The sequence below is a fragment of the Hyla sarda genome, chromosome 3 (assembly GCF_029499605.1).
Source record: "Hyla sarda isolate aHylSar1 chromosome 3, aHylSar1.hap1, whole genome shotgun sequence".
Taxonomy (NCBI): Eukaryota; Metazoa; Chordata; class Amphibia; order Anura; family Hylidae; genus Hyla; species Hyla sarda.
This window is the reverse complement of record NC_079191.1, coordinates 330507050-330651228: the sequence shown is the minus strand read 5'-3', so window position 1 is coordinate 330651228 and position 144179 is coordinate 330507050. Positions and strand designations below refer to the sequence as shown.

General features: G+C 42.0%; 1 protein-coding gene across 1 annotated transcript; it reads left to right on the top strand.

Annotated features, from left to right (window-relative positions):
• Nucleotides 1–33347: 33347 nt before the first annotated feature.
• CCDC170 (coiled-coil domain containing 170) lies at nt 33348–143634 on the top strand. Its single transcript, XM_056563360.1, has 13 exons — nt 33348–33596; nt 39533–39609; nt 50219–50246; nt 78758–78901; nt 87872–88128; nt 88939–89083; nt 90504–90689; nt 104663–104980; nt 118480–118680; nt 121625–121798; nt 130145–130387; nt 132537–132773; nt 143082–143634. The coding sequence occupies exons 1-13, from the start codon at nt 33453–33455 to the stop codon at nt 143217–143219; spliced, it is 2292 nt and encodes a 763-aa protein (XP_056419335.1). The 5' UTR covers nt 33348–33452; the 3' UTR covers nt 143220–143634.
• Nucleotides 143635–144179: the final 545 nt, after the last annotated feature.

Here is a 144179-nt window from a genome sequence, read left to right as displayed (position 1 = left end):
TTTAAAAATGAAAGTTACACACTATACATCACAGGGTTACGGAGCATGCCACCCGCTCCCCTGCTTAATAACTTCTGGTCGCATTGGGTCTCAGAAGTTAGACCCGGTGCGATCAATCCCTCAGCCCCTGTACTATAACACCCATCATGGAACAGACTCTGTTCCATGATGGGGGTAGTAGTACAAACACTAATGTAGCCTCCCCAGCTGTCTGCAGACTCCCGTAGCCAGGGAATTACTACTCCCATCATGGAAACAAGTCTGCGTAACAAGTAGTAGTAGTCGCAGCTGTGGGAGTCTGTAGGCAGAGGTATTACGGCCATGCATGAGTGATGTTATAACAGGTCTTAACAGATGAATAGTTATTCAGCCGTTAGCACCTGTTATTTCATCCCTTATTATACATCCGTTTTTACACAGAAAACAGACGTTTAATAACGGATGAATGCTCATAGTGTGAAAGGAGCCTAAGACTTCATACAACTCCAAAGTATTGTTAATTAAACATTTACTGGGTTCAAGCTACTGTTAGAATGTACAAAAACACAACAAACAAAACAAGTGGAAGTCACTTTCTACCCCACCAACAATCAGTGGTGCCCCGTGAAAGTTTTCAGTGATTTAATGGGTTTATTAAACACCAAACCTTCTGATTTCCCTTTGCTTCCTTTCCCGGTAACCCCTCTGACTTCTAGGGATTTCATGAAACATGTCCGATCCTTGGCACGTAGCATAGGCATGGACCCGGCTTCCATTTCAGGTCACTCATTCAGGATGGGGCAGCGTCATTGGCCTTTAAGCATACAATCCCCTCAATCAATCAAGAGATTGGGCCGCTGGAATTCACCTTGTTATCATAGGTACATTCCTGACCCCCAAGTTGAGATGGTAAGAGCTTTCAGTCAGTTGGCTAATGTTTAATATATTTTGTGCTGTTGTTTCAATAAACTATATTTCTGACTGGTGTTTTGCCCCCTTCTTTATCATAGGTTACCCTAGTGGGCCGGTCACACCTCAGGCTTGGTTTTCCTTAGATTGATATGATATACCATTACATTACATGCAAGGTAACCCGACCACAAATATATATATATACAGATGGCAACACATTTTATTGGATAAAATCTTGGATAAAATCATTAAGAAAGTGACTTTTAAACTTGCCCCTCCCTGTATTCTAATGATCCAAAAATAGTCTCAGAGGCGTGCTGCTTTCTGTAGTAGTCACTGCTGCTTCAGGCTGTAACCACTCTGATTAGCGTGATTGACAATGTAGGCACCTCCAATGTCACTGGTTTGTTTTCTGAACTGAGGGAACAGAGCAGTGACATTGGAAGTGCTTCTGCTATCAAATTACATCTATAAATATGCAAAAAAAAAGTGCTAAATCCTTTGATCACATCCCCTATTTCCACTATATGCGAACACTTATGGTAATATATACACACAGTTGTTGGAATCACATAAACCTTGATATGTGTGAATGTACTGATGATGATTGGAAACGTTTATTGGGGAAAACTATACATGAAGAAGGCTTCAGTACCCTATTGGGCTCCCTCTAGCCTTGATACAAGATGCATTAAAGGGGTACTCAGGTGGAAAACTTGTTTTTTTAAATGAACTGGTGCCAGAAAGTTAAACAGATTTGTAAATTACTTCTATTAAAAAACCTTAATCCTTTCAGTACTTTTTAGCAGCTGTTTGCTATAGAGGAAAATATTAATTTTTTTATTTTTTTTTGTTGTTGTCCACAGTGCTCTATGCTGACACCAGATGCCCGTATCAGGAACTGTCCAGAGCGGGAGAAAATCCCCATAGCAAACCTATGCTGCTCTGGACAGTTCCTGACACAGACAGAGGTGTCAGCAGAGAGCACTGTGGACACCACAAAAAATAAATTAAAAAAGTAAATAATTTCCTCTGTAGCATACAACTGCTAAAAAGTGCTAAACGGATAAAGATTTTTTAATAGAAGTAATTTACAAATCTGTTTAACTTTCTGGCACCAGTTGATTAAAAAAAAAAAAGTTTTCCACCGGAGTACCCCTTTAAGGTTATGGCATAAAGCATCCTGTGGCACATTTGCCAGTTGGAAACTCTGCCAGCACAAGCAACACAAGTGGCTGCAGAATGTCCTGCACATATCACTGAGCTGTTATTGTCCCTTTTATCATTACTAGGGATGACCGTCTATTGTATGCAATGTCCCCCCAAAAAGGGCCCGTTCTGCCTAAAGGGCAAAATAGGCAGCCGCCTAGATCACCCTCTTGATGGGGGCACCGCTCTGCCCACTGCAAGAAAGTTACTAGCCAGCCAGCATCTGACCCACCTCCCGTTACCATAATAATCTGCATATCACTCCGTCCTCCGTCCATCCAGCATCCTGACATCACTGTTACATCCAGCGCTCCGGGGACACGCTGGCCGTGAGCGCAGCCACCCCTCTCACTTCCCCAGCCGGCGGGATTGGTATCACAGTATGTGCCCGCATGCGAGTCCCAGCCCGTCTCTCACCTCCATGCTCTTCTCCTTCCTCTGTCCTCCCTCAGCGCCGGAGCTCTCTGATTTAACCCCTTAAGGACTGAGGTCATACCCATATTCCCCCATTTTAGAGTCCTTAAGGACTGAGGGTGTATGGGTACGCCCATAGGAATTTCGGTCCCCGCCGCTGGTCGGCCAGACCGGACCGGAATGCCTGCTGAAATCATTCAGCAGGCATCCCATGACAACACCTGGGGGGTCCTGAGTCAATTCAGATAAGTGATTTGCGGCGATTCCGGGCTGATCGGGTCTCTGGTGACCCGATAGCCCAGAAAATAGGGATGATCGGGGATGTTAGAGACATCCCCAATCATCCTGAAGGATAGGAGTGAGGTGGCAGTGGTGCCACCTCCTCCTATCCCCTGCCATTGGTCGGTTAGGACTAACCGACCAATGGCAGTTGGGGGCGGGGGGTTTAAGGTTGAAATCCCTGGATGTTGGGGCAGAGCGGGGAGATAATGGCAGCGGCGGCAGTTACGAGGTGGCGGTGGAGGCAGCACTGAAGATCAGTGGTAAGTGATCTTCACTGCTGCCTTCTCGGAGTTGCCAAACTACAACTCCCAGCATGCCCTGACAGCCAAAGGCTGTCGGGGCATGCTGGGAGTTGTAGTTTTGCAACATCTGGAGGGCCACAGTTTGGAGACCACTATACAGTAATGCCCAAGCTGTATCCCTCCAGATATTGCAAAACTACAACTCCAAGCATGCCCAGACTGCCCAGGCATGCTGGGAGTTATAGTTCTGTAACATCTGGCCCTTCAGATGTTGCCGAACTACAACTCCCGGCATGCCTGGACAGTCTCAGCATGCTGGGAGTTGTAGTTTTGCAACATCTGGAAGAGCACAGTTTGGAGACCACTATACAGTGGTGTCCAAACTGTAGCCCTACAGATGTTGCAAAACTACAACTCCAAGCATGCCTAGACTGCACAGGCATGCTGGGAGTTGTAGTTTGGTAACAACTGGCCCTTCAGATGTTGCCGAACTACAACTCCCAGCATGCCTGGGCAGTCTGAGCATGCTTGGAGTTGTAGTTTTGCAACATCTGGAGGGCTACGGTTTGGACACTACTACACAGTGGTCTCCAAACTGTTCTCCAGTTGTTGCATAACTACAACTACCAGAATGCACTGACAGACCATGCATGCTGGGAGTGGTAGTTTTGCAACAGCAGGAGGCAAACAGGTTGGGAAACACTGGGTTAAGAAGCAAACTCTCAGTGTTTTGCAACCAGTGTGCCTCCAGCTGTTGCATAACTACAACCCCCAGCATGCATGAAAGCCAAAGGGCATGCTGGAAGTTGTAGTAGTATGCCTCCAGCTGTTGCATAACTACAAGTCCCAGCATGCCCTTCTGCTGTCACTGCATGCTGAGAGTTGTAGTTTTTGCAACAGCTGAAGGCACACTGGTTGCAAAACACAGAGTTTGTTACCTAACTCAGTGTTTCGCAACCAGTGTGCCTCCATCTGTTGCAAACTATAACTCCCAGCATGCCCTCTGGCTGTCCGTACATGTTGGAAGTTGTACTTTTGCAACAGCTGGAGGCACACTGGTTGCGAAACTTTGAGTTAAGTAACACACTCTGTTTTCCAACCAGTGTGCCTCCAGCTGTTGCATAACTTCAACCTCCAGCATGCACAGACAGCCAAAGGGCATGCTGGGAGTTATAGTTTTGTAACAGCTGGATGTTTGCCCCCCCCCCCCCCCCCCCATGTGAATGTACAGGTTACATTCACACGGGCAGGGGTTTAGAGTGAGCTTCTCACTGCAAGTTTGGGATGCAGCACATTTTTCGCTCAAACTCCCAGCAGGAAACTTGCTGTGAACCCTCGCCCTTGGGAATGTACCCTAAAAACACTACACTAACACCTACACAAAATAAAATGTAAAACACTACATATACACATGCCCTACACATTTCTCCTTATGAAAAGGTAAAGTTGGGGTCTAGTCCAGCATGTTAGTGTAAAAAAAATTTTTTTTTTTACACTAACATGCTAGTGTTGCCTCATACATAAAAGGAAAAAAAGACCCACAAAATTTGTAACGCTATTTATTTTTTTCACTAAAATGCTGGTATTATCCCAAATTTTTCATTGCCACAAGGGGTAATAGGAAAAGAGCCCCCCAAAATGTGTAACCCCATTTCTTCTGAGTATGTTAATGCCTCATATGTGGATGTAAAGTGCTCTGCGGGCAGACTACAATGCTCAGAAGAGAAGGAGTGCCATTGGGCTTTTGGAGAGAAAATGTTTCTGGAATTGAAGGCCATGTGTGTTTACAAAGCCCCCCGTGGTGCCGGAACAGTGCCCCCCCCACATGTCACCCCATTTTGGAAACTACACCCCTCAAGGAATGCAATAAGCATGCAGGTGTCTGACAGATATTTTGAACAGTGGTCCATGAAAATTAAAAATTACATTTTTCATTTGTACAGTCCACTGTTCCAAAGATCTGTCAAATGCCAGTGGGGTGTAAATGCTCACTATACCCCTTATTAAATTCTGTGAGGGGTGTAATTTCCAAAATGGTGTCACATGTGGGGGGTTTCTGCTGTTCTGGCATCATGGGAGGTTTGTAAATGCACATGGTCCCCGACTTCAATTTCAGCAAAATTCTCTCTCCAAAAGTCCAATGGGGCTCCTTATGTTCTGAGACCTGTAGTACGCCAGCAGAGCACTTAATGTCCACATATGGGGCATTTTCTTAATCGGGAGAATTTGGGCTTCAAATTTTGGGGTCCATTTTCTCCTATTACTATGGCATGACCGACCAGGGGACAGGGAGAGTGAGCCCTAACTGACCTTAAAACATCTCTCCCTGCCTACTTGCCCATCTATCCTAAACGATGGATCGACAATTGGGCGCCGTTCCCTTCCTGTGCTACAGTGCAGTGGTGTAAAAACACATAATATACAGTCGGTCACCAGCCAGAACAGAAATGGAAAACTACTAGACAACCAGATATACCAGACAGAATGCAAATACTAACAGGGCAGAATGTAAACTTACAAACAGAGCAGAATATAGTGAATTAACAAACCGTTCATAAACCGGATATCAGATAAACGGCAGACATGATAAAATTAACAAGACTGGGCATGATATGAGTATACAGCAGAATCCAGGAGATTAATGGGATAAATAGAAAAACTGAGAGCCAAAACACTAAACTGTACAGGTAAAATAGAACACTATTCACAAACAGGTAAAAGTACAAAGGACAAAGATCAGATCAACCAAACAGGAAAGAAGTATAGGACACTGTTCACACTGGGACACAGAACATACAAACTGGACTCCCCACTCCACTATAGGAGTAGTCATTAATAATAAAGCCAAATAGGCTACTGGCCAGAGAAACACTCCAGTGTGGTCAGAAGCTGACCCAGTAGGAAAACAGAAATATAAAACACAGAACCGACTAATGTAACACAGACTAAAATACAAGGAGCATGCTATATAACCATGGCTAAAAACCCAGATTAAAAAACAAGATAAATACAAGGTAAATGCTAAAGCAGACATAGTCAGAATTTAGCACAAACAGACATAGTAGTATTGCACTCAATAACCAGCACCAGAATACAGACTCTGGCTAGAGAACTCTGGCTAAATAACTCCACCCGAGTTCTCATTCGCTCAGAGCATTAACTATTCCCTATCCAGTTGGAATAGCAAACTGCTCTGAACAAACTAGTGTGTGAATACGCACCTAAACAGAAAAATACAAAAACAGATTAACGGACATTACATATCCCTTGTGAAAAATAAAAATTTGGGTAACACCATCATTTTAGTGTTAAAAATAAAATTTTCTATTTCCACGTCCAACTTCAACTCAAAGTTGTCAAACACCTATGAGATGTTAAGATGATATTATACCCCTTGTTACCTTCCTTGAGGGTTATAGTTTCCAATATAGTATGCCATGTGTTTTGCTGTTCTGGCACCCTGGGGACTTTCTAAATGCAACATGCCCCCCAAAAACCATTTCAGCAAAATTCCCTTTCAAAAAGCCAAATTTTGCTCCTTCTCTTCTGAGGATTGTAGTGTGCCAGCATAGCACTTAACATCCACATATGTGGCATTTTCTTAATCGGAAGAAATTGGGCTTCAAACTTTGGGGTTCATTCTCTCCTATTATCCCTTGTGAAAAAGAAAAATTTGGAGTAACACCATAATTTTAGTGTTAAAAATCTAATTTTCAATTTTCACGTCCAACTTCAACACAAAGTCTTCAAACACCTGTGAGGTGTTAAGGCTCACTATACCCCTTTTTACGTTCCTTGAGGGGTGTAGTTTCCAAAATAGTATGCCATGTGGGGGTTATATTGCTGTTCTGGCACCATGGGGGCTTCCTAAATGCAACATGGCCCCCAAAAACCATGACAGCAAAATTTGTTAAAAAAATCCCAGTTTCTCTTTCCCTCTTGAACCATGTTGTGAGCCTGCAGAGCACTTTATGTCAACATATGAGGTATTTCCATACTCAAGAGAAATTGGACTACAAACTGGGGGGGGGGGGGGGGCTTTTTCTCCTTATACCACTTTTAAAAAGGAAAAAAAATGGGGCTACAAGAACATGTTAGTGTATTTCTCCTCCACTTTTCTGCTATTCTTGTGAAATACCTAGGGTTAACAAACTTTCTGAATGTCATTTTGAATACTTTGAGGGGTGTCGTTTCTATAATGGGGTCATTTATGGGGTATTTCTCAGAGAAAGGCCCCTCAAATCCACTTCAAACTTAACTGGTCCCTGAACAATTCAGATTTTGAAATTTTCGTGAACATTTTGAAAATTGCTGCTATACTTTGAAGCCTTCTAATGTCTTCAAAAAGTAAAAACATGTCAACTTTTTGATGCCAACATAAAGTAGACATATTGGCCCACATTTATCATTGCAGTGCAAGTGAAGCATTTTTTTACACCTTTTTTTTTTTGTGTGCTGATAATGTGTAGGAGCACCAAATTTATTAAAAGGTAAAAGAGCCTTGATAAATTTTGTGCAGGTCCACATTTTCTGAAATTTCTGTCTACACATACACCAAAAAGCTGCACCATGTCTGAGCTGGTGTAGTTTTAGAGACTTTTCAGTGGCTGTGCGACTTTTTTTGCTCCTTTTTACAAAAAGGCTCAATGATTAAGCCCTTCCATATCATGTCTATTGCCAAAAGCAGTGGATTGCAACTCAAAATCAGTGGATTGCAACTCAAAATCAGCAGAAATGTGTAAACAAAAAGGGGCAAAAAAAAAGGTGCAAAAAACCCTGCTTGCGCCTTTTTTGCCCCCTTTTTAGACACAAAAAACTGTCTAAAGACAATGATAAATGTGGGCCATTGTATTTGTGAATCAATATAAAATTTATTTGGAATATCCATTTTTCTTACAAGCAGAGAGTTTCAACGTTAGAAAAATGCTAGATTTTCACCCAGAAAGGATGCAAGTAACAAAGAAAATTTACCACTATGTTAAAGTAGAATATGTCACGAAAAAACTATCTTGGAATCAGAATAATCGGTAAAAGCATCCCAGAGTTATTAATGCATAAAGTGACAGTGGTCAGAATTCCTAAAAAGGGCTCAGTCCTTAAGGTGAAAAAGGGCTCAGTCCTTAATGGGTTAAAGGGCCAGTGTGCCCGTAATTATGTTTTGGGCCTGAATCTCCCATGACTCCCTGCCGCGTCTTTGTTGCCCTAGTGCGAAGAGAAAGCATATTCTGTGTTATCTTGCCATCTTCCAGACCCTTTAATTCCGTGACCTGACCTTGCTCCTTACAGCCTGCCTATTGACCTCCTGCTACGTTCCTGTCTACACACCTGTGCCGCCAGCCCTGACCTCCTGCTATCCAGACCACGTCTTGCCTATCCTTTCAGTGCCTTGCATCACCTCAGCCGCCTATGCGGTTGAGTCATGCCAGGGGTAGCGACCTGGGTGTTGCCTGCTGCAGCAAGACCATCCCGCTTTGCAAGCAGCACCTTAGACTCCGCTACCTGGCACGGCCCACGTCATCTGCCACAGAGGTACAGGATCTACTACCTCCTGAGAATTCTGCCTACTGCCGTGAGTCCTTACAGTAAGATCCGGCCATGGATCCCACTGAGGTACCTCTGCCTGAGGTTACGGATCTTCCCTCCATCCTGGTTCTTCATTCGCAGCAGTTAGCCTGTCAGGCGCAACAACTGAGTCAATTGTCTGGCATGTTGCAGCAGCTTCTAGCCATGCAGCAGCCGCAACCTGCTCCAGTCTCTCCACCTGTTCCTTCTGCTCCTTCCAGATCCAAACTGGTGATCCAAAGATGTGTAGACGCTTCGTGACTCAGTGTTCCATGCATCTGGAGCTCATGGTGGATCAGTTCCCGACAGAAGGAGCTAAGATGGCGTTTGTGGTCAGTCTTTTGTTCGGAAAAGCCCTGGTTTGGGCTACACCTCTCTGGGATCGTAATGGTCCGGTTTCCTCTCACCTGACGGCCTTCCTTGCAGAATTCCATAGTGTATTTGAAGAATGCACACGAGCCTCATCTGCTGAGACGGCTCTTCTGAACCTCTGCCAAGGGAATTCTTTAGTTGGTGACTACGCGGTTCAATTTCACACTCTTGCCTCTGAACTGGCATGGAACGATGTGCTACATTTAAAAAAGAGACTGGCCAGTAAAATTAAGGATGCTCTCGCTGCACGAGATCCTCCGTCTACCCTGTGTGAACTTGCCACTCAAATCGATGTGCGTTCTGCCGAGAGGCAGGAGGAACTTCGTATGGAAAGTGAACCTGCCCGAACACGGCGATTCCCTCACTTGGCACCAGTGTTCCAATGTCCACCTCAACAGTCTTCTTTGCCTCTAGCCGAAGAGCTATGCAAGTGGACCGTTCTCATTAAATGCAGCTGGAAAGATCCCGACGATGCAACGAGAATTTGTGCCTATATTGTGCCAGTCTGGAGCACTGTTCTATACGTCCACAGCATCCGGGAAACGCTCGCACCTAGGTGTGAATACTACCTCTCCTCGTTTCACCATTTCTGTTCAAATCTATGCTTCTGCCAAGTCTACATTCATCGCATCTGTATTTTTGGACTCTGGTTCCACAGGCAACTTCTTTGATGCCTCCTTGGTCCATAAATATTGTCTTCCTGTGACTCGGCTTGCTAAGCCCTTGTTTATTTCTTCAGTTAATGGACAAAATCTGGGTTGTAAGCTTCTATTCCGCACAGAGCCTCTTGACATGTAAGTAGGAGTCTTGCACAAGGAAAAAATTGAATTCTATGTGCTTCCTCATTGTACTTCGGATCATCTTCTTGGTCTTCCTTGGCTCCAACGGCATTCTCCGCAACTTGACTGGAGATCGGGTGAAATCACACGCTGGGGACAGTTTTGTTGAAATCACTGTCTTGTCCCAGCCCAGTCTAAAACTGTCTCTTCTCTTCCTCCTACGCCTGGTTTACCTCTCCCATATCAAGATTTCTCAGATGTATCCTGCGAAAAGCACGATGAGACTTTACCACCACATTGCCCTTACGATTGCGCCATTGACTTACTGCTTGGAACTACGCCTCCTCGAGGAAGAATCTATCCATTATCTGTTCCAGAGACTAAAGCCATGGCTAAATATATCCAAGAGAACCTCCAGAAGGGATTTATCCAGAAGTCCTCCTCTCTTAATGGAGCAGGTTTCTTCTTTGTAGGGAGGATGGATGGTTCAGGGGCCTTAACAAGATCACAATCAAAAATCGTTATCCACTTCCTTTGATCTCTGAGCTGTTTGATTGTCTATGTGGTGCCAAAGTCTTCACTAAGTTGGACTTGCAGGGAGCATATAATCTTAACCTGTGTTATCGTATATATATGGACAACATTCTGATCTTCTCACTGTCTGTCTGGTTCTTCAGCACCTCTGGGAGAATCTTCTATACATTAAACTGCAAAATGCTTATTCAAGAGGCCTTGTCTTCCATTCCTCGGGTACATAGTTTCTCACCAAGGTCTCCAGATTAATCCTGACAAACTGTCTGTGATATTAGATTGGCCTCGCCCTACTGGACTTCGGGCTATTCAACGCTTCCTGGGATTCACCAATTATTATCATCGGTTTATTCCACATTTCTCTTCCTTGGTCGCTCCGATTGTGGCTCTCACAAAGAAGAGCTCTAACCCCAAGTCTTGGCCTCCTGAAGCCGAAGAGGCCTTCTCTCGCTTAAAGTCGGCATTTGCCTCAGCTTCCATGCTTACTAGACCTGATCCAGAGAAATCCTTTGCTTTGTAGGTAGATGCTTTATCCGTAGGAGCCGGTGCTGTTCTAACCCAGAAAAACTCCAAAGGCAAAATTGTAACATGTGGTTTCTTTTCTAAGACTTTCTCGCCTGCAGAGAGGAACTACTCTATTGGAGATCGAGAACTCCTTGCTATCAAGCTTGCCTTAGAAGAGTGGCAACATTTATTAGAAGGTTTTTCTCATCCGGTCAGCATTTATTCAGACCCTAAGAATCTCCTTTATCTCCAGTCTGCTCAGCGATTGAACCCATGCCAGGCAAGATGGTCTCTTTTCTTTTCCAGATTTAATTTCTTCATTCATTTCCATCTATCTAACAAGACCGTCAGAGCTGATGCTCTTTCCAGGTCCTCTGATGTTGTAGGATTGGACTCCACGCCAAGGCATAGTATTCCTCCGGATCGTTTGATTTCTGCAGCTCCTGACGATCTTCAGCAAGTTCCTCCTGGGAAGTCCTTTGTACCTGTTAAACTGAGACTGGCTGGTCACCCAGGAATACAAAAGACCATTCTACTAATCTCCCGACACGATGTCACCGATTTTGTCCTTTCCTGTCTTAACTGTGCCCGGGACAAAACTCCTTTGCAGAGACCTGTGGGACTCTTACAGCCTTTACCCATTCCGGAGAATCCCTGCTATGGACTGTATTACCGATCTGCCTCCTTCTTATAGTAACACGGTCATCTGGGTGGTTGTTGATCGATTTTCCAAGATGGCTCATTTCATTCCGCTACCAGGTCTTCCATCTGCTCCACAACTGGCTAAGCACTTCCTTCAACATATTTTTCGTCTTCATGGCCTTCCAAATCATATCATCTCGGATCGGAGTGCAGTTTTTTTTCAAAGTTTTGGCATGCTGTTTGTACCTGTCTTGACATCAATCTGGACTTTTCCCCTGCCTACCACCCTCAGTCCAATGGTCAGGTGGAGAGGGTAAATAAAATTCTGGAGACTTATCTCCGTAATTTTGTTTCTGCTTGTCAGGACGATTGAGTCGACCTTCTACCTTGGGCTGAATTTTCCTATAATGATAAGGATTCGGAGTCCACGAGGATTTCTCAATTTTTTATTGTTTATGGACATCATCTTCGCTCTCCTCTTCAAGTCCCAGTACCCACTGGTGTGCCAGCTGTTGATGAACTTGTCCGTGACTTCTTGGCATTCTTTGTCTCAGGCTTCCTCACGTATGAAGGCTCAGGCTGATAGGAGAAGAAGACCTCCTCAGACCTTCTTTCCTGGTGACAAGGTTTGGTCCTCGCTACCTAGGTCCCTTCAAGGTGTTGCGAACAATTAATCTAGTCTCCTATAAACTACAGCTACCTTCTTCCTTGCATATCCCAAATTCATTCCATGTGTCTCTTCTTAAACCTCTGGTGATCAAAAGAATACTGCTCCCACGCCCGTCTCCAGTTCTTCGGAAGTCAAGGAAATTTTTTTTGGTTGACTGGAAGGGATTTGGTCCTGAGAAGAGGTCTTGGGAGCCGGAGGGGAATATCCTGGACCATGTTTTACTCTGGAACTTTTTGAACCCCAGAAAGAGGGGGAGTTCAAAGGGGGGGGGGGTGTACTGTCACATCCAGCGCTCAGGCCAGACACACTGGCCGTGAGCGCTTCCCTGCCCTCTCTTCCCCAGCCAGCGGGGCTGGGATTCGCATCGCGGGACGTGCCCGCATGCAAATCCCAGCCTGTCACTCACCTCTGCTCTCTGCTGCTTCCTTCTTGTGTACCTGAGTGTTCCTGAGCTTCTGCTCCACTTTCCTGACCTTGCTCCTGTGTCGCCTGTCTATTCATCTTCTGCTTCGTTCCTGACTATGCACCTGTGCCGCCAGCCCTGACCTCCTGCTAAACTGACCATGACATGCCTAATCCCTCCTGTGCCTCGCATCACCTCAGCCGCCTGTGTGGTCGAGTCATGCCAGTGGTAGCGACCTGGGTGCCACCTGCCACAGCAAGTCCATCCCGCTTAGCGTCGGGCTCTGGTGAAAACCAGCGACACCTTAGACTCTGCTCCTTGGCACGTTCCACGTCATCTTTCAGACAGGTCCAGCAGATCTACTACCACTTTGTGTGTCCTGCCTACTGCCGTGAGTCTTTACACACAGGTTTTGATAAATCTCCCGCTAGGTTTCTTGTTCACTACACCGCTGCAAATGAAGGTCGACATTGGTTAGCTGTTGATAACAGGACATATAATGGGCGTATGACACTAAATTTCCTTCTGCTAAAAAGCTGTTTCTTTCTGGCAAAAAATAAATAAATTATTATTCAGTCTGATAATTACACTTTGATCTCTACCTTTCACCTGTAGATCACTGTTCACATTATTTGCACCATTGTTTGTTCTTCTTTCTTTTGACTATGCCCTATTTGTTTTCAAAGTCTTGTCTTCCCCTCTGTCCTATATAATTTGCTTAATTTACGATTTGTATAAATGGACCTGGACAGTCCCGTGGAATTTTTTTTCAATTCAACTGGAGCCAGAAAGTTAAACAGATTTCTAAATTACTTCTATTAAAAAAATCTTAATCATTCCAGTAATTAACAGCTACTGTATGCTGCAGAGGAAGTTGAGTAGTTATTTTCAGTCTGGCCACAGTGCTCTCTGCTGACACCTGTCCATGTCAGGAACTGTCTGGAGCAGGAGAGGTTTGCTATGGGGATTTACTCCAACTCTGGACAGTTCCTGACAAACACAGAGGAGTCAGCAGAGAGCACTGTGGTCAGACAGAACAGAACAAGTCAACTTCCTCTGTGGTATACAGCAGCTGATAAGTACTGAAAGGATTAAGATTTTTTAATAATAGTAATTTACAAATCTGTTTAACTTTCTGGAGCCAGTTGATATCATTTTTTTTTCCAACTGAGTACCCCTTTAACCCCTTAACGACGCAGGACGTATATTTACGTCCTGCGCCGGCTCCCGCGATATGAAGCGGGATCGCGCCGCGATCCCGTATCATATCGCGTCGGTCCCGGCGCTAATCAACGGCTGGGACCCGCGGCTAATACCACACATCGCCGATCGCGGCGTTGTGCGGTATTAACCCTTTAGAAGCGGCGGTCAAAGCTGACCGCCGCTTCTAAAGTGAAACTCAAAGTGACCCGGCTGCTCAGTCGGGCTGTTCGGGACCGCCGCGGTGAAATCGCGGTGTCCCGAACAGCTGATCGGACACCTGGAGGGCCCTTACCTGCCTCCCCGGTGTCCGATCGGCGAATGACTGCTCCGTGCCTGAGATCCAGGCAGGAGCAGTCAAGCGCCGATAATGCTGATCACAGGCGTGTTAATACACGCCAGTGATCAGCATAGGAGATCAGTGTGTGCAGTGTTATAGGTCCCTATGGGACCTATAACACTGCAAAAAAAATGTAAAAAAAAAAGTGTTAATAAAGGTCATTTAACCTCTTCCCTAATAAAAGTTTGAATCACCCCCTTTTCCCATAAAAAAAATAAAACAGTGTAAAAAAATGAAAAATAAACATATGTGGTATTGCTGCGTGCGTAAATGTCCGAACTATAAAAATATATCATTAATTAAGCCGTACGGTCAATGGCGTACGCGCAAAAAAATTCCAAAGTCCAAAAAAGCATATTTTGGTCACTTTTTATACCATTAAAAAATGAATAAAAAGTGATCAAAAAGTCAGATCAAAACAAAAATCATACCGATAAAAACTTCAGATTACGGCGCAAAAAATGAGTCCTCATACCGCCCCGTACGTGGAAAAATAAAAAGTTATAGGGGTCAGAAGATGACAGTTTTAAACGTATAAATTTTCCTGCATGTAGTTATGATTTTTTCCAGAAGTGCGACAAAATCAAACCTATCATTTTAATCGTATTGACCTACAGAATAATGGTAAGGTGTAATTTTTACCGAAATATGCACTGCGTAGAAACGGAAGCCCCCAAAAGTTACAAAATGGCGTTTTTTTTTCGATTTTGTCGCACAATGATTTTTTTTTCCGTTTCGCCGTGCATTTTGGGGTAAAATGACTAATGTCACTGCAAAGTAGAATTGGCGACGCAAAAAATAAGCCATAATATGGATTTTTAGGTGGAAAATTGAAAGGGTTATGATTTTTAAAAGGTAAGGAGGAAAAAACGAACGTGCAAAAACGGAAAAACCCTGAGTCCTTAAGGGGTTAAGGTATGTTCATATGGGAATAAGATGTTTGCTTCCTTTGCATAGGGGTGGTTTTCTCATATGCTTATGCTAAAAATTTGAAAATAAAGAAGTGTAACGTGCTTCCCGGCATCAATCTGCGATCTGTGGTAAGCACGGGGGGTTAGTCCTGAAGTTCCCATTGACTTCAAAAGGAATTTCAGAGCTGAACTGTGCTGGAAAAAAGTGACATGTGCCGACAACATGGGCAATTGATGCAGCTTTATTATTTACAAACATGGAGACACAGCATGTCTTGCTTCAGGTTAATTTGAAATCTTGATGCGTTTTGAGCATGGGCGCTCTTTGTCAAAAGATACTCCACCCACAGTGCTGTACTCTTACACACCTTAACCACAGGTGCAAAAAGTTAAAGACTAATCATCACAAATATTTAGTTTCAGAAAAGAGTTTAAAAAAATGTAAAAACCAAGTACATGGGTGCTCGAGGTGCGATCATGGAGTTTTTGTGTATGTTGTCACTCATTAATACCTAAAGGGGAGCTGAACGGAAAGAAGATAGATACGTATATATTGTTACGCCGAGCGCTCCGGGTCCCCGCTCCTCCCCGGAGCGCTCGCTACACTCTCCCCACTGCAGCGCTCCGGTCAGATCCACTGACCCGGGGCGCTGCGATTCCGCTTCCAGCCGGGATGCGATTCGCGATGCGGGTAGCGCCCGCTCGCGATGCGCACCCCGGCTCCCGTACCTGACTCGCTCTCCCTCGGTCCTGTCCCGGCGCGCGCGGCCCCGCTCCCTAGGGCGCGCGCGCGCCGGGTCTTTGCGATTTAAAGGGCCACTGCGCCGCTGATTGGCGCAGTGATTCCAATTAGTGTGTTCACCTGTGCACTTCCCTATATCACCTCACTTCCCCTGCACTCCCTTGCCGGATCTTGTTGCCATCGTGCCAGTGAAAGCGTTTCCTTGTGTGTTCCTAGCCTGTGTTCCAGACCTCCTGCCGTTGCCCCTGACTACGATCCTTGCTGCCTGCCCCGACCTTCTGCTACGTCCGACCTTGCTTCTGTCTACTCCCTTGTACCGCGCCTATCTTCAGCAGTCAGAGAGGTTGAGCCGTTGCTAGTGGATACGACCTGGTCACTACCGCCGCAGCAAGTCCATCCCGCTTTGCGGCGGGCTCTGGTGAAAACCAGTAGTGACTTAGAACCGATCCACTAGCACGGTCCACGCCAATCCCTCTCTGGCACAGAGGATCCACTACCTGCCAGCCGGCATCGTGACAGTAGATCCGGCCATGGATCCCGCTGAAGTTCCTCTGCCAGTTGTCGCTGACCTCACCACGGTGGTCGCCCAGCAGTCACAACAGATAGCGCAACAAGGCCAACAGCTGTCTCAACTGACCGTTATGCTACAGCAGTTACTACCACAGCTTCAGCAATCATCTCCTCCGCCAGCTCCTGCACCTCCTCCGCAGCGAGTGGCCGCCTCTGGTCTACGCCTATCCTTGCCGGATAAATTTGATGGGGACTCTAAGTTTTGCCGTGGCTTTCTTTCCCAATGTTCCCTGCACCTGGAGATGATGTCGGACCAGTTTCCCACTGAAAGGTCTAAGGTGGCTTTCGTAGTCAGCCTTCTGTCTGGAAAAGCCCTGTCTTGGGCCACACCGCTCTGGGACCGCAATGACCCCGTCACTGCCTCTGTACACTCCTTCTTCTCGGAAATCCGAAGTGTCTTTGAGGAACCTGCCCGAGCCTCTTCTGCTGAGACTGCCCTGTTGAACCTGGTCCAGGGTAATTCTTCCGTTGGCGAGTATGCCGTACAATTCCGTACTCTTGCTTCAGAATTATCCTGGAATAATGAGGCCCTCTGCGCGACCTTTAAAAAAGGCCTATCCAGCAACATTAAAGATGTTCTGGCCGCACGAGAAATCCCTGCTAATCTACATGAACTCATTCACCTAGCCACTCGCATTGACATGCGTTTTTCCGAAAGGCGTCAGGAGCTCCGCCAAGATATGGACTCTGTTCGCACGAGGCGTTTCTTCTCCTCGGCTCCTCTCTCCTCTGGTCCCCTGCAATCCGTTCCTGTGCCTCCCGCCGTGGAGGCTATGCAGGTCGACCGGTCTCGCCTGACACCTCAAGAGAGGACACGACGCCGCATGGAGAATCTCTGCCTGTACTGTGCTAGTACCGAACACTTCCTGAGGGATTGTCCTATCCGTCCTCCCCGCCTGGAAAAACGTACGCTGACTCCGCACAAAGGTGAGACAGTCCTTGATGTCTACTCTGCTTCTCCACGTCTTACTGTGCCTGTGCGGATGTCTGCCTCTGCCTTCTCCTTCTCTACTATGGCCTTCTTGGACTCTGGATCTGCAGGAAATTTTATTTTGGCCTCTCTCGTCAACAGGTTCAACATCCCAGTGACCAGTCTCGCCAGACCCCTTTACATCAATTGTGTAAACAATGAAAGATTGGACTGTACCATACGTTTCCGCACGGAGCCCCTTCTAATGTGCATCGGATCTCATCACGAGAGGATTGAACTTTTGGTCCTCCCCAATTGCACTTCTGAAATTCTCCTTGGACTTCCCTGGCTTCAACTTCATTCCCCAACCCTGGATTGGTCCACTGGGGAGATCAAGAGTTGGGGGCCCTCTTGTTCCAAGGACTGTCTAAAACCGGTTCCCAGTAACCCTTGCCGTGACTCTGTGGTTCCTCCAGTAACCGGTCTCCCTAAGGCCTATATGGACTTTGCGGATGTTTTCTGCAAAAAACAAGCTGAGACTCTACCTCCTCACAGGCCTTATGATTGTCCTATCGACCTCCTCCCGGGCACTACTCCACCCCGGGGCAGAATTTATCCTCTGTCCGCCCCAGAGACTCTTGCCATGTCTGAATACGTCCAGGAAAATTTAAAAAAGGGCTTTATCCGTAAATCCTCCTCTCCTGCCGGAGCCGGATTTTTCTTTGTGTCCAAAAAAGATGGCTCCCTACGTCCTTGCATTGACTACCGCGGTCTTAATAAAATCACGGTTAAGAACCGCTACCCCCTACCCCTCATCTCTGAACTCTTTGATCGCCTCCAAGGTGCCCACATCTTTACTAAACTGGACTTAAGAGGTGCTTATAATCTCATCCGCATCAGAGAGGGGGATGAATGGAAAACGGCATTTAACACCAGAGATGGACACTTTGAGTATCTGGTCATGCCCTTTGGCCTGTGCAACGCCCCTGCCGTCTTCCAAGACTTTGTTAATGAAATTTTTCGTGATCTTTTATACTCCTGTGTTGTTGTATATCTGGACGATATCCTAATTTTTTCTGCCAATCTAGAAGAACACCGCCAGCATGTCCGTATGGTTCTTCAGAGACTTCGTGACAATCAACTCTATGCCAAAATTGAGAAATGTCTGTTTGAATGCCAATCTCTTCCTTTTCTAGGATACTTGGTCTCTGGCCAGGGACTACAAATGGATCCAGACAAACTCTCTGCCGTCTTAGATTGGCCACGCCCCTCCGGACTCCGTGCTATCCAACGCTTTTTGGGGTTCGCCAATTATTACAGGCAATTTATTCCACATTTTTCTACCGTTGTGGCTCCTATCGTGGCTTTAACCAAAAAAAATGCCGATCCCAAGTCTTGGCCTCCTCAAGCGGAAGACGCCTTTAAACGACTCAAGTCTGCCTTTTCTTCGGCTCCCGTGCTCTCCAGACCTGACCCTTCCAAACCCTTCCTATTGGAGGTTGATGCCTCCTCAGTGGGAGCTGGAGCTGTTCTTCTACAAAAAAATTCTTCCGGGCATGCTGTCACTTGTGGTTTTTTTTCTAGGACCTTCTCTCCGGCGGAGAGGAACTACTCCATCGGGGATCGAGAGCTTCTAGCCATCAAATTAGCACTTGAGGAATGGAGGCATCTGCTGGAGGGATCAAGATTTCCAGTTATTATTTACACCGATCACAAGAACCTCTCCTACCTCCAGTCTGCCCAACGGCTGAATCCTCGCCAGGCCCGGTGGTCTCTGTTCTTTGCCCGATTTAATTTTGAAATTCACTTTCGGCCTGCCGATAAGAACATTAGGGCCGATGCTCTCTCTCGTTCCTCGGATGCCTCGGAAGTTGAACTCTCTCCGCAACACATCATTCCTCCTGACTGCCTGATTTCCACTTCTCCAGCCTCCATCAGGCAAACTCCTCCAGGAAAGACCTTTGTTTCTCCACGCCAACGCCTCGGAATCCTCAAATGGGGTCACTCCTCCCATCTCGCAGGTCATGTGGGCATCAAGAAATCTGTGCAACTCATCTCCCGCTTCTATTGGTGGCCGACTCTGGAGACGGATGTTGTGGACTTTGTGCGAGCCTGCACTATCTGTGCCCGGGATAAGACTCCTCGCCAGAAGCCCGCTGGTTTTCTTCATCCCCTGCCTGTCCCCGAACAGCCTTGGTCTCTGATTGGTATGGATTTTATTACTGATTTACCCCCTTCCCGTGGCAACACTGTTATTTGGGTGGTCGTTGATCGATTCTCCAAAATGGCACATTTCATCCCTCTTCCTGGTCTTCCTTCAGCGCCTCAGTTGGCTAAACAATTTTTTGTACACATTTTTCGTCTTCACGGGTTGCCTACGCAGATCGTCTCGGATAGAGGCGTCCAATTCGTGTCTAAATTCTGGAGGGCTCTCTGTAAACAAGTCAAGATTAAATTAAATTTTTCTTCTGCATATCATCCCCAATCCAATGGACAAGTAGAAAGAATTAACCAGGTCTTGGGTGATTATTTACGACATTTTGTTTCCTCCCGCCAGGATGACTGGGCAGATCTCCTTCCATGGGCCGAATTCTCGTATAACTTCAGAGTCTCTGAATCTTCCTCCAAATCCCCATTTTTCGTGGTGTACGGCCGTCACCCTCTTCCCCCCCTCCCTACTCCCTTGCCCTCTGGTCTGCCCGCTGTGGATGAAATTTCTCGTGACCTTTCCATCATATGGAGAGAGACCCAAAATTCTCTCTTACAGGCTTCATCACGCATGAAGAAGTTCGCGGATAAGAAAAGAAGAGCTCCTCCCATTTTTTCCCCTGGAGACAAGGTATGGCTCTCCGCTAAATATGTCCGCTTCCGTGTCCCTAGCTACAAGTTGGGACCACGCTATCTTGGTCCTTTCAAAATTTTGTGTCAGATTAATCCTGTCTCTTACAAACTTCTTCTTCCTCCTTCTCTTCGTATTCCTAATGCCTTTCACGTTTCTCTTCTTAAACCACTCATCATCAACCGTTTCTCTCCCAAATCTGTTCCTCCCACTCCTGTTTCCGGCTTCTCGGACATCTTCTCCGTCAAAGAGATTCTAGCATCTAAAAAGGTCAGAGGGAAAACCTTTTTTTTAGTGGATTGGGAGGGTTGTGGTCCAGAAGAGAGATCCTGGGAACCTGAGGACAACATCCTAGACAAAAGTCTGCTCCTCAGGTTCTCAGGCTCTAAGAAGAGGGGGAGACCCAAGGGGGGGGGGTACTGTTACGCCGAGCGCTCCGGGTCCCCGCTCCTCCCCGGAGCGCTCGCTACACTCTCCCCACTGCAGCGCTCCGGTCAGATCCACTGACCCGGGGCGCTGCGATTCCGCTTCCAGCCGGGATGCGATTCGCGATGCGGGTAGCGCCCGCTCGCGATGCGCACCCCGGCTCCCGTACCTGACTCGCTCTCCCTCGGTCCTGTCCCGGCGCGCGCGGCCCCGCTCCCTAGGGCGCGCGCGCGCCGGGTCTTTGCGATTTAAAGGGCCACTGCGCCGCTGATTGGCGCAGTGATTCCAATTAGTGTGTTCACCTGTGCACTTCCCTATATCACCTCACTTCCCCTGCACTCCCTTGCCGGATCTTGTTGCCATCGTGCCAGTGAAAGCGTTTCCTTGTGTGTTCCTAGCCTGTGTTCCAGACCTCCTGCCGTTGCCCCTGACTACGATCCTTGCTGCCTGCCCCGACCTTCTGCTACGTCCGACCTTGCTTCTGTCTACTCCCTTGTACCGCGCCTATCTTCAGCAGTCAGAGAGGTTGAGCCGTTGCTAGTGGATACGACCTGGTCACTACCGCCGCAGCAAGTCCATCCCGCTTTGCGGCGGGCTCTGGTGAAAACCAGTAGTGACTTAGAACCGATCCACTAGCACGGTCCACGCCAATCCCTCTCTGGCACAGAGGATCCACTACCTGCCAGCCGGCATCGTGACATATATTAGAAGAAGATAGAAGAATAAACTATATATATTCATATAATAACTTTCTTTTTGATATATATATATATATATCTCAAAAAGAAATATATTTTATAAATACAGTGATGCCTCAACTTACCATGGCCACAACATATAATAGTTTCAACATACAATGGTCTTTTCTGGACCACTGTAACTTGAAACCATACTCAACATACAATGCTACGGACAGTCCAGATCTGTGAAACATGTCAATGGCTGGAAGAACTAACCAATTAGAATGGGCATTTACTGGTAAAACCCCTGTACTACTAAAGCATATGCACTGAATTCCTGTCTGGTAGCGCCTCCCTACAGCACAGGGAGGTATTACATGTCCTGTACTACTCTTTACCTGTGCCAGGATTAGCTGCTCCTTTTGACATCAAGTAAGTGTGTCTCCATTTTACTGTTTTAGGAAATTGTGTGTACTGTACAGGACCCTGAAGAAGCTCCTGTCCTCTACATAGACAGTGATTCACAGCTCCCAACAACTCTTTCTTACTTTTATATGTAAGGACTTGCTTTATCTATATTAGTTATCTACTTATTTTTGTTTAATCTTCACTTTTTTTCTATTTTTTGGATGACATTTTGGTGGCTTCAGAACCAATCACAAGGTTTCCATAGAGTTAAGGTCTCAACATACAATGGTTTCAACATGCAATGGTCGTCCTGGAATCAATTAAGGGCCAATTCACACTACAATTTGGCAATACGGGAACCAGATATGGCTGGGAGGAGCAAAAACCGTGTGCTCCCCTATCCCAGCTGGACCCTTCCCGTATGTAATACAGTGGTCCCTCAACATACGATGGTAATTCGTTCTAAACGAGCCATCGTTTGTCGAATCCATCGTATGTTGAGGGATTCGTGCAATGTAAAGTATAGGAAGCTGTACTCACCTGTCCCCGCCGCTCGAGATGGTGTCCCCGCCGCTCGAGATGGTGTCCCCGCCGCTCCCGATGGTGACCCCGGGCCTCCGCTGGGCTCTCCGCTGTCTTCTCCGGTACTCCGCTGTCTTCTCCGGTCCTCTGCTGTCTTCTCCGGTCCTCTGCTGTCTTCTCCGGTCCTCTGCTTTCTTCCGCAAGGCCTTACTGGGCCTGCGTAGCGACGTCATTACGCCACTGCGTACGCCATTCCTATTGGATGATGTGCGCAGCAGCGTATTGACGTCATCGGAGAGGGCCGAGAAGACACCGGAAGACCAGCGCTGGACCCGGAGGGCACCCTGGAACATCGTGGAGGGGTAAGTAATACCGCACCACACGGGGAACATTAAGCTGCTATCCAGCAGCAGCTTAAGCATTTGGCGCTGCCGGATAGCACTTAATTCGATGGCCCCGACATAAAAAAGCATCATATGTCGGGGCCATCGTAGGTCGGGGGGTCACTGTACATTTCAATGAGCCGAGCGAAAACCGCATATAGGACAAAAATTAGCTGACCTGGCTGGAATACGGGAGCACCAGGTTTTCGCTCCCCCCAGCTGTATCCAGTGCCAATACACTATAAACGTAGTGTGAACCCAGCCTAATATTGTAACTGTCCACTGTTACAATATTAATTGAAACTGTTCACTGTATATAACTTCTTTTTGCTTGGCACCCCATTAGGTATGAACAAATGACAACACATACTGAAACTCGATGTTCGCACCCCAAGCATCTACACTGAACTGCATTCATACTGGGCATTGGTGGATATGCAATACCTATGCATTTGATTGTTACAACATGTTTTTAACTCTATCCTGAAACTAAATGTTTGTGATGATTAGTTCTTAACTTGTTGCAGCTGTGGTTGGGGTATGTAAGAATATGGCACTGTTGGTGGAGTATCTCATCACAAAGAGTGCACGCTCCCAAAAGGCATGAAATTTTATAATGTACCCCAAAGCCAGTCATGCTGTGTGTCCATGTCTGTATGAAAAAAAGCTGCATCAATTGCAGTGCTGAATCGTTTATTGTTCATTTTGCTGTCCAAGTAGCACCAGGGCCAAGTGTTGATCACAGGGACACCAGGAGGTGGGCTAGTATTACCTTTATTTTCATGTTGCCGAATAGATAAACTCTCCTACAGATACGTTTATGGAAAAATAAGGTTGTGACCCGACATTCCCGATGTAAAGAGAAGAAGAAGAGTTGCATAATGATAAATAGGCCCAGGTTTATCAATCTGTGTGAGAGCAAAAAACTGGAGAGATCTGCTGAGAGCAACCAATCACAGCTCGGCCTATATATCTTATGTAGCTCTGGTAAACTTAATTCAGAGCTGTGATTTGTTACTAGGGGTAAATCATTCACACAGACTGCTAAATCTGAGCCCTAGTGTTTCAGAAAGTACTCACATAGATACATAGGGGAGAGGGAAGGAGTGGGGGGTACAAGCGGCAACAAGCTCCGTTTCGCACTAAGACTAGTGCTTCTTCCGGCCATGACAGATGGGCTGCAGAGATTGTGTATCACAGGCCATTGGCATCACTGCACCTGATTTATGAACCAAGAGCTGTCAATTAATATTGGGAAGAAAACAGAATCCATAAGCAAATGTAACAGTAACGCACTATGTCCATTTGCCCAATGCATAGAAAAAGACACAGCATCCAGTTCCAATGAAATATGTATACATACCGGTAGCTTGATACTTTCACCTCAGACAGGAAGTGATCATAAACAAACTTTAGTCCTGCCAATATTGATTTGCTCATTATTGTTACTCCCAGTAACTTCCCAGTTATCTTCTCTTACTATAGTAGGCTATAACCGTAGAATTTGCCTACTAAACTTGTGAAGACCCCTTTAATAAAGCTGTAGCAGCGTATGCTAATATTGTAATGGTAAGGTCAGTGAAAACATTTGCTTAATATTGTGGTTTATTCCTAAACTACCTGAGAAACTTTGCAGAATGCTAGACACCTAGTTTTTAATAATAATAAGGCTTGTGGGATTTTTACTGTAGATGATTTTCTCTTGTGCTGTAGATGTGACATTAGCATTTGTAGGAGATATTCATCAAAGGATATTAAGGCATCTATGAGGTAGATCAGAGGGGAGGAAGCTGCTCCCATCACTTCCTGTTTTTCTGAACCACAGTATAGGCACACTATACATTTAGGTTTTAAACTGTAGGGACGGTAACATTTTACTTGACCTGTAGTCAAGTGTTAATGAAATACTGAATGCTAACCTAGCAGATGAAAACTGTTAAAAACAAAAAGGCCTAATTCATGTCTTATTAATGTCCAAACCAACAATGTATAGCAAAACCTTTGATTAAATAATATTAAAATAATAGTATTTAACCCCTTAAGGACTGGCTTTTTTTTCAGTTTTTGCATTTTCGTTTTTTGCTTCTTGCCTTTAAAAAATCATAACTCTTTCAATTTTGCACCTAAAAATCCATATGATGGCTTATTGTTTGCACCACCAATTCTACTTTGTAATGACGTCAGTCATTTTGCCCAAAAATCTACGGTGAAACGGAAAATAAAATCATTGTGAGACAAAATTTAAAAAAAAACCCGCTGTTTTGTAACTTTTGGGGGCTTCCGTTTCTATGTAGTACATTTGTCGGTAAAAATGACACCTGATATTTATTCTGTAGGTCCATACGGTTAAAATGATACCCTACTTATATAGGTTTGATTTTGTCATACTTCTGGAAAAAATCATAACTTCATGCAGGAAAATTAAAACGTTTAACCCCTTAAGGACTCAGCCCATTTTGGCCTTAAGGACTCAGACAATTTAATTTTTACGTTTTCATTTTTTCCTGCTCGCCTTCTAAAAATCATAACTCTTTTATATTTTCATCCACAGACTAGTATGAGGGCTTGTTTTTTGCACGACCAGTTGTCCTTTGTAATGACATCACTCATTATATCATAAAATGTATGGCGCAACCAAAAAACACTATTTTTGTGGGGAAATTAAAATGAAAAACGCAATTTTGCTAATTTTGGAAGGTTTCGTTTTCACGCCGTACATTTTATGGTAAAAATGATGTGTGTTCTTTATTCTGAGGGTCAATATGATTAAAATGATACCCATTAATACATGCTTTTATATTATTTATATAACTTTTTTATTTTTCCGTATAAGCGGCGTTATGGGGGCTAATTTTTTGCGCCATGATCTGTACTTTTTTTTATACCACATTTGCATATAAAAAACTTTTAATACATTTTTTATCATTTTTTTTTTGTATTAAAAAAGTAGCAATTTTGGACTTTTTTTTATTTTTTCGTTCACGCCGTTCACCGTACGGGATCCTTAACATTTTATTTTAATAGTTCGGACATTTACGCACGCGGCGATACCAAATATGTCTATAAAATAAATTTTTAACGCTTTTTGGGGGTAAAATAGGAAAAAACGGACGTTTTACTTTTTTATTGGGGGAGGGGATTTACAATTTTTTTTACACTTGAATAGTCCCCATAGGGGACTATTCATAGCAATACCATGATTGCTAATACTGATCTGTTCTATGTATAGGACATAGAACAGATCAGTGTTATCGGCTATCTTCTGCTCTGGTCTGCTCGATCACAGACCAGAGCAGGAGACGCCGGACGGAGGCAGGAGAGGGGACCTCCATGCGGCGTTATGAATGATCGGATCCCCGCAGCAGCACTGCGGGCGATCCGATCATTCATTCAAATCGCGCACTGCCGCAGATGCCGGGATCTGTATTGATCCCGGCACCTGAGGGGTTAATGGCGGACGCCCGCGAGATCGCGGGCGTCGGCCATTGCCGGCGGGTCCCTGGCTGCGATCTGCAGCCGGGATCAGCCGCGCATGACACGGGCATCGCTCCGATGCCCGCGGTTATGCACAGGACGTAAATGTACGTCCTGGTGCGTTAAGTACCACCGCACCAGGACGTACATTTACGTCCTGCGTCCTTAAGGGGTTAAAATTGTCATTTCTGACCCCTATAACTTTTTTATTTTTCCGTGTATGGGGCAGTATGAGGGCTCATTTTTTGCGCCGTGATCTGAAGTTAACGGTACAATTTTTGCATTGATAAGACTTATTGATCGCTTTTTATTCATTTTTTCATGATATAAAAAGTGACCAAAAATGTACTATTTTGGACTTTGGAATTTTTTTGCGCACACGCCATTGACCGTGCGGTTCAATTAACGATATATTTTTATAATTCGGACATTTCCGCACGTGGCGATACCATATATGTTTATTTTTATTTTTATTTACACTGTGTTTTTATTTTATGGGAAAAGGGGGGTGATTCAAACTTTTAATAGGGAAGGGGTTAAATGATATTTATTCACTTTTTTTCACTTTTTTTTTTGCAGTGTTATAGGTCCCATAAAGACCTATAACACTGCACACACTGATCTTTCACATTGATCACTGGTTTCTCATAAGAAACCAGTGATCAATGATTCTGCCGCTTGACTGCTCATGCCTGGATCTCAGGCACTGAGCAGTCATTCGGCGATCGGATAGTGAGGAGGCAGGTAGGGACCCTCCTGCTGTCCTGTAAGCTGTTCGGGATGCCGCGATTTCGCCACGGCTATCCCGAACAGCCCACTGAGCTAACCGGCATGGTTTCAGTTTCACTTTAGACGCGGCGTTCAACTTTCAACGCCGCGTCTAAAGGGTTAATAGAGCGCGGCACAGCGATCAATGCCGCACGCTATTAGCCACGGGTCCCGGCCGTTGTTAGAGGCCGGGCCCGACCTGCTATGACGCCGTGGCCCCGCGTCATGTGTCCTTTAGGAGTTAAAGATAGAAAAATAAATTTTATCGCCAGATTTATCTCTGTTTGGTTTTCCAATAGCAACATCTCAGCTTTAATTTTACCAGAGCTCATTAAGATATGAAAGCTGAGCTGTGATAGGTTGCCATGAGAAAAACAGATGTGGTGTCCCGGTACCGTATTGCATACCGTACCTTGGTAGAGGTCCCCAAAGTCAGAGTTCCTAGGAACGTCAGGGTCCCTCTTTTCTAGTTAGCCCCTCGTCACCCCTCAGTTAGTTAATATTCATCTAAATATAAATGTATATATGTATATTTAAATGCCTACCTGTTAGCATTGCAGGACCTTAGGTCGTGTGAACTCTATGGTTTGTTGAAGGACCTTTGGTGGTTCTTATGTCAAGTGTTCACCCACAATGCAATGTAACAGTGAGTGACAGCTGTATGGACCAATCCAAAACCGCTCAGCCCCTGCCCATATAAGGGAGCTGCAGCCATTAATCTCTTCTTGGGTTGCTGACATTGGATGAGATCACTGGACCTAAACCTACCCCTAAATCCAGCGGATCTATGCTACAAAAATCCTCCTAAACTAAAGAGAACTTACAATGTCCCAACCACCTGTCAATCGCTGCTTATAGCTGTATATCTGGACTGTTGTTACTGCTACATGTTACAGAAAATCTTCAGTAAAGTTTCTACAAGTTTTCAGCTAAGCACGTTGTAGACAATCCGTTATTCTGCACTCACCTATCACTCTTGGGAAGGGTGGCGATAGGCCCAGCATTACCTCAGCATTTTACCCTCACCCTGGTGTCACGAGTGACAAGGGTTAATAAACGCCTCCCCCCTTACTTTTCGTGCGCACCTCTTCCCGTATGCTAGAATATGACTCACAGTTCATTAACACAATCTCTTATATTGGGGAGAGTACACTTTCACTAGTGGCAACAGCAGCAGGCACACACCCGAATCCTGTTCGTGAGGCGTACCACAAAGCCTTTTTGGCGTCTCACGAACAGGATTCGGGTGTATGCCTGCTGCTGTTGCCACTAGTGAAAGTGTACTCCCCCTAATATAAGAGATTGTGAGTCATATTCTAGCATACGGGAAGAGGTGTGCACAAAAAGTAAGGGGGGAGGCGAAGAGTACAGCAGAGTTACAATTCGCAGTGGAAAGAGTTAAAGCTAGCGCGGGGCTTTCCGGCGCGCGTGATCCAGAGACCCCGCCCACCGAAGCCCTCGGTGCCACGCAGGCCATTTTGCCGGAGTCCAGAGTCGGAGACCTGCAAAAGGACATAGCGCAACGCGCGAAAAAGCGCAGAATGTGACAGCGGGTTGAAGGTTGTGAAGAGCCGGAGCAGTACAGAACTCTGAGACGCCGGATTGCCCAACTGAAGTCCTGTATAGATTCACTTCAGCTGCCGATCAACGCATTCAAATTTCAGCATAACGCACTCCAGTTTCAAGTTGCCGCTCTCAAATTTGAAATCTACGCACTCAAGTTCCAGATTAGAGAACAACTGCGTATCTCCTTGGGACCCAGGAATCCAAGATTTATTTAACCCCTTAATGACCAGGCCATTTTACACCTTAGGACCAGAGCGTTTTTTGAACATCTGACCACTCTCACTTTAAACATTAATAACTTATGCTTTTAGTTATCATTCTGATTCCGAGATAGTTTTTTCGTGACATATTCTACTTTGACATGGTGGAAATTTTTTGTGGTAACTTGCATTCTTTCTTGGTGAAAAATCCCAAAATTTGATGAAAAAATTAAAAATTTTGCATTTTTCAAACTTTGAAGCTCTCTGCTTGTAAGGAAAATGGATATTCCAAATACATATTTTTTAATTCACATATACAATATGTCTACTTTATGTTTGCATCATAAAATTGACAAGTTTTTACTTTTGGAAGACATCAGAGTGCTTCAAAGTTCAGCAGCAATTTTCCAATTTTTCACAAAATTTTCAAACTCACTATTTTTCAGGGACCAGTTCAGGTTTGAAGTGGATTTGAAGGGTCTTCATATTAGAAATACCCCATAAAAGACCCCATTATAAAAACTGCACCCCCAAAGTATTCAAAATGACATTCAGTCAGTGTTTTAACCCTTTAGGTGTTTCACAGGAATAGCAGCAAAGTGAAGGAGAAAATTCACAATCTTCATTTTTTACACTTGCATGTTCTTGTAGACCCAATTTTTGAATTTTTACAAGGGGTAAAAGGATAAATTTATACTTGTATTTGTAGCCCATTTTCTCTCGAGTAAGCACATACCTCATATGTCTATGTAAAGTGTTCGGTGGGCGCAGTAGAGGGCTCAGAAGCGAAGGAGCGACAAGGGGATTTTGGAGAGTACGTTTTTCTGAAATGTTTTTTGGGGGGCATGTTGCATTTAGGAAGCCCCTATGGTGCCAGAACAGCAAAAAAAAAAAAAAAAACACATGGCATATCATTTTGGAAACTAGACCCGTTGAGTAACGTAACAAGGAATTAAGTGAGCCTTAATACCCCACAGGTGTTTCACGACTTTTGCATATGTAAAAAAAAAAATAAAATACCCCCCAAAATTTGTAACCCCATTTCTAGTATGGAAATACCCCATGTGTTTTTTTTTCACTAAAATGTGTATTTCCCCCCCCCAAATTTCACATTTTTGCAAGGGTTAATAGCAGAAAATACCCCCCAAAATTTGTAACCCCATCCCTTCTGAGTATGGAGTTACCCCATAAATTGACCTGAAGTGCACTACGGGCAAACTACAATGCTCAGAAGAGAAGGAGTCATATTTGGCTTTTTGAGAGCAAATTTTGGTCGGGGGGCATGTCGCATTTAGGAAGCCCCTATGGTGCCAGAACAGCTAAAAAAAAACACATGGCATACCATTTTGGAAACTAGACCCCTTGAGGAACATAACAAGGAATAAATTGAGCCTTAATACCCCACAGGGGTTTCACAACTTTTGCATATGTAAAAAAAAAAATACCCCCCAAAATGTTTAACCCCATTTCTAGTATGGAAATACCCCATGTGTGGACATCAAGTGCCCTGCGGTCGAACTACAATGCTCAGAAGAGAAGGAGTCATATTTGGCTTTTTGAGAGCAAATTTTGGTCGAGGGGGCATGTCGCATTTAGGAAGCCCCTATGGTGCCAGAACAGCTAAAAAAAAACCACATGGCATACCATTTTGGAAACTAGACCCCTTGAGGAACGTAACAAGGAATAAATTGAGCCTTAATACCCCACAGGGGTTTCACAACTTTTGCATATGTAAAAAAAAAAATACCCCCCAAAATGTTTAACCCCATTTCTAGTATGGAAATACCCCATGTGTGGACATCAAGTGCCCTGCGGTCGAACTACAATGCTCAGAAGAGGAGGAGCGCCATTGAGCTTTTGAAGAGTGAATTTGTTTGGAATGGTAGTCAGGGGCCATGTGCATTTCCATAGCCCCCCGTGGTGCCAGAACAGTGGACCCCCCACATGTGACCCCATTTTGGAAACTACACCCCTCACAGAATTTTATAAGGGGTGCAGTGAGTATTTACACCCCACTGGCATTTGACAGATCTTTGGAACAGAGGGCTGAGCAAATTAAAAATTACATTTTTCATTTTCACGGACCACTGTTCCAAAAATCTGTCAGACACCTGTGGGGCGTAAATGCTCACTGCACCCCTTATTACATTACATCCACATTTGGGGTATTTTCTTACTCAGAAGAAATGGGGTTACAAATTTTGGGGGGCTTTTTTCCTATTTTCCCTTGTGAAAATTAAAAATTTAGGGTAACACCAGCATTTTAGTGAAAAAAACTTTTTTTTTTCATTTTCCCATCCAACTTTAACGAAAATTTGTCAAACACCTGTGGGGTGTTAATGCTCACTATACCCCTTGTTACATTCCGTTAGGGGTGTAGTTTCCAAAATGGGGTCACATGTCGGTATTTATTTTTTTGCGTTTATGTCACCAAATCACCAATTTAGGCTTCAAATGTACATTGTGCGCTCTCACTCCTGAGCCTTGTTGTGCGTCCGCAGAGCATTTTACGCCCACATATGGGGTATTTCCGTACTCAGGAGAAATTGTGTTACAAATTTTGGGGGTCTTTTTTTCCTTTTACCTCTTGTGAAAATAAAAAGTAAAGGGCAACACCAGCATGTTAGTGTAAAAACATTTTTTTTACACTAATAGGCTGGTGTAAATCCCAACTTTTCCTTTTCCTAAGGGGTAAAAGGAGAAAAAGCCCCCCAAAATTTGTAGTGTAATTTCTCCCGAGTACGGAGATACTCCATATGTGGCCCTAAACTGTTTCCTTGAAATACGACAGGGCTCCGAAGTGAGAGAGTGCCATGCGCATTTGAGGACTAAATTAGGGATTGCATAGGGGTCGACATAGGGGTATTCTACGCCAGTGATTCCCAAACACGGTGCCTCCAGCTGTTGCTAAACTCCCAGCATGCCTGGACAGTCAGTGGCTGTCCAGAAATGCTGGGAGTTGTTGTTTTGCAACAGCTGGAGGCTCCATTTTGGAAACACTGCCGTACAATATGTTTTAAATTTTTATTGGAGGGGACAGTGTAAGGGGTGTATATGTTGTGTTTTACCCTTTATTATGTGTTAGTGTAGTGTAGTGTTTTTAGGGTACATTCGCACTGGCGGAGGTTTACAGTGAGTTCCCTGCTAGGAGTTTGCGCTGCGGCGAAAAATTTGCCGTAGCTCATACTTGAAGCAGAAAACTTACTGTAAGCCTGCCCGTGTGAATATACCCTGTACGTTCACGTGGGGGGGGGGGGGGCAAACCTCCAGCTGTTTCAAAACTACAACTCCCAGCATGTACTGACAGACCATGCATGCTGGGAGTTGTACTTTTGCAACAGCTCTTTGCCCAAGGAAAGGTGCCCTTTGCCCAAGGAAAGGTGCCGTTATTTATGGAGCTGTGGAGTTTATTGTGCCTTGGGTTGCAGACCTGTGGTTTTTGCTGGTTTCTGAAAAAAGGCTGCTGCTGTTGCTGTGAAACAGACTTCTGCTGCAGGAGTTGTGCTCTACAGGAATGTCTGTACGACAACAAATATAAACACAGCGACGTGATTCGGGATCAAAGTCTTGCCCCTTCATCAGGATAAAAATAATATCTATATGTTGTTGTTATATATCCACATGGTTTTTATTAATTATACCTGGCCAGACACATGAAGTGATATGCATATTCAGTCTAGGTGCACTATATACTAACCATTGCTGTCTGGAATCACAAACACTTGACTTGACACGGAATCACAACACTTAATATCTATAAAATATATAGAATAGTACCAACTAAAGAGAATATTGTTGTGGAGACATGGGCATACTGGAGTATAGGCTGATGCTATAAGAACTTACTAATAAGGTAAAATAGAAAAACTATACACAGTTGTGAAAAAATAGTTTTTTTTTACTTAGTTTTTATGTTTTATCTGATATGTATGTTTTTATGTGATTTGTAATTTTTTTTAGATTGTTGATTAAAAACTATATATATTTTTATATCATACCTGGTGCATGACGATCCAGAAATTTACTATATCCTGATAAGTTGGCCTGTTTTAGAGAACTAATACACAAACACGTCTATAATATTTACAATATACTATTTCATGTAAATAGGGTACCCAAAGGATCCGTTCACTCAAACATCCCAAAAGATGAGGTGAGACAGTAACATTTTGCTTGTTATAATTCTTGTGTTACAGATATGCTGCAGATTTATTGAGGATTTTCACCATTGATTTCAACGGGGAAGTCAAAATTCATTAGAAATCTTGTGAATTGCTGATTTTAAAACATTTACACACATACAAATACACATTTATCAACCAATTCAAGCCCAGTTTTCATTTCTAAAATTGCCCTGGTAAATGATAGTTGAGCTCATAGGCTGCTATGGGGAAAAAAATCATGCAGTTTTGATAATCTGCCCCACTATTTTTTTTTTATAACATTCTCCACGCTAGCAGTCAATCTGAAATGACTGCATTAAAATCCAAAAGACCTGGTGCAGATTTGCCACTGCTGGTTTATTTGCAGAAACAGGAAAATCTGCAGCATTTCGGATTTGTGTGAAAGGGCCCTAAATAGTGAAAATTTGTATGTGAAGAAAAAAACAAAACAAAAAAACTTGACTTTCTCTATATTTTCTAAAATAAATGATGCAATTATGATGTAGTGCACAAATGTATGCACAGTGCTTAACCTTAATGTGCAGACACCATTTAATAGAAGTTTGTTCTATAACCTTTAGATATTTCTGCCACACTGTTCTCGAGTGCTGTAAGCCTGTGTCTCATTGTTGTACTGACATTAACTCACTCCCATTCCGTGACACCCCTCCTGTTCAGAAGCACAGCCCAGCCCTGTGTGTACTCAGGTTGCTATGCAGCCATGTCTCCTGGTAACATTTGTAATCTAATGGTGTAGCTGGAAGCATAATTCTGCTTTCAAGCTGGCAACAGAGACATCCAGGACTTCTTACCCTTTTTCCTTAAAACTTGTGTTCTAGTCCCTTGAGGATGAGTAACAGCAGTCTGAGCAATAACAGTAATCTTACGTCTCCATCCAGCATACCAGCAGCCTATGGGAGCAAACGTATTGATGTGAATAGCAATACAGCCTTTCGCTCGCTGTCTCCAACTCTGTCTCGAGGTGATACTGAGGTACCCCAAAACTTATATTTTCATATGTAATTTTTATGTATTTTTTTTACAGATATATAATAATATCTATATGTTATTCTCCAGGGATGCAGTTTCTTTTAAGGCTTCTTTCACACTACAAAATTACCCCTTTTTAAAGATCCGTACGAAGTTCCATCTGAAAATCAGCTATAAAACGGCATTTACAAAATCCTATACATGCATGCACTATTTCTCCCGTCACTATCTTCCGTCACAAAATAACAGCCGTTATTAATAACAGGTTAGAAAAATCCCATAAACTATAATGGGATTTTCTAACAGCCGTATAAGATTTTGTAACTGCCGTTTTACAGCTGATTTTCAGACAGAACTTTGTACGGATCTTTAAAACAGAGTAGTTTTGTAGTGTGAAAGGGGCCTAAGTCATCCTACACTTTATTATACTTTCCAAGTAGGTCTTTGCTTTGATATAAAGCAAACCTACATTTTTATTTACTATAATGTTTCCTATGAACAGTAACTGTGAAATAATATCAACAATTATATGTGATAAACAAATAAACACAATGTAATATCTACTTCGTCTGCACCAATAATCTAGAGCTTTCTTTTAATGTAGGCTCATTTCTCAAATATGAAATATCTAAAACGTTTGCACATAAAAATTTTGAATAGTCAAACACTTTAAAGCTCTATGTACAATGCATTTGGTAAGTCTTCAGACCCTTTCACCTTTTGTTATGTTGTGGCCTTGTGCTGAATTAAAGTTTTTCCCTATTATTCTGTACTTAATACCCAATAATGACAAACTGAATGTTAGAAATCTTTGATAACTTATTGAAAATGAAAAACTTAAATATTGCATTGACATAAGTATTTAACCCCTTAACGACCACGGACGTAAATGTACGTCCTGGCTTGGCGGTACTTCGTGTACCAGGACGTACATTTACCGCGAGCATCGCAGCGGTGCTCGTGTCATACACGGCAGGTTCCGGCTGCTATCAGCAAACGGGGACCAGCCTGTAATGGCCAACATCCGCGATTGCGCGGATGTCCACCATTAACCCCTCAGATGCCGTGATCAGTACAGATCAGGGCATCTGCGGCAATGCGCACGTTAACATAGATGATCGGATCGCCTGCAGTGCTGCCGCAGCGATCCGATCATCTGTAATGGCGGACGGAGGTCACCTAACCTGCCTCCATCCGTCTCTTGGGGTCTTCTGCTCTGGTCTGAGATTGAGTAGACCAGAGCAGAAGATCACCGATAATACTGATCAGTGCTATGTCCTATGCATGGCACTGAACAGTATTAGCAATCAAATGACAATTTTCAAATGACAATTTTCATTTTTATTGGGGACCTATGGGGACATAAAAAGTGTTAAAAAAAAGTTGAAAAATGTAAAAATAAAAAGTAAAAAAAGTGAAAAATCCCCTCCCCCAATAAAAATGAAAGTTGTAAATTTTTCCCATTTTACCCCCAAAAAGCGTAAATAATTTTTTAAATAGAGATATTTGGTATCGCCACGTGCGTAAATGTCTGATCTATCAAAAATATAATGTTAATGATCCCGTACGGTGAACGGCATAAACTTTAAAAAAAATGCTGCTTTTTTGTCACATTTTATTGCCATATACACGGAAAAATGAAAAAGTTATAGGTGGTCAAATAGAGCAATTTTAGATTACTAATTTAGTGCAAAAAGTTTTAGATTTTTTTTAAGCGGTACAAAAATATAAAAGTATCTAGCCATGGGTATAATTTTAATCGTATTGACCCACAGAATAAAGAACACGTTATTTTTTACCATAAAGTGTACAGTGTGAAAACTAAACCCTCCAAAATATGCAAAATTGTGGTTTTTCATTTAAATTTCCTCCCTAAAAAATATTTTTTTGGGTTCGCCGTACATTTTATGGTAAAATGAGAGGTTTTATTACAAAGTACAATTGGTCATGCAAAAAACAAGCCCTTATATGGGTCTGTAAATGGAAATATAAAAGAGTTATGGATTTTAGAAGTCGAGGAGGAAAAAACAAAAACGCAAAAATAATTTTTTTTTTATATATCAACTGGCTCCGGAAAGTTAAACAGATTTGTAAAAATCTTAATTGTTCCAATAGTTATTAGCTTCTGAAGTTGAGTTGTTGTTTTCTGTCTAACTGCTCTCTGATGACTCACGTCCCAGGAGCTGTGCAGTTCCTATGGGGATATTCTCCCATCATGCACAGCTCCCGGGACGTGACATCATTATTGAGCAGTTAGACAGAAAACTTCAGAAGCTAATAACTATTGGAAGGATTAAGATTTTTTAATAGAAGTAATTTACAAATCTGTTCAACTTTCTGGAGCCAGTTGATATATATAAAAAAAGGTTTTGCCTGGAATACCCCTTTAATTTTTTTGACTATATGGTATCTTCTTTGTAAGTTTTGTTTGTTTGCAATATACATGTGTTATATGTTTTGGCAGCATGTGTGTGTTTTGCTTACCTGTTTGTTGGGCAGGAAGTTCTGTAGTTCAGAGGGTTTTCTTTTACTGTTGTCCACAGTTCTGAGTTTGTTGTGGACAAGATGTCATAGCTTTTTTTTTTCTCTGTCTGCATAAGAAAATAAGCCGCGCCCCTCATCTCATCCAGCTGAGTACACAGCTCCTCCCCTCCCCTCCCCCCTGCTCTGTATTCTAAGGATGCAAGTCTGCACAGGAGAAGGAACAAAGAGAAGATAAGTGTTATCTGAAGGGAAGGATGAGAAGGTGCACGGGCTGGGGATGTATGGACTGCAGGGGAATAAATCTCATACTGGGAATGATCTCTATATGTGAAGGGGGAGGGGGGACTACTGAATGTCACATGCTGGGAGTTGTAGTCCCTGTTGTGTGTATGTATGCTAGTGTGCCTCCAGCTAGTGTGCCTCCAGCTGTTGCAAAGCTACAACTCCCAGCATGCCCTGACAGACTTTGGGCATGCTGGGAGTTGTAGATTTGCAACAGCTGGAGGCACACTGGTTGGGAAACACTGTTCTAGCCTATTCAGCATACACATCATGTTACACCAGTGCTTCCCAACCAGTGTGCCTCCAGCTGTTGCAAAACTACAACTCCTAGCATGTCCAAAGTCTGTCAGGGCATGCTGGGAGTTGTAGCTTTGCAACAGCTGGAGGCATACTAGCTGGAGGCACACTAGCATACTATGCCAGTGTATCCCAACCAAGGCTGATTATATTAGTGTGCTGTGTATAAGGGGGCTGACCCGGGAAAATAGTAGGGTGGGTAGAGGGCGGAACAAAAAAAAAAAAGGGAGCCGCCCCAAACCAGCGTGGCATGCTGGGATATGTAGTTTTCAGCACAGCAAGAAACAGGAAATAGAAGCAAAGACAGGAAAACAAAGTGGGGGATAAAAAGACAACAAAGAACGGAAATAGAGTAGGCTAAACAACAAGAATAGAAATGAAACAAAACAAATAGGGTAAGTCAAAAACGGAATAACACGTTGACCACCGGAGTACCCCTTTAAGGGGTTTTTCTGTTTTTGCACTTTCATTTTTTCCTCCTTACCTTTAAAAAAATCATAACTCTTTCAATGTTGCACCTAATATTTCATATGATGGCTTATTTTTTGCACCACCAATTCTACTTTGCAATGACATCAGTCATTGAGCAGTCATTCGGCGATCGGACACCAGGAGGCAGGTAAGGGGACCCTCATCGTGCCCTACAGCTGTTCGTGATGCCACGATTTCACCGCGGACGTCCCGAACAGCCCTCTGAGCTAGCCGGGGGTAGTTTAGTTTCACTTTAGACGTGGCGATCAACTTTGAATGCCGCCTCAAAAGGGTTAATAGCAGCCGTTGTTAGAGGCCAGGCCCGACCAGCTATGACAGCGCGGCCCCGCGTTAAAGAAAGGAAAGGGACCCAGGATGTACAGATACGCCCTTGGTCCTCAACAGGTTAAAATCTGGTCTACTCGTGGACATTAACAGTGCCATTATTTTTTATTTTTTTTCCATCTACAGAGCCATATGAAGGCTTATTTTTTTTACAGCAAAAAAAAAAAAAAATTTTTGTAGTGTTAAATTGAAAAAATAAAATAAAATAAAAATAAACAACTTAAAATGTACTATTTGGGGGGAGGGGGTGTGTTGATTTTTTTGCACTGCATTTTACAGTATAACTGACATATTATCTTTATTCCGTAGGTCAGTATAATTACGACTATACCGATGTTTACATAGCTATGTAGTATTTTACTACTATTTTTGTACAAAATGATCACCCTTATAACTTTTTTTTTTGTCCATTGGGCTGTTTGAGGGCTAATTTTGTTACACTTTGATCTTCAAATTTATTGGTACCATTCTGGTGTATTTTTATATAATTTTTTAATGATATATGATGTGAGAAAAATCTGTAATTCTGGCACTTTTTTGTTTCACTGTGCTTGATCAGTAACACCATATTTGAATAGTTTGGACAAATTTGCATGCTATAATTTTCATTTTTGTTAAATTTTTTATTTTATTAAGAATACATTTTTTTAAATACATTTTTTAGGTTTCCTAAGTGGACTTTTATAAGCAATCATTAGATTGCTTATACTGATCAATGCTTTGTCAATGTATAATACTGATAAGTTACATTGACGCTCTGCTAGTAGACTCTGCTTGAGGCAGACTCTATTAGAAGATCAGCTCATGGCCTTCAAAAGGCGCCTAGCTGCCATAACAACCAGTTGACACCCTGAAGTCACGTTGGCCCAGATTTATCAAACTGTGTGAGAGAAAAAGTGGAGTGAATTCCCAACAGCAACCAATCACAGCTCAGCTTTCACTTTACCAGAGCTCATTAGCTGAGCTGTGATTGGTTGATGTGGAAAAATCCCTCCACTTTTTCTCTCACACAATTTGATAAATCTGGACATTGTGAGGGTGCTGATTGGAGAGGTGATAAGAGCTGCCTCTGTCACTAAACCTCTTAAATGCTATGATCACAGCATTTAAGGGATTAATTACCGACATTGGTGTGTTGGTGACCAGCGATAAATGACTGCTGCTGATAGCAGCTGTCATTCAATGTATATGAAACGAGCTTAGCTTCAGAGCATGCATGTGTTGTAAATATAAGGTGATGTGCGTTAAGGCCCAGACAACTGCGCCGTAAATAACAATTGTATTTATGGAGTTCTTTAAAGAGTACATGTCATATACCACACACACAAAAAATAAAGTTTATATGTTTCTCAGTACCTAATCCTAACCATGCATAAATAATTTTTCTGTGTATATTTCTACCATCTATATTTCTCTCACAAGCACCATTTATTTATTGCTCACTTGGTTTGTCATTCTGTGTTTTGGAGGGGTGTGTCCCTCACTCTGTATGACTCATCTTCCTTCCTGTGTCTGCTGAGTCTCTTCATCCAATTACTGCAGGCTACTCTGTAACACTCTCCTCCCTGCTTTCATGCTGTAGGCTGATATGACAAGAGTGAGCATAGAAGAGTGCTAGCTTTGACCTCACTTACTGGACTTTGTCCCAGCCTGTGTTTCAGCTTGGACAAAGATGATGCTGCAGCTGTACAGGATTATATTCTGGATGGTATGGGGACCCCTAGTGTTTTTTTTTTTTTTTTTTAAAGGCCATGATTTCTATAAAAAGGAAATACAATTTTCTCATGAAGTATATTGGAAAGGTTAATGTTTTATCAAGATATACAACATATAAAAATATTTTGAATCTGACAGTGCCTAAGCTTCAAGAATTTCTTGAATGGCAAACTACTGTAAATAATAATGGTACTTATGGCTTTCTTTAAGACTCAAGAATTTTTATAATGGCAGCTATCTCCTACTGGGATCGTCATTTATACTCTAGATAATAATTATGCGCTTTTTTAATTTTAGAACCTTTTAATACGGTATGCAAACATTAATATTGCTTTTTTTCTTAGGGGCAAGATTACTATAACTCTCTTCGAAGAAATGGTGATCTCAGTAATGAGCCAATAGGAGGCAGAAGTACAAAGCGGTAAGATTTAGGTATTGGTAGTGTTACAAATCAACAATAATGGTTACTAAAGCTAATTTAAAATCCTTGTCATGCCATTATAGGGGTATGTGAAAACCTTTGTGCATTCACATAGAGACATTGTGAAAAAAAGTCTTTATGAAAGAAAACTCTATACTGTATGCATTTAAAGTTTTTATGTTAAAGGGAAACTTAGAGATGAATCAACCCCAATGATGCCATCTCTTGGGTCCCGTTTGTGCTGCCCTGCTCATCAATATTCCTTGATAGGCAGGGCAGGGCAAACAGCATCCAGGAGGCGATGTCAGAGGTGCAGATAGGCTTTAAATCCATGTTCATTTGCATATTGCAAGATTGTGCTATATCTTGTAATGGCTGAACAAAATGGGAATACATTGTTTTACTCAGGATCAACCACACTAACCACCTGTATATTCTGATATTCTGTCAATTTCCCTTTAAACATATTTTTCAAGAACTTTTGGTCATATTATTTCCAATTTTTCATTTTACTATCTACCGTATGTTATAACATAATCCTGAAATCCCTGGATACTGTGGCTAATATTAACCCTTTGAGGATGGAGCCATTTTTCATTTTTGTACTTACATTTTTCCCTTCTCTCCTAAAAATCATAGCACTTTCAATTTTCTACCTCCAGACCCATTTGAGGGCTTGTTTTATGCGCCACCAATTTTACTTTGTATTACTGTCAATCTACGGCAAAACCAGAAAATAAATATTTGTGAGGAAAATTTAAAAAAAAGCACCATTTATAACTTTTGGGGGCTTTTGATTCTGCGCAGTGCACTTTTCTGTAAAAATGACATCTTATATTCATTCTGTAGGTTCATACAATTAGAATAATACCCAAATTTATATAGGTTTGATTTTGTTTTAGTGATGAAAAAAATAGATGAATCAGATTTTGTTTTACTTGTTTAAAAAAAATTATAACTTTGTGGATGAAAATTAGAATGTTTAAAATTGTTCACTTTTGACCCCTATAACTTTTTTTTCCCTCCATATATGGAGCTATATAAGGGCTCATTTCTTGTGCTGTGGTCTGAAGTTTTTATCTGTACCATTTTTTTTTCATGGGCCTTTTTGATCGTTTTTTATACCTTTTTTAGGGTATGCAAAGTGAGCAAAAATATGCAATTTTAACTATTTTTTTTACGTGTACGCCATTGACTGTCCGGTTTGATTAACATTATATTTTTATGAATTCAAATAGAGAAAAAAAACAGACATGGTCGCACATCTACAACATGCACCTTGATCCAATGCTTCTCAGCAACATTTATTAAACTAACAGGTCGTTAGTGTACTTTATGATCATGAAGTGCAAGCCCGCTAAGTAGTGGGTCCCTAACATCCCTAGCATAAAATGGCACTGCGCAGAGCGGCGACCACCACCACTGCAACACCAGTGTCCACAGGGGGAATGGCCCATTGGCAGAGCAGCCCCAATGCTGCCTGAACCAGACCCTGGGCCGCGCCTCCGCACAGACATGGCGCCGCAGGAGCAATGGATGCCGCACAGTGCTGCACCAGAGTGAACAGGTCACAAATCTCAGTTACCATGTGCTCCAAGTCAAAGACTGTGAGACTGTCAGAAAGAATAAGGCCCTATGCAACTTCCTGCCAATTTATATAGGCCTGGGCTGAGGGGGAGAGGCAGAGTGCTGAGCAAGTATAAACAAGCAACAGCAGTGACCACATGGCCCCCTGGCAGGGCAGCCCCATTCCTGCCCGAACCAGTAAGTGAGCTTTCACACCTGTTCACACTGGTGCTGCACTGTGCAGCATCTGTCTGTGAGGAAGCAAGGCCCAGGGTCGGGTTAGGGCGGCATTGGGGCTCCTCTGCCAGTGGGCCGTTCTCCCTGTGGGCACTGGTGTTGTAGTGGTGGTGGTCGCCGCTCAGTTACATTTTATGCTAGGGATGTTAGGGACCTGTTACTTACAGATGGCCGTGACGTGGCTAGCGGGCTTGCACTTCATGATCATAAAGTACACCAACGACCTTTTAGTTTAATGAATGTTGATGAGAAGCCTTAGACCCATGTGCATGTTGTAGATGTGCGACCATGTCTGTTTTTTTCTTTATTTGAATTATATTTTTATAGTTCAGACATTTACGCATGCGGTGATACCACATATGTTTGTTTATTTTTTTTTATTTTATTTTTTTTAAATGGGAAAAGGGGGGGGGGGGTGATTAAAAATTTTACTAGGCAAGGGGTTAAATCTAATTAATTAACTTTTTTTTTTTTTACTTTTTTGACACCATTTTTTAGTCCCCATACGGGACTATTACATCCAATTTTCTGACTGCATACACTGTTCAATGCTATGCCATAGCATAGCATTGATCAGTGTTATCGGCGCTCTGCTGTGCGATTTCACCGCAGAGGTCCCAAACAGCCTGACTGAGTTGCCAGGATACTTTTACTTTCACTTTAGATGCCGGATCAACTTTGATCGCCGCATCTAAGGGGTTACTCCTGGCATCACCGCAATAGGGTCCTAGACTATGAGATAGCCGCCGGAACCGATCCGCTATGACCCGCCCTCAGCTCCTAAGCGCGCGTCTTAGAAGGGGAGTGGGACAAGGACATACAGATATGCCCTCCGTCCCCAACAGGTTAAGCATGTCCTTTTCTGTATGTGATAAGGAGGAGTTTGCCTAAAGTGATCTGTACAGCATTACAGTAATAAGTGACACCAGGACATAGACTAGACAATAGCAGCTCAGTTTCACCTCCCCTTTATAAGATGCACAGGTCACAGAGCATGGTTACAAACCTCACATATACAAAGAATAGGGTTTAAACATATTCATTGCATTGATAGGGCTTTCAGTGAAGCATATCACCAAATACTGTTAAAATCAGCTCAGGCAAGATGGCTGCCCCCCATAATAATGTACTTTAAGTAAAAAATAAAATGAGAAACTAAAAACAGATTGCAAAAAATAACCCATTTCAGTATCTGGTGCTAATCGGTAAGAAATCTAGAGGGCACATTTACTTGAAAGAAGCACTAAGATATTTTTATGTTTACATTGTGTTGTTTATTTAGGGTATTGTAAGAAAATAGAGGTTCTTGTGTATACATTGTGCTTAACTGTTTTAGGCATGCAGGGGTTTTTAGCAATCCTGACAACAGCTTCATCACTGAAAATATTTTGTAATGCTGCTTTAATTTCTCATGAATCCTCTGGCTTTGCAGAGAGAGGGGTGGTGTATCATCAGTGCCTTAACCCCTTGGTGACGGAGGGTTTTTCCGTTTTTGCACTTTCATTTTTTACTCCTTACCTTTTAAAAATCATACCCTTTCAATTTTGCACCTAAAAATCCATATGAGGGCTTATTTTTTGCGCCAACAATTCTACTTTGTAATGGCATCAGTCATTTTACCCAAAAATTTATGGCGAAATGGAAAAAAATCATTGTGCGACAAAATTGAAGAAAAAATGCCATTTTGTAAATTTTGGGGGTTTCCGTTTCTAGGCAGTACATTTTTCAGTAAAAATGACACCTTCTCTTTGTTCTGTAGGTCCATGCGATTAAAAAGATACCCAACTTATATAGGTTTGATTTTGTTGTTCTTCTGGAAAAAATCATAACTACATGCAGGAAAATGTATACGTTTAAAATTGTCATCTTCTTACACCTATAACTTTTTTATCTTTCTGCCTACGGGGTGGTATTAGGGCTCAAGTTTTTAGCAGTAACATTTTTGTATTGATCAGACTTTTTGATCGCTTTTTATTCATTTTTTCATGATATAAAAAGTGACCAAAAATACACAATTTTGGACTTGGAATTTTTATTTGCTCGTACTCCATTGACCATGAGGTTTAATTATCGATATATTTTTATAAGTCGGACATTTCCGCAAGTGGTGATATCACATATGTTTATTTTTATTTACACTAGTTTTTTTTTTAATGGGAAAAGGGGGGTGATTCAAACTTTTATTAGGGAAGGGGTTAAATGATCTTTCTTAACTTTTTTCAAACTTTTTTATGCAATGTTATAGCTCCCACCCACTGATCTTTTACATTAATCAATGGTTTCTCATAGGAAACCATTGATCAATGACCCTGCCGCTTGACTGCTAATGCCTGGATCTCAGGCACTGAGCAGTCATTCGGCGATCGGACAGCGAGGAGGAAGGTAAGGGACCCTCCTGCTGTCCTACAGCTGTTCGGGATGCCGCGATTTTGCCGCGGCAATCCTGAAAAGCCCCCTGAGCTAACCGGCATTTGTTTACTTTCACTTTAGATGCGGTGTTCATTTCTGAAAGCTGCGTTTAAAGGGTTAATAGCACGCGGAACCACGATCAGTGCCGCATGCTATTAGCCACGGGTCCCGGCCGTTGTTAGAGGCTGGGCCCGACCCGCTATGACGTGGGGCCACGGCATGGCCCCTCGTTATAGAAAGGGAGTGGGCGCAGGGTGTACAGGTATGCCCTCCGTCCCCAACAGGTTAAAGGGGTACTCTTGTGGAAAACACATTTTTTCAAATCAGCTTGTGCCAGAAAGTTAAACAAATGTGTAAATTACATCTATCTTAATCCTTCCAGTACTTTTCAGTTGCTGTATACTACAAAGAAAGTTGTGTAGTTCTTTTCAGTCTGACCAAAGTGCTCTCTGCTGACACCTCCGTCCATGTCATGAACTGTCCAGAGTAAAAGCAAATTCCCAGAGCAATCATCTCCTGCTTGAGACAGTTTCTGACATGGACAGAGGTGCCAGCAAAGAGCACTGTGGTCAGACTGGAGAAAACTACACAACTTCCTCTGGAACAGCAGCTGATAAGCACTAGAAGGCTTTTTAAATAGAATTAATTTACAAATCTCTATAACTTTCTGACACCACATGATTTTTTTTTTCCACAGGAGTAGCCCATTTAATGAGAACACCTGATGATCTATCTATCACCTGCCTAGACAACAGCAGCCTAAATCGCTAAGATTTATAAGTGGGTTGGAGTCAGTATAGTTTTGATGTGTTTTCTTATTTATAGTGTGTTATTTTAGAGAAATGTTGCCATGAGGTGAAAGTAATGTGATCTATAATTTAGGTGTTTTATTTGAAGTCAGACTATGTTCACTTGTTGCATTTTTACTGCATTTTTGTATAGTTTTTACCATGTCTTGGCCAGATTTCTGCTGTGATTTTCCAAAATCACAGTAAAAAGGATGCTCTTTTACCAGACTTTATGCAGTTGTAGTAAAATAGTATGATTTTGCCATACTCCCAGCAAAAACTCTAAAAAATTCATCAAGAATGCAATATGTGAATACAGTCTCAGAAGAGATGTATGACTACTATATATCCTGATCCCATAGAGATAGCAGAAGTATACAGATATAGCTGGGTGTGAAAGGGAGGGGTCTGTTAGCAGCCAGAAGACATCTGATAGGTGATGATGTAGTTCATTAAGTAGTTCACAAGAAATCAGCTGACCCAGGACAGACCACGGACACACTAAACATTGATTTTCCCAGTTACAGAAATGAAATGTAAGGATGCTGCTGTTCCTGAATGAAACAGTTAGTACTGTTGAACTAGTCATGGTGACATGCAAGAAAAAAATGGAGTGCTTGGAGCACTTCTTTATTAGGCATTATACACCATGAAATATATATTTTGTTACAATTCTCCCAGCAAGGAATGGGATAAATAAGGTAGCAATGGAGCAGTCAAGTAATTTAAAAAAAAAAATAATGTAGCAATAAAAATGAACAAGTGTAAGGATCTGAGTGACTTTGTCAAGGGCTAGATTATGATACCTAGATGACTGAGTCAAAGCATGTCCAAAATATAATTTTTTGGGGGGTATTTCCATCATACAATGGTTAGTAGCTACCAGAAGTGGTCCAAGGAAGGACAACTTATGAACCAGTGACAGAGATATGGGCACCAAAGGCTTACAGATGCATGGGAAGAGTTAAAGGTAATCAGTCAAATGGTTTCACATAACCATTACATCTATGCAAATCCAGCAGCACAAAAATGTCCAGGGAGATTTCTAGGCAAATAAATGCAGATGTTAGAAAACCGGAAAACACTATCAATGAGTCCCACATACATTGAAAAACAGCACTGGCAGCAAACTGGCCTTAAATAAGAAAAAAGGAAAAGTTGCTGGTCAAAAATACACTTACATCTTTATTCCATGCACATAAGAATTTGCAATGATTCGACCTATATAAGAGATTTTGTCAAGTATACCAGGCTTATGTGCTTAACAAAGACTTGCATATGAGCTAAAACCGCAAAGTTTTATGTGCTTGGAATAAAGGTGTTCCTAGGACCCCAGACTTTACCTCTCTGTGCATTTCAGGCTGCCACAGTGATACCACATAGTGTAGCCAATCACATAGTGTAGTTAACCACAGTGCCAGGCAGAGGTTAAGGGAGCTTCACAGTCCTACCTTTAAATTTGGGAACTTGTGCATGAAGCAAATGAGAAACAAATACCTAGAGGGCCAGTTCCATTGCCTCAAGTGCTTGGCATTTCTGTCACTTATAACTGCTTGCCTCCTCCTTCTGCATGTAAATCACAGCCTATGAGCTGTTTGCTGTAAAAGATGTAAGCTAGACTATCTGATGTGTTACCACATAGTCCATCTGGTCCAATACCACCCAGTCCACCACCATATCTGCCTACAAGGAGCAATACAGACAAACAGCTTACAGGACACCGGGAGGGCCCTTACCTGCCTCCTTGCTGTCCGATCGCCGAATGACTTCTCCGTGCCTGAGATCCAGACAGGAGCAGTCAAGCGCCGATAACACTGATCACAGGCGTGTTAATACACGCTAGTGATCAGCATAGGAGATCAGTGTGTGCAGTGTTATAGGTCCCTATGGGACCTATAACACTGCAAAAATAAGTAAAAAAAAAATGTTAATAAAGGTCATTTAACACCTTCCCTAATAAAAGTTTGAATCACCCCCCTTTTCCCATTAAAAAAATAAAACAGTGTAAATAAAAAAAAACATAAACATATGTGGTATTGCCGCGTGCGTAAATGTCCGAACTATAAAAATATATAATTAATTAAAAAATGAATAAAAAGTGATCAAAAAGTCCGATCAAAACAAAAATGGTACCGTTAAAAACTTCAGATCACGGTGCAAAAAATTGCCCTTATACCGCCCTGTACGTGGAAAAATAAAAAAGTTATAGGGGTCAGAAGATGACATTTTTAAACATATAAATTTTCCTGCATGTAGTTATGATTTTTTCCAGAAGTACTACAAAATCAAACCTATATAAGTAGGGTATCATTTTAACCGTATGGACCTACAGAATAATGATAAGGTGTCACTTTTACCAAAATATGCACTGCATAGAAACGTAAGCCCCCAAAATTACAAAATGGCGTTTTTTCTTCGATTTTGACGCACAATGATTTTTTTTTCTGTTTCGCCGTGAATTTTTGGGTAAAATGACTAATGTCACTGGAAAGTAGAATTGGTGATGCAAAAAATAAGCCATAATATGGATTTTTAGGTGGAAAATTGAGAGTGTTATGATTTTTAAAAGGTAAGGAGGAAAAAACGAAAGTGCAAAAACGGAAAAACTCTGAGTTCTTAAGGAGTTAAAGGGGTACCCCTCAGGAAACCTCTTTTTTTTTTTAATCAACTGGTGCCAGGAAGTTAAACAGATTTGTAAATTACTTCTATTTAAAAATATTAATCCTTCCAGTACTTATCAGCTTCTATTTGCTCCACAGGAAGTTATTTTCTTTCTCTGCCTACACCTCTGTCCATTTTTGGAACTGTCTGGAGCAGGAGAGGTTTGCTATGGGGTGTAAGGTGTAAGCGGAGAGCATTGTGGTCAGACAGAAAGGAAATTCAAAAAGAAAATGGCTTCCTGTGGAGCAAATAGAAGCTGATAAGTACTAGAAGGATTAAGATTTTTAAATAGAAGTAATTTACAAATCTTTCTGGCACCAGTTGATTTAAAAAAACATGTTTTCCAGGGGAGTACCCCTTTAAGGAGCATTACAAAGAGTGCAAAGAGTACAGAAACCTCTTATAATTAATTCATGTAACAGACCTAAGGCCATGCCCTTGCGGCAGAATGTCTGCACAGGACTGCTCGTAAATGTGCTGTCATAGACGGTAATGCATTTCCATGCAGATTCTACAGAAACATTGAACATGTTTTTGCAGACGCCGGAATCAGGATTTCACAGTTCAGCAAAATCCCATTGAAAACAATGGGGCTCTGCTGCATCAGAATTTCTGCCGTGTGAACACACATGCTGCTTAGAGGGTGGGTTCCACCTGAGCAGTCAAAAGTGCAAAATAGTCCAATATGATAATTTACTGTTTTGTAATGGAGCACATAAACGAAAACAGCAACCTTTTGGTGCATAGGTCTCACTCAAGCAGTATTTACAGCTTGGGTTATAGAAACCTTTACATAAATGATTAGCCTATGGATCAATGACCACTTCTGAAGATTGTTCCTTGGTTACAACTTACAGATTTATAGAGACTAAATAAAGTGAAGGCAATTATTCGCGTTATGGGAAATAATACAGAACAGTACCTGAAGCTTTTGATAGAAGCAAGGCTGGCAAGGCTTAATTGAGGTCAGAAGACCCTAATCATAATTGATTAGGAAAGAGAAATTAGCATTCTGGGCACAATGACAGGTCATGGAACGGATAATATTTCATTTACAGTTTTAATTAAGGAATTGTCACTGCATAATTGGTAATATTCTCATTTATGTATAAATGATGGAAAAGTTTCATACCTGTGCAGAATTAAGATGGAGAATATCGGTATATTACTGTTCAAAAAATGTATAAAATAATGTGAATGGCTGAAGTTCTCTAGTGTTTTACTATTGTTTATAACAATTATTGTTCTTATAACTTGAATTTTATTAGTACGATTTGACAATATAACAAATGTAGTCGAAAATGTTGCTAAATAAAAGAAGCTGGATTATGTATTGGAACTGAGATAAGTAAGGCTGAATTTTCTCTAAATTGTTGGCTTCCATTTAATATTAATACCAGGGTGAGCTCATGATGTATGCAGTAAACAAAGGCTTTGATGGATGCTAAACAGTGGGATATACAACCTATAGAGTAATATAGAATTAGTACTATAGGATCTGCTTTATCTTATACATGTGAGCCTTTGTATAACTTATCTGTTAAAAAGAGGCCATTGCAGCCTGTAGGTAATGTATGCTATTGTTAGGCATATGTTTACCGCATCTATCACCCATGGGGATATATTGGGATCTTTTTAAAGGCAATATCATGAAAAGCAATTGAACAGCTCATGACGTGCTTGTAACTTGCACCATACATTGGCATGTTACCTATAGGCTAATACAAGATTCCATATATACCGTAGATATAGTGCAGTCTATTTAATTTTTATACATTTTATTGAAAAGCAAATAATGGACAAAACACATAAAGCTGTCTGGTATTCAATCACAAGGCATAAAATAGTGTACTACAATGTTCTGGTGACAAAATAGCCACTTAGAGGGTAAGGGTATTTGGTCTATGCAATAGGAGTAGTGATAGGAACTGTAATATTAATATTCCGTACATGCGCTAATCTCTTAGATCTGGCACTCGTTTAATGAGACATTAAATAGGCTCATTTTGCTATATATATAACCATTGAAGGGAGCATGGAGACCCCGACCGAACTAAACTTTTGATATGTCTGTGTTGACAGTAACACATTAAGTTAGGTCATGTATACAATGCTCTTTTATTCTTGCATTGTTCTTATTATTGTTCGAAAGCACTTTTTCAGTAGGTCTTTATTAAAACTATTTTTGCTTACCTTTTGCTTCTACAGCCTCTGCAGCTTACTGTATGAGCTGTATTTATATTTAATAATTATATACAACATATATGATTCTTTCCTACAAACTGTCTTGTATCTGCTCTTTTCTTTCTTCAGCCTGTGTGAACTGTCCTCAATTGTCCCTCTCCCATTTACTCTTTGAGCTGATATGTAACTCATGTTCCCTTCTTGAGTAGCAGCTAAATGGTAGAAAATCTTTAATTGAGACCATTTTTAAAGGGGTGCTTACAGCTACACCTGTAGCCCTTCTGGTAGCATGTGTGGGCACTGCTTCAGAAAGAAAACCAATAAATCAGAGAGCCTTTCTGGAATGACATTGACATATCCTTTTACTTGATTTCAGAAGCATCATTCAGCCCACATAAACTTAATTTTAGCATTGTTTTTTTTATTATAAATCTTATTAAAAGGAATTGTCCTGCATTATAAAAATGCTGCTTCTTTTTTTGCAAAAATACACACTTCTGTTAAAAAGTTGTAGGTAATATTGTAGCTCAGTCCCAGTCACTTCAATGGAGCTGAGCTGCATTATCAGATACAAACAGTGGGGCTGTCTTTGCAAGGCAACCCCTTTAAAACACTACCTAAGCACGACTCCATACAGGAGTGCCTTAAGATACTTCTAGTAATGTAAACACTGCAAGGAACAAAGGTACACAATACTGTTACAATTAAGATGATATCATTAAGATTGTGTATATTGTTTACATGCATATCTTATTGTGTTTCAGAAGCAAAAACAGAGCAGAACGACTGAAGGTAAGAAAATGTCCTCTTATGTTCTCTGAAACTGTTAACATCTGCTCAGTAAGGAACAGCCAGCAATTTGAGTCAGAGGTTGTCTACTGATTTTTTTATTTAATCAATGTGCCCATACTGCATAATAAAATTAAAAAGCTTCCCCCCCCCCACCCTGTTTTGTAGGCTCCAGTATTCGCACCTGGTCTCTGCCATACTGCACTTCACGAAACTGCAGACGACACGCCAAGTCGCTGCTTAGCCATTCACTGAGTAGGAGGGACTTTGCCGTGGCCAGTAAATGGCTGAGCATCGATGTGACATGGCATCTGCAGCTCTGTGAAGTGCAGCACGGTGGAGACCTAGTGCTGATACCGAAGACTACAAAGGAGCAAGGGAGGTGAGTAGAAGCTTTTTTGTTTTATTTTGCAGCCTGGGCACATTGATTAAAAAAAAAAAAATCAATGGACAACATCTTTAAATTGTTTAATCTATTATGAGATAATTATTGCTTAGTATTGAATGATGAGTTGAAAGAGAACACTTTCTTTCGTAAATGTTGTTGATATAGTCAAAACAGAAATCTTGCTTTTTTACTGCCTTATCTGTGCATGTTAATATGGACCTATCAGTCATAGGGAGGAAAGTAGGAGGAGGGAAAGTATGAAAGATATAAACTTATATAGACTTTTTATGGGTGACAGTATTTATTTGTGGAAAACTAAAAATGCAAAGATTTAAAATTGAATTACTATGCCATGTCACTATCTGCACTTAAAGGGGTATTCCACCCCTGGCATCTTATCCCCTATCCAAAGGATAGGGGATAAGATGTTAGATCGCCGCGGTCCCGCTGCTGGGGACCCCGAGGATCGCCGCTGCGGCACCCCGCCAGCATTACTGCACAGAGCGAGTTCGCTCTGTGCGTAATGACGGGCGATACAGGGGCCGGAGCAGCGTGACGTCATGGCTCCGCCCCTCATGACATCACGGCCCGTCCCCTTCCCATAGACTTGTATTGACGGGGGCGGGCCTTGACGTCATGAGGGGCGGAGCCGTGACGTAACGATGCTCCGGCCCCTGTATTGCCTGTCATTACGTGCAGAGCGCAATGATAGCGCGGTGCTGCTGCAGCGATCCCTGGGGTCCCCAGCAGCGGAACCCCGGCGATCTGACATCTTATCCCCTCCCCTCACCATCTCTCCCTGACTCCTGTAGACACTAACGCTGCCTTTTTTTTTTAACATTAAAAATAGCCTTTTTTTTAACCTTATTTCAGGCCTGTCAGCCTGCTCAGTCACCGGGACCTCTGTGAGGGAGGAAGGGAGAGTGGCCCAGCAGGCGCAAAATCATCTGAAGCCTGCCAGAAATCACTTCCACCCTTCTTTATCTATGCTGCCTCCTCTCTCTATCCCTGTGCGCTGCTGCACTGAGGGTGGCACGCACTGCGGCCTCAGTGTATCAGGAAGCAGAGGCAGGGGGCAGGGACAGGCAAATTGGGTGTGCGCCCGTGCACAGAGCTCGCTCTCTGCCTGTTTCATATACAGGCAGAGCGTGAGCTATAGGGAGAGTTGGTCCAGACTGCATATCCTGAGTTTGGACTCCTGCCTCCGCCCAAGGGGGTGAAAATGCAGGGCGTGCAAGGGGGTAAAAATGCAGTCTGGACCAGTAGGGAGACCCCTAGTGGCCGGGATTTCAAAGTAAAAAAAAAAAAAAACATATAAAACAACATATTTTTTTTAAAACAAATATATTATAAACATTTTTATTTTCAGATAAGCCGTCATTAAAAGTTTATTTTCACAAGAGTGCCCATTTAAGGCAAATGAAGCACCTTTTTAAATAGTCTTAATTAAAATGTCCTACCATTTAGCTGTTACTTGGAGAGAGATAACAAATATCTTTCAGATTGTGTATTGGGGGAGAAAATCCTTGGAGGGCAACTGCACAGGCTGTAGATAAAAAGGAGATCAATATTTTAATAAAGACCTATAAAAGTAATATTTTTGCACCATAAAGTACAAAGTTTCATTATAGAAAAAAACATAAAAACAGTGCCCAGCTAGTTGAAAAACAGACAACAACTGTACAGTCTGGTTTTGTTGTGGTTCCATCGTAGTGTCCATCATTATAACTGAAAGAATAGCATACTTAGTAACATAGTAACATATGTTATATATAGTTCATATATATAGTTCATATGGTTGAAAAAAGACCAGAGTCCATCAAGTTCAACCTATAACCCTAATGAGTCCCTACAGAATTGATCCAGATGGAAGGCAAAAAACCCTCATACTAGAGGTAAAAAGGCAGTCAGAATAAATCCCTGGATCAACGTTCTGTCCCTATAAATCTAGTATCCATAATCAGTGATGTTATTATTCTCCAAAAATGCATCCAGACCCCTTTTGAACTCTTTTACAGAGTTCACCATGACCACCTCCTCAGGCAGAGAATTCCACAGTCTTACTGCTCTTACAGTAAGGAACCCCCGTCTGTGCTGGTGTAGAAACCTTCTTTCCTCCAGAGGTAGAGGATGCCCCCTTGTTATAGATACAGTCCTGGGTATAAATAGATCATGGGAGAGATCTCTGTATGGCCCCCTGATATATTTATACATAGTTATTAGGTTCCCCCTAAGCCTTCTTTTTTCTAAACTAGATAACCCCAATTCTGCTAATCTTTCTGGGTACTGTAGTCCTCCCATTCCCCGTATTACTCTGGTTGCCCGTCTTTGAACCCTCTTCAGCTCCACTATATCTTTCTTGTACACTGGTGCCTAGTACTGTACACAGTATTCCATGTGTGATCTGACTAGTGATTTTTACAGCGGTAGAATTATTTCCTTGTCGTGGGCATCTATGCCCCTATTGATGTACCCCATGATTTTATTTTCTTTGGCAGCAGCTGCCTGACACTGGTCACTACAGCTAAATTTACTATTAACTAAGACTCCCAAGTCCTTTTCCACGTCAGTCGTCCCTAGTGTGCTCCCTTTTTTTTTTTTCAACACTTTGTTTATTGGAAAAAAAAGGACATATGGTTATTATACAAAACTCAGCAGACACGCAGGTCCGCAGGAAAAAGGGAAAAGTGTTACAACACAAACACATACAGCGCAACAGGCGCCATGTAATACAACATGCATAGGAAGTTCGCAGTGGCGCGCAAAGTCTCTCAGGTGGTAACTGCAGAGTAAAGAAATCGTAATAAGCATAAGGTAATAGAATATATCACAGTGCTAATGGGACAAAACAAGAAACCATACATCATCATGGGAATACACATTAGTCTAATGTCCATTGTCCACCTCCCCTCCTCCCTGTAAGGCCCTCCTAAACTCCGACCACACCAGGTACATAGCTACATTAGATCTAGTCATTTTCAGCCTATCGAGAACCATCATTTCCATGGTACAGGTATTTATTAGAAGGCCACAGAGGCTATATCCCTAGACTTCCAGTTTCTCGCTATTGATACCCTCGCAGTTAATAGGACATTAAAGCTAATTAGCAAGTTTGAGAACGATAGTGTTTCCGACTGGAGTGACAGAAGAGCCATCCCCGGATCCCAGGAGAAGGGTTCAGAGACCAGAGATTTCAAAAGGTCATGTATGTTATCCCAAAACCCCTGTAACCCCGGACATGACCACCATATGTGTAATAAGGACCCCATTGCTTCCCCACATCGCCAACACAGAGGTGACGAGTCTGGATATAGTTTCACCAGACGAGTGGGGACCATGTACCAGCGGTACAACAATTTTCCGCCGACTCTAGGTGGGTGACACTATGAGGCAACCTGGTTGGGAGAGTGAATAGTGATTCCCAATGTTCCTGGGTGATAGAGATGCCCAGGTCATGCTCCCAAGCTACCTGATAGGACAGCTCACCATGACTTGACCGTGATGATAATGCAACATAGACTCGAGAGACACCTCCGCTAGTAGAGGATTGTTATATGGTGTAGAGACGGAGTTCTGGTTCCAATGGAGGCACGGTAACAGGTGTCTAATGTGCAAGAACTTGTAAAATTCTCTATTGGATAGGTTATAGTGCCAAACTCTGAGAGACCACTATCCCCACTAACATCACCCAGGGTCAGTATTCCAGCTTCCGTCCACAGAGAGAGGTCAGTGTTGGGCAGGAGACACTGGATGGTCGTGAGAGGTGTGGTGTTGTAGGGACCCGGGGAAACAATATCATTTTTAACAGCGTAGAGCCAAACTGTAAGGCTTGCTCGTATAGTGGGAGGGCATTGTATCTGGAAGTCCCTTTGTAAGTATATGGACCACAGTAAAGACCGTAAGGATGACACTTGTATAATGTGACGTTCAATGTTAACCCAGTGAGCTGTAACCTCCATGTCCCACCACTGCTTAGTTTGTGCTAGGATAGCGGCTCTATAATAGTTCACTAGATCAGGACACCCCAATCCACCTAATCTAACAGGTTTGTACAGGATTCTCGCAGAGACTCTTGCTCTGGTATGGTTCCATATGAAGCCCATAACCAGGGATTGCAGACGGCGAAGAACAGAAAGAGGAAAGGGGACAGGAAGATTCCGGAACAAGTATAGGATCTTTAGGAGTAAGAACATCTTAGCTACCGTGACACGTCCTATCCAGGACATGGGTACTCTATCGTATCTAGTTATTTCTGATTTAATATGGTTAGTGAGAAGTTGCACGTTGGTGGGTACCAGGTCAGTAACTGACGTCATCAGTGTAATACCCAGGTACGTGATGCTATCGTCCGACCATACAAATGGGTATTGAGATTGCAGAGAAATAGAAGTGACAAAATTAATGTTAAAGGGGAGGACTACAGATTTCGTGGAATTCAACTGATAATAACTGAGATTGCTAAAAGAGGCCAAAATACCCATGACTGACAGAAGTGATGCAGTAGGATGAGTTAGTGCCAGGATTACATTGTCGGCAAAAAGCCTGATTCGATGATCCTGGTCCCCAACAGGTATGCCCGTAATAGTAGTGGATTCTCTAATATGTTGAGCCAAAGGCTCCATAACAAGAGCAAATATCAGGGTCGATAGGGGGCACCCCTGACGGGTACCGTTGGTTATTAGAAAAGTGTTAGACAGTGCACCTCCCGTGTAGACTCTCGCAGAGAGCCATGAGAGCTCCCATCAGAGGCTCGGGAAAACAAAATGTCCTCAACACCTCCCGCAGGTAGCCCCAATGCACGCGGTCGAACGCCTTCTCCGCATCCAAGGAAAGGAGCAGAGAAGGCATCCGATTCCTATTAACCACCGAGATCAGGTCTAGAAATCTCCTGGTTCCATCTACCGTCTGCCTCCCCCTGAAAAATCCCACTTGGTCCATAGAGACCAAAGAGGGAAGGATCTCCGCTAAACGCTTAGCCCACAACTTCGCGTACATTTTTAAATCCCCATTCAAGAGAGAGATAGGACGGAAATTAGCGGGATTGGTGGGTCTCTTACCCGGAGTTACAATCACAGCAGACAACATTTCACACTGAACATTTCCTGTTCTAGCGATGTCGTTAAACACATTAAGTAAGTGGGGGGCTAAGAGAGTGGCATGATTCACATAAAATTCATTAGTGAGTCCGTCAGGGCCGGGTGACTTAGCAGGCTTCAGGGATTTTATCACTGACAGGACTTCATCATTGGTAAATGGTACAGACAGGGTTGAGATCTGTTCCTGGGAGAGGGTAGGGAGGCTAACAGAGGAAAGAAAGTGAGAAATAGAGGAAGAGGTAGGTTGGACAACATCAGAAGAAGAGGAAAGATTATAAAGTTCAGTATAGTAATCAGCAAAAGCGTCTGCAATCCCCTTCGGGTCCATAATTTTTGTACCCCCCACAGAGTGTAAGTATGCTATTCTGCCATTCTGTTGCTTTTTCTTGATTTGTCGAGCCAACAGAATACTAGGTTTGTTGGCATGCCAATAAAAGTTAATTTTCATTCGGCGTAACGCCAAATCAAAGCAGTAAGAATCCAGTCGTCGCAGTTCCTCAGTAAGGGAAGAAATGCGAGTCTGGACTTCAGCAGATACTGTAGCTTTTACGTCTGTGCAGGTCGGCAAGCTCCATGTTAAGAGAGAGTCTTTTGGCGTTTGTGGACTTCCGGAGGTGTGATGTTTGACTAATAAGGTGGCCCCTCACCACTGCTTTAAAAGCACACCACAGGGTGGAATTTTGTGAAACGGAACCTTGGTTATCAGTAAAATAAGTGGAGATTGAAGAGGCCAATTTAGGTCGGTATTCGGGGGAGTTAAGCACATATGGGCTTGCGCGCCACAGTCTGTCTTTAGATTTAGCCAAGGAATCACGGATGGACAGAACAATGGGCGCATGATCAGACCACGTAATCGTGTTAATGGAAGTATGGCATAAAACATCTATGAGGGAATTACTAATTAAAAAATAATAAATTCTGGAATAAATTTTGTGAGGGTGGGGAGAAAAAAGTAAAGTCGGAGTCTGAGGGGTGCATGAGACGCCACGCGTCAATAAGGCCATATTGGTGAATGGTCTCAAACATGGGGGATGGTTCTGTGGACTTTCTAAGAGAGGACAAGTCGACTGATGGCCATATGGGGCAGTTAAAGTCCCCCATCACTATGACTCTATCACGGTGGGAGATAGCTGACCTACACAGAACAGTACGGAGAAAACTGACTTGTTTGACATTGGGGGCATACACTCCAATTAGCACATAGGGAGTATTATTTATAATGCATCTAACAATGAGAAAACGCCCCCCTGGGTCTATACCCCCCCCCCCCCCCCCCCCCGTTTGCGAGGAGCATGTAGTATGGTGGAATAAGATCTATGTGAGAGTCTATGAGTGTCCTCAGGGCGAAGGTGTGTTTCTTGGAGCCACAATATGTCTACTCCCAAAGTGCTAGCTTCCTTCCAAACCATGGACCTCTTGAAAGGGGAATTAAGTCCCTTACAATTAAGGGAAGCAAATTGTAGTGTCATGGTACACAAGAGAATGAATAGGTAAATACAATGCGTATAATCACATATAAGATTAGCACTGGGGAGTAAGAGTGGAGAGGGGTCACGCACCTGGTATTGGGTATGAGACATTCAAACATAGATAACAACATAAACAACAAAAGCAAAAGTAGTAGGTTGTAGAAGGGAAGAGTGGTTTGAGAACGCTCTCGGGGAGTACATTGAAGAAACAATCAATGCAATAAACCATGGCTAAACCGGCAATTAGGCTAAGCGATCAGAGGGAGTAGGGTCAATCCCACATTAACATGACATCGCAACATAGTTCGCTTAAAGTCCAGCGTAGACCAATAAGGCAAGGAACCCTAATAAGTGCAAAGAAAACAGGTAAAGTCAGTGAGACTAATCATACGTCACAGACAGATCAGGTGGTCCTTCTCTTCTTCTTGGAGACTGTGTTCCATTCTTCAAAGATGTGAGCAGGGTCCCCTCGGTCAGGGGGGAGAGGAGGTGAGGTATCCCGGCGCAGGCCCCTATCTTGGCAGAGTCGGAGCAGTCCCTTAGGAGAGGTGGCAATATGCTTTGATCCCTCGTACGTGACAATGACCTTTACAGGGAATCCCCACTTGTAGCTAATGGCATTATCTCTCAAAATATGCGTGCTAAGTGCAAACTCTCTCCTCCTAGCCAGGGTAGTTGCAGACAGATCAGCAAAGATAGAAAGCGAAGCAAACCATTCAGGTAAGTTGGCTGTGTCCCGAGCTTTAGTGACAATTTGCTCCTTAATATGAAAAAAGTGCATACGGAGGATAGTGTCCCTGGGAGACGAGGAGGGAACAGATTTTGGCTTAGGGAGCCTGTGTGCACGATCAATGAGGAGATCCTAGGAGGATGCATGAGGCAAGATTGCAGAAAAGTAATCTGTTAGGTATTGCCGCAGGTCCTCGGTTTTGACTGTCTCAGGGATCCCCCTAACCCTGAGGTTGTTCCTACGGGATCTGTCCTCCATATCAGCTACTTTCAGTTTCAGAGCTGTGAATTCCTGTTCCATAGAATTAACCAGGTCAGCCATATCATTATGGAAGTGAGTGACTTCAGCCAGTTGCTGAATGCTGGCAACTGCAGTGTGGAGAGCATGTTTGAAGGAGGATTGTAGGTCCGCCAGCAACAACTTAATCGCAGCTTCTGTTATGGGCGCCGCAGGATCGCTCACAGTGGGAGCCTGGGTGCTTTGCAGAGCACCAGGCGGTTGTACAGGGGAGCGCGTCTGTCCAGCAGAGCCCGAGCGCACAGGTGACAGAGCAGGCTGGCCGGGGAGCCGGCCAGGTGAGCGGGAGTTCACTGATCCCAGCGAGGAGTCAGAGAGGGCAGGGGATGAGCGGGCCACAGAACTCACTGCCGCTGACTGCTGAGAGGAGGACATCGCTGGTGGAGTCGGAGCTGGGGAAAGCCCGGGAAATCCAGCGCCATCTTGAGGTCGCTTGACCGCAGGAAAGAAGGTGGTAAGTTTGAGAGGACTTTTCTTCTTATTTCCTGTGCGAGTCATCGCCAGTTTGGTATCGGTAGATGCCAGGGAAGTTCAGAAATAGAATGGACCCCTTTGGTCAATCAGATAGCCGATGTGTGCTGGTGTAGCTGCCGGTACAGACGGAGCTCAGCTCTCAAGCGACTGCCGCCATGCGTAGCTACCCACGCCCCACAGTGTGCTCCCATTTAATACATAATCTTAGCCCGGATTTTACTTCCCCATGTGCATTACCTTACATTTATCAGTGTTGAACCTCATATCAGGTTAGTTTGATAGGACCAATCCCTCATAAATCCATACTGATATAGGGTCATACATTTATTTTTATTAAGATACTCCAGAATTGCGCATCCCTTGGAAAACCCTCAAACAATTTACATACAACGGAGATTAAACTAACAGGTCTATTATTCCTGGGGTCACCTTTTGATCCCTTTTTAAATATTGGTACCACATTTGCCATGCGCCAGTCCTGGGAAACAGTCCCTGTTACTGTAGAGTCCCTGAATATAAAAAATTGTGGTCTGTCTATCACATTACTTGTCGAATCTAACAAAGCCTCTGATGGAAGTGTGAATGGAGCTTCTTCCATTGACACCAGTTGAGGCGAATATCATATGGCATTTTAGATGTTAATTTATGTTATTTTTGTTTACCCTCGAGTGGCTGCTAAAGGTATCTGGCAGCAGTTATTTTCCCAAACAACAGATTTCTGCAAGTTAGACATGCAGGCAGGGGAAAGGAGCTTGAAACCTTAGTTTTAAAATGTCTGTCATTTAAAAAAACTTTTGAGACGTGTCAAAAGTTTTGATCAGTCGAGGTCAGAGTGTTGAGACCCCAACTGATCATTAGAATGAGCCGAGAGAAACGTGAAGCCTAACACTTCTCTCTCTGGTTCGCTCTCTCTGTCACGACAGGAGAATGGCTCCATAGCTATATCTTAGAGTTGTCTAGGAATCGAAAAACAGACCTATTTTCTTTCAAAGACGCACCTGTCTCCACTTTGGATGGGGCATTACAACTTGGCTCCTTTCACTACAATGGAACTAATCTGCAGAACCACACCCAATCTGGAGACAGACAGGAAGTGGTCTTTGAAAGAAATTATCTCTTTTTCGATTCCAGGATAACCCCTTTTAAATTCCATTTCCTGCAGCAAGACAGGAAGAGGAGTGTGCTCATTCCCACTCATTTTAAGAATCAGTGCCCTCGATAACGCAGGGCAAAGGGGGCATCCGCCCCGAACCCAGTCTTTCTGCTGTGGCTGCGAGTGCCACATTTAAGTGAAGAGGCACCTTGTCCTGTTAATCACTCTTGATGTCATTGTGCACCAGAGCACAGAGCAGGAAAAAGAGAGCACATGCTGTGGATCTGCATGGAGACTGATTATGAAGGTGAGTATAGGTGTTTTTTTTTTGTGAATCTAGCCTTATCTGTACGCTGCTGCTACTATCTCTATCATATGTGGATATACAGTAGATATACACCTCTGCTGGGGCTGTGTTCACATGCATATTATGCATAAACATATACATATTTTCAAGTTATGCTGGGATTTTCCTAAAATAGTGTCAAAAAAGGTGCTATTTTACAGGAAATGTTCAAATCACAGTAAAAATATATCATTTTTAAAAGTTGCTACAGAAACAGCCAAAATGCAGTAAAAACATATGAAAAATGTAATAAAAACTCAACGTGTGAATGACGGAGCCTAACATTTTAAATATTTGTAAAACACCTCAATTGTAATTATAGGTCAAGTCACTTTCGCCTCATGGCGATATTCATCTAAAAAAATTGCACTTTGAATAAATAAAATTTTTACAAACCTAATATAATGTGAACTGATCTTTACTCCAGCACCTAAGTAAAATTCAGCTTCATTACATGACTGGGAGTAGTAATCAAATGCCCCACCAAGTCAGAGGATTCATGGGAAATGTAAGGAGCATTACAGAACAATTTCTATGATTGATTTACATCGAACATTGACCCTAACAAACCTATGCCTGTCACATTGGCAAAAAGAGGTAACCACAACCTCTGCATTATTCTCTAATAATAGCCTGTGGCACACTATAAAAGCATTAAAAAAAATTGCTTCTTTAAAGAAGTCCCATGCCTAGAGGTACAGAAAAACATATCCCCTATCCACAGGATAGGGGATAAGTTTTGGATCGCGGAGGTCCGAATGCTGTGGCGCCCAGGGATCTCCTGTAAAGGACCCCAGCTCTTCCCCAGAGCGGCACGTCACAACCCCCGCCCCCTTCATAAATCTATGGGAGAGCTGAAGATAGACAAACGGCTCTTCCATAGATATATATGGAAGGGGTGTGGTGGTTGTGACGTGCCGCTCTCAGGGGGGGGGGGGGGTACATACAGGCGACCCTGTACTTCTAGGCATGTGCCTTCTCCTTTAAAATGCGCTAGCGATGCAGTCTTGTTTTTGTTGTCAAGCTAACATTCTCACATCTCTGTAATGCAATGATAGAGCCTGTAGAAGCAGAGTTACAGCTCAACACATACAGAAAAAAAGAATCAAACAAGAAGGCACTCTATGTGCTGTTACCAAGGTGTACATAGTGTGTGGCATACATAGCAATAGATACACTCACCTAGTTGTTTTACACTACAAGTGCAACACCAAAGACATGCCGTACATGCAGTACAATAAAAAAAGACATGCAGTACAATAAAGTTCCGCATTTGTCAGGTTTGTACCCTTTTCGGCCAGTATTCGCCCGTATTCGCACAAGGGACAAGATAGAACGGCAGAATATCGAGGGTCTCGTGCAGAAGTACCAGAGTGAAAAAGGATACTTGACCAAGTTTTCAGGAACGGTCACAGCAGTATGAAAGTGTTAAATAACTTTTATTAGTATACTTTAGACTACGTGTTTTGAAGTGTGCAGCCCCTTTTCATCGGGTTATAAGTGTGCAGAAAAACCCCTTGCGATATTTATGCAAGTGGTAAATCAAATTGGCAGGAAAAACACACCGACCCAGGGGTGCCATGAACAGCGTGGCTAATGGATAGGCAGCTGTGCTTTACAGAGGTACTTATATAAAATACAGAGAACAATGCACATATTGAACAAAGTATTAATCATAAATATATATATATATATATATATATATGTATATATATACAGTAGATATATATATATGTAAATATATATATATATATATATATATATATATATATTTCTATGTTCTTAGATACAAGTATCAGATAACACATAACAAATATAGATAAATATACTTATGCATAGAGGTGTCAGGTACTGGGATTGAAAACCCTGTGTGTCAATATTAAAATAAAATAAATAATATATTATTTTTATTTAAGCGAGAATGCACTAAAATAATTATGGGCTTCTAGTATCAATGAATAATTCATAAATTTTAATAAAAGGCAGAAGATATTATTTCTATAGATTAGCATACTAGAATATGTATTCCCTTATATAAAGGTTAGCCAATTAAAATTCTATATATGTTTAAATTATTTCTTGTATATACAAAAGTTGATGAGTTAGATTATTATTATAAAAATGACAATAATGAATATAATCTTATAATAAAACCCTGTAAAGAATGTTGGTTTAAAAAGGTATGTAAACATAAACTGATGGTGGACTAATAAAAGAGAACTAGGAATATTGCATTATTTAATAAATTCTGGGATCGCATTTAGTCCTAAAGTTTGGAGGCGATATATCCGGAACATTTGCTGCCTCAACAGTGCTTCCATTTTATTTGGTATGAAGGGTGGAATGAAATCAATAGGATAGATCCCAATAAGGGTATGGTTTTTGGTGTGAATTTTGCTACAATGCCGTTAGAGGCCGTGTAACTTATAACCTTTCTGCATGTTACATCTATGTTAAAGACTTAAAGACCTAGCCTATTTTGGCCTTCATTTTCGTTTTAGCATTTTCGCTTTTTCCTCCTCCCCTTCTAAAAAATCACAATATTTTAAATTTTTCCACCTATAGAACCAAATAAGGGCTTGTTTTTTGCATCAGAAATTGAACTTTGTAATGGCATCACTTATTTTATAACAAAATCTGTTGTGAAACCAAAAAAAAAATTATTTGAGGACAGGAAATTAAACAAAACGCCATTTTGGAAATTTTTGGGGCTTCCGTTTCTGCGCAGGGCACTTATTGGTAAAAATGACACCTTATCTTTATTCTGTAGGTCCATACGATTACAAGGATGCCCAATTTATATAGGTTGTATTTTATTTTACTAGTTGAAAACTATATGCACCAAAATTAACATGCTGAAAAATTTCAGCTTCTGACCCCTATAACTTTTTCAATTTAAATTTTTTTGTGATGTGTGCAGGTCAAATCTTGCTTTATTAAAGTAATCCAACAGTAGTCACATACAGAGAAAAGTGTCTGACGCGTTTCGCACCTGGGTGCCTAACCCCTCAACGACGCCAGACGTAAATGTACGTCCTGGTGAGCTGGTACTTAACGCACCAGGACGTACATTTACGTCCTATACATAACCGTGAGCATCGGAGCGATGCTCGGGTCATGCGCGGCAGGACCCGGCTGCTGATAGCAGCCAGGGACCCGCCGGTAATGGCGGACATCCACGATCGCGCGGATGTCCGCAATTAACCCCTCAAATGCTGTGATCAATACAGATCACGGTATCTGCAGCATTGCGGACACTAATATGGATGATTGGATCACCCGCAGCGCTGCCGCGGCGATCCGATCATCCAGCATGGCAGCCGGAGGTCCCCTCACCTGCCTCCGCTGCCTTCCACGGGTCTTCTGCTCTAGTCTGCGATCAAGCAGACCAGAGCAGAAGATGACCGATAATACTGATCAGTGCAATGTCCTATGCATAGCACTGAACAGTATTAGCAATTGAATTGAATTTTTACACTTTAATAGTCCCCTATGGGGACTATTAAAGTGTAAAAATAAAAGTAAAAAAAGTAAAAGAATTAGAAAAAAAACCTCCCCCAATAAAAACTTAAATTGTCCCATTTCCCTATGTCAGCCCCAAAAAGTGTAAAAAAATATTTTATATACATATTTGGTATGGCCGCATGCGTAAATATCCCAACTATTAAATTAAAATGTTAATGATACCGTACGGCGTAAAAAAAAAATGCTTTTTTTTTATAACATTTTATTCCAAAGAAAATTAAGAAAACATTTATTAAAAGTTTTATATAAGCAAATATAGTATTAATAAAAAGTACAGATCACGGCACAAAAAATGAGCCCTCATAACGCCACTTATATGGAAAAATGAAAAAGTTATAGGTCTTCAAAATTGGGTGATTTTAAAAATAGGGAGTTTGCAATTTTTTTAAGCGCAACTGTAATAGAAAAGTATGTTATCATGGGTATCATTTTAATTTTATTGACCCAAAGAATAAAGAACACATGTCATTTTTATGTCATGTCCGTAAATTGTACGGCGTGAAAACGATACCTTACCTTAATTTGCTAAATTGTGGTTTTCTTTTTAATTTCCCCACACAAATAGTATTTTTTTGGTTGCGCCATACATTTTATGGTAAAGTGAGTGATGGCATTACAACGGACAACTGGCCACGCAAAAAACAAGTCCTCATACTAGTCTGTGGAAGAAAATATAAAAGAGTTACGATTTTTTGAAGGCGAGGAAGAAAAAACGAAAACACAAAAATAAAATTGTCTGAGTCCTTATGGTCTGGTCAGTCTAAGATTAAGCACCCAGGTGTGAAACACATCAGACACTTTTCTCTGTATGTGACTACTGTTGGATTACTTTAATAAAGCAAGATTTTACCTGCACACCTTGCGCTGGACGGACATTTTTCCTTATAAGTTTAAGTACCAAGCCTAGGGCGGTACCGGTGCGTCCGGTTGAGTCAGTGATGTTTGCACTTTTTAATACATGATTCAAACTTTTGTTAGGGATGGGGTAATTCACTTTCATTAACTCTTTTTACTCTTTTTTTTTCTTTTTTTTTAGTTCCCATAAGGTGCTATAATATGCAATTTTGTGATTGCATACGCTGTTCAATGCTGAGCTTTGGCTCAGCATTGATCAGTATTATCGGTGCTCTGCTGCTCCAGCCTGCCGTGGCTGGCAGGGGACATCAGAGCACCGATTGGATGACAAGGAGGCAGATAAGGGCCCTCCCGCCATCGACTCAGCTGATCGGGACCTGCGATTTTGCCTTGTTTAAGGTTTCGTGAGACTCGAAACGCATCAGTATATGCTATTTGTCATCTGTATGTTGCTCAAGAGTTTTGAATAAAGTTCCTGTTTTACTTCACCTGAAGAGCTGGATCTCCTTTCTGTTTATTTCATAATGAGCTCTATTTAATATAGTGATGAAGTTTATTTTTTGAGTATGAACTTTGGAGGAAACGTCAGATAGAGGTCCACTGGCTCTTCTTAGGCAATTCTCTTCTGTAAAGATTTTGGTCTTATTATATGCTTCATTTAATAGTTTAGTGGGATACCCTTTTGCTTTAAATCTATTTCTTAATATTTGCGCTTGCTTTCTGAGGGATCACATCTCCCATGCAGTTCTTCTGGATTTATATTGTCCTCACTCACCAGCCCATGTAATGTCAACTATTAAATGGTAGTGTAACAGGTCATGGCAGGTGGTTGATTCTCTGGGCCTGTGTGGATGCTGACGTAAGCCGTGCCAGGGACCGGAGTCTAAGGTGCCACTGGTTTTCACCAGAGCCCGCCGAAAAGCCTTTCACAACTCATTCACACAGGTAACTGGGAGGTGGCGTGGCACAGAAGGAGGCTGGCAGGACGTGGCAAAATAGCAGAAGGTCAGGGCAGGTAACACAGGTGCAGGGTAGGTAAGATAGCAATGAACAGATACACAGTAACAGGGACACAGGACTTTCACTATGGCAATAGGCAACCAAAGATCCGGCAGGGAACAAGGGAGGAGCTGATATTTAAGGACAGGGGACAGGTGTAGACACTTGATTAATAGAGCACTGGCCCTTTAAGTGAAAGAGCTCTGGCACGTGCACACTCCCTAGGAGGCGGGGGCATGCTCACTGGGGCTGCGAGGACACGGAGAGGCGGAAGATGAGGAAGGTGAGTGACGGGCTGTGATTCGCCGGCAGCGGGGACATAAGCAGAGAGTGCTCATGACCGGCGAGTCCGGCCGGAGCGCAGGTGTTACAGTACCCCCCCCTTTGGTCTCCCCCTCTTCTTTGGAATTCAGAGAGTTCCCCACTACCCACTACATGAGACCAGGGGGTTTCTGGAATGGGCAGAGGCTGTAAGGAACTTGCAGGCTTCTGTCGTGAAGTCTTCCATCTTCTAAGGTGACCAATTCAAGACTTTTCGTCTGAGTTTAACAGGCACAGAAGATAGAACAGTCTTTGAGAAAGTGCTCCAGACTGGCACTATATAGGCACAAATTCTCATTGCATCGATAGGATTTTTCCTGCTGTGTTAAGTGAAAATGGTCCACTTCCATAGCCTCTTCGGCAAGAGGCAAAGTAGAGAGTAGGGGTGGATGTTGGAACACGGGGGCTAGACAAGTTAAACGCAGTGTTCGGGCAGGTTCTTTTTCCAAAGGAAGTTCCTCCTGCTTCTCGGCAAAACGCACATCAATTCGAGTGGCTAAATGGATGGATCTGCTTAGGTTAGCCGGAGAACTGGCCCTTTAAGTGAAAGAGCTCCGGCACACGCAGGCTCCCTAGGAGGAGGGGGCACGTGCGCTGGTGCTGCGAGGGCACAGAGAGTCGGAAGATGGAGGGGAGTGACGGGCTGGAATTTGCATGTGGGCGTGTCCCAGCCCTGCCGGCAGCGGGGACATAAGCAGAGAGCGCATACAGCTGGCGAAACCGGCCGGAGCGCAGGTGTTACAGGTAGATAGCTGTTGGTATTTAGAGCTTTAAAATATATTGATGTTAATACTGTATCTTTTCTTCTGCATGCATAATCTCAAGGTCCAAAAATTCTATTTTAAGGTTGGAGGGGAGTGTAATCCCCCGGTCAGTCATTCTCATTGATTGAGTAAATTCCAAGATCTATTTAGGACGGCCCTACTAGAAAAAGAAGAGATTATCAATATAACTTCAATATATCATGACATGATTTCTGAACAACAGTTGTGATGTTATAGATGAGTCTTCAAAGCAGCCCATTACTAAGTTGGCATAAGAGGATGCCACCCTGGTCCCCATGGCTGTGCCCCAGCTTTGATAATAGATGGTACTAATAAACTCAAAGAAATTATTGATGAATATCAACTCAAGACACTATATTAACAACTGTTTCTGTGTGGTTGAACAGAATTATATTTTTAAAGCAGAAATTCAATTCATCTTAGTCTGATATCGTGCAGCAGCAAGACTAAGATCACATCTTTACAGCCTAAGAAAGAGCCATTAGTAGCCAGAACATATCTCATATCTACAGTACATAGCTGCTAAAGTGCATGATGTATGGGGTATTGTCAGGGAAAGGGTTAAATATTTTCATGTTCCTTAGTGCTGCAGGGAGTGCAGGTGAAAGGATGGAGAAAACAGATTGTGAAGGTGACTTGGCAATTTTCCCTTTTGTCATCCCTGTAACCCGCCCTGCGCACTATAGATGTTACCAATTTTGGTTGAATCTCTAACTGTTGTGTTGAAGTAAGTAAGCTAGTTACGGAGTGCTGAGAACATAGGACAAGGTTTGCTTTGCGTTTTCCTCCATAGTACATGGAATTACTAATTACATCCTTAGTAGGAAATCATTGACATAGCATATTTGATAGCTCAGTGTTCTCAAAGGTAAATAGTATTGTTTGCATACCTTCTCCATTGTTACTTTGAACGTGCAGAACTTTGTGTTACTAAGGTGCTACTAAGATTTTAATGGTAATGGATACAAATGACTACTTTACACAGTAAAGTGTCTTTTTCTTTTATCATCAGAGATGAGCGAAGTTACAGTAATTCGATTCGTCACGAACTTCTCGGCTCGGCAGTTGCTGACTTTAGCCTGCATAAATGAGTTCAGCTTTCAGGTGCTCCGGTCAGCTGGAAATGGGGGATACAGTCCCAGTAGACTCTCTCCTAGGACTGTATCCACCTTTTCCAGCCCACCGAAGCACCTGAAAGCTGAACTCATTTATGCAGGCTAAAGTCAGCAACTGCCGAGCCGAGAAGTTTGTGACGAGTCAAATCACTGTAACTTCGTTCATCTCTAATCAACAATAGAAATTAGGTAGACTGTGAGCACAGTATTACCAAGAGAACAGTAGCAAATGATTTCCTGAGACTATATAAATTATAGAAATTTTCTAAAAAAGTTAAATAAATTTACAATAAAACCCAACTATGAAATTCATTGATAAATAAGCGATACTTTGGGGTAAACGTATCAAAACTTGTGCAGAGGGAAATTTGACCAGTTGCCCATAGAAACCAATTAGATTGCTTCTTTCATTTTTCAGAGGCCTTTTTAAAAATTAAAAAAGCAATCTGATTGGTTTCTATGGGCAACTTGTCAAATTTCCCTCTGCACAAGTCTTGATGAATCTCCTGCTTTATATTTTTTGTAATAGTATCGTTTTGGGGGGAGGGGGGGGGAATGGGAAAAAAAACTATGCCAGTGTATTTTGCGATTTTTTTTTTTTTTAGGCTTTTCACCATCATCTCAATCACTTCACCTGTTCAGGTGGTATTCCCTAAACCTCAGGTTTTTTTTTACCCCAGTTAAAGAGTGTTAGAAACTGATTCTGATTTAATGCCATGCCAGAGATCTCTCTAGAAGGAAAGAGTACCTATCTGCAGACAGTGGTATTTCGAGGTTGTTGCTCCTCTTCAATACAGAACAGGGTGTTCTGGCTTAGCTTGTGAGAGGCCTGTCAACTAGGCAAAGGGGTAAGATTTCTTCTTGCAGAGACACCATTCCTGGTGTGCGAAGCTTCAGATGCCATATTGCCTCTTCTTCTTTACATAGAAACATCAAATTTGTGGCAGATAATGATCATTTGGCCCATCTAGTCTGCTCAATATTCTGAATACTATGAATAGTCCCTGGCCCTATCTTATATGAAGGATAACTTTATGCCTATCCCATACATGCTTAAACTCTTTCACTGTATTTGCAGCTACCACTTCTGCAGGAAGGCTTTTCCATTCATTCCCTACTCCCTCAGTACAGTAATACTTCCTGATTTTAATGCATAAACCTTTGCCCTTCTAATTTAAAACTATGTCCTCTTGTGGTAGTTTTTCTTCTTTTAAATATACTCTCCTCCTTTACCGTGTTGATTCCCTTTATGTATTTAAAATTTTCTTTCATCCCATCTGTCTCGTCCCTCTTCCAAGCTATACATGTTAAGGTCCTTTAAGCTGGTAAGTTTTATCTTGCAATCCATGTACACAATATTCCAAATGAGGTCTCGCCAGTGTTCTGTACAGTGGCATGAGCACTTTCCTCTTTCTACTGCTAATACCTCTCCCTATACATTCAACCAGCATTCCTACTGCTCTATGACATTGTCTGCCTAACTTTAAATCTTCTGAAATTATGATTGTATCACATATTCTATACTTGGATTTTTATGACCATTTTGGGAAGAGGGAATATGCAAAGTAGCTTAATCACACCACCTTTTTCAGGTAGCGTTCCCTAAACATTAGTTTACCCTCCAGTTACAGTGACCAAGTTGACAGGCCTCTAAGGAGCTAAGCCAAAACAACCTGTTTTGTACTGACAAGGGAACAACAACTCTGAAACAGCGCTGTCTGGTCACTAATTAGACTTCTCCTTGGAGATGTATGTCATGTTGAATGGTTGAATGTGTATAATACGGACCTATGATAATAGCAACATAACTAGCAGCAGTAGAGGTGTAACACATAACTGCAGGATCAGGCAACATACGCTGCATGAATCAGGTACAAATAGGTCTACTTAGCTCCCATTAAAATGTCACATGTACCCCTAAATTGTAACTGTCAATGAAAGCTTTTGTCCCACAAAAAGAAAAATCAGTCCTACTGACTTGCAGAATGTAGTCTCTATGTCACATGATAAATGATGCAAAATTTAGGGTGGGAAAAAAAAACAATGGTGAAATTGCTGGTTTTTCACTCTCCCCCAGAAAGCGGTAATAAAAGTTAACCCCTTCACATCAGCCATACGACTTTATACATGACAACTGCCGGTGTCTTGTATATCAATGTAGGCAGTGTGAGCGGGGAACAGGAGTGCTGCCTGTGTCATTAATTGCAGGAAACAGTCTAAAAATGTGACTCAGTCCTCCATCGCCACCCTGATGGGGTGTAATCGTGGGGGGCCACTGGTAGCCATGGCAACTGGAGGCCTCAAAATTACCTCTGGTTTCCTGGCCATGGAAGCCAATTAGGCTCTCTGAGGCAGAGTCTGATCAACTGTGCCTGTCAGGGTAACACTGACAGGCATAATACACTAATAAAAAGATCAAAGTGTCACATGTACCCCAGAATGGTACCAATGAAAACGTCATCTTGTCTCCCAAAACTTTCTGGAACCCCAAGGCCTTTGCAACTTAATATGATGTCGGCAAAATATCCTAAATAAAAATCTAGTAGGTGCTACCTCAAATATTTTCGTCCATAATCCACAAAAATGCGGCCGCAAAAAAAATCACCATTTAGTTGTTCAAGCTTTATTTCATCCAATGCATACTGGGTACTATTCAAAGTATGGGGCATAGGTGATATTGGCTGGAAGACCCCTTTAAATGTATTCAAATGGAATATAATAAAAATAGCTTTCAGTGATAAATGACCAGATAATGCTGTCACACTCATAAGAACCTAGATTTCTTCGACTTTATATTGTGTATTTGCTTCTATGGAACACATCATTAACTACTTTATTGCTTATAGCCAGCACCTGAGAGCACCACGTGTATGTACGATATATCAGTTTGATGTTACGACTATTATCACTACTGTTGCCATATTGAAATTACTTCTTTTATCTTGCTAGTTTGTTGTGAAAATAAAGACGCTTCCCTGGAGACTACTGGTGATGCTTTGTAAACAACATGATTGGTCACTGTAATAGAATGAGAAGTATCAACATAAGGAAAAGTAGGAGTGTGATTACTGAAGGTCCATCCTATGAGAAGAAACACCCTAGGTCTATAAGTACAAAGACAATTGGAAATCACTGCATGCTAGGCACTTCAGAAATTCTTTAAAGTTTTAGATCTGATTGAGAAGAAAAGCAATGGATTCTTGCTTATTGATAGTCAAAAAGCTATTGTTCAATTTGTTCAATGGTTTTCACAAGGCATATGGAAATTTAAATGTAGAGAGAAACGTAGTAAAGCACTCACCAGTAGTAGATGCAAGAAGGCACTTTTATTTCATGTAGTTCAGGGATGGCACCAAGCAGGGAGGGGAGGAAAGAAACAGAGCACGGGAGAGCTCGTGGGTGACGGTCCCGATTTGCGGGTCCTCCAGCTTGGTCACACCCACCCATGATGTGTATGGTCCCGTTTAAATAGGCACAGGTCCCATGGCTGATCAGCTGACGCATCAGAGAAGTTGCTTAGCAACAAGACGCTAACACTGTGGAATTTCAGCGGCGGACAACCTGTTCAATGCAAAGAAAGAACATGTTCATTCTTTGCGTGGATTCCGCGAGCACTGCATGGCCGTCAATGAGGATGGCTCAGTGCCCCGCGGCCCTAGCGCCGAAGTATTTTCGGCGGCGGCCGAATTCAGCAAGGCAATGTACTGGTATCTGTATCATTTTCAGTTTTCTACGTCTATGCCTACAGACTCATATAAGGGCTTGCTTTTTGCATCACCAATTGTACTTTGTAATGACATCACTTATTTTATAACATAATCTGCAGTGAAACAAAGAAAAACTTATTTGTTGGTGAAATAAATAAATAAAAAACGCCATTTTGTAACTTTTGGGGGCTTCTGTTATTATACAGTGCACTTTTCAGTATAATATCTTTAGTCTGTAGGTCCATACGGTTACAAAGATACCCAATTTATGTAGGTTTTATTTTATTTTACTACTTAAAAAAATTCTAACTACATGCATCAAAATTAGTATGTTTAAAACTGTCATCTTCTGACCCCTATAACTTTTTTATTTTTCCGCATCCGTGGCTATATGAGGGCTCATTTTCTGTAGTTTGTCTGTGGTCTGTAGTTTTTATCAGTATCAATTTTGTTTTGATGGGACTTTTTGATCGCTTTATATAATTTTTTTTTAATGATATATGAAGTGACCAAAAATGCACAATTTTGGACTTTGGTATTTTTTTACATGTACGCCATCAACTGTGTGGTTTAGATAACCATCTATTTTAATAGTTCAGACATTTACGCATGTGGCAGTACCACACATAATTATTTTTATTACATTATTTTATTTAAAACATTTTAGATGCCGCAATCAACTTTGCTTGCAGTGCCTAAGGGTTAATGCCGGGCATTGGCCCAATCAGAGATGCCCAACATTAACCCTGGGTCCTGGATGCTGATAGCAGTTGGGACCCACCGGTTTTGAAGCGTGCTCAACTCATGAGCATGCTTCAAACCCCGGTAACGAGACCAGGGCATACAGGTCCTTAAGTACCGGGATGGTTGGTCCCCAAGAGGTTAAAAAAAATACCAGTTGTGATTTACAGTTGTTGCCCAAGAGCTGCAATGCTTCAACGGTTGCAGATCAATTAACAAAATACTACATGCTTATAGTATATATTTTTTTAGGCTTTTTTTCTCCCAAGGATTTTAACCCTTGGGGACAGAGCCCATTTTGACCCTAAGGACGACAGCATTTTTTTGCAAATCTGACCTCTGTAACTTTATGCATTAATAACTCTGGGATGCTTTTACTTATCATACTGATTCTGAGAAAGTCTTTTCGTGACATATTGTACTTTATGTTAGTGGTACATTTTTGTCGATACTTGCATCATTTCTTGGTGAAAAATCCCCAAATTTCATGAAAAATGTGAAAATGTTGTATTTTTCTAACTTTGAAACTCTCTGCTTGTAAGGAAAAAGGACACACCAAATGAATGATATATTGATTAATATATACAATATGTCTAATTTATGCTGGCATCATAAAGTTAGCATGTTTTTACTTTTTGAAGACATTAGAGGACTTCAAAGTAAAGTAGCAATTTTCCAAATTTTCATGAAAAATTTTAAATCTGAATTTTTCAGGGCCCAGTTCAGTTTGATGTAAATTTGAAGGGCCTTTCTGCACCCCTGAAAGTATTCAAAATGACATTCAGAAAGTTTGTTAACCCTTTAGGAATAGCAGCAAAGTGGAGGAGAAAATTCAAAATCTCCATTTTTTACACAAACATGTTCATTTAGCCCCATTTTTTATTACTTTTACAAGGGGTAAAAAATCCCCCCAAAATTTGTAACCCAATTTCTCTTGAGTATGGAAATACCTAATATGTGCATGTAAAGTGCTCTGCGGGCACACAACATGGCTCAGGAGGGAAGGAGCAACTTTGGGACTTTGGGGAACAAATTTTGCTGTCATGGTTTTTGGGGGTATGTTGCATTTAGGAAGCCCTCATGGTGCCAGAACAGCAAAAAAAAATAATAATAATAAAACTTCACATGGTACACTATTTGGGAAACTATACCCCTCAAGGAATGTAACAAGGGGTATCGTGAGCCCTTACACCTCTCAGTTGTTTGATGGCTTTGCGTTGAAGTTGGAAGTGAAAATGAAAAATTTTATTTTTGACACTAAAATGTTGGTGCTACCCCAAATTTTTTATTTTCACATGGGGTAATAGGAGAAAATGCCCCCCAAAATTTAAAATCCCATTTCTCCCAAGTAAATAAATACCCCATATGTGGTCTTTAAGTGCTCTGCTGGTGCACTACAGGTCTCAGAAGAGAAGGAGCCCCGTTGGGCTTTTGGAGAGAGAATTTGGCTGGAATTGAAGTCGAGGGCCCCCATGGTGCCAGAAGAGTGGACCCCCACATGTGACCCCATTTCGGAAAGTACACACTTCACGGAATGTAATAAGGAGTGCAGTGAACATTTACACCCCACTGGGGTTTAACAGATCTTTGGAACAGTAGGCTGTTCAAATGAAAAAATTTATTTTTCCTTTTTATGGACGAATGTTCCAAAAAATATCTGTCAAACACCTGTGGGACGCAAATGCTTACTGCACCCCTTATTACATTCCATGAGGGGTGTAGTTTCCAAAATGGGGTCCCATTTTTTATTTTCACGGCCAACTTTAACCCCTTAACGACGCAGGACGTATATTTACGTCCTTGCGCCGGCTCCCGCGATATGAAGCGGGATCGCACCGCGATCCCGTATCATATCGCGTCGGTCCCGGCGCTAATCAACGGCCGGGACCCGCGGCTAATACCACACATCGCCGATCGCGGCGATGTGCGGTATTAACCCTTTAGAAGCGGCGGTCAAAGCTGACCGCCGCTTCTAAAGTGAAACTGAAAGTATCCCGGCTGCTCAGTCGGGCTGTTCGGGACCGCCGCGGTGGAATCGCCTCCTCGGTGTCCGATCGACGAATGACTGCTCCGTGCCTGAGATCCAGGCAGGAGCAGTCAAGCGCCGATAATGCTGATCACAGGCGTGTTAATACACGTCTGTGATCAGGATGAGAGATCAGTGTGTGCAGTGTTATAGGTCCCTATGGGACCTATAACACTGCAAAAAAAAAGTTAAAAAAAAGTGTTAATAAAGGTCATTTAACCCCTTCCCTAATAAAAGTTTGAATCACCCCCCTTTTCCCATAAAAAAAATAAAACAGTGTAAAAAAATAAATAAATAAACATATGTGGTATCGCCGCGTGCGTAAATGTCCGAACTATAAAAATATATCATTAATTAAGCCGTACGGTCAATGACGTACGCGCAAAAAAATTCCAAAGTCCAAAAAAGCATATTTTGGTCATTTTGTATAACATTAAAAAATGAATAAAAAGTGATCAAAAAGTCCGATCAAAACAAAAATCATACCGATAAAAACTTCAGATCACGGCGCAAAAATGAGTCCTCATACCGCCCCGTACGTGGAAAAATAAAAAAGTTATAGGGGTCAGAAGATGACATTTTTAAACGTATAAATTTTCCTGCATGTAATTATGATTTTTTCCAGAAGTGCGACAAAATCAAACCTATATAAGTAGGGTATCATTTTAACCGTATGGACCTACAGAATAATGATAAGGTGTAATTTTTACCGAAATATGCACTGCGTAGAAACGGAAGCCCCCAAAAGTTACAAAATGGCGTTTTTTTTTCCATTTTGTCGCACAATGATTTTTATTTCCGTTTCGCCGTGCATTTTTGGGTAAAATGACTAATGTCACTGCAAAGTAGAATTGGCAATGCAAAAAATAAGCCATAATATGGATTTTTAGGTGGAAAATTGAAAGGGTTATGATTTTTAAAAGGTAAGGAGGACAAAACGAAAGTGCAAAAACGGAAAAACCCTGAGTCCTTAAGGGGTTAATGAAAATTCGTCAAACATCTGTGGGGTATTGTACCCCTTGTTATGTTCCTTCAGGGGTGAAGTTTCCTAAATGGGGTCACATGAGTGTGTTTTCTTTTTTGCGTTTATGTCAGAACTGCTGTAACGAATAACCACCCCTGCACAAATCACCAATTTACGCCACAAATGTACATGGTGCGCTCTCACTCAGGAGCCCTGTTGTGCAACCGCAGACCACTTTACGTCCACATGTGGGGTATTTCTGTACTCAGCAGACATTGCATTACAAATTTTGGGGTTCTTTTTCTCCTTTTACCTCTTGTGGAAATGAAAAGTATGGGGCAACACCAGAATGTTAGTGTAAACATTTTTATTTTTTTACACTAACATGCTGGTGTAGCCCCTTACTTTTCCTTTTCATAAGGGGAAAAGGAGAAAAAGCCCTCCAAGATTTGTAAAGCAATTTCTCCCAAGTACGGAAATATCCCATATGTGGCTCTAATCTGTTGCCTTGAAATACGACAAGGGCTCCTGAGTGAGAGAGCACCATGCGCATTTGAGGCATAAATTAGGGATTTGCATTACATTTACTTCCTCCACCAAAAATACCCTATGACAGTGTTTCCCAAACAGGGGGCCTCCAGCTGTTGCAAAACTCCCAGCTAAACAATCAATAGCTGTTTGGCAATGCCAGGAGTTGTTGTTTTGCAACAGCTGGAGGCTCCATTTAGGAAACCATATAAAACCTTTTTCATTTTTATTGTGGGGGTGGGGGGGGGGGGTAATTGTGTAAGGGTGTGTGTATATGTAGTGTTTCACTCTTCATTTTGTGTAGTGTGGAGTAATATAGTGTTTTTAGGGTACATTCACATGGGCGGGGGTTTACAGCGTGCTTCCTGCCGGGAAAATTTGCCACATCTCAAACTTGCATCGGGAAGCTCGCTGTAAACCTCCGCCCATGTAAATGTACCTTGTATTCACATTGGGGGGGTGACAGACTGTGTATGCTGGGAGTTGTAGTTTTGCCACAGCTGGAGGCACACTGGTGCGGAAACATTGAGTTAGGTAACGGAAATCACTGTTTCCCCACCAGTGTGCCTCCAGCTGTAGTAAAACTACAACTCCCAGAATTCACGGTCTGTCAGTGCATGCTGGAAGTTTTAGTTTTGTAAGATCTAGAAGGCCACACCAGAGACCCGATCTGCCTGGAAAAAACGTGATTCCCTGGTCAGAATTGGTCTCAAGACCCCCCCTAGGAGATAGATATCTGCAGTCATCCTGTTCCGATCACCGCCCGGCAACCAGCGGTGATTGTAAATACGGAGGGTGTACAGGTACGCCCTCCGTCCTTAAGTACCCTTACACCCTCCATCCACAACAGGTTAAATATAACTTTAAAAACAACTGTTTAAAACAAAACAATAAAAAACTCAGTAAAGGGCATTTAAATAATGTTACAAATGCTCCTTAGGGGTAGGGTTAAACATGCCGTATTTTGCTGCGTATTTGTTGCTGTGTATTTTTCTACCCATCAGGTGGAGAAAATATGGAGCAAAATACGGCACTGGTGGCCATACTTTTAAAATCTAGGCGGTTTTTGCCTACATTATAATGCTGAAAAATCCTGTCTGAATCTACCTTAAGGGAAACAGAAGCAATTGTTGAGACCAAAACTAAGCTATCATATCACCCAAACTATCACTATCTTTACCTTAAAGCCAATGTCACATAAGTATTTTGATATAGCCCTATGATGCTGTTAGGTTGGTTCCTCGGACCTACAGTCGGATCAGGACTTGTGGCCATCATGCAGAAATACACCTGTATTACACTTGCGTGAAACTGGCCTAAAGCATGCAGAATTTGGAAGTCTTGTAAATGCAAACAGCAAAATAAATCCAGTGATATACAGGAAAACCTGATGTAGTCTGCAAAAGAAATTCTAATTAAGAGGAGAATAATTTCTAACACAAAGCCAAAGCTACACAGGAATGCCTTTAGGCTAGGTTTCTACACAGGTTTTTTTCTGTTGTTTTTTTTTTGGAAAACTGCCACTGCAGTTTCTGAGCACACATCAGAAGTGTCTTCAAACGGAATGGGAGATATAATGGGACTTATACTTCTCCTTCCTGCTGGCTCCACTTCTGACTGGCACAAAAACTGCAGTGGCAGTTTTCCAAAAAGTGCCAGAAGAAGACCTGTGTGAAAACCTAGCCTTAAAGTCTGGTCTCACACAAAACAGTTTTTATTGGAATATTATCACTGCAGTTTTTAAACCAAATCCAGAAGTGGATTCAAAAGGAATAGGGAAAATAAAGAAAAGAGTAATACCTTTCAAAAATGCCAGTGTCAATTTTCAAAATACTGCTATGTGGGACACCAGGTTAGAGATAGTCTCTCAGCAAGATCCTGCTACCCTTATCATGATTTAGTAACAGGTTCCATGGCCCTAATGAGCTATGGTAGTGTTGGGCGGCATAGGCCATATTCGAATTATTCGTCATATATTCGCTAAATTTGCATATTCGTAATATTCACGTTTTATTTTCGCGTATGTGAAAAATTTGCGTATGCGAAAATGTTCATATACAAAATTAGCATAAGCGAAAAGTCGCATATGCGAAAATTAGCAAATGCAAATTTTCGCACATGCGAAAATTCGCACGCCAGTCTCACACAGTAGTATTAGAGCCTTCTTTACACCACACAAGCTGGAAGCAGAGAGGGGTGATCACTGTGATGTGTACTGTAAAAAAAAAAAAAAAAAAAAAAACAATATTCGTAATTACGAATATATAGTGCTTTATTCGCGAATTCGCGAATATGCGATATTCGCGAATAAAATTCGTATTGCGGATATTCGCGAGCAACACTAAGCTATGGTTTACCGAACACTATGGCAGCACTTTAAATAAATAGTTGTAGCACTGGCTTACAACCTCTGTTTGTCAGGTTTGTGGAGAGGTGTTCTCTAGGCAGCTTCCTTCCACAGAAGATGAATGTCATTGTTAACATCTGAACTGCAACTTAATAGTGCCTAGAAGAGGGTGAATTGTGAATCACTTTGTATTGTAAGCTAGGGTTATAATGAGACAATGAATAGCGCTACTGATCTACTTTAAAGGGGTACTCCGCTGCTTAGCGTTTGGAACAAACCATCACACCCCCTCCCATAGATTTTCATTGAGATGCGTGATGTCATGAGGGGGCGGGGCTATGATGTCACGAGCTCCTGGCGCCAGCTCCAGCATTCGGAACAGTTTGTTCCAAACACTGAGCAGCTGAGTACCCCTTTAACAATCAAGCTGCAGTCCAAATGAATACATTGAATTGCATGCAATCGTGTGAACTGGGACAGTCACTGGATAGTTAAAACCATTTAATAGCACTACAAAAGGCCTCAGTGTAGCCCAGGCCCAAAGTTTTATTTCTGGCAAAGTCAGAAAAAGGTCCAATTTAATGTACGCAAATTTTATTTATTAATAGTGGTAGAAAGGTTAAGGAAGCTCATTATACTTAGTTTGTTTGCCTTTCAGTTAATATGGAGAAAACTAAACAAGTTATTTATTTTCATGTTATTTTTTAGCTATCCCAGTCTGCCTACTATGACCCCCAACTGATGGATGTACCTATCACACGGGAGCAAATGAATCACTATAGAAAGGTTGCGGAAAACTCTCACAGTGAACTGGCTGCCCTTCATGTAAAATATGAAACGGCCCAATCAGAGGTAATTATTTCTATCTTAAATTGCATTTTTATATTATACATTAGGCTTCAAAATTATATGTATGACACAACTTTTGTGAAAAATACTAGCGCTCTGTGTCCAATTTGGTGCACCTGTATATAAGCGGTCTTTGGGGCAATTTGATCACAATGCACAAATATATGAATGGACAGTACAGAGATCTTTCTATTTATCTTTTTGTCTAGGCCGGTAACCATGACAAGGGGGCATTTTCTATGTCTAGAGGAAAGAAGGTTTTACTGTCATCACAGACAGAGATATTTTACTGTAAGAGCAGTGAGACTATGGAACATACTGTCACATGTTGTGATGGCTGACTCATTTAACAAGTTCAACAGGGGCCTGGATGCTTTTTTTGAAAAATATAAAATTAGTTAAGGATATTAGATTGCTGTAGACACAGTCGATCCAGTGATTTATTCTGATTGCCATCAGCAGCACTTTTTTTCTGTTGGGGAACAGCGAAAAGTACAGCATTTTGATTATGAATGAGACAAGTTTAAAGGAGTTCTGTAGTGAAATATAACTATCCAGAGGTCCCCCGCGATCTCCTGAACGGGGCCTAGGCAGTCTGCTGGAAGGGGGCATGCTGACGGAGCGGCGACCGACACGCCCCCTCCATGTATCCCATAGAGGTACATGGAGGGGGCGTGTTGGTCATGGCTTCCTGCGGGGGTCGGAATTTGCTGCTTCTGGCAGACTGCTGGGGCCCCGTTCAGGAGATCGTGGAGGGGTCCCAGCGGTCGGATCCCTGTGATCTGTAACTTATCCCTATCCTTTGGATAGGGGATAAGTTGTGTTTCACTACACTACTCCTTTAGATACCCCATTTTAAGGATTTACCTGTGGATTCTGTGCCTAAAGTCTTACAGAGTCTGCCCACATTCCTCCAGGAATGGGAGTTTTAATACCCTGAAATGCACCAGACAAAATTAGCACTGAATAAAAAACATGCTGCTGATTTAAAAATCCACATCATATTCTTTATTGCTGCAGATTCCACAACGAAGAGCCACAAATTTGCTCCATTTACTTGCAAAGGGGCAGCTACAATGGCCAATCGGTGGGAGAAACCTACAACAGATTTTGCCTATAACATATCTGTACTGTGTGAACATTTGAGCAGACTTTTTTTAGTATTTTGCATCAGTATTAGTAAGCCAGAATTAGGTAGTAGGTTCTAAAAGCAAAAGAGGTGCAAATATTTCCAAAATACTTTTTTATTTTCTAATTGAAATAGCTATATGATAACTAGTTTTTGTACATTTTATGACACAATTTTGCAGTTCACAGCCACTATTGATTAACTTTTCTAATTTATTGGGGGATAATGAAAAATTTTTTTTTTTCCCAATACCCATAATTTTTTTTAATTTTTTTTTATGTAGCTGTATGGGGGTCTTGTTTTTACGCGAACATTCGTTTTTATGTGTACCATTTTGAAGTTGATGTACATATCCCCTTTGATTGCTTACTTTTCCATTTTTGGAAGGTAGATTAACAAAATAAAGTTTTTTTTTTATATGTGTTTTTACAGCGTTCACTTTGTGGGATAAATAATGAAACAATATTATAGATCACCTTGTTACAGATGGGGAAATATCTAAAATGTTTAATTATATTTTAATTTCATTTATTACATTATTTATTATTTTCAATGTTTTACATAAAGAAAGATTTTTCAAGGGAATTTTTATATATGTATTTTACTTTTTATTAGTCCCACAAGGTTCATTTGAAATAAAAACATACATACACAGTACTTCTACTACTACTATTCCTAGATAGATCTCAAGAAACTACTTAGATGCTGCAGTCATGATTTGACTGTGGCATCTAAGGAGTTAAATAATCAGCACAAGTTTCGTGTGACAGCTGAACTGCCACTATACCTGGCACAGGGGACTTATGCTGGGCTATTCCTGTCTACTCTAAAAAGGCCAGTCATAAAGGGGTTAATACGGGTTCTTGCTTTATGTGCAGGCCTTAGTAGCACCAACAGTTGGACATGGAATTATTGAGAGTTACCTTGATAAGAAAATCTTCATACACAACTGCACTGTTTAAAAAGCTCAGTATTTTTGTTCTTAGTAAAATTTGCTGAGAACTTTCTGTTCTTGGGTTTTAATAGATTGTGTGGGAAGAATATTAGAATCTCTATTCTTATATGAATTTTAAAGTGATGACAAACATGTAACTTGTAGGCCAATGACTGTTTTCACTGGCATCTGTGAATTTATTCCTCTCTGAAGGACGAATAACCCTTTAATGATGCAGCCTGTTTCGGCCTTAAAGGGGTACTCCGGTGGTTAAGATTTTTGGCTACATTGCATCTTCTTTTAATGTTCATGTTTTTTGCAATTGACATGTATAATATGTTTGTGTAGCATGTGTCTTTTTTTCTTACCTTTTTGTAGGCCAGGAAGTTCTGTAGTTCTGTGTTGGTTCTCTTACTGTTGTCCACATGTTAGGATTAGGCTGTGGACAACATGTCATGGCTTTTTTTTCCTCTGTTCTTTCAGAACTGCATAAGAGAAATAAGCCTCGCCCCCTCATCTCCCCCTCCTGGAGGACGCAGGTGTGCATGAGAGAAAGAAGCCAGAACAGGGGGAGAGGACATACACAGCTCCTCATCTCCCCTCCCCCTGCTTTGTCTTCTGAGGACGCAGGTCTGCACTGAAGGAAAACAGAGAAGATAAGAGTGTTATTTGAAGGGGAGGATAACAAAGTGCACGGGCTGGGGATGTATAGACTGCAGGGGAATAAATCTCGGACTGGGGATGATTTCTATGTGTGAAGGGGGGGGGGGACTCCTTAATGACACATGCTGGGTGTTGTAGTCCCTGTTATGTGTGTGTTTACAAACCAGTGTGCCTCCAGCTGTTGCAAAACTACAACTCCCAGTATGCCTGGACAGACTTTGGGCATGCTGGGAATTGTAGTTTTGGAACAGCTGGAGGCACACTGGTTGGGAAACACTGTCCTTGCCTATTCAGCATACACATCATGTTACACCAGTGTTTCCAAACCAGTGTGCCTCCAGCTACTGTAAAACTACAACTCCCAGCATGACCTGACAGCATTTGGGCATGCTGGGAGTTGTAGTTTTGCAACAGCTGGAGGCACACTGATTGGGAAACACTGGCCTAGCCTATTCAGTATATTACAAATAAAGTGCGTTGTTTCCCAACCAGGGTGTCTTCAGCTGTATCAAAACTACAACTCCCAGCATGCCCGGACAGCTTTTGGCTGTCTGGGCATGCTGGTAGTAGTAGTTCTGCAACACCTAGAGGCACCCTGGTTGGTCTAATAGGACTCCACTGTGCTCTCTCCTGTCTGATAGGACTCCTCTGTGCTCTCGCCTGTCTGATAGCACTCCTCTGTGCTCTCTCCTGTCTGATATGACTCCACTGTGCTCTCTCCTGTCTGATAGCACTCCTCTGTGCTCCCTCCTGTCTGATAGCACTCCTCTGTGCTCTCTCCTGTCTGATAGCACTCCTCTGTGCTCTCTCCTGTCTGATAGCACTCCTCTGTGCTCTCTCCTGTCTGATAGGATTCCTCTGGGCTCTCTCTTCTGTCTGATAGTACTCCTCTGTGCTCTCTTCTGTCTAATAGGACTCCTCTGTGCTCTCTCCTGTCTGATATGACTCCTCTGTGCTCTCTTCTGTTTGATATCACTCCTCTGTGCTCTCTCCTGTCTGATATGACTCCACTGTGCTCTCTCCTGTCTGATAGGACTCCTCTGTGCTCTCTCCTGTCTGATAGGACTCCTCTGTGCTCTCTCCTGTCTGATAGGACTCCTCTGTGCTCTCTCCTGTCTGATAGGACTCCTCTGTGCTCTCTCCTGTCTAATAGGTCTCCTCTGTGCTCTCTCCTGTCTGATAGGACTCCTCTGTGCTCTCTCCTGTCTGATAGCACTCCTCTGTGCTCTCTCCTGTCTGATATGACTCCACTGTGCTCTCTCCTGTCTGATAGGACTCCTCTGTGCTCTCTCCTGTCTGATAGGACTCCTCTGTGCTCTCTCCTGTCTGATAGGACTCCTCTGTGCTCTCTCCTGTCTAATAGGTCTCCTCTGTGCTCTCTCCTGTCTGATAGGACTCCTCTGTGCTTTCTCCTGTCTAATAGGTCTCATCTGTGCTCTCTCCTGTCTGATAGGACTCCTCTGTGCTCTCTCCTGTCTGATAGCACTCCTCTGTGCTCTCTGCTGTCTGATATGACTCCACTGTGCTCTCTCCTGTCTGATAGGACTCCTCTGTGCTCTCTCCTGTCTGATAGGACTCCTCTGTGCTCTCTCCTGTCTTATAGGACTCCTCTGTGCTCTCTCCTGTCTGAAAGCACTCCTCTGTGCTCTCTTCTGTCTGATAGTACTCCTTTGTGCTCTTTCCTGTCTGATAGGACTCCTTTGTGCCCTCTCCTGTCTGATAGGACTCCTCTGTCCTCTCTCATGTCTGATAGTACTCCTCTGTGCTCTCTCCTGTCTGATAGCACTCCTCTGTGCTCTCTCCTGTCTGATAGGACTCCTCTGTGCTCTCTCCTGTCTGATAGCACTCCTCTGTGCTCTCTCCTGTCTGATAGGACTCCTCTGTGCTCTCTCCTTTCTGATAGGACTCCTCTGTGCTCTCTCCTGTCTGATAGGACTCCTCTGTGCTCTCTCCTGTCTAATAGGACTCCTCTGAGCTCTCTCCTGTCTGATAGGACTCCTCTGTGCTTTCTCCTGTCTGATAGCAAGCCTCTGTGCTCTCTCCTGTCTGATATGACTTCACTGTGCTCTCTCCTGTTTGATAGGACTCCTCTGTGCTCTGTCCTGTCTGATAGGACTCCTCTGTGCTCTCTCCTGTCTGATAGCACTCCTCTGTGCTCTCTCCTGTCTGATATGACTCCACTGTGCTCTCTCCTGTCTGATAGGACTCCTCTATGCTCTCTCCTTTCTGATAGTACTCCTCTGGGCTCTTTCCTGTCTGATAGGACTCCTTTGTGCCCTCTCCTGTCTGATAGGACTCCTCTGTCCTCTCTCCTGTCTGATAGTACTCCTCTGTGCTCTCTCCTGTCTGATAGCACTCCTCTGTGCTCTCTCCTGTCTGATAGGACTCCTCTGTGCTCTCTCCTGTCTGATAGCACTCCTCTGTGCTCTCTCCTGTCTGATAGGACTCCTCTGTGCTCTCTCCTTTCTGATAGGACTCCTCTGTGCTCTCTCCTGTCTGATAGGACTCCTCTGTGCTCTCTCCTGTCTAATAGGACTCCTATGAGCTCTCTTCTGTCTGATAGGACTCCTCTGTGCTTTCTCCTGTCTGATAGCAAGCCTCTGTGCTCTCTCCTGTCTGATATGACTCCACTGTGCTCTCTCCTGTTTGATAGGACTCCTCTGTGCTCTCTCCTGTCTGATAGCACTCCTCTGTGCTCTCTCCTGTCTGATAGCACTCCTCTGTGTTCTCTCCTGTCTGATATGACTCCACTGTGCTCTCTCCTGTCTGATAGGACTCCTCTGTGCTCTCGCCTGTCTGATAGCACTCCTCTGTGCTCTCTCCTGTCTGATATAACTCCACTGTGCTCTCTCTTGTCTGATAGCACTCCTCTGTGCTCTCTCCTGTCTAATAGCACTCCTCTGTGCTCTCTCCTGCCTGATAGCACTCCTCTGAGCTCTTTCCTGTCTGATAGGACTCCTCTGGGCTCTCTCTCCTGTCTGATTGGACTCCTCTGTGCTCTCTCCTGTCTGATTGGACTCCTCTGTGCTCTCTCCTGTCTGATACAACTCCTCTGGGCTCTCTCTCCTCTCTGATAGCACTCCTCTGTGCTCTGTACTGTCTGATATGACTCCACTGTGCTCTCTCTTGTCTGATAGCACTCCTCTGTGCTCTCTCCTGTCTAATAGCACTCCTCTGTGCTCTCGCCTGTCTGATAGCACTCCTCTGTGCTCTCTCCTGTCTGATATAACTCCACTGTGCTCTCTCTTGTCTTATAGCACTCCGCTGTGCTCTCTCCTGTCTGATAGCACTCCTCTGTGCTCTCTCCTGTCTAATAGCACTCTTCTGTGCTCTCTCCTGTCTGATAGGACTCATCTGTGCTCTCTCCTGTCTGATAGGACTCCTCTGGGCTCTCTCTCCTGTCTGATAGCACTCCTCTGTGCTCTCTCCTGTCTGATATGACTCTACTGTGCTCTCTCTTGTCTGATAGCACTCCTCTGTGCTCTCGCCTGTCTAATAGCACTCCTCTGTGCTCACTCCTGTCTGATAGCACTCCTCTGTGCTCTTTCCTGTCTGATAGGACTCCTCTGGGCTCTCTCTCCTGTCTGATATGACTCCACTGTGCTCTCTCTTGTCTGATAGGACTCCTCTGTGCTCTTTCCTGTCTGATAGGACTCCTCTGGGCTCTCTCTCTCCTGTCTGATAGGACTCCTCTGTGCTCTCTCCTGTCTGATAGGACTCCTCTGTGCTCTCTCCTGTCTGATAGGACTCCTCTGTGCTCTCTCCTGTTTGATAGGACTCCTCTGTGCTCTCTCCATTCTAATAGGACTCCTCTGTGCTCTCTCCTGTCTGATAGGACTCCTCTGTGCTCTCTCCTGTCTGATAGCACTCCTCTGTGCTCTCTCCTGTCTGATATGACTCCACTGTGCTCTCTCCTGTCTGATAGCACTCCTCCACTCTTTTCTATAAAAAGGAAATAACATTTTCTTATGAAGTATATTAGCTTAATATTTGCCAAGATGTATCTGACAGTGGCCATTTAAGGACACAGCCTATTTTAGCATTGAGGAAACTGCCAATTTTTATTTTTTATTTTTTTGCTTCTTCATTTTTCTTCCTTGTCTTTTTTTTACATAAAGAGGGCTGCATTGGAGCTTATTGTATTTTTTTAATGGGACTTTTTGATCGATTTTTATTCATATTTTTCTGATATATGAAGTGACAAAAAGGTGCATTTTTTGCATTTGGTATTTTATGTTTTACGCTGTTTACTGTGTGGGGCCATAAACATAAATGAGATATATACCATACAGTAGCATCATCATTTTTTTTTTCTTTTGCAACAATGTGTGTCTATCAGTCTTCTTTACTTTATTGTACTCCACAGTTAAAGATTGATCATCATACTCCCTAGCTCTGAATCTCCTTGTTGCTTCCTCAGCTTGTTGGTTAAATAATACATCATTAAGGCAAGTCCTCAGAATTGCCCTAATTGTGTGTGTGTGTGTGTGGGGGGGGGGGGTTTGGGGGATGAATTTGCTCTTAGAGGGGATATCTCATATAGAAAAATATTAAGCCATTATGCCTGGGCTTACAGAGTATATAATAACAAAGGGGACTCACCTGCACACGTCACACTGAGGCTCAGTTAATCGCCGCCCGCAGCGATGTCCCACCTCAGCTGGCGAAAGGCTGAGCGGCAGTGTGATACATTGAGCACCGCCCTAATTTTCTTGGTTTTCTCCTGAGGTGCTGTATATCCTTTATTGCTCCCTTGACTTCTGGTAGCCACAGGATCTTAGCCTCAGAAATCCTTGTCTGTCCCTAAATCAGGCACTTGTTTGCCTAAAAACTATCCCTGTGCAAGCTCCATACAAATGAAACTGAAGAAGATGGTGCTAAGCAATACCCTACATTTACAGCACAACACCATTTATAAACAGTATCATTGGCGTAATCCGATTGATCTTATTTAAATTTTTCAACCTTCTGTATGGACTGCCTGTATACTAAGAGCGCCAATCCGACAGCTCAGAGGCAGATAAGTGATCTACGGCTCACATGTCAGCTGATCTGGACCCCACAATTACACAGAGAAGAGACCATCACAAGTATTTTAATGCTTATAGATCCCGCAATTAACTTGGATCACAGGGTCTAGTGGGTTAATGTCGAATATAGTCGTGAGTCCTGGCTGCTGAGAGCAGCCATTACTTACCATCTATAAAGTGACTGCAGCTCCTGCACCCGCTTTCTAGTCTGTAAACACTTCATGGCACAATTATGCGTCATGTCGTGTTCACGTATTCATGCCCATGATGTCTATATATCATAAGGCGGGAAGTCATATCCTGGAAATACATATTAGCAGGGCCGTATAAACAGCTCTAGCAGCCTAAGGCACTCCGACTCACGACACCTTATTAGGGTGATTTCCCATGCGGTCAAATTTTCTTCATGCTGATCTGTCACAAATACACAACAAAAACTGCATGCATTACATGTGGATATTGTTGCAGACTCCCTGTAGCTCTTACACCTATACACAGAAAATTCTAAAATCAATTAGAAATTCACAACATAATTGTTCGAATCCATGTAGATTTTATCAAAGGGGTACTCCAGGCCACAGCATGGTGAGAGCAGCTACATAAAATGTATTTATCAATTGTTTTATTTACTTGAAAGCTGCCCCCTCAACACTGCTTCCCTAGGCACAGGCCCTCCAGTGCCTAATGGCAAATATGGCCTTGCATGTTTTATTATGGGATTAGGGTACTTTCACATGTTGTATATTTTTTTCACTACAGATTTGGCCTTGACGTCACAGCAAACTTAGAATTTTTGAACCGATGCAGATGCTGGACAGGAGAATGTATTTTCCTGCTTGTGTAAAAAGTGACTGTTTTTTTTTTTTTTTTTGCATCAGTTGTGGCATCAAGTTTGGCCAGTTTTTGAATAACAAACTAAGCCTGATGCCCGGACATATGTCAACCCAGCCATAAATGATCTTGTCAGTTTTTACATACAATCAATTTTGTTTTTGTGATTTAGTTTAATTTTTGGTTATAATTGTTTTGTTTATTTACACTGGATAATTATTGTTACAAATTCTTACCAAATTGTTAAATTTAGCAAATATTCTTATCATCCTTCAAAAAAATCTTTTTTGGTATCTCATGTACATTGGGATATTAATACTGCATTGTTCTTAATGGAATCACTTTCTAAATATTTTTTTTATCAATGTATTTATGTATTTATTTAGCTGCTGGATCTTCGTTCTAAACTTTCTTCCAAGGAAGTGTGTCTGCAAGAGCTGAAGGCTGAATTGGAAAACTACAAGGAAAACAATGCCCGACAATCTTCTCTGATAACCTCTCTAAGAGCAAGGTTACAGGAGACAGAGGAAGAGTCAGGTTTATTGGCAAATTCAAAAACTAGAGTAGAATTTGCAATGCAAGGAACTGCTCAGGAAAACCGAGGACTGAAAGAAAGACTACAAGAAGTGGAATCCAGATTAAAGTAAGCAGACATGTCTAATAATAACAATAAACAACAGTAACACCTACACACTAGCTACTGGTATTGCTTTGGGTCTAGGAGGTCAGTGGCCTTTTCAGAAAGCAGTTTAGTTCTGCCCCTTTCTCCCACCAATTTCTCTAAATATACATCATCCTTTGAATGAAAAACATTTTTGGGGATCTTTGGATGGGCATATTTATAGCAAAGTTGAACATGGGTGATAGAAGTACAGACTAAAACCATTAAATATGGCAATGGCATTATCTATAAACCATTATCATATAGATAAAGTAGATCGATATCAGACATGGAAGTTGGCAAAGACATTGCTATGGGACCCAGTAGGCCACAAGGAGCACTGTCCTCTACAAGCACCAATAACCATTGCTTAAATTGGAGCTTGATGGAGTATGTTTCCCTCAACTCTCCAAGGCATCCTGAAAGAAGAGAAAGGGGATTTGTATGTGACCATCTTAACTTTTGTCTACTTCAACTATGTATTAAACATTTGTCATTGTTTATTTATTTGACAAAGGCATATATTTAGCTTGTCCAAATTTCCCCACTTAAACAATTAAGCAAATTATGTGGCTACTTTATGTGTGGTTCTGATTTGTATGACTTACATCAACGAGTTTTATGAGTGGTGGGCTTGATAAGTCTACTATTATACACATCATACATACTGAATATGCATTTGTGCCACTACTTTTCTACCTGATAAGTGATTTATTACATGTTTTGCATGGTTTTATTATTTACACTATATAATAAAAAAAAATACATGTCTCTCTTTACATATGCCAATAGGACCTACATGTCTCAATTGGAAGATAGCAAATCCCAGGCTTCTAGAAATAGCAGGAGTCATGGTCATTTTGTGGCTCATCTTTCCTCAAGTTTGGGTATAGATCTTACAGAAAAAGAAGATCCTGAAGTAATATTGCTTTCTAAGGTAATATAAGCCATTATGTTTATTTAATTATGCATTGTATATTGTTTTCTTGCATCCCTGCTAAGCTTCATCCATACATTTCATTATTGTAGCTGGGTCATTTCACCACCGGTCTGAAAACCAGTAAATTACATAAACAGAATGTTTTTATACCCTTAAAGTTTGAATAGACATGTTGTCCCATTTTACAGTAGGATAGTTGATTACTTCAAATTGACATTTTGTATTTGTTTGTATTGTGTATATCCTGCACTATTGATAAAATGATTCTGGTGTGTTACAACAAATTTGTGTATACTCTTTTCTCCTTATATTTTTTCATAAAGTTATATTTTTACAATGGTAATCTGTCAGCTACAATTAAGATTTCAAACTAGTGGAAGATATTAGGTCAAGAAGACACATGGTACCTTTATATCTGTCTGTGATTTCATAATATCAAATAGACATTTCAGGCTCTTTAGGGCTGGAATGCCTCCTCTTTTCCCCTCCCATCTCTATTTCTGCTTGATTTACAGCTGGAACATAAGCCTTGTTTATAGATCTCACACCTGCGCACAATTTGTATGCACAGGAAGATTTGGAAACAGGGCTCGGCTTCCGTCTATTAAGCAGGAAAAAAAAATAGTAGGAGTTTAAGGAGACATTCCAGCTCTGAGTACATCGGGTGCTTGGGAATGCCTTTTTGACACCATAGAATAAAATAATTGAAAATTATGTAGACAATAACACATTTTTAAGTTTAAGTTACCATATGTTTCCTTGCTCTAACACCTATCTAACAGTATTGCAGTTTGGAGCGTAAATTCCAGTGGACAGATTTCCTAATGGAGAATTTTTATTCTCATGAGACTCTTTTTTTAATTGAAATCTTACAGTGCAAAAAAAAAAGGGAAAGTATGTACAACGATGGAATCTATTTTAAGCTGTCTCTAAATGGCGAAAGGGCAACCTATTTCCTGGCTCTTCAACATAGAAGGTCATACAAGTATCACTAATAAGCAGTCATCCTTCACCAAAGGCTAGACCAATGATTGTAAGCAACTTTCAGGTCTCATTAGCCTTATGTACATCCACTGTGAACTGTGATTCATATTATTGAACACAACATCTATTTATCAGAACATATATATGGACAGATAGGATCCCTCAAGGCACTTAAACAATATCTGCATTGTACTTAAAACCCACATATCTTTTTCCTGTGTATTTACATATGGATTTAGATGCAGATTTACCTATTCAATTTTAATAGTGCAGAAAATATTAGAATTAACTTTGTAAAGAATGGAGCATTTTGCATTCTGCAGAAATTCTTAAAATCTATACAAATTTTTAGCAGTGCTTGAATTAAATTATTTGTTTCAGAGCATTTACCTACATATAAGCAAAACTACAAGCTTGTCACTTATCTTTATAGGCATGTGATCTCTACAAAGAGAATTCTACATTAAAAGGTGATATATCCACTCTAAAGGAAACTATTAATGTCCATGAGACAGAATCTAAAGCCAGCCGAGAGACCATAATGAAGCTTGTCTCTGAAGTGAACAGGGAGAAAAAAAAGAATGCATCCTTTATCCTACAAATAGAGACCCTCCATAAGGTGCGTATAGAATCTCTGGAATTGTCATGGATTATGGTTTAGGAAACACAGCAAGGAACAATACCAAATGAAGCTATCTGGAACATGGTGTGTTAGAAATTCACAGTAGACTATTATAATACAAACTGTTTTATGTTAAACTCTATGTTCCCAGTAGAGAAGTGGTTCCTTTTATATTTATCAAGAGCTACTTTCTTCAGAATCTTCTTTTGATACTTTTTTATTAACACTGCTTCTTTCCTAAAGGAGAGGAAAGAATTTTAGATTCTGCAATAAATTCAAAATACATTATCCAAAGGAAAAAAAAGTAGATTAAGGATCTTTGGGGTGTATATTTGCCATAAGTGCATATATCACCTGACAAATATGGCAAACATATCCACAGAACTCTTCAATATTATATACAGCAGGATCCAATAAAAAAGAAGTGTAGTTTAGTAATACTGTGTAGTTTATATTTTTTCATTTAGAAGTCTCTGTATTACAGATTCCACTAAATGGAACATGTCATAGTTGTCACGATTCGGCTTACAGGTAGTGGATCCTCTGTGTCAGCGAGGGATTGGCGTGGACCGTGCTGGTGGACCGGTTCTAAGAGGCTACTGGTGTTCACCAGAGCCCGCCGCAAAGCGGGATGGTCTTGCTGCGGCAGTAGCAACCAGGTCATATCCACTAGCAACGGCTCAACCTCGCTGACTGCTGAGAAGGCGTGGGACAGAAGGACTAGGCAGAGGCAAGGTCAGACGTAGCAGAAGGTCGGGGCAGGCGGCAAGGTTCGTAGTCAAGATGGATAGCAGGAGTTCAGGTAACACAGGCTTTGGACAACACTAAACGCTTTCACTGGCACAAGGCAACAAGATCCGGCAAGGGAGTACAGGGGCAGTGAGCAGATATAGCCAGGGAGCAGGTGGAAGCCAATTAAGCTAATTGGGCCAGGCACCAATCATTGGTGCACTGGCCCTTTAAGTCTCAGAGAGCTGGCGCGCGCGCGCCCTAGAGAGCGGAGCCGCGCGCCAGCACATGACAGCAGGGGACCGGGACGGGTAAGTGACTTGGGATGCGATTCGCGAGCGGGCGGGTCCCGCTGTGCGAATCGCATCCCCGACGGCCATGTAAGTGCAGCGCTCCCGGTCAGCGGGACCGACCGGGGCGCTGCAGGGAGAGAGACGCCGTGAGCGCTCCGGGGAGGAGCAGGGACCCGGAGCGCTCGGCGTAACAGTACCCCCCCCTTAGGTCTCCCCCTTTTTTTGTCCGACAACTGCTTTACCTTGGACGAGGACACCGGGAAAGAATGGAGGGTTTCCTCAACGGCAGGCAGTACAGCAGGAGTGGGAATGGGGAGGGAGGGCAGAGGGCGAAGCCTGGCACGGGGCAGTGTGTCACCAGGACGGGGGCCATGAGGAGGCACTGAGGCTTGCCTGACGGGACTGGGAGGGGGGGAGAGGCACTTCCTATGGCAAGCAGAGTCCCAGTTCTTGATCTCCCCGGTGGTCCAGTCAAGGGTGGGAGAATGAAGCCGGAGCCATGGCAGACCGAGGAGGACCTCAGAGGTACAGTTGGGAAGGACGAAGAACTCAATCACTTCGTGATGGGGTCCAATACACATCAAGAGGGGTTCTGTGCGGTAACGCACGGTGCAATCCAATCTGACTCCGTTGACCGCGGAAATGTAGAGCGGCTTGACGAGACGGGTCACCGGGATGCAGAATTTATTCACAAAAGAATCCAGAATAAAATTCCCAGAGGCACCAGAGTCCAAGCAGGCCACGGCTGAGAGGGAGGAGTTGGCTGAAGGAGAAATCCGCACGGGCACTGTGAGACGTGGAGAAGCAGACTTTGAACCAAGAGACGCCACACCCACGTGAGCTGGGTGCGTGCGTGCGTTTCCCAGACGTGGAGGACGAATAGGGCAATCCACCAAGAAATGCTCGGTACTGGCACAGTACAGACAAAGATTTTCTTCCCTACGGCGATTCCTCTCTTCCTGGGTCAGGCGAGACCGATCCACTTGCATGGCCTCCTCGGCGGGAGGCCCAGGCATAGATTGCAACGGATGCTGTGGGAGAGGTGCCCAGAGATCTAAGTCTTTTTCCTGGCGGAGCTCCTGATGTCTCTCAGAAAAACGCATGTCAATGCGGGTGGCCAAATGGATAAGTTCTTGCAGGTTGGCAGGAATCTCTCGTGCGGCCAGCACATCCTTGATGCTACTGGATAGGCCTTTTTTAAAGGTCGCGCAGAGAGCCTCGTTATTCCATGATAATTCGGAAGCAAGAGTACGAAATTGGATGGCGTACTCGCCCACTGAAGAATTACCCTGGACCAGGTTCAGCAGGGCAGTCTCGGCAGAAGAAGCTCGGGCTGGTTCCTCGAAGACACTATGGACTTCACCGAAGAAGGACTGGACTGTGGCTGTGGCAGGATCATTGCGGTCCCAGAGCGGTGTGGCCCAAGACAAGGCCTTTCCTGAAAGAAGGCTCACTACGAACGCCACCTTAGACCGTTCTGTAGGAAACAAGTCCGACAACATCTCCATATGCAGGGAACATTGAGACAGAAATCCACGGCAGAGTCCCCATCAAATTTGTCCGGCAGGGACAAGCGGAGGCTAGGAGCGGCCACTCGCTGCGGAGGAGGTGCAGGAGCTGGCGGAGGAGATGGTTGCTGCTGTAGCAGAGGCAGAAGTTGCTGTAACGTGGCGGTCAACTGCGACAGCTGCTGTCCTTGTTGGGCAATTTGCTGCGATTGCTGAGCGACCACCGTGGTAAGGTCAGCGAGACTTGGCAGCGGCACCTCAGCGGGATCCATGGCCGGATCTACTGTCACGATTCGGCTTACAGGTAGTGGATCCTCTGTGTCAGCGAGGGATTGGCGTGGACCGTGCTGGTGGACCGGTTCTAAGAGGCTACTGGTGTTCACCAGAGCCCGCCGCAAAGCGGGATGGTCTTGCTGCGGCAGTAGCAACCAGGTCGTATCCACTAGCAACGGCTCAACCTCGCTGACTGCTGAGAAGGCGTGGGACAGAAGGACTAGGCAGAGGCAAGGTCAGACGTAGCAGAAGGTCGGGGCAGGCGGCAAGGTTCGTAGTCAAGATGGATAGCAGGAGTTCAGGTAACACAGGCTTTGGACAACACTAAACGCTTTCACTGGCACAAGGCAACAAGATCCGGCAAGGGAGTACAGGGGCAGTGAGCAGATATAGCCAGGGAGCAGGTGGAAGCCAATTAAGCTAATTGGGCCAGGCACCAATCATTGGTGCACTGGCCCTTTAAGTCTCAGAGAGCTGGCGCGCGCGCGCCCTAGAGAGCGGAGCCGCGCGCGCCAGCACATGACAGCAGGGGACCGGGACGGGTAAGTGACTTGGGATGCGATTCGCGAGCGGGCGGGTCCCGCTGTGCGAATCGCATCCCCGACGGCCATGTAAGTGCAGCGCTCCCGGTCAGCGGGACCGACCGGGGCGCTGCAGGGAGAGAGACGCCGTGAGCGCTCCGGGGAGGAGCAGGGACCCGGAGCGCTCGGTGTAACAATAGTTATACAGTGACGTACCCCCCAGTGTATACCCCCCACCCCACCCCACTGGATAAAGTTGCCCTGATGTTCCAAGACATTAACAGGTACAAACAAACAAAATTGAAATAGGCTCTTAAATGTATAGAATATTGAAGAAGGGGGAAAGCAGAGGTCCCCTCAATTGCTTCAAAATGGAAATGAAAGGACTTATCATATAAAGGACGTCCTCCATTTAGGAAGTGGTAACAACCCTCAGTCTACCCAAGGATCCTGATATAGCCCTCGTAAGATACCAGGCTGTGGAAGTGAAGTGGTGCATCAAGGTTGCTAATTCATCATCATCATCATCATCATTTAAAAAGGCTAGCATAAAAATCTTCCATTTCTTGAAGAAAGACTTGGCTGATTTTTCTTTAGTACGAAGCACTTCAAGATGATCCAGAAACATGTATCGCCTTACCTGAGCAATTACCTCAGACGAGGTCGGCATAGTGGCTGTCAGCCAATGTGCCAAGAGACACCGTTTGGCCACTAGTAAAATGGTATGAATAAGAAACGTAAGCGATACACCCTCAGGAGCAATATGAAGAACAATTAATGATGGTGAGACCGGTAGAGTTACCCTCATTCGTTTAGAGAGAAGATGAAAGAGGTCAATCCAAAAAGCAGTAGAGTGTACACACATCACCAGTCCATGAAGCAAGTCAGTCCGGAAGGTACCACAGTTAGGGCAGTGTTCTAGTCTGTCTGGACAATCAGGTGTCTTAGGTAGTGTGAAGCCATAAGTAGCATGGTTTAAAATGCGGAATTGGGTTTCCCTCCACCCCTCATTCACCACAGCCTTGTGAACCTTAGCCTAGCCTTCCAGTATGGGAAGAGTCAGGTCGGAGACTGCAAGTTTTCCCTCCCAGTAATGAAACAAGGAATTTTGAGTGGATTTGCTCCCTTTCTGCTTAAGGTGTTGGTAGAGGTTAGAAATGGAATGAAAAGGAGAAGATGAGGAAATAAGACTGTCAAAAGAGGTGTTAGACCCTTCCCCCAGAGAAGTCATATAGTCTAGGATTGAGAAGACTGTAGGAGTGATATTGGTCCCCTGTCAGTCCGTAGTGTTCTCCTAGTTCGGGAAAAGATAAGTATCATGGCTCCGTTGAATGTAGTAGCTGCCGTACTTGTGATATACCTGCCTTCCTCCATCGTTAAAACAAACCATTTTCCTTCCCCTGGGGAAACTCGGCGTGGGTCCTTAGGGAATAGGGCAAATGCATCAATGCTCGGCATTGCTTCAAAGTGATTATTGTATCTCTAAGCAAGACACTCTTATGAATGTAAGCAGGTAGGACCACAAATTTGGTGAGACCATGCTAGATTCCAAATTAATGTTTGAATATCCGTACTCGCTGCACAACCAGTCAATACAATGTCTATAGATACAGGTTAAGTTATAGTGATGGACATCTGGTCAACCCCCCCCCCCCTTATCTTTTGGTAGCATAAGTTTGCTGAGAGCTATGCATGGCCTTTTGTTTGCCCATAGAAATTTGCAAACGGTTGAGTTAAGAAATTGGATGTCCGCCCGTTTGAGCAATACCGGTATTGTCTGCTTGGGATACAGTGGTTTCAAGAAACTCAGCATCTTGATCAGATGACATCTAGCCAATAGAGGTAAAGGCAACGAAGTCCATCACTTAAGCTCATCAGCAATCTTACGTATTAGGGGGGTAAAATTAAGGGAGTAAAGAGAGGATGTGGTCCTACCCACCCAAATGCCCAGGTATCGGAACAATGTTCTCATGATTGCTACAGGTAATGGTAAGTACTTCCTAGATAAATGAGCAGTAGAGGTTGCTAGATAAAGAAGGACACTCTTGGAAGCATTTACTTTGAAACCGGAGACCCTCCCAAATTCAGTGAGACAGTCAAACAACCAGGAGAGATCCCGTTTAGGGTCAGCCAGGAAAAGAAGGAGGTCGTCCGCCAAGAACGCATGTGAGAGTTCAAGCCCACTAACCCTTATAGCCTCCACAATCCCGGCCACTGACAGCTTCCTTGACAGAGGCTCAATGGCCAAGTTAAAGAGAAGGGGGTAGAGGGGGCATCCCTGACGGGTGCCTTTCTGTGGGAAAAAAGGGGCCGAAAGGAAGCCGGGAGTGTGGATACGTGCTACAGAGGTAGAATATAAAGCCTAAAGGTTAGTCAGAAAAGGGCCCCCAAAGCCCATCGCTTGTAAGACTTCCCGTAACCAGTCTCACCTGACGTTGTCGAACGCCTTTTCGGCATCGATGGCAAGAATGGCAGCTGTAGGATGATCATGAGGGTGTAGATGGACATCTTCCCAGACTGATAAGACAGACCTAATATTGGTCACCGCAGATCTCCCCTTCACAAAGCTTACTCGATCCGGGGAAATCATCAGGGTGCAGACGCTGCCCTTTCATCCACAGGGTAGGAATAGAGATCTTGGAAATAGTGTGAGAGAATGTCAGTAATACGCTTGGGGTCCCTATGTACCGTGTTGGTGGTATCTTTCAGAGCCGTAATATTAGTAGGAGGAGAAGCTCCTTTGGCGAATCTCGCTAATAGTCGCCCCGGTTTATTGCCAAACCGAAAGGGTGATGCCTCGAAGTCAGACCATTTTAAATTATCATGTCTCTCAAGCCAACTAAAAAGATTTGGCCACAGTCCAGTTTCTCTTATTCACCTCAGTCGGTGCGGCAACAAAAGCATTATAAGCTTTTTGGAGGGAAGTACCTAACAATTTAAGTTGGGAGGTGATCTTCTTCTTGAGGGAAGAGGTGTAGGCGAGAATGCGGCCCCTCAGGACGGCCTTCGCAGTATCCCAGAATAACTGAGGGTCGGATACATGGGCAGCATCATCAGTGGAGAATTCCCACTGCCAGCCCTTCAATAGCGCCTGGAACTGTTCGTCTCTGGCGAGGCTGGAGGGGAACCTCCAAAGAAAATATTCCTCGGGGAATTGAGTCAGTCAGGGGAAGGAGCAGAGGGGCATGGTCAGAGATTACTAGGTCTTCTATGGAGATACGGTCAACCCTGTGAAGTAAAGAGTCAGTCACAAAACAATAATCCAGTCTAGACCAAGAGTCATGTGAGTGGGAGTAATGACTAAAGTCATGTTCATCAGGGTGAAGAGCCCTGCATGAGTCATTCAGTCCAAGTCCCATTGCCCAAGGATGTAGGAAGGTGTCGGGGTACAGGTTGAGAGGGTCTATTACTACGTCTGTCCTCCCCATGATGCATTACCATATTAAAGTCACCAGTGACCATCTTGAGGGGGGGAGCTGATAGGGCCACTCTACTGGTTAAGTCCCTCAAAAAAAGATCCTGTCCAGAATTAGGGCCATAGACATTGGAGAGTTCCAACTCATCGGAAGATGTTTTAATATGGACACTACCAAACCACCCACTACCAAACAAGATGTCACATTTTTTTAAACAAAATGAGAACCCCCGCCTTACAAGCAACTGCAGGGGAGCCTTCCACTCGACCTACCCACCATTTTTTCATTCAGCCAAAATCCGCCGCATCCAGGTGCTTTTCCTGTAGGAGGGCAATATCGAGAGCTAAGTGTTTAAGATAACGTAATACTAAGCTGTGTTTGTGAGTTGACCTAAACCCCTTAACGTTCAAGATACAATCCGCATGTACAATAATGCATTGGTGCAACATAATAGAGAGCCAGACAAACAGTAACTGAGAGTTGAATAAGGAAACAATCCCACCCCACCCACCCCTCAAACCTAACCCATAACAGAATCCCATACACAAAAAGGGCAAGCCCCCTACCATCCTCCTGGGGGTACACTAGCTCCTTGCCCTGTAGACCTCCTATCTAACCAAGCTGATAAGAAGACCCAAAATCTCCTCTGACAACACCGCTCCCCACCCAGTAAAGAGGGGAAAGTACGAAGTACCAAACAAGAAAAAGTAAAGAGAAACACATCAGTACAGATAGGTGGTACATGGTGGTAAAATCATGCCCAGCCAACCGCCCCCTGGGGGGAAGAAAAGACAACAGTTACCATCATCAACAAGAAAAGAGGAAATGCTCAGCTCACCATCCACCTGTAGTAAATTGCAGAGACTCGGGCTAGGTAGGAGCACCTGGAGCTCGGATGAAGCCGGGCCGCTTCCCGTAATAGAGAACCATATGAAGTACAGGGATCCAGCTCACAAGGTAGAGAAAAAATAAAATGGAGCTTTTACTGGCTCATGTTAAAATGATCAAAATCAGGTACAAACCAAAAAACAAAAAGAAGGGGGGGGGGGCAAGCCCCTAAAAACAGTACACCACTGTACAGTTTTTAGGGGCTTGGTCCCCCCCCCTTCTTTTTGTTTTTTGGTTTGTACCTGATTTTGATCAATTTAACATGAGCAAGTAAAAGCTACGTTTTATTTTTTCTCTACCTTGTGAGCTTGGTCCCTGTTCTTCAACAGTTACGATCCCCTACTGAAACCCACCCTTCAGGACCACTCCCACTGCAGACCCATAAGAATGGCCAGGAACTCCCATTAAATGAACTCTAAATCTAGCAATTCATAGTGGAATGCTCAAACGGAAAGTAAAATAACTGATAAGCAATGAAAACATTTTTTCCCTCGTTTTTTTTTGTTCTCCCCCTCCCATTTTTCGTTGTTCGTGAACAGTTTAGTTGTTCGTGAATTTGTTAATTCCCCATCTACCCCCCCCCCGCACCAAACCCCCCACCTAAACTACCCTCCCATCTCCCGAATAACCCCTACAATGCTCCCCCTTCCCCCACCCTCTACCCCGGAACATAAGTAAAACAACAATAGGAGTCCAGGCTCAGAAACAATGGGAGTCTTTTTTGGTAACATCAGGGAAAAGGGCCTGTCAAAGGAGAGGCTCCCACTGGATACAGGTGGCAAGTCCCAGCAGTATGTGAGTCTGGACATCTTAGACCTGGGGGCAGTTAGGAGTGGAGAAGCCCTGAGGGTGCCAGCAAGTGGTAGGTGACTTCAGTAATTCCTGGGAGCAACTGCTCCCCAAGAGTCTGCATACCAGGGGGCAAGCAAAGGAAACAAAATATGAGAACTTGCGGTTAGTCGTTGGATGGAGAAGGCCACCTGTCCCTTTGTTCTCTCGGCGGGTCGGTCAGAATCTGCTGTTGCCCAGAGCGGGGTCACCATAACTTGGTTCCGTGTGGATTGCCAGGCATGCAGGTGAGTCTGACTTCAGATCGGTGAGGTGGCATGTCTGCGAGGAGAAGAGCAAAGGATTCCCTCGAGAGCTGGGGCAGCATTCTTAGGGCAACGATAGGTGCCAATGGAGCCATCCGGGAAAAATACCCGAAGTATGGCTGGATACAGGAGAGCAAAACGGACGCCTCTGCGATGTAGTGAAGTACATATGGGAGAAAGCAGCTTATGTCTGCAAATGACCTCCTCAGAGAAGTCCCCGAAAATGAGAAGTTTGCCACTATCCACTATCAGATCCTCTCTCCGGTGCCAGAATACCCGCAAAATAGCTGATTTATCTTGAAAGTTCAGGTATTTAGTTATTACTTGGCAAGGCCTATTACAAGTTTGCGGGCCTGGAGGAAGAACATGTCCTGGGCCACCCTGGAGGTCAGGTCCCAGCCGATGCGCTCTTTCCACTTTACATGGCCATGGTAGCCCCAGCAATTTAGGAAACACATCTGTAATTTTTTGTCTCACTTAACGCCTTGCTCAATTTTACCCAAATTCAGATTAGATAGAAGTAGGTCAGTGACTGAACAGCCTTTAAAGGCCCATACACATTAGAGAATCTGCTGGTTTTAGCAGGACTGGATGAATTTCTAATGTGTATGTGGACTTTCTGACTTTTCCACGACAGATGATGTTGAGAAGAGGAGGATCGTTATCATTTTAATACTCAATCCTTTTGTTTTTACTAGAGAAAAGCCTCTTCCAGAAGAGTCTGTTTTAAGAACACACACATGCTAAGCCAAGCCAAATGTGCCTTCCTATTGGGGGAACAGGATGAATAGCTGTTGGAAAAGCAAACATTCCACCAACATCTATGTATGGATACTTTTGGTTTATGTTGCCCATTGATTAATGACACTGCACATTAAACAATCTTTCAATCTTTGAATGATCTTTCACAGACTGATCATTCCTGTAATAGTCAACTAAATTATTTACAGACAAGTACTAGTAATTATCAGCATAATTGCTTAATTGTGACAACTTCATGATGATAGTTTAGCTTAAACAATTGTTCAGTTTCACCAATCAATCTATGATCAGTTGAAGACTAATGTATATGGCGGCCTTTAGACTGTCACTGGTTAACCTGATCCTTTGAATAATTTCACCTTTTAAGGGGACTGGGTGATGTAAATTTCCTGATTAATATCTATCAATGTGTAAACATCACAAATCACAAATTAATGTATACACATCATGCTGGGACCCCCCCACGATCTCCCGTATGGGGACCTGACATTACCGCGGCTCTGCACGGCTAATGCGCATGTCGTCAACCATACTGAGGTCAACAACACACTTCATCCATACAGCTCTATGGGAGAGTCGGGGATGTACCTCAGAGATACATGGAGGGGACATGTCGGCCATGGAGTCATACTGCGGCCGACACGCCTCCTGCACGAGAGAGCCGGGGCCCCGCACAGGAGATTGCGGTGGTCTAAGCGTTTGGACCCTCCGCCATCAGACACTTATCCCCTATACTGTGGATAGGGGATAAGTGTCTGGCAGCAGATGTCCTTTAACCTTCTTAGCGGTTATCCCGAGCATTACTCTGGGTTAATTTTCCCTGCCAGGAGCGGTAACCCCGAGTCACGCTCGGGGTAGCATTTCAGAGTTGCTAGGGTAATAAGGCTGCACGATATATCGCAAAAGCAATCGAATTGCGATTTTTGCGATATAACAATCCCCCCCCGGGAAAACATTCGATTATCTGCTCGGATCGGCTCCCGTGGTGGAGCCGGCCAGAGCAGGTAAAGACAAATCTAAATACTAAAAGTCAGTGTTTCCAAACCAGGGTGCCTCCAGTTGTTGCAAAACTACAACTCTCAGCATGCCCGAACAGCCAAAGGCTGTCCGGTCATGCTGGGAGTAGTAGTTTCACAACAGCTGGAGGCACCCTGGTAGAAAAACACTGAGCTAAGTGTAAAAGGCCACTGGGAGGAAAATTAAAAAAAACTTCTGCTCACCTACTCCCGGTCCCTGCAGATGCCGTTCCCCTCCGTGCGGTCCGGGGTGTCCTCTCTTCATTATTCAACTTCTAGGACCTTTCCCTTTTCAGCCAATCACTGGCCGCAGTGGTGTCACGTGTCAAGCCAGTGATTGGCTGAAGGGGAAAGGACTTGTTCGGCAGCAAATACACTAGGTTTGAAATCTGCCCGGCAAACCTAGTGTGTGTTGCTGCCGAACAAGAATGTGACAAGGGGGGGATGAATATGACTGGGGGAAGAATGTGACAAAGGGGGGGAAGAATGTGACAAAGGGGGGGATGTGACGGGGGGGATTGGAATGTGATAAGGGGGGAATGTGATAAGTGAGGGGGAATGTGACATGGAGGGAGGAAGAATGTGACAAAGGGGGGAATGTGACAGAGGGGGGAATGTGACAAAGGGGGATGTGACGGGGGGAATGTGACAAGGGGGGATGTGATAAGGGGGGGAATGTGACATGGAGGGAGGAAGAATGTGACAGAGGGGGGAATGTGACATGAAGGGGGGGAATGTGACAAGGGGGTAGAATGTGACAAGGTGGAGGAGAATGTGACAAGGGAGGGTGGGAGAATGTGAAAAGAAGGGGGGAGAATGTGACAAGGAGGGGGGAGAATGTGACAAGGGGGGGGGGGTGGAATGTGACAAAGGGGGGGAATGTGACAAGGGGGATGTGAAATGGACAGTGAGCATAAAATGGGTAGGTAAAATACATAATGCCAAATTTACATGCAAAAAATTGTACCACTTTTGGTATAAATTTACTGACACAATCATACCGCAAGGGAGGTTAAGTATATTATGGCCGTGCTGTCATATATAGGTTTAGGGTAGGGTCACACGTGCTGTATTTTGCTGCATGTTTTCTGCAACTGATTTTCCTACCCATTGGACAGGGCAAAATACAACACGTGTGACCCTACTCTTAGAGCACAAGTCCATAGTTGGTCTGGTGGTAGGAAATATTGTAAAAGCTCCTGGAAACTTTGTAGCCCAAGACTTGCCAGCTTCTAAAGCAAGTGGGATACGGGCTTGCTGGATGCCCCATGCAAGTCTAGTGACTTTCTAAATAACTGTATCCCGCTAACTTTGGCAGAAGGCAAGTCTCAGGCTACAAAGTTGCAGGCAAATTTAAGCAAGGATCCTGGTGCCGGACCAAGACCAGAGTCAAAGACACAATAACAAATGACTTGGGGGGAAAAAAAAATTAAAAAGGGAAACACATTAATGTATATTTACATGCAGGGTTTGTTTTTAATTAAAAATAAGGAAAACATATATACTGGCCCTGATTTACTATTGTAAACCCAACCTGTTTTGTTGGGTTGTGCCCCAGATTCTGGCACATTCAGAAATTCAGTCTGCACCATAATTTGCGCCAGAATAAAAAAATAAAAATAGACTAACTCTACATTTTACTTAGAAACCCCGAAAACGGGGTGTGGCTGTCGGGAAAGAAGCGTGTCCTTGACATTTTCGAAAAATTTCAACATATTTACTAAGGTTTCCACAGAAAATATTTTGGATTTGAGCTGAGGAAAACCCCACAGCTCAGAGCATGTGTAAAAAAGCAAAACATAGGGAAAAGTGCAAAATGTAGGGAGACCTTAGTAAATACCATGGAGGAATATCTGTTGGGGAAAAAAACACAAATAAAAACTACACTCCACTCTTAGTAAATCTGGGCCTGTGTGTACTACAACAAAGTGTAGGCTGATGAAACAGTGCAATAAATAACATTCTTACTTTGTAGCACAGAAGCACTACAAACAGTTAAAGACTGCAGACTTTACACAAATTTTTTACCTAATAAGATTAATTTTTTTATTTACCGGTAACATGATTTAGTTATTTACATTTATATTTACATTCTCAGCCTGTTTTGTGTATCACTCGTAATTTAGAACCCTATATGCTAATCAATTTTTTTTTATCATCTATACTGTATCTTTTCATCACGAAGGCTTATATTTATACTTAAAACTGTAAAATATAATGTATTCATTGTTATACATATATAGGTTACATTGGTTGTAGTTGTATAAGCATGTCTTATGTGCCTTGCTTTGTGTTCACACCAAAATGCAGTTTCTCAGTGGTTATATATAATATTCATTAGGTGTTTTCACCTTTTATTGGCTTATGCTCAGTTATTGCATCATGATGTGAAGCTTTTCCTCTCTTTTTTGTTCCGACACACATACATAACATGTTTGCATATTTTCATTTATGTCGGCACTTGGCTACTTGCGTTACATTTTGGTTTTAGACAGTATCTGTGTTGTTCCTAGAGTGTAGCTGGGTGCTACTTTTAGATTATAATGTTCACCTGTGGACTTGGTTATTTAAACACGATACAGGCCGATCTGTGTATCTTTTGACAAAGAGCGCATGCGCTCAAAAATCGCCAAGATGAACATGACGAGTTGAAGTGTTTGTATGCTGTTTTAACCTGAGGATTTAAAATAAAGCTGCCATTCTTCTAGTGCTGGATCATCCTTTTTTCTTTATACACAGACTCTACACTATACATCACACGCGCTGCATGCAAGTTCACAACATTCTAATACAGCTTTACACTTCAAACGACAAGTAAATAACAGGCTGGCGTTACGAGGAAAATGACATGAAAAAGGGGAAAGGAAGGGAATTCACAGACCCAAAGCTTTATTAAAAGACCGACACACCAGGAGGAAGGAGAAGAGAAACTTTTAAATGTTGGTGGACCAGCCTATGGCAGTCCTGTAAAGACATCCTCTCCAAGTTTATAATCAGATGTTTCCTTGCATGCCACAAAGCGCCTTTATAACACTTTATAAGGTACTAAATCACCTCGATAGCCCAAACTGTGAATTATCTGGTAATAATGCATAAAATAGTCTGCTTTTGGGAAAAAGTCTCTGAGCTTGTTTTCCAGGGCATCCAACCACACTGGGGCAAATGGGCACTTCCAAAAAAGGATGCAAAAATGGTCATCTCAGACAGTAGCTGGTGTTGCAAAGTCCATGGGCATGCATTAAAGTTCTTAGGGGCAGACCCTCCTGAATAGTATGAATATAAGTTAACTGTTCACTAGGGGCACAAAAAAACAATTGCATGTCTCTTTCCTCTATTGTACAATCTGCATTTGTGATGAAAGTGAGCTTGAAAGTAGTATCTCCTGTAAGAGAAAACCTTGCCGTATGTTATGTTATAAAAAAAAAATTATAATTAAAAAATGTTTTGTGTCTTTCTGTTCTTTATTTCAGAATTTAGAAAGTGTTTCTGATGACAAAGATGTACTTGAAAAGGAGATTAAAATACTTACAGAAAGGCTAAATGCATCACATCGAGCCTGGGAGGCCAGCAAACAAGCGCTAAACCAGGTGAAGAAGAGCACTACTGAACTGGATGTGACACTGAAGAACAGTTTGGGAGAAGCCAAAGCGACAAAAAGCCTGCATGAATCTTTCAAGGAAGAAGTTGCTGCATCTTTAGGACTGGACACTACAACTGTGAAACCAAAAGAAGAAGCCATCTTGGAGAAAATACATGACTTGTGCCACAGGACAGAAAACAAACAAATTGTAAGTTTTTGTTTAAACATCTGTAGTGTCTTGTTTTGTGTAATATATTTACAAATATCTATATCAGCTGTCGTGCGGTAATAACTAAATTATTCATCATGGACATAAAAATATTAGTTATGAAAAATTTTGAAAATTATTAAAATATCAAAATTATGACTTGGTGAATTGTAAACAAAGCCAATCAATACAATTCACATCTGAGTCTGACTATTTCCTCAGATATCAACAAGTTCTTTTTCCGGTGGAAAACTTTTTTTTTAAAAATGTACTGGTGCCAGAAAGTTAAACAGATTTGTAAATTACTTCTATTAAAAAATCTTAATCCTTTCAGTACTTTTTAGCAGCTGTTTGCTACAGAGGAAAATCTTAATTTTTTTAATTTCTTTTTTGTGTTGTCCACAGTGCTCTTTCCTAACACCTGATGCCCGTATCAGCAACTGTCCAGAGCAGGAGAAAATCCCCATAGCAAACCTATGCTACTCTGAACAGTTCTTGACACAGACAGAGGTGTCAGCAGAGAGCACTGTGGACAACACAAAAAAGAAATTCAAAAAGTAAAGAATTTCCTCTCTAGCATACAGCTGCTAAAAAGTACTAAAGGGATTGAGATCTTTTAATAGAAGTAATTTACAAATCTGTTTAACTATCTGGCACCAGTTTCATTTACAAAATGTTTTCCACCGGAGTACCCCTTTAATGCATAAGGATGTAGTTTTGTAATATACAAATAATACACAGGTATTATAAAAGTATGCAGATTTATTGGTTATAAGGTTATAAACATAAATGAGTAATAAACACAATGATATATGCAAATGAATATCAATTAAATATATTAGTAAACATTACAGGCTTGTTAATTGACTACATATAGTAGAACAATACATGTGAGTAGTAAGTAACTTGTTACAATAAATCAAAAACTACTAGGTTAGGAATATCATATAAGAAAAAGGTTACATATCACTGTGTCCAGAGGAAACCTTATGATATCAAGATGAGCAATATCAATCATAGACATCAATATGGAATGCTAAATACACTCCCTGCCCCCTTCTAACCAACTACAAATCACATGATTCCATGAATGGGCAAATCCATCTAAGGATATAAACATGGAAGAACTATGGTATACTTTCACCCTATTCCGGACTATTTTCTATACAGGATCTTGGTAAGACATTAAGACAAATAGCAGAATTTTATGATCTCGCTAGGCTATATTTTAGGAGGAACAATTTGAAACAAGTTTCCTGTGTGGGAAATATATTTATAACACTTAGCTTGGTGAGTATAGGAGTTCTATCAATATCTAAAGTAATCATTCAATGCTTTATTACAGATCTGGAAAATAGACTCTTCTGCGGTTAGAATCTATAATACAGAACATCCTAATACTATAATCTCAATATGAACATAATCAATTATTTTATTTAACCCCTTAAGGACTCAGCGTTTTTCCGTTTTGCATTTTCATTTTTTCCTCATCACCTTCTAAAAATCATACCGCTTTAAATTTTGCACCTAAAAATCCATATGATGGCTTATTTCTTGCGCCACCAATTCTACTTTGCAGTGACATTTGTCATTTTACCCAAAAATACACGGTCAAACGGAAAAAAAATCATTGTGCAACAAAATTGAAGAAAAAATATCATTTTGTAATTTATGGGGGCTTCCGTTTCTACGCAGTGCATTTTTTGGTCACACCTTATCTTTATTCTGTAGGTCCATACGGTTAAAATGATACCCTACTTATATAGGTTTGATTTTGTCGCACTTTTGAAAAAAATCATAACTACATGCAGGAAAATGTATGTTTAAAATTGTCATCTTCTGACCCCTGTAACTTTTTTATTTTTCCGCGTACGGGCCGGTATGAGGGCTCATGTTTTTATCGGTACCATTTTTGTGTTGATGGGACTTTTTGATTGCTTTTTATTCATTTTTTTTATGATATAAAAGGTGACCAAAAATACGCTATTTTGGACTTTGGAATTTTTTTGAACGTACACCATTGACCGTCCGGTTTAATTAATTATATCATTTTATAGTTCGGACATTTACGCACTCGGCTATACCACATGTTCATTTTTATTTACACTGGTTTTTTTTATGGGAAAAGGGGGGTGATTCAAACTTTTATCAGGGAAGGGGTTAAATGACCTTTGTTAACTTTTTTTTTCACATTTTTTTTGCAGTGTTATAGCTCCCATAGGGAGCTATAGCACTGCACACACTGATCTCCTATGCTGATCCCTGCAAAGCCATAGCTTTGCAGGGATCAGTCAGATAGGGGCTTGGGCTATCGGGATCGGGCTCAGGGAGTACAGGTATGCCCTGAGTCCTTAAGAGGTTAATTAAATTATTTGCCAATCTAAATGGTAGAATTCCATCCACATTATCCAAATTAGTCTTAATTAAATGGAATACCATTTTTGTGTCTCTTACCAAGTCTCTGTAAGAACCTTGTTTATGGTCCTAGGAAAACTGAACGGTCTATCTCATCATCATGGATAGCTATTGGTCTGGTACCATATGATCAGTCTGGATTGCTGGGATCTCACATGGCTTTTCCACCTTGTTGGTGGGAGAGAGTTCTCAGTCTTTCTGTCTTTCTTTTTCTCTTGTCTCTCTTCCTTTGTGTGTTTTTGTGTTCTCCACAGTCCCTAACATCTGGTTTACCAGACTTTTTAATTAGTTAGACACACCTCCCTAAATTGGAATTCCCCAATGAATGTAGGTTGGGCTTGTACATATGGTAATCACTATGACATCACTATATTACCCAGAATGCATTTCTGATTCATGTAATGACAACTACCCATCCACTAGGGGGTGCTATTGTATAGGCAATTAGCATCATTACCATTTAGGGTTAACTGTCAATAACTGGTCTTAAACCCATATTCCACACTTGAAATATGGAGCCCTAAATGATAAATTCAGGGATTATTTTTGACATATATATATATATATATATATATATATATATATACAGACAAAGAATAAGTCAGCCAGCACTTTAGTTGATACCAAACTATTATATGGACCTGGCCTGCAGGTGCACACTACCAGGCTAGATATACAGCAACAGAAGAATGCAGCAGCACACTGCCAGCAATAGGATATAATCTTAATAATATAATCTTGTGCTGGCAGTGTGCTGCTGCATTCTTCTGTTGCTGTATATATATAAATACATATATATATATATATATATATATATATATATATATATATATATGAAATTAAAACCTGGATTCTCATAGACATCCTGGGGCCTACCTAGACATCCAAATTTATTGGAGAGATAAGAATACCATGGAGGTCTCTTTCACATAGACGTGTGAATCTCTCTCTGTGTGTGGTCACATGGGTAATTAATTGTTAGTTACAATAAAATAGACACAAGGCTAGCACTGCTTAGAACAAGGTCACAGTTCAAATCTGGAATGCTCACAGATGCTAATGACTACAACGTTCTTCAGTAAAACTTAGACATTGTCTATACAGTATACACAAGATGTCCGATATCATACTATTAAATATATTGATTCCTTTTTGGGCCGTATAATTAGCAAGACACAGCTCGCTGTGCCAATGCAAAAACATGTGTGTTAATGTGGAGTTCACCTCCATTTTTTCAGTTATACTAGGCTCTATAGTATTTTGGAGTATGTATGTGGATGTTTGTGCTCAACAGAGCATGTGTTTAGTCAGGCATTGAAGTTAGGTCTGGCTCTCATTTGGCCTTCCAATTTTTTCACAAAGGTGTTTTGAGGATTAAGTTCAGGGCTCTGTGCAGGCAACTTGAGGTTCACAACACCAAACTTGTCAAGCCATGCCTTTATGGACTTTGTTCAGAGCACAGTCATGCTGGAACAGGTAGAGGTCTTCCCTAAACTGTTGCCTCAAAGTATATGAATATAAAAAGTATTTGTTCATCAGACTGCCATACAGAGAAATATGAATATTCAGATAACATTTCCACTGCTCCATAGTCCAGTGTTGGCATGCTTTACACTGGTTCAGCTAATTGCTAGACATTGTGCATGGTGATCTTAGGCTTGTATGCAACTACTCAACTTTGGAAACTTTATATTAAGAAGGTCTGTACACATAACTCTTGTGTGGATTTCACTTTAAGAGGTAATTTAGAACTTTGTAGTAACGCAATCTGTATAGGCAATTTGAGTTTGCACGGCCTACTACTTTGTTACAGAGCTGTTGTTTCTCATAGACTATTCCACATCAGTAATTGCAAATACGTTTTACCACTGAAGATATAGTAAATCAGAATTTTTTCTTCAGCTCTCCCATACGAACTTAAGACTACATTCACACTTGTGTATTATGACCGCAAGTCCTGGCCTTACTACACTGTCTGATGACCCAGACTGATAGCTGTCATATCTCATATCTCAATACCAGACCTGCGGGACTTGTATATGTAATACAAATGCAAAAATATGTCCGTTTTGTAATAATGTAAACCCAGTCATGGACTGCCAAGAACAGAGAAACAACTGGTTTTGGCAGGTTATACCTTTTAGATTTTGTGGTCAAATCATGAGTGGTAACTGGTCTATCTGTGTATTATGGGGGGGGCGGGGTATTAAAATAAAAAAAGGTTTAAAAAATATAATTAAAATCTCTAACCACTTACACTGTAAAATGCTGTTAACAATGCCAGAATTGCTTTGTTTTGTAAGAAATTTGTAGTATTTTGTGATCAAAAAGTCATTTTAATCAGAAATGGTACCCACAAAAAATAAGCCCCCACACAGTGTTGTCAAGAGAAAAATAAAAAAGTTACATTTCTTTTAATGCAACAATGAGAAAACGAATACAAATGCGTGGTCATTAATTGGTTAAATTGCTGTATGTAGCTGGTATATGCTAGAGAGTTTTCTCATTGCTTATAAAGAGCTGTACAGCATATGTTTCTTTATTTCAATAATATGCAGTGTAAAATATAATATAGCTCCTTCCTTTACACTGTTGGTAAAACTAAATTCCAGTAGGTGGCAATGCAGGATGTAAAGATGAAGAAGCTGTTTTTATTTCATAGTATAGCATAGACACATTAAGGGATATGTATGAAAGATTTTACCCCTGTTTTGTGTGTATTTTTCTGCGCAAAATTTTGCGCACGCCCTTTTTTGCGCATTTTTTTGCGCTCGTTTTGGTAGAGCATGTCCTCCAGATGTGGCCTAATCGGGGTACCTTGGAGTGACATCTATAGTACGCATGGATTTATTAACTGCGTACTTTTCCTTTACACCAAAAATGTTGCCGCAAGAGCTTTTTTTTTTGCGCAAATATAAGCCATCTTGGACTTAACGTAGCAAGATGCTCTAAATCATTGATTCTATTTTCCAAAGAGTGGATTGAGGAGATTAATATATTTACCCGCAATTTATGAACTTATGTGTGACATATTTATCATACTATCACAGGGGGTTGATAAATTTGGCGCACATAAGCAAAAAACCAATAAATCACTTTTAAATACAATTTTTTTTAGCACATATAAGCAAAAACCAATAAATTACTTCAGAACACAACTTTGTAACCCCATCTCAAGTCGCAGCTGTGAAAAAAGAATTTAGTCAGCCACCAATTGTACAAGTTCTCCAACTTAAAAAGATGATAGAGGCCTGTAATTTTCATCATAGGTATATCTCATCTATGAGAGACAGAATGAGAAAAATATGATAGAAAATTATGATAGAAAATAAGTATTTGGTCACCTACAAACAAGCAAGATTTCTGGCTCTCACAGACCTGTAACTTCTTCTTTAAGAGTCTCCTCTGTCCTCCACTCATTACCTGTATTAATGGCACCTGTTATCAGTATAAAAGACACCTGTCCACAACCTCAAACAGTCACACTCCAAACTCCACTATGGCCAAGACCAAAGATCTGTCAAAGGACACCAGAAACAAAATTGTAGACCTGCACAAGGCTGGGAAGACCGAATCTGCAATAGGCAAGCAGCTTGGTGTGAAGAAATCAACTGTGGGAGCAATTATTAGAAAATAGAAGACATACAAGACCACAGATAATCTCCCTTGATCTGGGGCTCCATGCAAGATCTCACCCTGTGGTGTCAAAATGATCAAAAGAACGATGAGCAAAAATCCCAGAACCACACGGGGGACCTAGTGAATGACCTACAGAGAGCTGGGACCAAATTAACAAAGGCTACCATCAGTAACACTCTACATCGCCAGGGACTCACATCATGCATTGCCAGACGTGTCCCCCTGCGTAAGCCAGTACATGCCTGGGCCCATCTGAAGTTTGCTAGAGAGCATTTGGATGATCCATAAGAGTATTGGGAGAATGTCATATGGTCAGATGAATCCAAAGTAAAACTTTTTGGTAAAAACTCAACTCGTCGTGTTTGGAAGAGAAAGAATGTGAATTGCGTCCAAAGAACACCATACCTACTGTGAAGCATGGGGGTGGAAACATCATGCTTTGGGGCTGTTTTTCTGCTAACGGACCAGGACAACTGATCTGTGTAAAGGAAAGAATGAATGGGGCCATGTATCGTGAGATTTTGAACGTAAAACCTCCTTCCATCAGCAAGGGCATTGAAGATGAAACGTGGCTGGGTCTTTCAGCATGACAATGATCCCAAACACACCGCCCGGGCAACAAAAGAGTGGTTCGTAAGAAGCATTTCACTTGCGACTTTTCGTGCGACTTTTCGTAAAGCACCGCTCCCCAGCCACTCACCCACATCTACCACCCACCCGCTAGCTACTGCAGGACTATAACTCCCAAAATGCCCCTATAGTTAGGACATGCTGGGAGTTGTAGTCGCAACAGTTTGTGGGCAGGGGTGGTAGATGTGAGTGGGTGCTGGGGAGCGGAGCTGCACAAAAAGTCACTTTTTAAAAACGCTGTCAAAAGCAAGTTTGTAAGCCAGGTCTGACCAGACTTAGACTTGCGACTTGGTATTTTTTGTTTACCCACAAAAGACTTTTGCACAAAAAAACACTAAATCCCTTGATAAATCTCCCCCTATGATCTTTCCACCTAGCTATGAACATTAACATGGCTGTGCACAATTACCCCCCTCCCCCCCCATTCCTTACACTGACCCCTGGTAGCTTCTCTCTACAATAAAAACTTTCCACATTGGGTGCAACTAACATTTCATGCATGTCTTAAAGGGGTACTCCTGTGGAATTTTTTTTTAAAATCAACTGGTGCGAGAAAGTTTAATAGATTTGTAAATTACTTCCATTTAAAAATCTTAATCCTTCCATTACTTTTCAGCTGTCTGTCCATGGTGCTCTCTGCTGATTCCTCTGTCCATGTCAGGAACTGTCCAGATCAGGAACAAATCCACATAGCAAACCTTTACTGCTCCGGACAGCCATTGACTGTCCAGGCATGCTGGGAGTTTTGCAACAGCTGGAGGCACCGTGTTTGGGAAACACTGCCGTAGGGTCATTTTGGTATTGGAAGCAAATTTATATGTTGCATCTGGGTCTGTCCCTATACAAATCCCTAATTTTGGCCTCAAATGCACATGGCACTCTCTCACATCGGAGTCCTGTCGTATTTCAAGGCAACAGTTTAGGGCCACATGTGGGGTATTTCCGTACTCAGGAGAAATTGCCTAACAAATTTTGGGGGGGCTTTTTCTACTTTTACCCCTTATGAAAAGGTAAAGTTGGGGTCTACATGTTTGTGTTGCCCCATACTTTTCATTTTCACAAGACGTAAAAGGAAAAAAAGCCCCCCAACATTTGTAATACAGATATACCCCATATTTGAATGTAAAATGCTCTGCAGGTGCGCAACAAGGCTCAGGAGTGAGAGCACCATGTACATTTGAGATGATGCGCACAGGGGTGGCTAATCGTTACAGTGGTTCTGACATAAATGCAAAAAACAAGCAAAAAAAAACACCCACATGTGACATTTTGGAAACTACACCCCTCACGGAACGTAACATGGGGTATAGTGAGCCTTAACACCCCACAGGTGTTTGAAGAATTTTCATTAAAGTTGGATGTGAAAATGAAAATTTTGTATTTTTTCACTTTAACAAGGGGTACAGTGAGCATTTACGCCCCACTGGTGTCTGACAGATTTTATGAACAGTGATCCATGAAAGCCCACTGTTCCAAAGATCTGTCAAACGCCAGTGGGGTGTAAGTGCTCACTTTATTACATTCCGTGAGGGGTGTAGTTTCCGAAATAGGGTCACATGTGGGGGGTTTCACTGTTCGGGCACCACGGGGGGGCTTTGTAAACGCACATGGCACCCGATTTCCATTCCAAACAAATTCTCTCTCCATAAAGCCCAATAGCGCTCCTTCTCTTCTGAGCAGTGTAGTTCGCACAAAGAGCACTTTACATCCACATATGGGGTATTTCCATACTACTAATTTTGGGAGGCTTTTTCTCCTATTACCCTACCTTGTAGGGTAATACCAGCATTTTAGTGAAAAAAAATATAATTTTTCATTTTCACTTCCAACTTTATGCCCACCAAAAAAAATTGCTTTCAAAAAGCCAAATATGGCTCCTTCTCTTCTGAGCATTGTAGTGCACCCGCAGAGCACTTTACGTCCACACATGGGGTATTTCCACACTCAGAAGAAATGGGTTTACAAATTTTGGGGGGTATTTTTCACCTATACCTAACCTCCCCATTATCATTATTAAGGGGTCCCACATGCTCTGTCCTTGGTTTTTTTGCATTTATATATCTAAAAAAATATTTAGGATTAGTTTTGCTTTCTTTGGCCACCTGTCTCTCGTTTAGAATTTTTGCTGTTTTTATTACATTTTTACAGATTTTTATTAAGCTCTTTGTACTGTTTAAATGTTATAGCTGACCCATCAGATTTGAATTTTTTGAAGGCTATTTTTTTGTTGTTTATTGCTCTTTTAACATCATTTGTCAGCCATGTAGGATTTAGTTTTAGTCGTTTTGCTGAAAAACCATTTCAGCAAATTTTGCTTTCAAAAAGCCAAATGTGGCTCCTTTGACCTCCACACTTTGGGTATTTCCATACTCAGAAGTCACAACTTTTGGGGGGCATTTTCTTTTATTATCTCTAGTAAAAATGGTACATTTGGGGAAAAAATGCATTTTAGTGAAATAAATGTTTTTTTCATTTACACATCTGACTTTTTCAAAAAGTCCTCAAACACATGAGGGGTGTAGTTTCCAAAATATTATGCCATGTTTTGTTTTTTTGTTTTTTGCTGACATGCCCCCCAAAAACCATTTCAGCAAAATTCACTCTCCAAAATGCCATTGTCGCTCCTTCGATTCTGAGCCCTCTAGTGACCCACAGAGCACTTTAAGTTCACATATGAGGTATTTCCTTACTCAAGATAAATTGCGTTACATGTCTTGGGGGCTTTTTCTCCTTTTACACCTTGTAAAAATTCAAGAACACGTTAGTGTAAAAAATAAAGATTTTGAATATTTTCCTTCACTTTGCTGCTATTCCTGTGAAACACCTAAAGGGTTAGCAAACTTTCTGAATGTCATTTTGTATACTTTGAGGGGTGTAGTTTTTGTAATGGGGTAATTTTTGGGGTATTTCTAATATGAAGACCCCTCAAATCCACTTCAAGGCTGAACTGGTCCCTGAAAAATTCCGATTTTGAAAGTTTTGTGAAAAATTGGAAAATTGTTGCTGAACATTGAAGCCCTCTGATGTCTTCCAAAAGTAAAAACATGTCAACTTTATTATGCAACATAAAGTAGACATATTGTATATGTGACACAATATATCATTTATTTGGTATGTCTATTTTCCTTACAAGCAGAGAGCTTCAAAGTTAGAAAAATGCGAAATTTTCAAATCTTTTATGAAATTTTAGAATTTTTCACCAAGAAATGATACAAATATCGACAAAAATTTACCACTATGTTAAAGTAGAATATGTCACAAAAAACATTCTCGGAATCAAATTCATAAGTAAAAGCTTCCCAGAGTTATTAATGCTTAAAGTGACAGTGGTCAGATGTGCAAAAAATGCTCCGGTCCATAAAGGGGTACTCCTTTTTTTTTTTTTAAATCAACTGGTACCAGAAAGTTAAACAGATTTGTAAATTACTTATATTAAAAAATCTTAATCCTTCCAGTACTTTTTAGGGGCTATATACTACAGAGGAAATTCTTATCTTTTTAGATTTCTCTGATGTCATGACCACAGTGCTCTCTGCTGACTTCTGCTGTCCATTGTAAGAACTGTCCAGAGCAGGAAAAAATCCTCATAGCAAACATATGCTGCTCTGGACAGTTCCTAAAATGGACAGTAGAGGTCAGAGAGCACTGTGGTCATGACATCAGAGAAATCTAAAAAGATAAGCATTTCCTCTATAGTATATAGCCCCTAAAAAGTACTGGAAGCTTTTTTAAATAGAAGTAATTTACAAATCTGTTTAACTTTCTGACAACAGTTCATTAACAAAAAAATAGTTTTCCAAGGGAGTACCCCTTTAACCTCTTAAGGACCAAGGACGTACCGGTACGTCCTGAGTCCTTTCCCTTTCTATAACGTGGGGCCACGACGTGGCCCTGCGTCATAGCGGCCGGACCCATGGCTAATAGCGCGCAGCACTGATCGCGGTGCCGCGTGCTATTAACCCTTTAGACGCGGCAAAATCGCTGTGTCCCGAACAGCTATAGGACACAAGGAGGGTCTCCTACCTTGCCTCCTGGTGTCTGATCACCGAATGACTGCTCAGTGCCTGAGATCCAGGCATGAGCAGTCAAGCGGCAGAATCATTGATCACTGGTTTCCTATGAGAAACCAGTGATCAATGTAAAAGATCAGTGTGTGCAGTGTTATAGTCCCCTATAGGAGCTATAACACTGCAAAAAAAAAAGTGAATAAAGATCATTTAACCCCTCCCCTAATAAAAGTTTGACCCCCCCCCCCTTTTCCCATTTAAAAAAAACAACTGTGTAAATAAAACTAAAAATAAACATATGGGGTAACGCCGCTTGCAGAAATGTCCAAATTATAAAAATATATAATTAATTAAACCACACAGTCAATGGCATACGCACAAAAATTGTGTATTTTTAGTCACTTTTTATATCATGAAAAAAATGAATAAAAAGCGATCAACAAGTCCGATCAATACAAAAATGGTACCGCTAAAAATTTCAGATCACGACGCTAAAAATTAGCCCTCATACTGCCCCATATGCAGAAAAATAAAAAAGAAGATGACAATTTTAAACTTATAAATTTTCCTGCATGTAGTTATGATTTTTTTCAGAAGTACAACAAAATCAAACCTATAAAAGTAGGGTATCATTTTAATCGTATGGACCTACAGAATAAAGGGAATGTGTCATTTTTACAAAAAAATGTACTGCGTAGAAACAGAAGCCCCCAAAAGTGAGAAAATGGCGTTTTTTTTTTCAATTTTTTCTCACAATAATTTTTTTTTCTGTTTCGCCGTAGAATTTTTGGTTAAATGACTTATGTCATTACAAAGTAGAATTGGTGGCACAAAAAATAAGCCATCATATGGATTTTCAGGTGCCAAATTGAAAGAGTTATGATTTTTTAAAGGTAAGGAGGAAAAAATGAAAGTGCAAAAACGGAAAATCCTTAAGGGGTTAAGATAAAAATAGGCTTGGTCCTTAAGGGGTTAAAGAGATACTCCGGTGGTAAACATCTTATCTCCTATCAAATGGATAGGGGATAAGATGTTGGATACCACGCCCCCTCTTCCATAGACTTGCATTGAGGGGGCGGGGTGTGATGTCATGAGGGGGGCAGAGCCGTGATGTCACGATACTCCATCCCCTGCACCGCCCGTCATCAGCCACAGAGCGAACCTCATTCTGTGCAGCTGAAAAACGTGGGTCCCCAGCGGCGGGATTCCTGCGATATAACATCTTATCCCCTATCCTTTTCATAGGGGATAAGATGTTTAGTGTCAGAGTACCCCTTTAATTCCCTACAATATTTTTCCACAGTATTTACTAAGGTTTCCCTACGTATTTTACTTTTCCTTAATTTTGCTTGTTTTTACACCTGCTCGGATCTGAGGGGTTTTCCTCAGCTCAAATCCACTACATTTTCTGTGGAAACCTTAGTAAATATGTCGTTTTTTGTGTGAAAATGTCAGGGACACACCCCATTTTGACCACCACGCCCCTTTTTCAGGTTTTCACAGTAAAATGGAGATTTAGCCAGGTTATTTTTTCAATTCTGGCGCACAACCCAACAAATCCTGTCGTGTTTACATTAGTAAATCAGGGCCTATGAGCGTAGTTTTCTTTGTGGGTTTTGATTTTTCTACATATTTACTAATGTTTCCCTGCATTTGCACTTTTTCCTACATTTTGCTTTTTTTTTACAACTGCTCTGAGCTGAGGGGTTTTCCAGAGCTCAAATTCACCACATTTTCTGCAGAAACATTAGAAAATTTGTTGTTGTTTTTTTTTTTTTTAAATGTTGGAAACGCCCCCTTTTCTAAGTAAAATGGAGAGTTGGTCGGTTTTTTGAATTTTTGGCGCAGACACAATTGATGGCACAATGCAACATGACATTTTTTTATAAAAAGCGATCAACAAGTCTGATCAATACAAAAATGGTACCGCTAAAAACTTCAGATCACGGCACAAAAAATTTGTCCTCATATTGTCCCATATGCGAAAAAGAAAAAAAGTTATAGGGGTCAGAAGATGACAATTTTAAACGTATTTTCCTGCATGTTGTTATGATTTTTTTCAGAAGTACGACAAAATCAAACCTATATAAGTAGGGTATCATTTTATTCGTATGTACCTACAGAATAAAGAGAATGTGTCATTTTTTCTGAAAAATCTACTGCATAGAAACAGAAGCCCTCAAAAGTTACAAAATGGCGTTTTTTTTTTCCAATTTTGTCTCACACTGATTTTTTTCCATTTTGCTGTAGATGTTTGGGTAAAATGACTGATGTCATTACAAAGTAGAATTGGTGGCGCAAACAATAAGCCATCATATGGATTTTTAGGTGCAAAATTGAAAGAGTTATGAGTTTTTAAAGGTATGGAGGAAAAAATGAAAGTGCAAAAACGGAAAAACCCCTTGTCCTTAAGGGGCTAAAAACATCTATTTATAATAGGGTCCTCTAGGGGACCTATACCACTGTATAGCTTCTTTTGCGGTTATGCATTGAAAAATACCAAGGCAATGTAAGGAGATCCTGAAAGAGAAGTCTGGAGGAAAAAAAGGATTCCCAAATGAAATGATACCAGAGAGTTTTAATGATTTGAAAATTCCTTTCATTTCAAATAGTCAAGTCTTTCAGTACTTATCAGTTGCTGTATGCCCTGGTGGAAGTTGTGTAGTTCTTTTCTGACACATCCCTCCCTGCTGCCACCTCTGTCCATAAACAGGAACTGTCTAGAACAGGTTAACGTAGAGGATTGTTCTGATTTTTTGTTCAACTAACTTGCTTTGAAGGTTGATAATTTTCTAATTCATTTTGTAGATGATAACTCAACTGGAAAACAAAGTATTCAAACTGAGTGAGCAGCTACAGAACCAGTCAGATCTGCACCAGGAAGCATTACATAGAGCTCGGAAAGCTGAGCAACAACTTGAAGACCTGTTGGCTCGGCTAAAGTCAGCTGAAGGTGAACTCGTTTCTGGAGATGTAATGCGAGACAATCTAAGTTATGAGAAGCAGAAGGTAAGATGGTATTAAAGTTTGAAAACAATCTGTCACAAACTCCCCGTTATTTTCCCTTTATCCATTGATAAGTTGTAAACTATGATTTACAGTGGGGTTGCTGAGAAATATGTAATTAAATCTTACCTGTCAGGATGGAAACATGTGTAAATAAGTCCATGGCTAGACAGAGCTAGTCATCAGGATTTTGGTCCAATCTTTTTATCTCCTTAGTCCTTCCTAGCACTGAGATATAAAAGGCCCAGGAGGCATTTCCTAGCACAAGAAGAGGCCAGGTAATTCCAGCCTATCTCCTCTATAGGAGACTCCCCCTGGCCTGCTTGCATCCGTAAATTGGCTGGACTAACTCAGGCTCTTGCTATGTTGTGAAACACCCCCTGGGCTTTTGACAATAACAAACTGGCTTCATATAGTAGGAGGGGATCTGGTAGGTAATTATGTCATTTTGTAGTTCACTGGAAGTCTAAACACAGGATTGACATCCTGTTCTGACACAATAATGGGGATATGCAGGGATAAAAACACTAAGTTTATTTCTTCCAAAAACGTCTTCCTTCAAAGGAAATGAGCTGCAATACCACACACAATCAGTCAGGTGTAATGTTGTCTTTTGAAGATATTAGATCTTTTTTTTCCTCTGTGATTTTCTGTGGGTCAGACTTGTGATCACATAACCAAGTTATAGTTCTAAAAAACATTGATACAGCTGAACTTTAATAAAACAAATGACGCTGTTTGACTAGTGATGGTGAGTGCGCATGATAAGGGAAAAAACAAAACAGTTCTTCTGAAAGGATAATAGGAGTGAGCATTAAAGGGGCACTCCTCTGGAAAACTTTTTTTTTTTTTTAAATAAACTGGTGCCAGAAAGTTAAACACATTTGTAAATTACTTCTATTAAAAAATCTTAATCCTTTCAGTAATTATGTAATTATCAGCAGCTGTTATGATCCACAGGATGTTCTTTTCTTTTTGAATTTCCTTTCTGCCTGATCACAGTGCTCTCTGCTGACACATCCAGTCCATTTCAGGAACTGTCCAGAGTAAGAGCAAGTCTCCATAGAAAACCTATCCTGCTCTGGACAGTTCCTAAAATGGACAGAGGTGTCCGCAGAGAGCACAGTGGTCAGGCAGAAAGGAAATTCAAAAAGTAAAGAACTTCCTGTGGATCATAACAGCAGCTGATAATTACTGAAAGTATTAAGATTTTTTAATAGAAGTAATTTACAAATCTGTTTAACTTTCTGGCACCAGTTGATTTAAAAACAAAATGTGTTCCAGTGGAGTACCCCTTTAACAATATTCATTATTACAAAAGTGGATAAATTAATAAAATTATTATTTTGTGGGGAAATTGAAAAGAAAATTGAAATTTTGCAACTTTTAGAGCGTTTAGTTTTTACAGTACACTGTACAGTAAAATTGATATGTTTTCTTTATTCTATGGGTCAATATGATTTAAATATACCCATGTTTAAGTGCTTTACTATTATTGTACTGCTTTTAACCATACTTGCCCTATTCTGACATCTGTAACTAATTTTTCTGTATGCATGTCTGTATGAGGGCTAATTTTTGATCTGTAGTTTTTATTGGTTCCACTTTTTCGTATATGTGACTTTTTATTCACCTTCAATTTCATTTTCTGGGATGTGACTAGACCGAAAAAGCATCAATTATGGACTTGTTTTTTTTTTCTTTTTTACATTTATGACATTCACCATATGGAATAAATAACATTATATTTTAATAGTTCAGACATTTTTGCACACAGCAATACCAAATATTTTTTACTTTGTTATTTTTTTAACACTTTTTTTGTGTAAAATAGAAGAAGGGAGATTTTTTATTTTATTGGGGAGGGGCTTATTCACATTTAAATATATATATATATATATATATATATATATATGTATATATTTTTTACTAACTTAAAATTTTTTATGTCCCCATCATTAGATTTCTAATACTGTTCAGTCCTTTGCATAACATTATAGGCAGTCTACTTCTCTGGTCTGCCAAGAGGCTAACCCATCCATGAGCTGGTATGCAGAGCTCTGGCAGCCATCATAATTCATGCGAGTAGTTTGATGAGTCCACCCCGGCCCCAATAATGCATATCTATGCGTTATGTTCTTTTGGAAAGGGGTTATCTCTAAGCTTCTAATATAGGGTTACTCTAAGGGATTGTTCACAAAAACTGCACAACCAAAACCCAATAGCTCATTGATTTCAAATAGGAATGTCAGACAAAAAGCCTGTATTTCAAAAAACAGCCCTGAAAAAAAAACGTGATGTAACTTTTCAGTGTTGGTTCCAGATAGAAGCTCCTATTGATATCAGTGGGAGCTTTACAAAACCATATAAAAAAAATTACATGACCAACCACATCAAAATCATAAACAGACAGCAGATTCCACACTGATTTTGAGGTAGTTTGTTATAGAATTTTTTTTTTGTCCTTGTGATCATTACCCTTGGGGTATATTCACACAGCCTAAAATTTGTTGGAGCATTTTATTTGACACACATTTTAATCTGTAGTCGGCTGTAGTCGGCTCAGCAAAAATGTGGGCAAAAAAAAATAGCAGCTGCATTTTTTTTTTGTTTAGAACGAAAATGCGCACATAAAAAATAAAGTTAGCAAATTTTATGTTGTTTGAACATACCCGTAGATGGTTGGGAAGCTGTTACTTTTCACATTATACATTAAGTGGTAGAATACCATCTCAAATGGAGATCACAAGTTTTATTAGTAATAATTTTCCATCTCATATATTACACCATGCTTATAATTTCTTTCAATATTGATGAATTATTAAAAATAATGTGGGATATGATTAATAATATGATCATCTATTGGTTTTACATGTTCACAAAATAAGTTATTACTAGCTTATTTCTGCATTTTCACTTTCTTTTTTACCTCTGACACCTTCCGCAGTACATGAAGTTCTTGGAACAGCTGTCTGATAAAATGAAGTTGGAAATAATAACTGCTGATGTAGGTTTCGACATGCGTCTGGATGCCATCCTTGCCCGGGCAGATCAGTTGGTCAAATTGGAATCAGATGCTGTCATTGGAAATAAGACACTTGCTCACAGTTTGCAAAGAAAGGTATAGAGACTGTCACTACATTTTTGCACTGGACTTTAGCATAATTTGCTTTACAGGAGAATATTGTGTCAATGATTTATAGTTATAGGTTAATTATATTAGTATTTTAGAAATGACTCTATACACATACAGACATAGAACAAATTGTTGGTACCCTTCTTTTAAATACAGAAAAAACTCCAGTACTCCCTCCAAAAACTTGAAACTAACAAAAGTAATAACAAATGAAAATGAGAATTAACTGATGAAAATCAGTTGTCCTTAGAGTTGTCTACGGAGATTAGAAAGAAAATTATACGACTAGCAGGTTAAAGGTAAAGTCTGTAAGACAATTTGTAAGCAGCTTGATGTTCCTGTGACTACAGTTGCGCATATTATTCAGAAGGGTCTACAAGACTGTAGCCAACCTCTCTGGAAGTGGCCGCAACAGGAAAATTGATGACAAATCAAAGAGACGGATAATACGAATGGTAACCAAAGAGCCCAGAATAACTTCCAAAAGACATTAGAGGTGAACTTTAAAGGTAAGGTACATCAACGTCAGATGTAACAGTTTGAGCCAAAATGGACTTCATGAAAGACAACAGTGGACAACTGTGTTCTTCACCAGAGCCCGCCGCAAGGCAGGATGGGCTTGCTGGGAAAGGCTGGGAAAAGCAGAGAAGCAGAGGAGGAGGCAGGAGGAGCATAAGGTGAATGATGGGCTGGGATTCGGGCATGTCCCGTGATGCAAATTTCAGTCCCGCTGGCAGCAGAAGGAGATGGGGCTATAGCGGAGGCAGGTGAGAAGTGGGTCGCAATTTGCATGTGGGCGTGTTCCGCAATGCGAATTGCAGCCCACATGGGAGAGCGAGGAGGTGAGCGCTCACGGTTTGAGCGCCGGACTGGAGCATTGACCGTAATAGTACTGGAGCGTTGACCCTTCTGGTCTCCCCCAATCCTTCCCAATCCCCAAGGAAAATACTTTTCCTCTGATGAACTTGGATTCCCAAATTTCCTTGACGATATAAACATCAGAGGTACCTGAGATGGGAGTAGGAGGAATATCTTTTTTAGAAGAGCGGTTATGGATAACAGGTTTCAAGAGGGAGACATGAAAATAATTTGGGATCCGGTGAGAAGATGGCAGATGGAGAGAATAGGCCACGGGATTTAAACGTTTCTTGATCTTATAAGGACCCAAATAGCGAGGGCCCAGTTTATAACTGGTTACCTTAAAGCGGATATATTTGGATGACAACCAGACTCTGTCTACAGGAGAGAATTCGGGAGGAGAACGCCTTTTCTTGTCTGTTTGAGACTTCATACGAGTCTTCTGCCAGATGGAGGAGAAATTCCACATTTGTTCATCAACCATGGAAACTCCGGAGGAAGAAGACAAAGGAAGAGGACAAAAATGAAGTCCATAGACCACATAGTAAGGTGAAATCCCAGTCGATTCAGAATCCCTATGATTGTACGAAAATTCTGCCCAGGGAAGTAAATTGGCCCAGTTGTCTTGACAAGCAGAAACAAAATGGCGAAGATAGTCTCCCAAGACCTGGTTCACCCTTTCGACCTGTCCATTGGATTGTGGGTGATAAGCTGAGGAAAAATCCAACTTAACTTGGAGACGAAAGCAGAGGGCCCGCCAGAACTTAGAGACAAACTGGACTCCATGGTCGGATACAATATGAGATGGCAATCTATGTAAGTGGAAGATTTGGCAAAGAAAAAGCTTTGGTGCAGATGGTAATCAAGGTAGAGGCACAAAATGAGCCATTTTAGAGAATCGGTCTACGACAACCCAGATGGCCATATTGCCACCAGATGAGGGAAAGTCTGTAATAAAGTCCATAGCAATATCGGTCCAGAGAAGCTCTGGAACTGGCAAAGGCTGTAGAAGACTTGCAGGTTTGGAACGAGGGTTCTTGTCCCGGGCACAGACCGAACAGGAACGGACAAAATCAACGACATCCTGTTTTAAACTTGGCCACCAATACTGTCTGGAAATGAGCTGCAAGGACTTACGAATTCCGGAATGACCATCCAAAACTCAAAACTCGGAGTCTAAAACGGAGTCTAAATTAAAAAGTCTAATACAGTGGTCCCTCAACATACGATGGTAATCCGTTCCAAATGAACCATCGTTTGTTGAAACCATCGTATGTTGAGGGATCCGAGCAATGTAAAGAATAGGAAGTTGTACTCACCTGTTCCCACCGCTTCGGACCGCCACCGCTGCCGAGGATGTTGCGCTCCATCACTGTCGCCGCATCCCCGTGATGTCCCCGCCGCTCCGGAACTTCTCTGCTGCCCGGGATCGTCGCTCTCACGTCGCCGTCATCACGTCACTACGCATGCCGCTCCTATAGCATGATGGGACGGCGTGCGCAGCGACGTGATGATGACAATGGAGAGCGCCAGCAATGGAGGGGATCCCGAAGAGGATGCTCCGGAGCCCCGAGGACAGGTAGGAGACCATCACCGGAGCACACAGGGCACCGTAAATGGCTATCCGGCAGCAGCTGAAGCAGTCAGCGCTGCCGGATAGCCATTTATGCGATGGCCCAGACATAAAAAAGCATTGTAAGTTGATACTGCCTTCAACATGCAATGACCTCTGAGAGGCCATCGCATGTTGAAATTATCGTATGTCGGGGCCATCGTAGGTCGGGGGTTCACTGTAAATAAGTCTTCCCAGGGGGCAGGTGCTGAAGACTTGCTAGGGCTGCAGAGATGAGACATTCAGGAGGAATAATATGTTGATAGTAAGCTGAGAAAGCGCTGAATAGCTTTCAAGCCAGAAGGTCGAGGCCAGTCCAGTACCGTGGACAACTTGTTATGATGACTGAGAACAATCCATGACACTGGCAGGTCTCAGCTTTGCAAAGGGGGCAGTGCATGCTATAAATTCTGCAGGGTGCCGTAACTTTAGCAGAAACCATTTTTTGTTTTCTGTTATTTTGAAAGTGTTAATGATGGAAATAAAATCTAACTTTTGTTGACATATTCTAAGAATGTCTAATCTGTAATTTGATGCCTTTTTGGAGAAATTTTTGCCTGGGGTGCCCAAACTTTTGATCCCCACTGTAAGGGTTCAATGCGGAATAAGACATTACAGTCCAGATTTTCTCCATTGACCGAAGAGATGTACAAAGGCTTCAGAAGGCAGGATACTGGCAGACGATACCTATGTAATAAGGAGGCATCGATAAAGTTTCCAGGATCCAGGAAGGCAAGAACGGAAATAGTCTCTTTGGAGGGTAGAGAAAGCTGGACTGTCAAATTCAAGCATGGAGAGGAGGTATTCACACCTAGGGAGGCCTCTCTTCCCTGTGACTGTGGACGTAGAGGACAATCTCTGAGGAAATGATCTGCACTGGTGCAGTAGAGGCATAGATTCTCAGCTCGTTGGTGAATTCTTTCCTGCAGGGTTAGGCGAGACCAATCCCCCTGCATAGCCTCCACTGCAGGAGGCAACGTAGAAGGTTGCGGTGCTTGCTGGAAGACAGGTGCCAGGCGAGTAAAGCACCGAGGTCGTGCAGACTCCCTTTCTTGACGTAGTTCCTCACGTCGTTCAGAGAAACAGATATCAATCCGAGATGCCAACTGTATGAGTTCATTCAGGGTAGAAGGCAGTTCACGGGCTGCAAGGACATCCTTGATATGGCTAGAAAGTCCTCTCTTGAAAGTGGCGCAAAGGGCTTCATTGTTCCAAGATAACTCCGATGCCAGGGTACACAATCGGATGCCATACTCGCCCATGGAGGAGTTGCCCTGAGAAAGACTCAGTAAAGCCGTCTCAGCATAAGAAGTTTGTGCAGGTTCTTCAAAAACACTTCGAAATTCAGACGGAAAAGCCTGGAGATTAGTTGGGAGTGGATCACTGCGATCCCATAGCCCAGGCTAGGGCCCTTCCAGTTAACAGACTGACTACAAAGGTCACCTTTGCTCGTTCCATAGGGAACTGTTTTGCCATAAGTTCTATGTGCATGGAGCACTGTGTCATGAAACCACAGCCAGACTTGGGATCCCCCTCATACTTCTCAGGAAGAGACAAATGGAGCGTAGATCCCGAGACAACTTCAGGAGCGAGAGGCAACACTGGAGCAGGAGGAGGCTGTGGCTGCTGCAGTTGTTGTTGAGCAGATAGCAACTGCTGCATCATGGCGGACAATTGATTTAACTGTTGTGCCTGCTGGGCCAACTGCTGTGACTTTTGAGCCACTATAGAGGCAAGGTCCGGATTATCGGGCAGAGGAACCCAAGTGGGATCCATGGCCGGATCTTGCTGTAACGCTGCTGGATGTGAATCCTTTAAACTGTGTGGCAGATGAAACGGGCCGTATCAGGGAGTGGAGTCTAAGGTACCGCTGGTCTTCACCAGAGCCCACCGCAAGGCAGGATGGGCTTGCTGGGGCAGGCGACACCCATGTCGCTACCCCCGATACAACAAGACGAGGTACAGAAGGATGAGGCAGAGGCGTAGTCGGACTTAGCAGAAGGTCAAGGCAGGTGGCAAAGGTGCATAGTCAAATAACCTAGCGGAAGGGTCAAATACACGGGCATGGCAAACAGACAATTGGGAAAGCTTAATCTCAAGCTAGGGGCTCTGAAGATCCGGAAGGGAAGTGTGCGAGGGCGAGGAACTTATAACTGAGCCACAGGTGTTACTTGATTATTGGGCATACTGGCCCTTTAAATCTCCAAGCTCCGGCACGCGCACGCCCTAGGGGACGGGGACAGACGCACCGGAGCAGAGAGGCAGAGGAGGAGGCAAGAGGAGCGTAAGGTGAGTGACGGGCTGGGATTCGCATGCGGGCACGTCCCGCAATGCGAATCCCAGCCCCGCCAGCAGCAGAAGGAGACGGGGCCATAGCTGAGGCAGGTGAGAAGCGGGTCGCGATTCGTAAGAGGGCACGTCCCGCAATGCGAACTGCGGCCCGGACGGGAAAGCGAGGAGGTGAGCGCTCACAGTCGGAGCGCCGGACCGGAGCGCTCACCGTAACAATGTGCTGCCTAGTGTCAGGAAGCTTGGTCTCAGTTGCAGGTCATGGGTCCTCCAACAGGATAATGACCGAAAACACAGCTAAAACACCCAAGAATGGCCAAGAGCAAAACAGTGGACTATTCTATAGTGGCCTTCTATGTGCCCTGATTTGAATCCTATTGAACATCTGTGGAAGGAGCAGAAACATGCTGTCTGTATAAGGCACTATCCACACCTTAGCCAAGATACCTGCAGACAAATGCATAAATGTCGTAAGAGTTATAGAAATCGCTTGACTGTAGTGGCTGCCTCAGATGGTTGTGTAACAAAATATTAAGTTCAGGGGACCATCATGTTTGTTCAGGACAGTTTCATTTTTTGAATAAATAATATAAATATTGTATCTTAGACAGCAAGTAAACTCTTAAGGCTGATGTGTGTAAGAAGCTGAGCAACTGTTAAGGGCCAATGACCCACTCACTCAGTCATGACCTGTATCTGCCAGTCATTGGCTTACAGTGCATTTGCTTGTTGAGAAAGTGGCCAGGATGCGGAAATGAGCAGGAGCCCAGATACAGGTGCAATTGCAGCTATGGGTATGGGAGAGTAAGTACTCAGTCTCAGTCCCCCTCCTCTTTTTTTTAAAATTTATTTATTTCATCCCTCTGGACAACCCCTGCAAAAAAATGGTTATGCTTTGTTTTTGTTTTTGTAAAATGTCTGTAACCTCTTTGTGTAGCAGATAAAATATACATAGTATTATCAGTAATAGGGCCCACATATACTATAAAGTGATCTTCTCAGTGCTGTTTGTCATTTATAGCGCCCACATATACTATAACAGTGATCTCCTCAGTGCTGCCTCTCAGTAGTAGCGCCCACATATACTATAACAGTGATCTTCTCAGTGCTGCCTCTCAGTAATAGCACCCACATATTCTATAACAGTGATCTTCAGTGCTGCCTGTCAGTAATAGCTCCCACATATACTATAACAGTGATCTTCTCAGTGCTGCCTCTCAGTAATAGCGCCCACATATACTATAACAGTGATCTTCTCAGTGCTGCCTCTCAGTAATAGCTCCCACATATACTATAACAGTGATCTTCTCAGTGCTGCTTATCAGTAAAAGCTCCCACATATACTATAACAGTAATCTTCTCAGTGCTGCCTATCAGTAATAGCTCCCACATATGCTATAACAGTTGTCTTCTCAGTGCTGCCTATCAGTAATAGCGCTTACATATACTATAACAGTGATCTTCTCAGTGCTGCCTCTCAGTAATAGCTCCCACATATACTATAACAGTGATCTTCTCAGTGCTGCCTCTCAGTAATAGCGCCCACATATACTATAACAGTGATCTTCTCAGTGCTGCCTCTCAGTAATAGCACCCACATATAGTATAACAGTGATCTTCTCAGTGCTGCCTCTCAGTAATAGCTCCCACATATACTATAACAGTGATCTTCTCAGTGCTGCCTGTCAGTAATAGCGCCCACATATACTATAACAGTGATCTTCTCAGTGCTGCCTCTCAGTAATAGCTCCCACATATACTATAACACTGATCTTCTAAGTGCTGTCTGTCATTTATAGCGCCCACATATACTATGACAGTGATCTTCTCGGTGCTGCCTGTCAGTAATAGCGCCCACATATACTATAACAGTGATCTTCTCAGTGCTGCCTATCAGTAATAGGGCCCACATATACTATAACAGTGATCTTCTCAGTGCTGTCTGTCATTTATAGCGCCCACATATACTAAAACAGTGATCTTCTCAGTGATGCCTATCAGTAATAGGGCCCACATATACTATAACAGTAATCTTCTCAGTGCTGCCTGTCATTTATAGTGCCCACATATACTATAACAGTGATCTTCTCAGTGCTACCTATCAGTAATAGGGCCCACATATACTATAACAGTAATCTTCTCAGTGCTGTCTGTCATTTATAGCGCCCACATATACTAAAACAGTGATCTTCTCAGTGATGCCTATCAGTAATAGGGCCCACATATACTATAACAGTAATCTTCTCAGTGCTGCCTGTCATTTATAGTGCCCACATATACTATAACAGTAATCTTCTCAGTACTGCCTGTCAATAATAGCGCTCATTTTATTTTTCACACAGTAATAGTCTTCCTCTTAATTCCCCACACTGTAATAATGCCCCCTTTGTGCCCCTTACTGTGTAATTATGCCCACCTTCGTGCTCCTTACTGTATGGCGCAAAAAAATTAGCCCTCATGTAGCCCTGTATACAGAAAAATGAGAAAATTATAGTGGGTCAGAATAAGGTTTTGTTCAAAAGTCTTTTTTTTTTTTTTTAAGAGTTTTTTTTTTAAAGCAGTACAATAAAGCATGTAACATGGGTATCATTTAAATCATATTGACCCACAGAATAAAGAGAACCTGTCAGTTTTACTGTAAAGTGCACTCCGTAAAAACTAAAATCCTCCACAATTTTCAAAATTGCTGTTGATGGAAAAATGAGTCTGTGAATGAAAAAAATAAAGGAGTTATGGCAAAAATCTAAATTAGCTGTGTCCTCAAGGGGTTAAAATCTTAAAACACCCCTCACAATATCTGTTACTGGTTTCACACTGGTTAGGCAGCCATATATGTGCTGTAACTGAATATTTTAACCCCACTCCCTCCATACTTTTCCCTATTACCTTCTTCTTCCATTTTCCATTGCACGGAGCCCATAGACAGCACAGACTTACAATGTATCTGCCAAGACCTGGATCATCAGGAGTCCTAGCCTATATGATTCCTATATGATTCCCTGCAGTTCCTAGCAGGTGCAGTAGTAAGTCACAATACTGTATTTTGCTGGGATTTGATTTGTGATTTCACAGTGATTTTGCGCAAAATGCAGTAGTGTTAGTATAGACCTAAAGCTTTTCCAGGGGGCCCCCTTTTGGATGGGGGCCCTGGGCAACTGCCCGGGTTGCCCCCGTCTAACGCCGGTCCTGCCTCTGAGAATGAGTGCTGCAAGTACTGCAACCTCACTAAACGTGTAGTAGTCTGCTGTGAAATTAGATGCTCTGCAACAGCTCTGAGCAAGGAACTGGCAGGAGTGCTGTTGGAGGGGAATGAGTTGGGTAGTGGCACTGTGATGAAGAGCCAAGAGAAAGCAAATCATTCATGGAATTGTAGTACTGAGCAACTGCTCAACCAGTAAGAATAACCAGGAAGTACAGGACTAAGACCCTAAAACAAATGGATTTTTAGTCGTTTCAGAATTGGGGAAAACGTGTAAGCAAAGTTATATGATTCTGCAGCATTTTTATGTTGTATTTACCTGATGTACCCCTTACTGGAGTACCCCTTTAAATTATATTGTATTTTAATATAGTTAAAAGCACAGAAGGAAAAGTTTGATAGCAAAGAGCTACATATGGAGCTTTTGAGAAAAAAGATTGCCCAACTTGAAGAGGAAAAGCAAGTACGCACAGCTCTGGCAGTAGAGAGAGATGAGGCTAACCTAACCGTGAGGAGACTGCAGAAGAAGATGGAAAGATTGCAAAAGGAGCTAAGTGCAGCTCAAGAATCTGTTACTGAGCTGAAATCAAGACTTTCAGAGACCAATGAGTTAAAGGTAAGTTTAACCTACCATTAAAAGAACCAAGGCACATTCTCAAAGTGTTAGCACAACCTCTTTTGTACAGCACACCTTTTAGTTTGTATTTCCCCACAGCTATATTATAAACTACCTCCCAGCTATATTATAAAATGCCCCACAGCTATATTATAAACTGCCCCACAGCTATATTATAAACTGTGATGACTATATAAAGCACGATGACAATGCAAGTATTGCCTGTTGAAATGATATATACTCCTTGAAATCTACATGTGCCACATGTTGAGAATCTAGGATCTAGAAATAGAGGCCAATTACTTAAATGTGCAACTTTTAGAAGTTCTTATCACACACAATGACTGTCAGGAACCAGTTTGCTGGGCCTAACAAATTGTAACATCACACTCCCTTCTAAGCGCAGAGAGGGGAGAGCAATTCAGTGTGCAGTGTTTGATTGTCCCTAATTGGCTGAGGCAAACACATCTTCCTCATCTATATTCACTGCTTCTTTAACCATTCACTATCCCACTCCATAGCACCCGTCTCCAGTGCAAAACTCAGCACAATGTCACTCTACCGCCCAGGGTCTCGCACTAAAGACGGTTGCTATAGAGAAAGCGGGAAGCTCCATCTTATAATTCAGGTAGGGAGCATCTGTCATGAAAGGGGGCGGCAGGGAGTTAGTGAGTCCTAACTGTCCCTTAAAATGACTGACCCTTCCTATTGCCCATCTGTCCTATGAGACAGGCAGAAAGGAAATTCAAAAAGAAAAGAACTTTCTTTGTAGTATACAGCAGCGGATATGGTTTTTTATAAATCTCCTCCTAAGTGTTCATGCAGCATACCCCTGCCAACCAGTTAGTCTAGTTTTGGACTTGTTCAAGGTACAATAACCACTGAACTCATGGCAGAAAAGGTGCAAAGAGGCTAGGCAAGATGTTTGGATTTGGACTTATTCCTAACTGAAATTTCAGGATGTTTACTGTCAGTTCCTATACACATTTTTTTTTTAAGTGAGAGGACCATTTAAATTACAATGAAATAATTAGCATTGACTTGTAAATAAACAAGGAAAAACTTATGTACAAAAGACATATTGATGGATATGAAGAATGTGCAGCTATTTGTCATTAAAGGAGTACTTCAATTTAAAAAATAAAAAACAACCTCTGGGATGGCCTCCCCCCCACATGATCTTCTGCCCCACACTCTGGCTGTCTTCATAAGTGAAGCTGTGTTGATGCCCCCTCCATGCATCTCTATAGGAGAGCTGGAGATACAGCTTTCATGTAACTTTGGCTCTCCCATAGAAATGCATGGAGGGGCTGTGGTGGACATAGCGTTATTTATTGGGAGACTTGGGACATCAGGTAAAAGATCATGGGGGGTTCCAGTGGTCTGACACTTATTCCCTTTCCTGTAGATAGGGGATACTCTTTTTTAAACTGGAGTACTCCTTTAAATGGAAAGAAAGTAGATCATAATACAAATTGTTGATGTGCGGTGTGTTTCTTTTTTCTCTTTATGTTTTACAATTGTATTCTCTCTACCTTTTTCATAGCCAGCACTCTGCACCACCCATTCGGCACAGGCATTTTTAATTAGCAGGAGACTGCATAAGGGTTTCCTCCTAGCATTCTCCCAGCCCTCTGGCAGGGAGCATTTGTTAGGTATTCAGATTGATGTGGTTGCACTGCGGCGGTCATTGTTACTGTGATGCTTTGTTTTTGGGTTGGGGTGGCCCAGAGCCAGGGGCTTGGTCGGGCAGTAGTGGGGCTGCCAGGCCATTGGGTCGCCCCCCCCCTGTGGGCATGGTGTTGGGCTGGTGGTGGCGCCCGCCCAGCACTACGCCACTGTTGGGTTAGGGACCCACTATAAATAGGTAGCCTTGACGTGGCTAACGGACTTGTACTTTTTGATCAAAATGGAAACTAACAACCTGTTAGTGTTTGAATTTATGCTCAGAAGCAAGTAGATCAAAATACAAATTGTGGATGTGCGGCTGTGTTTCTTTTTCTCTTTGTGTTTTATAATTTACAAATCTGTTTAACTTTCTGGCACCAGTTGAGTTAAAAAAAATTTCCAGTGGAGTACCCCTTTAACTCAGTTTGTAACAAATTCACTTTAATGCTGTTTTATTTATATTATGTCTTTATATTTTAAGATCAAGACATTGGAACAGCATAAAACAATTGAACAGCTGAGAAAATCGCTGGAAGACTTGGAAAGAGTTAAAAGCAAAACTCATAAGAAACTAATTTCTATTAAATCAGAATTAGACTATACAGAGCAGGAAGCGAAAGATGAGAAAGACAAAGCAACCAACTACATTGAAGTTATCACCAGTGAGCTGAAGACGCTTAAGACAACCTTAGAAGAAGTTTCTAAAAGGGAAAAACAGGTATTTTATATGTGTACATAAAATTACATTATAATAATGGACTATATTTTACTTGTTTTATGTTATTAAAATTTCTTTGTCCCTAACAAGACATTTCCTCCAGAAATCAAGCATACCACCTGAATTTAAAAAATATATCCTCTAAGGGCCTGCACGCATCTGTTTGGGGATCAGAATCTCTTGTGGATGGGAATGCCAGATATAACAAGCTGGATGAATTGGCTCAGAAAAAAGAAAGGGAGTGGCACCACCATGTATAAAATTTTGATGCTTGAAAACTAAGCTCAACATGTTTTGCCATCACTTGGATTCATCAGGGGCCCTCTCATGGGTTTGTGGTGCAGAAATTTCTGTGTGTTTTTAACGATCATCCTGTTCATCCACACTAAACTCAATCCACTGGGTTATAGTGCGGGCGAACAGAATAAGGATGCAGGTGAATTTGAACATTAACCTGTTCAGGACGCAGGGCGTATGCATACGCCCTGCATCCCGAGTCCTTAAGGACATAGGGCGTATGGATACACCCGTGGGAATTCCGGTCTGCGCCACTAGCCGGTCGAGGAATGGACCGGGATGCCTTCTGAAATCATTCAGCAGACATCCCGGCACATCGCCGAGGGGGATCCCGAGAACCACCCCCCCCCCCCATATCCGTGATCACAGGAAATCGCATGTCAATTCAGACATGCGATTTTCTGCTATTCCGGGCGGATCTGGTCTCTGGTGACCCGATCGCCCTGAAAATAGGGATGATCGGAGCTGTCAATGACAGCCCCAATCATCCTAAGGGATAGGAGCGAGGTTGCAGTGATGCCACCCCGCCTATCCCCCGCCATTAGTCAGCAATGAGTACTGACCAATGGCAGTTGAAGACGGGGGGTTGCCATGGAAACCCCCCGCTCTGCCCACCCCTGGATGTTGGGCAGAACGGGGGGGAGAAGATGGCGGCCGGTACCTGTGAAGAAGATGCGCAGGGACCGGCTATCATCGGTGGCATCAGCGGAGATCAGTGGCGCAGGTAGGGAGGCGACGGCGTGGAGCATCAAGGAAGGTGGCAGTAAAGCTATCTTTACTGCTGCCTTCTTGTGGTTGCCAAACTGCAACTCCCAGCATGCCGGGAGTTGTAGTTATGCAACATCTGGAGGGTCACAGTTTGGAGACCACTATTACAGTGGTGCCCAAATGGTTGCCCTCCAGATGTTGCAAAACTACAACTCTCAGCATTCCTAGACTGCCCAGGCATGCTGGGAGTTGTAGTACTGTAATATCTGTCCCTTCGGATTTAGCAATCTTCATGAAAATTTTGAAAATTGCTGCTATACTTTGAAGCAAAAATATGTCCATTTTATGATGCCAACATAAAGTAGACATATTGTGTTTGTAAATCAATATAAAATTTTAACTGGAATATCCATTTTCCTTACAAGCAGAGAGTTTCAAAGTTAGAATAATGCAAAATTTTAATGAAATTTTGGGATCTTTCACCAAGAAAGGATGCAAGTAACGACGAAAATTTACCACTAAAATAAAGTAGAATATGTCACGAATCTCAGAATCAGAATAATCGGTAAAAGCATCTTAGAGTTATTAATGCATAGTGACAATGGTCAGAATTGCAAAAAATGACTCCGTCCTTAAGGTGAAAATGAGAATGTGTCCTTAACCCCTTAGGGACTCAGCCTATTTTCACCTTAAGGACAAAGCGTTTATAAGTTTTTGAATTTTCATTTTTTCCTCATCACCTTCTAAAAATCATAACGCTTTCAATTTTGCACATAAAATTCCATATGATGACTTATTTTTTGCACCACCAATTCTACTTTGCAATGACATTAGTCATTTTACCCAAAAGTCCACGGCGAAACGGAAAAAAAATGAATTGTGCGACAAAATTGAAGAAAAAATGTCATTTTGTAACTTTTGGGGGCTTCCGTTTCTACGCAATGCATTTTTCGGTAAAAATAACACCTTATCTTTATTCTGTAGGTCCATACGGTTAAAATAATACCCTATTTATATAGGTTGGATATTGTCGTACTTCGGAAAAAATCATAACTACATGCAGGAAAATTTCTATGTAAAAAATTATCATCTTCTAACCCCTATAATTTTTTTATTTTTGTGCATACAGGCCGATATGGGGGCTCATTTTTTGCGCTGTATTCTGAAGTTTTTATCGGTACCATTTTTGTATTGATCGGACTTTTTTATTGCTTTTTATTCATTTTTTCATGATATAAAAAGTGACCAAAAATACACTATTTTGGATTTTGGAATTCTTTTGCGCGTACGCCATTGACCGTGCGATTTCATTAACGGTATATTTTTATAGTTCGGACATTTCCGCACGCGGCGATACCACTTATGTTTATTTTTATTTATTTTTTATGGGAAAAGGGGGGTGATTCAAACTTTTATTAGGGAAGGGGTTAAATGACCTTTGTTAGCTTTTTCCCCCCCTTTTTTTTTTGCAGCGTTATAGCTCCCATAGGGACCTATAACACTGCACACACTGATCTCTTATGCTGATCCATGCAAAGCCATAGCTTTGCACAGATCAGTGAGATAGGGGCTCGATTGCTCAAGCCTGTAGCTCAGGCTTGGAGCAAAGAAACCCCGATCGGATGCCGTGGAGAGAGGAGTAAGGAGACCTCTGCCTGCGTCACAGCTGATCGGAACATTGTGATTTTATCGCGATGTCCCGTTCAGCCTGACTGAACTGTCGGGAACCGTTTACTTTCACTTTCAGACGCGGCGGTCAACTTTGACTGCTGCGTCTGAAGGGTTAATAGCGCGCGGCACCGATTGTTGTGCCGCGCGCGGCACCGATTGTTGTGCCGCGCACTATTAACCCTTCAGACGCAGCGGTCAAAGCTGTGGGCGATCCAATCATCCATTTTTGTAGCGCTGCAGATGCCGTGATCTGTATTGATCATGGCATCTGAGGGGTTAATGGCGGACATCCGTGCGATCGCGGATGTCCGCCATTACCGGCGGGTCCCTGGCTGCTATCAGCAGCCGGGACCTGCCGTGCATGACACGAGCATCATTCCGATGCTCGCGGTTATGCATAGGACGTAAATGTAAGTCCTGGTGCGTTAAGTACCAGCTCACCAGGACGTACATTTACGTCCTGTGTCATTAAGGGGTTAAAGAATCACTGACTTTTCCAAAAAAACAAAAAAAAAACATTGACATATCCTAGGGACATGAGTGTTTGAACCCTGACTGTTCAATTAAACAAACCAGGAGAAAACCAAGTACATGTCAAAAGTCTTTTTTTAAACTTTTTAAAGTGTTTTTAACATAATAGATTAGTTTCATCCAGCATCCCATTCGGCACCCAATAGGGTAAAATGAACAGCGATTGTCTCACTTTTTACATTGAAGTAGAACAGATTTTGTTATCCCTTATTTATATTGGACATCACTTATCACAAGTTACTTGTAAGTTGTAGCTTGTTGTAGGCAAAAGGAAAATAGCATATTATTCTCACACATTTTGCATTATTTCCATCTATATAACACAATGGTCTTGGCTATGAGAATTTATATTATCGTAGTATGTAAATTGCATCATGATGTACAGCAAAAGTCACCATGTAGCGTCATCAGAATCTATGCTTAATGGTCACATAATGGAATCTCAGTACAATTTTTTCCCGAAATTCTTTTCTAAGAAAGGAATACAAAGTTATCTCTTATGTAGTCAGCCAGATAAAATGTAACCTCATTGGAAACACCAAAACACTTTTTTTCCCTTTTTGTTTGCTTTTTGTGGTGTGTTGATTTAGTAAGGTGAATTGTTTTAAGCAAGACTTCAGTGATGTTTTTTCTATGTTCGCTGACAAGTTACACAATTACCGTAGTTTAAACAGCATCTGAAACCTTTTAGTGCTGCCATGAAAATTCAGATTGCTCTGCTTTTCTTTTTCTTTTTCACCCCTTAGTGAGGAGGATCAGTTTTTTGGTCTATAATAACTACAGGTGCTGTTTAGGAATTTTGCATTTGGCTACTCAAAAATGTGTTTGCACCCTTTCTTAGTGATATATATGAGGTGCAGAAAACTTTTCTAATTTCTACTTCTTTAGTTTTGGCAAAGTTGTACTAAACTAAAAATCCATCAGGAATCTCACCTGATATTGCTCGATCTTCCAACACTGCTGATCTCTCCTGAAAGATCATCTGCCGTATATACTCGAGTATAAGCCGAGTTTTTCTGCATGATTTTTCGTGCTGAAAACGCCCCCCTCGGCTTATACTCGGGTGAACTCTCTGCCTGTCAATCCCTTCTCAGTGGTCTTCAACCTGCAGACCTGCAGATGTTGCAAAACTACAACTCCCAGCATGCCCGGACAGCCATCGGCTGTCTGGACATGCTGGGAGTTGTAGTTTTGAAACATCTGGAGGTCCGCAAGTTGAAGACCACTGCGGCCTTCATCATCATCCAGACCCCCCCTTTAGTTTTCTACTCACCTCCCCTCAGTGGGAAGGAAGGGTGAGCTGGTCTGGGCCATCTATGCTGCAGGGACCGTCCGGTGGGGAGGGTTAGTTGTTCTGGGCTGTCCATCTTCACTGGGAGGCCCTCTTCTCCACTCCGGGCCGGCCCCGGACTAATGATGTTGCCTTGACGACGACGCACAGGGACTTTCATGCGCATGAACATCCTTGTGCGTCATCGTCAAGGCAACGTCACTAGTCCGGGGCTGGCACGGAGCGGAGAAGAGGCCCTCCCGGTGAAAATGTACAGCCCGGAACGACTAACCCTCCCCACCGGATGGTCCCTGCAGCATAGATGGCCCAGACCAGCTCACCCTTCCTTCCCACCGAGGGGAGGTGAGTAGAAAACTAAAGGGGGGTCTGGATGATGACGAAGGCCGCAGTGGTCTTCAACATGCGGACCTCCAGATGTTTCAAAACTACAAATCCCAACATGCCCGGACAGCCGATGACTGTCCGGGCATCCTGGGAATTGTAGTTTTGGAACATCTGGAGGTCCACAGGTTGAAGACCACTGATGAAGGGATTGACAGGCGGTGATGATGATGGGGGTGTTAATGACGGGGGTCTGGATGATAACGGGGGGAATGATGACAGGGGTCTGGATGTTGACAGGGGGGATGATGTATTTCCCACCCTAGGCTTATAGTCGAGTCAATAACATTTCCTGGGTTTTTGGGGTGAAATTAGGGGCCTCGGCTTATATTCAGGTTGGCTTATACTCGAGTATATACGGTAAGCTAATGTGTAAAGACATCAATATAGCTCAGGAGGAGGCAGCAAAGGCTCTAAGTTGAGCCGTCAACCAAGGTCTCTAATGGATTTCATTGTAAATCAGCAATGATAGAAATGTGTGGCAGAATTCCTAGGGAATACATCATATTCTGTGTTGTATCTTTTCTGCTCCTTACTAGGAATGGTCCCTTCTTCCCTTTGGGGCCCTGTGCAGCTGAACCCACAACACAGACTGTACTCCTGCTAATAGAACACATGATGGGGCTTGTGTACATGAGACAATCCATTCTTTATGTATTTTTAAATATCTCAAAAACCCATTTAGGGTCTATTCACATGTACATTATTTTGCACATTTTTGATGCGCAGGATTTCAAGCTGTGTTAAATTTTTTTATTTAATTTGAACTCTGTAGCTTCAAATCCTTCACTTCAAACATGCCCAGGATACAGTACAAGTGAATACACCCTTAATCCTAATCCTCTAAAGACAATTCATTTTACATGTATTTACTGTGTTTATGGCAATTAGAATTTCTCTGACATTCTAATTGCCATAGACATTTTATAACATGTCATATCATGTCTAGGGCCCCTTTAAGTTTATGGTGGAGATTTATCAAAACCCATGCAGAGGAAAAGTTGACCAGTTGCCTCCAGCAGATTGATTCTTTTATTTTTCAGAGGCCTTTTTAAAAATGAAAGAAGCAATCTTCTTTTGGCAACTTGTTAACTTTTCCTCTGCATGGGTTTTGATAAATCTCCCGTTATATGTGCATTTGTGTCAATCACTGCAGTTATTTAAGGTCTCGTAACAACTGCATTGTAGTTAGATTCCTTAGTCGGTGTTGTCATAGTTAAGATAAACAAACAAAATGTACCAATTTAGGACAAACAGAACAGTTCAGTTAGTCATGAATCAATTACATATTATGAGACATGGAAGCTTCATCTTCTCTGCATGGATTTTAGAGTCCTTTCATGAAATGTAATACAATCAAGGGTATTTGTGGATGATGGTAGTCTGGTTGACTGTAAAGGAAAACTGTCAGCCTGTTCACCCACAATAAACCCAATACACCGAGTTATAGTGTGGTTGTATAATGAGGGGTCACTTACTTAACCCCTTAAGGACCCGGGGTTTTTCCGTTTTTGCACTTTCGTTTTTTCCTCCTTACCTTTAAAAAATCATAACTCTTTCAATCTTTCACCTAAAAATCCATATGATGGCTTATTTTTTGCGCCACCAATTCTACTTTGTAATGACATAATTTTACCCAAAAATCTATGGCGAAACGGGAAAAAAAATCAATGTGAGACAAAATTGAAAAAAAAAAACGCCATTTTGTAACTTTTGGGGGCTTCCGTTTCTGCACAGTACATTTATCGGTAAAAATGACACCCACCTTCATTTTATTCTGTAGGTCCATAAGGTTAAAATGATACCCTACTTATATCGGTTTGATTTTGTAGTACTTCTGGAAAAAATCAAAACTACATGCAGGAAAATTTATACGTTTAAAATTGTCATCTTCTGACCCGTATAACTTTTTATTTTTCCGTGTATGGGACGGTATGAGGGCTAATTTTTTGTGCCGTGATCTGAAGTTTTTAACGGTACCAATTTTGCATTGATAGGACTTATTGATCGCTTTTTATTCATTTTTTCATGATATAAAAAGTGACCAAAAATGCACTATTTTGGAATTTGGAATTTTTTTGCGCGCACGCCATTGACCGTGCGGTTTAATTAATTATATATTTTTATAATTCGGACATTTCCGCACGCGGAGATACCACATATGTTTCTTTTTATTTACACAATTTTTTTTTTTTTTTATGGGAAAAGGGGGGGGATTCAAACTTTTATTAGGGAAGGGGTTAAATGATCTTTATTCACTTTTTTTTTGCAGTGTTATAGCTCCCATAGGGACCTATAACACTGCACACACTGATCTTTTACATTGATCACTGGTTTCTCATAGGAAACCAGTTATCGATGATTCTGCCGCTTGACTGCTCATGCCTGGATCTCAGGCACTGAGCAGTCATTCGGCGATCGGACAGCGAGGAGGCAGGTAGGGACCCTCCAGCTGTCCTGTAAGCTGTTCGGGATGGCGCGATTTCACCACGGCTATCCCAAACAGCTCCCTGAGCAAACAGACATGGTTTCACTTTCATTTTAGACGCGGCGTTCAACTTGGAACGCCGTGTCTAAAGGGTTAATAGCGCAAGGCAGCACGATCAATGCCGCATGCTATTAGCCACGGGTCCCGGCAGTGGCCCGACCCGGGAGTGGACTCAGGGCGTACAGGTATGCCCTGGGTCCTTAACAGGTTAAATGGGTATTCAGGACAAAAACATCTTATCCCCTATCCTTTGGATAGGAAATAAGATGTTTTTGCTCAGAATACCCCTTTAAATATGTCCAGTAGGTCCTAGGATATGTCCCCCAGAAGATCCTCTGCTGAATTCAGTGAATCGTGTGCAGACATATTCATTGTCTTTGACATTAGAATGTGGAGTCACAGACAATGAATATGTAAATTAAGCCAGCGAAGCCCCGCCCCCTTTGCATAATTCACTGAATTCAGCAGAAGATCTTCCAGGGACATATGTCAGGACTAGTGTTGCTCGCAAATATTCGCAATGCGAATTTTATTCGCGAATATCGCATATTCGCGAATATAGCGCTTTATATTCGTAATTACAAATATTCGTATTTTTTTTTTTTCACAGTACACATCACAGTGATCACCCCTCTCTGCTTCCAGCTTGTGTGGTGTAAAGAAGACTCTAATACTACTGTGTGAGACTGGTGTGCAAATTTTCGCATATGCTTATGCAAATTTTTTTATATGCTACTTTTCGCATATGCTAATTTTCGCATACGCGAATGTTCGCATATGCGAAAATAAAACGTGAATATTACGGATATGCGAATATTCGCGAATATATGACGAATATTCGTCCATATATTCGCAAATATTCGCGAATTCGAATATGGCCTATGCTGCTCAACACTACTCAGGACCTGCTGGACATATTTAAGTAAGTGACCCCTTGTTGGACTCCTGTTTACCCACACTAACTCAGTGTATTGGGTTTTGTGTGATTGAACAGGCTTACAGTTTTCCTTTAATGGACATATTCTCTTTTTATATGTTTACTAATGCTTCATGCTGTGAGTTTCTTGCTTGTCTAATTTATTGTTTATTGTAGTGTTGAGCGGCATAGGCCATATTCGAATTTGCGAATATTCGCGAATATCTGGGCGAATATTCGTCATATATTCGCGAATATTCACATATTCGTTACATTCTCGTTTTATTTTCGCATATGCGCAAATACGCGTATGCGAAAATTAGCATGTGGAAATTAACATATACAAAATTCGCATATGTGCAAATGCGCATATGCGAAAATTAGCATATGCGAATTTTCGCACGCCAGTCTCACACAGTAGTATTACAGCCTTCTTTACACCACACAAGCTGGAAGCAGAGAGGGGTGATCACTGTGATGTGTACTGTGAAAAAAAAACAAAAACGAATATTCGTAATTACGAATATATAGCGCTATATTCGCGAAATTCGCGAATTCGCGAATATGCGATATTCGCGAATAATATTCGAATTGCGAATATTCGCGAGCAACACTAGTTTATTGTGCTTAATGTTTGGTATACTGTCATATTAATATAAGTACATATGAAAAATTATGTTATTGTATTATTTGTACTGTGAACTTATTAAGGCAAGTGCATATAGAAGGAGCTAATCACAGCTTCATCAGAGCCTTACATTGGAATCTACTCACTTGTCCAACAAGGTGAACCGGAACAACATTAGCACAGAAAAAAGTGTTGCAGCTTCAATGTGCCAAAATTATTGACTAACAATGATTTAGGTACAGAATCCTGGTGTACGTGTGACATCCAGGAGGTGGAGTAAAGATGTACAGTATACCTTGAACTGTGCCAGTTTTATTATATAGCATCCCCTATAAAATTTGTCACAATTTTCAGCACATTAAACATCTTGCTCTCCCATTTGATACCAATGGGCCTGAAAGGGTAAAAAACTGTATTTTTTTTATGACAAATAAAAAGAGATGAAGTGGCTACACACAAAACTGGATAAAATTAGTGTATGTACCGAAATACTGAGTTACACTATCTGTACCCAATAGTGCCATAGACATGTGCAATCAAAAAATATTTGAAATTCAGATTTCAAGGTAAAGACAAAATTAAGAAATTAAAACTATAACAGAATAGGATGTAGCTGGTTTCTCTATAATCACGTGTTTTTTTTTTTATTAATGATAAAAATAATATATAAAAAGCATATATCAAAAGCTGGAATCTGAGCCCCTGCTACAGATTCAAATTATATATGTGTGTATATATATATATATATATATATATATATATGCAATAGAATTATAAAATTGGTCACAAAATATAAGGTAATAGAAATATTTGAACAGTGTGAAATGCCACCTTGCTGGACTAAGAGTCAGTTAGTCTCAATTAAACTTGCATAAGAAGTATTCCAGGCAGTGTGACTAATAAGGTAGCATAATGAATATCTCAACAGTAACAGTCTTGAATTGTACGTACTTCATCGTATTTTTGCATGCACTAAAATGAAAGAGGGAGCTCAGTTTTACATCATTAAAGTGTTTCTATTGTTAAAGCAAAGTTTGGACTGGTTATGGTCATAGTGCTGAGACTCCCATCTTTTCTCTAGATATTCCTGTGGCAGCACACTTCACTACCCGACTTGGCGCTTAGACTAACATTCTGCCCCAGCGCTAATTGCAGGAGATAGGTTCCAATGTAGTCTATGGAGCCCACCATTTGCAACATTTCGGATTGAGTCAGAGAGTGAAGCATGCTTTACACACCCACATTTAGAGATCTGTAGGGGTCTCAGCACTGAGATCCTGACCGATAATATCTGCATGAAATGTCAAAAGCTTTTTTTTTATTACATTATGCTTACAAAGGTATTATTGAACATTTTACATTAAATATTTGACTAAAATGTGTTTATGCTTTTACAGCTGGTAGACTTCCGAGAGGTGATATCACGTATGCTGGGACTAAACGTCAATGCCTTGGCATTACCTGATTATGAAATAATCAAGCGGCTTGAAGGACTGCTCCATACCCACCATCACCATGTATTATCCTGTGCATAATGGATGGAAAAGCATTATATAGGAAATATAGGAATGTGTTTTGATATTAATAACCCAAATGCTCTTCACATATTTTTGTTATACCTATTTTTTAATGACATTTTATATCAACATACGTGTGGACGTGAAGAATATGAACTTGAATCATTCAATGAAATAAGTAGAAGTGTTATAAAATATTACATAGTGCCATATATTAACAATTCATTGGCAGGTTGCTCGGATATGATTTGAATGACACATTTGAATAAATATATATATATATATATATATATATATAAAGCCTAAAATCTAGAACTGGTTACCTTTGTATAGTAAGTAACATATGTACAATCACCACAAAAACCTACCCCATTCATTAAAGGGTACTACGGTGGAAAACTGTTTTTTTTTTTTTCAAAATCAATGGGTGCCAGAAAGTTAAACAGATTTGTAAATTACTCCTATTAAAAATCTTAATCCTTCCAGTACTTATCAGCTGCTGTATGCTACAGGGAAAGCTGTTGAGCTGTTCTTTTCAGTCTGACCACAGTGCTCTCTGCTGACACCTCTGTCCGTGTCAGGAACTGTCCAGAGTAGAAACAAATCCCAATAGCAAACCTCTCCTGCTCTGGACAGTTCCTGACATGGACAGAGGTGTCAGCAGAGAGCACTGTGGTCAGACAGAAAATAACTTCACAACTTCCTCTGTAGCATATAACAGTTGATAAGTACTGGAAGGATTAAGATTTTTAATAGAAGTCACTTACATATCTGTATAACTTGTTTTTCACCGGAGTACCCATTTAAAGGGAATCTGTAAACTATCTTAGCAGATAGGAGCTAAGGGGATACAATTTATCATACCTTTAGTTTTGTGGAAAAAATGTATACTGTGCAGGATATGTTTTCTTTTTGCATACATTTGTATTGAAAAGTGTAGTAAACTAGACTGATCAGTATGTTGAGGCAACATTATGT

Bases quoted from the DNA above. Each gene is read 5' to 3' on its own strand.
- CCDC170 (XM_056563360.1), top strand. From the start codon at position 33,453: ATGAGTAACAGCAGTCTGAGCAATAACAGTAATCTTACGTCTCCATCC. The intron at 50,247-78,757 runs GTAAGAAAATGT...GTTATTTTTTAG, and splicing joins ACAGAGCAGAACGACTGAAG to CTATCCCAGTCTGCCTACTA. The intron at 78,902-87,871 runs GTAATTATTTCT...GTATTTATTTAG, and splicing joins ATGAAACGGCCCAATCAGAG to CTGCTGGATCTTCGTTCTAA.